Source organism: Pseudonaja textilis, chromosome 2, assembly GCF_049901715.1.
Source record: "Pseudonaja textilis isolate UNSWEBS1 chromosome 2, rPseTex1.2, whole genome shotgun sequence".
Taxonomy (NCBI): Eukaryota; Metazoa; Chordata; class Lepidosauria; order Squamata; family Elapidae; genus Pseudonaja; species Pseudonaja textilis.
In genome coordinates, this window is record NC_141991.1 from 103,792,886 (window position 1) to 103,914,781 (window position 121,896).

The 121,896-nt window shown below is 36.4% G+C and overlaps 2 protein-coding genes and 1 long non-coding RNA gene across 12 annotated transcripts; 1 reads left to right on the forward strand and 2 right to left on the reverse strand.

The window, feature by feature from the left end:
- Window positions 1-6,453: 6,453 nt before the first annotated feature.
- On the forward strand, window positions 6,454-55,529 carry MYOCD (myocardin). 2 transcript variants are annotated; one of them, XM_087922958.1, is made up of 13 exons: window positions 6,454-6,841; window positions 16,549-16,614; window positions 21,804-21,859; window positions 24,142-24,217; window positions 26,328-26,489; window positions 30,111-30,286; window positions 33,680-33,805; window positions 34,276-34,532; window positions 35,029-35,176; window positions 36,685-37,635; window positions 38,299-38,412; window positions 39,948-40,005; window positions 41,281-55,529. In XM_087922958.1, the coding sequence occupies exons 1-13, from the start codon at window positions 6,787-6,789 to the stop codon at window positions 41,331-41,333; spliced, it is 2,298 nt and encodes a 765-aa protein (XP_087779084.1). In that variant the 5' UTR covers window positions 6,454-6,786; the 3' UTR covers window positions 41,334-55,529. The 2 variants fall into 2 exon arrangements, with proteins under 2 accessions (XP_087779084.1, XP_026557905.1); XM_026702120.2 differs by having other exon boundaries at window positions 41,511-55,529.
- Window positions 15,272-29,770, reverse strand: LOC148126983 (uncharacterized). The gene is made up of 5 exons (XR_015741352.1): window positions 29,608-29,770; window positions 27,398-27,605; window positions 26,321-26,468; window positions 19,468-23,454; window positions 15,272-18,653 (listed from the first exon to the last, which is right to left on the reverse strand). It is a non-coding gene; the product is annotated as an uncharacterized LOC148126983 (long non-coding RNA).
- On the reverse strand, window positions 53,185-120,902 carry MAP2K4 (mitogen-activated protein kinase kinase 4). 9 transcript variants are annotated; one of them, XM_087922964.1, is made up of 15 exons: window positions 120,529-120,859; window positions 110,966-110,998; window positions 104,076-104,175; window positions 99,619-99,714; window positions 78,931-79,105; window positions 71,826-71,945; window positions 70,527-70,646; window positions 69,499-69,550; window positions 67,365-67,492; window positions 64,534-64,611; window positions 63,167-63,315; window positions 56,166-56,211; window positions 55,428-55,528; window positions 54,964-54,966; window positions 53,185-53,776 (listed from the first exon to the last, which is right to left on the reverse strand). In XM_087922964.1, the coding sequence occupies exons 1-15, from the start codon at window positions 120,608-120,610 to the stop codon at window positions 53,698-53,700; spliced, it is 1,362 nt and encodes a 453-aa protein (XP_087779090.1). In that variant the 5' UTR covers window positions 120,611-120,859; the 3' UTR covers window positions 53,185-53,697. The 9 variants fall into 9 exon arrangements, with proteins under 9 accessions (XP_087779090.1, XP_026557898.1, XP_026557899.1 ...); XM_026702113.2 differs by having other exon boundaries at window positions 53,185-55,528; window positions 120,529-120,889; XM_026702114.2 differs by lacking the exon at window positions 110,966-110,998 and having other exon boundaries at window positions 53,185-55,528; window positions 120,529-120,889.
- Between the last annotated feature and the right edge of the window lie 994 nt (window positions 120,903-121,896).

Here is a 121,896-nt window from a genome sequence, read left to right on the forward strand (position 1 = left end):
GGGTCCTCATTTTATCCACCTTTGAAGGATGGAAGGCTGAGTCAACCTTGAGCCTGGTGGGGTTTAAACTGCCAAATTGCAGTCAGCTGGCAGTCAGCAGAAGTGGCCTGCAATACAGCACTTTAACCACTGCGCCACGGAGGCTCACCGTGTAAGTTATTTCTTTAGCTGAGAGTGGATTAGAATTTAGGTCTCCCCAATCCCAAACCAGGGTTTTGTCAATAGGCCATAATTGCTCTTAATTTTCTTGGCATCATTACAATCCTTCATCCTTCATCCAACCCATCATTACATCATTATAACTGAATGCCCTTCATAAATACTACATTTCTGTAGATCAGCTTTTCAATAAGGGCCATTCCTGCCACCTTTGCATTCCCCATCAGAGATGTGATTGGCAAGGTTGAAACCTGAAAAGTTGCCCGCATCTCTACTGTTATGCATCCTAATGCACCATTCACGTTATCTGACAATTGGCATTTGCTTTTTCCTTGATATGCTTACAGGAAAATACAAGTGTGCTGGTAACATAAATGGTTACAGGGTGTTCATTTAGTAGAACTCATCAGATAAACTGCACCATTATGGAAATATAATAGGACACATTGTACAAAATTAGCAACCACACTCACAGTGGTAGAGTCTTTTCCAGTTGATTTCAGAAGAGCAATGTGTCAGATGTAACATAAGATTCTGGGTGGAAAATTAATGGAAATGTATTTAACAGATGATCAGAGTTGGAAGGGACCATGTAGGTCATCTAGTCCAACCCCCCACCCAAGCAGGAGACCCTACACCATTTCTGACAAATGGCAGTCCAATCTCTTCTTGAAAGTCTCAAGTGATGGCGCCCCCACAACTTCGGAGGGCAAGCTGTTCCACTGATTGATTGATTGTTCTCACTGTCAGAAAGTTTCTCCTTGTTTCCAGGTTAAATCTCTCCTTGTTCAGTTTCCATCCATTATTCCTTGTCTGGCCTACAGGAGCTTTAGAAAATAGCTTGACCTCTTCCTCTCTGTGTCAGCCCCTCAAATATTGGAAGACCTCTATCATATCTTCCCTGGTCCTTCTCTTTACTAGACTAGCCAGGCCCAGTTCCTGCAACCATTCGTTGTATGTTTTAGCCTCCAGTCCCCTAATCATCCTGGTTGCTCTTCTCTGTACTTTTTCTAGAGCCTCAACATCTTTTTTATAATGTGGTGAACAAAACTGGTAGTATTTTATACTACTATCAGATCTCTAGATGATTTTGGTCAAGTGTCCACCACATTACGTATGTTGAGATATAGATTTGTTTTCACCTTCAGGAAAACTCATTGGATGCCTTTGGGCCAGTCACGCTCTGTCAGATCAGCTTACACCAACACTATTGAACTGGGAAAAACATTGGAGGAGATACAGGATGCCTTGAGCTGTTGGACAAAAGTCAAGCTATAAATCCAATCAGTATATTCTTTCTTTGATGGTTCATCTTATATGCTGTTTTATGTTTCTTATATGCTTTTTGATCAAGCAGCTTTGCCTGCATCCAAATTGCTTATTTATTCCCTATACCTGTTTTAAAGTTGCACATGGAACTCCGTACATGACTTTTTGTTGTTAAGACACCAGGCTAGAAACCAAGAGATTCTAGTCTATCTTGGGCATAAAGCCAGCTGGGTGACCTTGGGCCAGTCACCAGCTGTCTCACTTGCAGCCTTAAGAAGGACATGGTGGCAAGCTACTTCTGAAATCTTGCCAAGAAAACTGCAGGGACTTGTCAGGCAGTCACAAAGAGTCACAGGCCACATAAGCACATACACAAAAAGTATATTGATGTACATACAGGTCCACCCAAATATAAGAGTTTGACTGCTGGATCAACCCATCCTGGTGCATTTAATTAAATATCCAGTAATTAACACTTGAGAATCCTTGGTGCTCTCTGAGCCTGGTTATTTTCTTACACACATTTCATTACCCAACTAGGTAACATTATCAGTGCTAGTGAGAGAGTAACGACCCCACAGTTCAACCACCAGTTTCAGATATTCTTCTCTATTAGTTAACACCATCTTATTTTTAGTCAAGCAGGCTAACTTTTTCAGCAAAAAGAACATTAAGACAAATGCTTCACTCCTATGCAGAAAGATGGAAGGTGTACATCAGCACCATCAGATACCATTAAATTCTGATCTTATGCACATTTAGCATCTCTCCCTTTCCTAGCTTGATTCTTCCTTTCATATTTTCTTCCATTTTGCTATTTTAATGAGGGAGGTTACCTTTCCTTCACAAAGAGCCTATGTTAATGACAAAGTAATATGGCAGACAATATTATCATTTATTAAATGCCCGACTAACACATAGGTGACTTTGGGTGACTTACATCATTAAATTATTTCCCATCCATCCTATAAGACCTAGAGAGACAAACTTGATGGCCATCATTTTATCATTACAATAGATGGGTAGGTTCAGAGACAGCTTTTCCAAATATCAGTTCATGCTCTTACCTGAGGCTGTACTGAAGTTAAGATTGCATTGCCTTTGGAGAAGTGGCTTATTTTCTCAATGCCCATTTAATTTCTTTTTGTTGCTTTGGCATTTCAAGAACCATATCTGGTTAATGAAATAACTTTTTTAAAGATGTATTTCAGTACTTTATGAGGTTTCATATCTTCACAGTGGTTATGCTACAGATGGATTTCAGCATTTGCTTTGCCTGGTTCACAGATTACATCACTGTTTCCTTGCACAATGCAAGACAGCAGCAATAACGGACCATTTGCACTGTGTATTAGACTTGTTTTTCCAGTGAAATAAATGCTTGTTTTTCCCTTAATTGCACCTGAGCTTTGGATCTGCTGGCTGTCTAGGCATATCTGCTTCTCTAACTATATTTCTGTATCTCAGCTGCCTTTTGCAACAGCCAATTGTTTTTCAGATAATCAAGATTTCAAGGGTGATGTTACTATGTTTTTAAAACAATGAAACTGAATTTTATGGATGCTCATTCTAGAAAAGATCTGGAAATTAACTTTGAAAGAAAAGAAGACCGGCAATGCCCATTTATAAGGTTTGAGCTTCGAGGTAGATAGGTCATTTGTTTGACTTGAGTATTTCCCTAGAAATGCTTTATAAAATATGGACTATGGAAGGGGAAAGGGAACCTCCTGATTGGTATTTTAACTGTTGCCCTTTCCTCCTATTAGCTTTGGGGTCTTCAATGTGTATTCTAGAGAGTTCCCATGAGGACATTTCAAAAGAGCCCACCAAGCTACATTGGCCTGGAGATTAAGGAACGCACACAATGATCTTCCAGAAGGACAGAATTTGTAGTAGCAAAGCCAGCCTACCCCACCCTGCACTTAGTTCGCATGTTGCATCCCTCCCTTAATAAACACAACAGATTGCCATTTTTTTAAACGATTAAATATTTATGCTAAGCAGAAAACATTTTGCATGGTTTTTAAACAGCTATGTCATCTTGCTCTTTTCATTCTCTAATCTCACAGTTCTGAATCAGAAGTGAAGATTTTTAGCCTATTTACCAAGAAATAAATATTATGATGGAAACATCAGACAGCTGAGTAGTGACTTTAAAAAAAAAAAAAAAAGCAGAGAAAGCATTTTCTGGTAGTCAGTTGCATACATCCCCTTAGATTGCTAATGTGCCTAGAATGATTTTGTTCTGGTATCTAATCTTAGTGTGTTTCCAAAGAATTGACTTATAATTCTATCAGTCCAAAAGCAATGTGTAACTCCTTCCATCTTTCCCTCTTAAAGGATTCTTGGGTGACAAAAGACAATAAAGACAACAAAACATGAGATGGTTTGAAATATGTTGTTCTGGAATTCTCCAGAATTCTCCTTCCTCTGGTAAAATTCCATGCACGAGACAGGGAAGAGCCTCATCACTTGAACATCTTGAGGATAATGATGTCATTTCCATCCCCCTGTTCCTCAAACCCACTTTGAAGATGATCTGTGATCACCGTCTCTTTCTACAATGTTGCAGTGCTGAATAAGAGCAAAAATAACAATCCTAACCACATAACACAGTACTGCAGTGCTATGAATCCATAGGTGGTGTAGAGCAGGTTCTGACTAGTTCTGGAGAACCGGTAGGGGAAATTTTGAGTAGTTCGGAGAATTGGCAAATACCACCTCTGACTGTTCCCACCCCCATCTATTCTCTGCTCCTGAGTCCCAGTTGATTGGCTGGCTCTTCTTTTGTTGCCCTGTACAGGAGAACGGAGCTGGAAAGCAGGTTAGTGGGGTGAGGGATTTTGCAGTAACCTTCCCACAGGAGTGGGGAGGGAATGGAGATTTTGCAGTAATCTTTCCCCATAAGTGGGGAGGGAATGGAGATTTTGCAGTATCCTTTCCCTGCCACCAAGCCATGCCTATTGGACCATACCATGCCCACAGAACCAAACAGATATATGAATTGGTCACACACCCCTTTATTCATCCTGTTTAATGTTGTATGCATCTGACTGCATACAAAAAAATTCTAAGCAGTTCCTATAAAGAGGAGCTGCAAAGTCAACAGAATGTCTATCCCTTTACAAGATCTGTTAGGGGACCTGAAGCATAGGAGATGAGCAACTGGGAAAATAGTGTTGCCTATAGATCAGATAAAGTCTCTGCTTTTCAAAGAAAAGGGTAACTTCAGCAGTTTTATATCTAATCAAGTGAACCAGAATTCAGTCAGTTTAGCTTTGTCATTACGATTGTTATAGGGTTGTAGAATTTCAGAGCAGGCTTTGTCCTATCTTAGAAAGCTTGTGTAGAACTTCATCTCAGTCTGCTTGCCCATAATCCAAATCTTACAGTAACTGAGCAGCGGGAGAGCTACTACAGTATTGATCCTTTATCTGCAACTCCAGAAGCTTCGGACTTGCAGAGATCAACATAAAATGAGAGTTTGCACATTTAGCAAACATCTGAAATCAAAATGAAGGTAATTATTTATAATGATAACACCTCTAGATAAGCTATGTTTCAGATCTGATGCTGCAAAGGTTCTTTGCAGTGGATATAGGTATACACATTCTATCTGTCAGCACTTCTTTAAAGAAGTGGTATCTTTTCTTTTGCTTGCCCAGCATCCATACAATTCCAGGAAAATATGACTTTGACTTTTTTTAAAAAAGTGCCAATAGGTGCAACAAGATGCTGCCATGTCCACTTCAAAGCATGTTCTCAGCTTCAGGGCATGTCCATAAGAATACTATGAAAATGGTATGAAATACAGGGTCATTTTCTTTCTGCATCTCCATGCAGCACAAAGGTCTATATTTGAAGGGTACCTTTAAAAGCCCATTTGCAGGGGCTGAGAATAACCACTGGGAAAGTATCAGAAGAGAACTGAGAAAGATTTTGGCAGAGGAGTCAGATCAAAATTACTGTTTAATTGTGAATTCCCCATTCATAAACATCAACATTGGGTGGGTACATAATGAATTACCCTTGGTGTTGGCTCTCATTTTTTCTGCAGCTATTACTATAAAGAGACATTGGTCAGGTGGGTAGGGCAATTAATGTGGTATTCTCCAACCATTCCTCTGAGATGTCATTGCCATAAGGGTTGAAGAAGATTATGGTAGAGTTCTTTGCGCCCTGACCCCTTGCAGTACATGTTCCTAGTACATGAAGTATCTGTGATTGAATCATTATACAGATAAAAGTATGTAAATTGTATCGCAGGAATTCAGCTGAAAGACTGTGTACATGGAAATACCAAGCAAACTTGAAAAAAAAAATACTGCAGACATTTAAAAATAGACATGGGTTAAAAACAAACAAGGAGTAAAACTGCATGAAAATCCTAATAAAAAGACTAATTGAACTTCAAGATATGGATACATTGGATGGATGAAGAGAGAGAGAGAGAGAGAGAGAGAGAGAGAGAGAGAGAGAGAGAGAGAGAGAGAGAGAGAGAGAGAGAGAGAGAGACCTTTACATTTAAGTCTTTTTCAGCTGGCTAGACAATTTAAACATATTTTTGAACTGGGTAGACTGGTGAATACTTTGCAACTACTGGACTCACCCAGAACCTGTGTTTTCAATATTGATGGTATAAAGCCGTATCTGCACATAAAATCTGGCTTTGGTGAGTTTTGACCATTATTTCTGTGATATCAGTGAATTTATTAATACCATTACTGTGTAGTACTAAAATAACAGAGCCTCACTGCCAGTTACAAATCTCTATATCTATCTCTAGCTATTAAACTCCCTAGTAAAAGCCTTGTCCCTATGCCGGTCTTCTTTTCTGAATTCTTGGTTGCAACAGCTCAGCAAGAGTTAAGCAGGAGTCTTGTTGATATTTCAGAGTTGCTTTGAACCCCTGCAGTCAGAGGGAGGGAGCGCCTTGATTGGCCAAGTTCCTGTTGGTAGTAATAGCGGATCAGATATCAAACTTCTGTCTTTCCTAAGGACCCTTTAGGGATAGTCTGCTCCCTGCTAGACTATGACATCAGTCAGGACACCCGGTGATGTTGCTGATAGTAAACTTTGAGAAAGGAGGGGAGGGGGTGGATAGAAAGGAGGGGTCTGCTTGCTGAAGTTAACTAGCCCAACACAGTGCAAAGGCATGCAGTAGGTTTCCGTGGCGGGTTAGTGCTGGATGAGACCAAACTTCCCAAACTCTTCTGCTGCTTTCTGCAGTCACCTATACTCCAAGGAGGGCTAGATGAATTGTGATCCTTTGGTTGTGGTCAGCTTCTCTTCTTGGTGCCGGTTTATGATTTGAACCGAGGGGCTTTCTGACCCTGGGAATTTTCACAAGGCTTCACCATGACACTTCTGGGGTCTGAGCATTCTATGCTGATTCGGAGCAAATTCAGATCAGGTAGGGCTAACCCAGCAAGAATTTTTCTCCTAAAACTTTCCTTTTCAGTGAACCTCAGCTAGAGGCTGTTTCTCATTAAGCAGCATGCAAATAAAATAACCAAGGAGTTGTAAATCTGTCATGGGCTTGCTATCACAGAGGCTGTTCAGTAGATGAAGAATGCATTTTCTGTCTGTCCTTTTTATCTGATCCTTCTCTTTCTGTTCTCTCACTGCTTACAATTTGTGCCGATAATGTAGCTTCCTAAAAAAAAATCAGCTATCATTCTGAACTCTCCTAATCTAGGAGAAATTGTGTGTGTGTGTGTGTGTGTGTGTGTGTGAGAGAGAGAGAGAGAGAGAGAGAGAGAGAGAGAGAGAGAGAGAGAGAGAACTGGATCAGAAATCTATAAGGCTGGTTGCTACAATAAGAGTATCTCCTCCCATCTGTTCAAGTCAGGTGTTGTCCTGTGTATGTCGGCCTTAATGCTTTATTCCAACATCTAGGCAGCCAGCTTTCTTCCTTTAGAGTTGTGACTAATTGGACAAACATGAATTGCAGAAAGGCATTATTTTTTTAGAAGTACAAATAACAAATGGAACATGCAAAATATTTAAAATGACATCACCAGAGAAATAAAGCTAGAGCCAAGCGACTGATTGCCATTTTCTGAAGCTTTGCTACAAAAAACATGTACCAGATCTCCACAAAGGGTTGAATTCAGGGCTTCCCATTCAGGGCTTCTTCTTTGTGGACCTGCAACAGGAACAAAGGTGAGTGATGCTGAACAAGGACCAGAGACTGTCCTTTGATTGAGTAGTAGCATCTGTAAACAGCACCATGGTAATTTGGAGTGGGTGATGTACCATAGCGTACAGGAGAAAGGAAGATTCTTCTGCAGACACTTGTCTTGATATTTTGTTTTTATTGGCTGTGATGAAAACTATTACCACTTTTGAAAGCATTCTGCTCTTGCCACCCAAGGTTATCTCTTCTGTGTGACCAGTGAATGCACAGAACACTCACATTCTGCATTTGTAGGGTGCAGCTCATTCCAGAATGTCACCCACTCGATTTGGGAAAGGGAGATGGTGGCAGATGAGTTTGATCTCTTCTACATCAGAGATAACAAGGAGATCAGAAGATTCCCGATGCTAATGCACTCGGGTACTATCAGGACGTGCGAGACAGCTGGGTGGTCAGTTGCAATGTTTGCTTAGAAAATAGAAAATTGGCAGCTGCTTAAAAACTCCAGAGAACTGTGTACAAATATAAGAGGCTTTGCCTGGCTCAGTTCTCCATGATTTGGGATCAGTGCTTTGCTGTGGTTTCTCTATCAATGTGATCTTACATTTCATGAGAATAACTCATTCCTCACAATCCATTAGTAGACTGTCTTATGCTAATGGTACAGAGCCATTCACTGAAAAGGAGAAGGCTTGATCTGTAACCCAGGAATCCCAGAGCAACACTGCCATCTTCCTGAAGCAGGCAGGAGAGATGGGGATAATTCTCTGAGCCACCGCATTCCTCTAGAATGAGCCACTATTGTTTTTAAGAGTCATTTATGTGTTATTTTTAAAGGCGGGGGTGTTGGGGGTATAGAGATTACAGAACTGATGGTAGGATCACAGGACATAGTTTTCAAATGATTCCAAGCTAAAAGTAAACTTTATGACTCTTTGAGACCCATACATTTTGTCCCTTTTAGTTTTTCTAATGGAGTCAGTTTATGGGACATGGTTCCAATCCAGATTCTCTTTCCAAAAATGTAATTACCCTGTACTTGTTTTAGGATAATGGCATATGCAATGCTGGGGTGACTATGCCCATCTTATTTCCCGGAGAACTCTTTCTATGAACAGTACAGACAAGACCTATGAGTGTTTCTCCCTAAAGCTAATATTTTAGAAAACTAATATCGCTTAAACATGATGTTTCTGGGTCAGAAATACTGTAAATGCATTTAGTGTTTTGTCATTTAGTACATTGAGGGGAACAAAACGAGTCTCTGACATATCTTTTCTTTTGTATAAAGCTGAGATTCAACTGTTAGTTGAATCACAGTTCTTAAGATCTTAGCTATAGTATGAACAGTCCTTCTGGTTAATTTGGTGCTTGGAGTCAATCTCCCCAAAGTGAAGGAAAAGTGCTACCTACAGATTGTGACTTGTGACATCCAGTTCTTGCCACAGGAAATGTAGTGAAGACACAAAGTTGAATGATGGGTTATTTTACTTTTTTTTTCAGTATGTGAGCTATAGAACTAGACAATCAGAGAAATTGTTTTCCCTCATCTCGGCTTTTAAAATTTAGCAACAATTTGCATTCTTTGTGCCTGGTACTGTTTTATAGAATGATTGCATATCAGAATAAACAAAAGAAGTGACCAATAAGGCAGTTACTTGCTAAGAAAATGTTTCATTTTTTGAAACCCCAAGTTGCTTACAATCACAAACAGCCTTGTCATTATAACAGTGTAAAGCAGATCAACAAGATGGCGTCTGTCTGAATGGCCCAGTTCTAAGGTAGAAGAGGTGTGTCAAGGCTACTCTTTTTTCCCTGATATCTAATTTCTAGGCAGAGAATATATTACTCTAGGAGAATGCAGACCAAACATTGTGCTACCATCTCACTGGTACTAGACTAATGTGAAGCACATAAGGTGCACAAAATTAATTCGGAGTTCAGTGCTTCTTGGCAATCCTGTGATCTTCAGTGAAACTTACAAATCCTTAACTTATTGTAGTAGACATGTAGATGTCTATTATTATTATATTTTTTTGGGGGGGGGGAACCCACCCTAACCTATATCTGATTGATTCCAATGAACATTAAATAGTTTTCCATCCGGATAGAAGAATTGTTGAAACATATGTTCCAACTTTACAATTTATATTTGTAATTTGTATATCTCCCTTGAAAACTTAGTTTATTGGCTAGATTTAAAATGGTAATAATAAAAACATTCATAACTTATATTCATTACTTACCACATTGTGCTTATAACTAAGCATTTACAAATTCCTGTTTTCTTACCATTGACAATTCTCTATTACAGCTAATTAAGACTCCTGAGTTTCATTCATAGTGCCAACAGCTTGCTGGACTGTGCAGCGTTTTCTTAGGAGGGAAAAGTAGCAAAAAAATATTGTAACATAGTACATTTTACAAAACACACATGATGACTAATTGAAATAATTACAGAATACAGACTTAAGTGTCTCCTTTCAATTCAGGTGGCAACCTCTGATTTTTATAATTCCCTGTGAATCTATTAAATTATTTATGCATTCCTTATTTATTTAATAAATAATGGCCGATAATTGCATTCTCCTTGTATATGTGTGGATAAGTCAGAAGAAGGGACAAATGATTATTATTTGATATGTGAGAAGGTTATGTTGCCTGTGTTTGACTAATTGCACACTTGGTTTTTAGAAAAGCATTCACACAGCAAAAGAAAAAATGGCCTTTCTATTAGTCTAGTTGTTACCATTGTTTTAAAAGTAGTTATATCAAAATAAAAGTCTTGGACTTTTTCTGTCAATAATGTTTTGGCGATTGTCATTTCATCTACTTATGCGACCCCCATCTAGTGCCCTATTTGTTCATGCACTGAAGAATGCTTTGGGATAATTCTTTATGGGATAGTCTAAAGATCAGGTTCCTTGCCACTGTCTTGTATGTTTTGGTAATCTTTCAGGTGAATCTCTGTAATTATATATGTTATATGCCGGATACCTCTAGCAGAAACTTCCCCAGGACAGAATGCAGCAGTTTGAATTTGGTTGTCCATTCTAAGTGACCTTCTCTGGTTACCAGGCTGTTTCCAGACCAAATACAAGGGGCTGCTCTTTCTTTTTAAAATCCTAAATAATAGGCGGGCATGACTAAATAATAATTTTGTTCATTGATTTCAGGGGGGGCCCTCCCTGGTTTTAGAGTCAAACGCTGATTGAAATGCCATCCCATTCTCAGCTGAAATAGCTAACTCCTAATTGTAGGACTTCCTCTGGGGTAGCTCTGGGGTCTCCCGTGACAAGTTCACCTGTCTTGAAAATTGACAAGAATAAATCATATTTTGACAGCCCTGTTGAGCTTACCTTTGTTTAGCTCTTTGTTTTTTCTAGGAATGCATTCATAATAAATTTAATTTTAATTGCATTCCTACTTTGATAATATTAACATGAACATTATAAAGCCAAAAATCTCATTACAAATACATAAAGAAAGTGATAATGGTAGGTGGAGTTCTGCCAAGCTCATGCCAAGGAAAAAGCAAGCAAATTTCACTTACAGTGAGAACTATTTCAAATGCTATTGGGACAGACTATCCATTGCTCTGAGTGGGATATCAATCTGAAATGGACTCAGCATTTTTGCAGGCATGAAGATTTTTCTCTCTCCTTCCATTTCCATAAAGTGGAGAGACAACGGTGTATGCTGTTTTGTCTATTTTGCCAAAGATAAATAATAATAATAAAAACCCTGAGGTCATCCTGACAAATTTCACAGAAATTTCTTTTGGCCTGGCTGCCAGGTTCCAAGTATCAATGGAATTGTATTAAATCAAATGGGACAAACATTAAGTGGTTGGCCCAAGAACCCTCCCCCTAACTGTTTAACTTTTCCTGGAGGTGGAGGGAATCATTCTAGAGAATTGTTGCTCCCAAAAATACATGTTCAAATAGTATCGGACTGCTGCAACTGGACGATGCAACTTGGGAGACTACTTAAGAGTTCATCTCTGATCTGCTAGCTATCACTGAGGGTTCAGGTTGGTGACTGGTGTTTGACTACATGGGAAGTTATGATATTTAGGTTTGCTGGCTAAAGAATCTTAAGCACTTGTACTGAAAATGGATTGATTTGTCAATGTAGGAAAGGAATATATGCGTTCCTTTGAATATTGTATTGAATATTATACTGTATTGAATTGAGCAAGTTTTGAGTACAGAGATAACTTAGTGTGGTACACAATGCAACACTGAAACCTAGATTCATTCAGACTATTTATCCTGTCTCTGCTTTATTTGGATTGGATGCTCTCTGAATATATTTTATGCTCTCCTGTAAATGGAGACAAACTTCTAGCTATTTTCCTGTCAATAGGTATGAAGCTGGAATCTGCTTTGTATGGAAGTTCAGGTGCTACTCAGAATGAGGGACAAATGAAACAACTGTACATACTGGATTTATATTTTAACAATGAAGGTTTTGGCAACATGTTAGAAAAAAGATCTGTTTTTTTTAAAAAATCCACCTAATGTAGTAATAAAAAATTGATAAGCTCCTGATGGGAAAAATGTTCAAATTCCAAAGCAAATGTTCTTTTGATTATCCCTCAAAAGTTCCCAGAATTATGATTGTTGATTGAAATCAACCTTTTCTGCTTTATTTACACATTTAATTTCATTAATTATATTTTTCACTGGGACTATTGTCGTGCCTTCATCAGAAAACTGAGGTTTTTCCTGATTTAAACCTCAGATTTATCTTGCCTGAATTTTGTTATAGTCTGTAGTGTGATCATAATTGATCTAAAGAAAAAGGCAAACTTACAAATATCTGAAACTGTTTATTAATGAAGAAAATGAGCAGGTCTCATTGCTTGAATAGTGGTGAGAAAGATGCTTCTGCATTATGAGGAAACATTTAAACAGACATAATGGAAATATTCATAAGCCGCCCAGAGTTACCCTGGGTGACCAATAAATTGGATAAAGATATATTGAGTTTTGTCATTATTTTTAATAAATTTGAGATATTACGTATTTTATCCAACTTTACCACCAAGTCTACATATGAATGACCACTTGATCAGTTTAGAAAACACCTGAAGAATTATAATAATGACATTTTAATGATATAGTCATTCAGTAAATCTCTAATCTGGTAAAAGGTTCATTAGTTTTTTCACTAATGAATATATATTGGGGCAAGGGGGGTATAATAATACCATATCAAAATTGTTCTTGACAGGCAGGGTTTTTTCTCTCTGCAAAGGTAGTTTCAGTTTTTCTATCACTAGTGTAACCCCAACCCTCTTATCTCACAAAGAAGGGAAATTCAAGAATTCTGGAACTCTCTCAACAAACAGAATGGGGAAAAAAAGAGGAATATGCAGAATAAATTTGCAGCATTGAATTAGTTCATAATATAGAAAAAGTACCTTGGAAGGCACCAGAAAGTTCTTCAGCTTGGTACAATTTCAGGTATTACCCTCAGAATATCACACTCTGAAAATGCACAAAGGAGCGTTGCTTTCTAAGTTTAAGTCTTATTGCTAATTTCTGAAACTGAGTTCCATTTCCTTGACATATAGTATTGGAAGATCTCAGATGGGTGAAATTCATCGAGTAAACAAGATTAATCTGTGCCTTTTTAATGAACTGTGAATAATTAAATACCTGTTCTGCAGTTTTGTTTGCACTGGAATAAATGTCACCTATGAATGAATTTCCAAACAGTGCTACTGTTAGTCATAATGGGAATCCTATGTTAATTAATGTGCTGTTGGGAATATGGAATAATTTTCTGAGACTTGGAATTGAAAATGTGTGTGTATGTGTGTGTGTGTTGTATGAGTTAGACTATGCCTTCCTGGCTGCTCTGCTGCCCTTAAAGGCAGGGAGGAGACTCCAAGGTACAACTGCCAGTCTAGCCAATTTTTGAATGCGCTCAAAAGAGGGAGTGCCATCTTCTATCTTACTGGGACAGAAGGATGTCTTGGGCTATGTAGGCTTTTTGGCAAATTGCCTGTATCTGTGTATTTGTAGAGTTATGTTAACTTCCATGGAGAGCTTATGTGTTATAAATATAGGATAGATTGATGGCATATCTTTTTCATTGTTCTAGCTAAATAGTTTTTCATATTTCATGTTTCATCTACTGGTTCTGTAACTAACCAATGATGATGGCAAATTAGCTCAGTCTTTGTTCAAACCATCATTATAGAGATAAAGTATCTCTAAAATTAAATGAAATGATCGTACAGTTTCTCAGCAAATTCATTCATTAGTGGAATCGTAAAGAATAGAAATAAGTCAAATTTTTTTGCAGTGATTCACCGTGAATTTTATCTCACATTCACAGATTTTTTTTAAAAAAATATTCATAATACCAACTGTATTATTCTGATATACACAAGACAAAGTGGCTTCAATTTGGACTTGTGTATGAACATTTTGGTGTTGATTTTCATAACCTATGAGTATTTAGACATTCAATTAGCTCATAATTAGTTGAAACATCATTGTCCTTGTTTATGCTGTAATAATTGAAAGGTAAAGAATAAAGAAATCTTTCAAACAAGATCCAATTTTTATCACAAGGACATCATAATGAATAAATAAATAAATACTAGCATATTAATTAGGAAATAATTAATATTCTGCCTTGAAAATTAGTAATTGTATATGGCTATATAGCAACTCTTTTTATGAAAAAAGAGAACAAAATGTTTGAGACATTCTGAATCTCTGTGGTTGTAATTTTCTGGACTCCTATGGGGAAGAAAATTCCTCTGAAACTTCTCGGAATGACTCCCTTTCTCTCCCATACATATGTGCTGAAGATGCAGATCAAGCATTCACACCATTTAAATTAAAGAATGCAGATAAATTATAGGGCTGCAGAAACTCGTCTAATTTTTTTTTCCAGGATTGGAGCTTTTGAGCTTTGCTGTAAATGGGGAGTATTTTTGGCGTATGTGCGGTTAAGTTTTCGTGGTGTCAAAGCTTTGCATCTGATTCCTAAGACCATATGAAACAGGCCACGCTTTCTGAATGCCCAGGTCTTTGGCGGCTGCCTCCCCCAACTCTCTATCTCTTTCCTCCCATGTTCTTCTGCTGAAATGACATCTCTGAAGTGGGCAAGTTCCTTGTCTAGTCCTGATTAAAGCAGCATGCAAACAGATGTTTTAATCCCTCTGCAGTGGTAAGCCTGAGCAGGCATAAACAAATCATGAGAGCTTTTCAAGAGGGTGCTGGTGCCCCAAGGAAGCTATTTGTCTCCAGGATTCATTTCTTGGAGATTATTTGTGGAAATGGCAAGATATTTTTCCCCTCAGTTCCATCCAAATAAGAACTAGTCCCTGTCAAGGAGACAAATCTCCATTCCCTTAACAGTTCTGCCATGATTTGGAAAACTTATATCCTCCGATGCTACCTGAACAGTTCCTAGGTCCTTGGTTAGGACTCAAGCTGTTGAGCTACCAACCAGCCCTAAAGGCTGTGAATCTCACTAAAGATATAACAACAACAACAACAACAACAACAATAATAATAATAATAATAACAACAACAACAATAATAATAATAATAATAGTCATCTTCATCATCATCATCACAATAATAATAATAATCACAATCATAATAATAAACATAATCTTCCTGTAGCAGACATAATATGAATTTTTTACTTAACATTCTCTTTGGTCTGCAGCTTTCATTTCCCCTAATTTTTAAAATGTCAGAAGTCCAAAATGCCATTGAACTTGATTTTCAATTTGGAAACAAATCTAGTGATTTGGAATTTGAACCTTGATAATTATTAAAGACCCAAATGGATTTTAGAAAGACAATGTAAGCTAAGGTGACGGTGTTCAGCTTTTGTCCTTCAAGATAAGGTTATGTTATGTTAGATAAGGTTATGTTAGGTGTACCTGGTTATGTTAGGTGAGTGGAAATGAAAGAAAGAATAGTGTTTGCAGGCCCTATAAATATACTTTACTCACAAATGAAAGGAAGAACAAATTGGATTTAATAAATTTAAGAAGTTTCAAGATTATTCAATTATTTATAGTTAACAGGCAGGCCTTCTCTGTAAGATTGCCCATACCTTTCTAGATTGCCTCTAAGTTTTAGCTACAACCATTATTTCTTTTCTAAAGCCTAAAAACAAAAAATGCAAAGAAGATTACTCCTTTTCATAGCATCCTTCAGTAGTAGCTTAAGGCTGCAATCTCACTCACACAGGAATAAAACTTACTGATTTCTAAATAAGATACATGCGCAACACCTTATGTTATCTCTCAATTTAATTTGATCTAGTTAGAATTTCAGTCTAGTAAGTCCCATTCATGCTTTGTCAGAGAAAGAATAGTTATTGCTTGCATTCTCTTGTCATTCTTCATTCTTACAGATCAAAGTTATCCCGTTCCTTTTCGGTATTTTCTGCTGCTTCTTATAGGTCAACAGAACATCAAGAATCTGTTTGGCCATATATTCCATAAGGGAAGAAATTTAATTTTGCAGCTGTCATACTTTTCTCTTGTAAATTTGTGAAAATATTTTGTTTTTTCATCCCTAACTAACATGAAAGGGAGCTCTATGAATCAAAATGGAAGCATTATAAAATTATTAAAATGGCGTAATAACGAAAGCTTAAAATTTTCATCAGCCTAGCCACATTTGTTATAGCCGCAGTCTTGCCGCTGTGTTATAAAATTGCCAGCCTTTGCATATGGGAGTGAAAGGGGAAGGAGGTGGAGAAAGGATCCTTTGACCAAACCTCAGGTTAATTGGCTTAGTTTCAGAGAATTAAAAAAAAAGCATTTCAATAATAGGCCAAGCTGTTGGAATGAGGGCAATTCTTTCTTGCGTGTGATCAAGCCCAGAACCCTTACTTTGTAGTTATAGAATGGAAACCCCAAACAAATGAAAGGTTTGCAGTTATTTGGGCAGAACTTAGAGTTCACGTCTGAAAGGTGCGCTCTCTCCTAGTTTTACAGTTGCGGTTACAGCAGCGAAGAAGCCGAGAGCAGCTTGCCAGCCAAGGCATCATGCCACGTAAGTACGTTGTTTTGTTTTCCCTACCTATACTGTATCCAGGCAGACTTGGTTGATGTCTGCCCTGTCCCTTCCACCATTCCCCTGCCCTCCCAGCCCAATCCCTGGGCCATTTCATTAAGATAATTGCTGATTCAGAGCAGCCTCTACAGGTGCACTGTTTCAGCATCTCCAGCCTTAAGTACTATGCAGTCCCTTTGCAGGAATCAATTTTTTTTCTCAGGGGAGGGTTAAAAAAAAAGCACTATATAGAAAGATCTTTCATAAACAAAGGCTCGTGCCAGAATAATGTTGCAGAATCCAGTCTGAGTTGGTCACCAGGACCAGAGGTTTTGCCTACCAAATGCTGGATACCATCCTCAGGGAACTTCTCTGTTTTGCTTTGGGCTATTCTCTGTGTGGTATTTGTATGGTGGCTGTTGTGTAACTTCTTGGGTATAGATTGGGGTGTTGGTGGCTGTCTATCAACAGCCCAATAGCCAGCCATCAATGCACAGAACAACCCAGAACACAGAAACTCTCTGACGATGGGCTCCTGCATGAATCCAAAAGCTCAGAAGATAAAACTTCTGGTCCCAGTGATCGATCTAGATTGGATCCTGCCGAAAGATCTTTTTTCTCGTACTTCTATTTTCTGCTGAGATGATGAGCAAGTAGAAAGCACTTCCCTGTAAATAGTGCTTGGAATTTTTTTTAATTGCCAAGAGCTATTGCTGCCCTGATAATTAAAATAAGGTATAAAACTTTAACTTGTACTTTTCTAAGAATTCTAAAGAGTCCTGGGATCAGTGGGGGGTGGTTACATTTGCGGTAGACTAGATTGTATTAATTTGTTGCCAGGTTTGGGATGCCTTGCAAAACAACCCCTCTAAGGTAGGTCATTAGGTCATGATTATTCCAATTTTTTGCAGATGGGGAAACTGAGACTGAGAGAGATAACACCTTGCCCAAGGCCACCCAGTGAGTCCATGGTCAAATTAGGATCTGAATCCAGGTCTCCCAGCCCAAACACTCTATCTGCTGGATCACCCTAACTCTTAGCTACACACACCATTTCTGCAAAATCCTTTGGGTTTAGCATGTGGTTGTTAGCTCTGCTATTGCTTTCCTCTTGAGTCACAACTTGCCAACGGTTCTATGTATTTGGCATGGATCATCTGTCACCTCCCTGCAAACGGCGCATGCAGCAGCTTTGCAGTTTCATAGGGCATTTCAGCATCTGTAGGACAGGTACAGCATGTAATCACTTCTGAGTGGATCCTCACAAACTGTTTATGTAATGCGTGGCCCAAAGTTCTTGACAGTTTTATTCCTATCCTACTATCAGGGCAAGCTGGCGTGTTCTACAAAAATGAGGTGTCATTGGTGTTTGCCAACTGTCAAAGGATGCTCTGACACACCATAAAAGTTCTAGTTTACCTCCTGAAAGGCATTTTTGGTCACAAAGAGAAGGAGGAAGAAAGTGATGGGGAACTAGAAGCAAGAATAATAGTTGTAGTTTATGCTCTCAGGGAAACAGATCAGTACCACCTCCCAGATGTTCACTATACTGAGGGATCAACCTTGATCTCCCTGTCTTTCATAATCCAAAATGTATCTTCTTCTAGAAGACAGAGCTTGACAGTATTCTTCACATCCACTGAAGAGCAATATATTTATTCACCTAGGTTTTATAAAAGCAGATAGGCACGCAGCTATGAAAAAAGGCATGGGTTTTGTTAGATTCAGCTAGCCATATATGAGATAAATGGATTTATGCCACATGTGTTTGGCCAGTTTGTTTGTTTTTTCTGCAAAAAAAAAAAGGTAGATAAGGAAAAATCTCAAACAACCTTTACAGTACTCCATTTTAAATAGTAATCATATATTATGGCAAGTGATGTCAATTGCCTTTTAATCTGATTATCCACTTCTTCATTCAGTGATGATTTCCATAGAATAGGCAGGGAAATGGTGACCAAAAATGGTTGGAAATAGCTGCTGAGGCAATAAGATGGGTGCTAAGTAGTATGAATTTGGACAGGAGATTCCTGGAAAATCTACATAGAGGAAAACCAAAAGTATCAGCCATAATATTCAGCCTTCTTCCTCGTTTTCTGTCAGTATTTACTTTATATAAAGGCTCTGTTTTCTCTGTGACTTTTCTCTCTATATTCCTTGCAACATGTTACACAGGCAAAACTCATAACTGTAGACAATTTAATTAGTGTTGTTATTTGATTCATTGGTTGAGTATATTTTTAAAAATATATTTTCCTAAATTCTATTCTTCAAATCATTTCCATCACCTCCTTAATTCACATCATACTTCTAGACAGGCATATTCCTTCTAAAGCATTTCAACAGAGGAAGGAGTTTTTAGATCAGTGAAGTTGGCACTGATCAATTTTACAACTGGTTCTGCCTTTTCTCACAAATCTTTTTTCAACTGCTAATTATGGTATTAGAAGATGTTCTATGATATTTTTTATTTCACTCTTTTTCTTATTTGTTTAGTTTTTGTTGGAGCTGCTGTTTATGTTTTGAGTGTATATTGGATGCATATATCCTGGGCCCTCTTAAATCTAGGGGATAATTAATAAATCAGCTTGTCCAATACATCAGTGCAAAATGATTCACTTCTCTGACAACAAATTTCATTTGAAGCAGAGAAGCCATAACTGGCACGTGAAGGTTGGATAAATCGTTAGTTAAAGGCAGTTTTTACTCTCTTTTTTTATATTGAACAAAAGTAAAAAAAAAAACACCATGCTTGTGAAATTAAAAAAGTATCATCTTTGATTTTTCTCATTGCACAGCTTGACTGAACTTATCAAATTGTACAAAGAAAACAAACAATAATTTGACACTTACTAAAACAGGGACCTGAATTTTGTCTGTAAACTTTCTTTTTGGATCCTGGGCCCCACTTCAATTACTGAAATAAACCTCTAGGAACTTTTGTATAGCTTTGGACAGTAGGAAGCTTTACTCTTTAACCCTTGTCTTTAACCTATAATAAACAGAAATGAATGGCAAGGCTTAGAAATGGCCCCAAGAATGAGATTGAAGTCAGTCAAGACGTATGTGCCAACGGATCTGCACTAAGCCTCTTAAAATACAGGGCAGCCTCCCACTTGATGAAAAACAGTTCCAAAAAACAAGTTTATGGGGTAGAAAGATTTCCTTATGAAAAATTAACCGATGCTTCAAAGAGCCAGATTGGACCACTTGATCAGCATTTATTTAACTTCTACTAAATAAATTACAGTTTGTCAAGTTTAAGATTCTGCAAAAGAAGATCCCTGTCTTCTAGTTTCTCATTTTGAAATGATTTTTTTTTAAAAAAATGAAAATGGGGAAATATTTCTATCTCAATCTCTCTCTCTCTCTCTCTTTTTCCTCATTTTCTCTGTCTCCATTGAGATGACTAGATTAAGGATAAGTGTCATATCTGACATAAAACGAGCTCCCTGCTGATTAAACCTTATATTCAGGCACTTGCAATTGCACAAGGCCTCTCTCCGTCTCACCGTTTGTGTAAACGTCCATTTTGGTGTTGTTCCTTTCCCAGCACAAACGAGGATCCGGGTGGTGGGGGAGGAATACAAGGAGTGAAACTCTGCATGCTGGCTTGTCTGCCTGGTTAAGTTAAATGGGATCTTAATCATCCCAGAGTTCTTTGCAAATTAAAAAAAACTATGAAGAAAACACACACAAACCCCAAAATATACTGGCTGGTTCCATGCAAAACAGAAGGGAACTTTTTGTTTTTACTGTAGCCTGTTTGGAAGCAAACAGACAATTAGAGTTGGCTTATTGCCTGTTAACAATGGTCAATTTCACCCCTGCTCATTTTTCCTAAACTACAGGACATGCAAGAAGAATTACAAGCAAGAGTTGGGAGGTGGGGGAATCAAGAAGCAAGCAAAACATTTTATGTTATGAAAAATCAAAAAAGATGGGAGATAGAAAAACAGATAATTTTGAAGTGCCCTTGCCAGCAATGAATTTATTTTCAAAATATATTGTTGAATTTATACTCCACTTTTCTGTTTATTCCAACATTCCAAGTGACTTACAGTAGCATTAGGGTTATTTCATACTATAGCATACTATAGTTTTTCAACCTTGGCAACTTCAAGATGTATGGACTTTAACACCTAGAATTCCCCAGCCAGCAGGGGGGAATTTTACATTTTAAAGTTGCCAAAGTTGAAAAAAACACCCTACATTATAGCATAATTGGCATTGGATTCCATGTGAAGGACCTGCAGAGAAGAGAAAATGATTGGATACTCAATACTGGGAAAATTGAGGAAGCAGTTTTTGCCTCACGCACTACAATTTCCCTGTCTCTTCTCCTGAATAAATATGTAGTTGCTGTTCACTGCTGGCACACAAAATGTTTTCAAAAGAACATTGCACAAATCTGTCTTTTTCCATTGACTTTGGGCAACTTGATGGTCCCAAGAGGCCATGCAAGATAAAAACCCAGCATAATAATTTGGCATTTTTTCCTATATATTTTGTTGTTGGCTTTTTAAAATGGTTTTTAAGCTGCCTGCTGTAATACATAATCTAAAATGGTTCATAAAAGAAACACAACTGGGAAAATTAGAATTTAGTGGATAACTGTAGTAACCTTCTAAAACTGAAACAAAGATGAAATAAAATGGGGAGAGGGAGAACATAGTTTCCTTTTATTGATTCTTTAAGTGCTGATACCAGGTGATAAAATATAGCTCAAATGTTGCTAAAGAGAGACATTCATTGGAAGTCCAGTTTACAGCTAGATCTTCTCTGACTGATCATGCTGAATTCTCCACCACAATCTGAGAAGCATGACCTCGCATAACGGTATTTAGAATTACTGTGCAAGATTATGAATGCATCTCTTAGACTTTTTCAGAGAAAATGCCCAGATCCTGGATAAGCTGTGCTTTTGTGTTAGCCTGCCTCACACCAAGATACAGTAACCACCACGAAAGGGTTTCCTGTTTAGATGACATCTGTCTCTTTGCTCAGCTCCACCCTCCACCATTTTTCATGCCACCACACGATCTATGATAAAGACAAGTGATTTCTATAAGATTGCAGATATTAGTGTTACTTTTGTGACTATTATTGTTATTTATGAAGAATGTGAAGCTGAATGTACCCCCTATACATGTTGGACTCACTGGGCTTCTGTTTGTTTCTGTTGGCAGCACTGAAAAGCCCTTCTTCCTTCCATGAGCAAAAGAAGAGCTTGGAGAGAACCAAGGTAACATTGGGTAGGCATTTGAGTGGGTAGATAGAGATGGCATCACTCTGGATAATGATCTTTTTATGACTCAGAAAATCCCTCTGCGAAGCTGTGGCTGAAGAAAAAAATGCTTAATGACATGTCTCAAAGAAGACAATTATGCTGAACACATTGATGAGATGTTCAGTTTAGGATTGGTACATAGACATATGAAAATAAATATTTGTAAGCTGGAAAGTGTATTCAAGTTAGCTGCACTTGATCATGCAAGCCACGGGGGATGTGGGGAAATCCCAGAAGGAAATCTTGATCCCTATGCTTGCCACGTATCACATTGCTCTTCAGTTCTTATGATAGTGTAAAGTTCCTTTGGGCTGGTGATCACTGATGCTCTCTGTGCCTTGTTGTAAATGGTCCTTGCAGTGAGATTAGGCATTTAAATCAAAGCTAGTGGACAAGCCAAAATGGGAGAGCCAATGTCAGAAAAATTGCAATATATTCTCACATTTATCTTACTACACAGATGCTCATTGGTTAAACCAGATTCCTATTATGAAAAGAGATTGATTTGTTCAGTAACTGATCATAGAAACATCAGTACTGCAGCAGAGTTGGGATTCTAATAATTTTGCTCACTGCCCACTTGCAAATAAATTATTTGGAACAAAAGTTTCTCTCATGTACATTGGGTGAAGGATTTCCTGTGCTTACTGATGATTCAGCTTGCCCTCTCATTCCCAACTAGTATAGGTTCTCCTATTTTCAAAGACCAAAGAATCACCTGTCCTCCAACAATAACAACAGGATGATATTCCCTCCATACTGTTTGTGATATACCTGATAGAAACAATTCTTTTGTTCAAACAAGATTCCATTTCTCTTTGCAGATATAATACAATAACATGGAGGTTTTTGTCAGCATGGAACAGATTCTTTTTAAGAGATCTAGACCAACTAGGCCTTTTTTAAAAAAAGAAGAATTATGATCCCACTGGAAAAAGTTTTGTTTGTTTGTGACTGTAGGTTTAATATGCTGTCATTGTAAACCATCTAGAGAGTGCTGTAAAACACTATGGAGAGACAATCATTTGGGTCCCCTGTCTGCATGAGACCCAGTCATCTATTAACCAGATCCTATTGTCCCATGAACAGAGAAATAACACATATGCTGTGTTATGGTGGCTATAAGTACAAAGAGCTCTGGTGATTAGAATGTAGTATGGTAGGTATACTATTGAGTTTGATCTGGATGACTCAACAATCTGGGTCTTCGTTTTACTGACCTCAGAAGATTGGAAGTTTGAGTTAACCTTCAGCCAGTCAGATCAAACTCCAGAGTCAGCCAAATGATTGGCTCCATTTTACCAGTTCTGGAGAAATATATCCACTACTTTCAAAATGATGCCAAAAGGATGATGGGGGATATTACATTATTTTAAATGGGTGTCTTGCAAAAATCCATGGCTAATGTAAAGAAGGATCTGTAGCCCATTGTGAAAAAATAATGTGCTTGGGATACTTCAAGCAGTTTGAAGTATCTTTGAAGTGTTGTGTATGTTCAGACATAGGTTAATATCTCACTGTCTCTTCAAAAGCTTCAACTGGCTGGTTGCCTAGAAGAAGAAGAAAAGGATTACATGAGTCAAAAGACCCAAACTGGATCCTTTCAGAAAGCCAAAATAGACTTACAGATGCATTCTTAACCTTTATTGAAAGTACTGAATGAGAAATTTACACTAGTATATTTCTTAGGTAGCTAGAGAATGGTTGTTTGAAGGGAGGTCTGTATGAACCTTTTTTTCACACATGACCTGAAACAACATTAGTTTCGATGACTGAGAATCTCCAGAGCCAACATTATATTAATTACATTAATTTAAACAAATGCAGCAGTGGTTGCATGGACAAAAAAAGCACCTCAAATTTATTTAAATGAAGTCAGGGAATTTGCTTTAGTCCAAGTATATGCTGTAGGCAGTTGCAGTCTATGTTACTAGAACAGCTGAACTGTTTTGAATTTAATACATGTTCTAAATTGCCGTTTCATGTCATCAGTCCATTGTGTCAGCTATCAGTAATTTGTGTTCTAAGAGATATTAATGGAGATTTTTAGCAGATCCAAATCTAACTAATAAAAGTTTGGTATCCAGATTAGAAATTGTTGTAAGCAGATCATGTTTTAAGTGTAGAACAAAATAAAGAGTGTCTGCTAAAATAGTATAGTTTCCTCATTATAGAAAAATACCTAATACCTTAAGTTAAGTTAGTGAGGTAACAATCTCTGCTCTTATGTTCTACAGACTGAAGATTATTTTAAGCACAAGATCCGAAACAGACCTCAGCATTCTGAACTGCTTGATATGCACATTGTTCAAGGTAAGACTGCCTGAGTTGCTCTCTATTGTAAAAAAAAAAAAAACCCATCATTTAATAAGTAAATTAAGTCTTAATACTTCTACAACTATGTGCCATATACCTATAGATGGTACCTTTTATTCACTAGGCCAAAAGATTTGCATTTCTCTTTTAGCTTAGGAGATATGTTTTTTTAAAAAAATTGGAACATATAAAGGATTTTATCCATATATGATATACATAATGGCCATTAACTCTAGTCTATTTACACTCAGAACTCACCCATAATGATTCCTAGTCTATTGAGATAGGGGCAGTATTGTGGGAAATGCTCACATGAATGGAGAAGAATATTAGGTGGAAACCATACAGGTAATATTTTTGGTACAATAAACCAACCCTGAAAGAAAGTCCTTTCCAATTGCTACATTCTGTGATTCTGTGACGTTAGCAACCTATTATCTAATGTAGACAATCTAATTATTTTTGCTTCATATGACTAGCTGGCTATGCTTTTTTGTCATCCTTGCTAGAGTTTATTTTAGTCATGCTTTGTTGAACAAGCCAAGAATAAAGCAAATAAACCATGCAGTTGAATAAATCTTTATGATAGTGTGAATATTTCTAATAGGTAGTAACAATCAATGAGCCAATCAGTAGCCATAGTTTGAAATCATGATTTCCTTTCCAAAAGTAAGTTATGATTTACTGACTGGTCTTGTTGACATATCACAATAAACTACAAACACACCACCTTATTATAATATAATGGAATGGAATATAATGTAGCATAGCATTGCATTGCATTGCATTATATATAATATGTATTCTACAAAGTTATAGTCATGAGGAGTTAAGGAGATAGGTAATAGGAAAGATGAGAAGAATAATAGAATGCATTATAGAAGAAGAAGAATCCAGAAGAATAGAATGCATATTATATATAATATACAATAGGCACTCTATAATTCTCAATCTTCTGATTACCTGTCTCCTTATCTTCTTATTATTATAACTTTGTTGCTTGTATCTTTACAATTTACAACTCTATCACATGTGGTGGTCCTGCCCAGAGGTTTAAAGATGTTGGGTTAAAATAAAACAATGGTTACAACAAATTGTTAAAGAACAAATAGAAATGGATCTGGAGTTATTTATGTTAGGAATATTCAAAAAGAAACATGTATGTATGTATTTATGTATGTATGTATGCATGTATGTATATATGTATGTATATTGTATTACATATATTAATGGTAGCTAGAATATCGTATGCACAATGTTGGAAACACAATATTCCCGCCGATGAATTGGTCATTCAAAAAATCATGGATTGTGCTGAAATAAACAAATTGACCCTAATGTTAAAAGATAAAGAAGAGTCTGATTACTATAAAATTTGGGATATGTGGTACAATTGGCTGGAATCTAGACAGATAGAAAATAAGGGAACTTAAGACAAACAATCTATAGATAAATGTATATAGTCGTATAACAATGTATATAAATGTAAATATGCACAAGAGATAAATATGTATAAGATAGATGCCACAGTATGGTAAATATTATAATTTTTTTAAAAAAAGAAGTAAAAGAATAATAAAGTTTATTTAAAAAAAAACAATTTATATTGCTTACTTACTGTCCTAGTATGATTTAGGTTAATTGCTTATTTAATATCCTATGACTATCACTAAGTATTGTATCTTATGATTTATGATGAATGTATTTTTACGATAATTATTTATCACTTATTGCTTGTATGATCACTGAGAGCATATGCACCAAGATAAATTTCTTGTGTGTCCAATCACACTTGGCCAATAAAGAATTCTATTCTGTTCTGTTCTGTTCTGTTCTGTTCCACTCCGCTCCGCTCCGCTCTGCTCTGCTCTGCTCTGCTCCACTTCATTCCATTCCATTCCATTCTATTACAATGTGAAACCAAAGGGGTTCTGGTTAAATGGTTTTTGTTACAATTGCACCCATGTTAAGGGACCAGCATTTTTTTCTTTAAAGAAACTGTTCTGACATGATGTATATTATGCTGTGCTTGTTGAGTTTTTTCTAAGCAGGAAAAGAAAAAGCCATTTAGTACAAGACTTGATAATTTTCACTACTTACTTGACAGATTCAACTGCAGAAGAATCCATTCAAGCTAGTCAGATGAAACTAAAACGAGCCCGTCTTGCGGACAATCTAAATGAAAAAATTGCTCTTAGACCAGGACCTCTGGAGCTGGTGGAGAAGAATATCATTCCTGTTGATTCAGCTGTGAAAGAGGCCATCAAAGGTAATTTTAATAGGTACCTGTTCAGGTTTAAATAGGTAATGGTTCAGGTACATTTTTGTACCCAGCACACCAGAGGAGGAAAGCACATTCCACTATAATGACGAAACTCCTATGGGGTTACCTTTTGAGTGATTCCTCTGAAGGAACATGGATGCATGTTGATGAGCAACCAGAATTTAAGTATTTATAAGGTTTATTCCTTATTGGCATGTCCCCTCCACATCCAACATATCTCTTTGCTAGCTAAGCAGGAAGGCACTTGATCAAAGCCAGACTCGGCCCTGCAAAGATTACAGGGCATAGAAGGAATCTTCTTTTCTTCCACTGTCTTCCAGCTTTTCGGGGGCTTTGTGATAGAGCCTGTCTTTCCCAGCACTTTACTTATCAGTAGAAGCCAAGGGTCAAGCGCTTTTGCCTGCTAGATGACGGGATATTGCACGGGAACACTTTCCAGAACTCCTCCAGTCTGCTGAATGGCAGAGAAGCAGCATCTGGCAGGAGTCATACTGAATCTTGAGGAAGCAAAATGCACAATGCAAAAAAGTCTCCTTATTGTGTTCCACTAAGGAAACTCTGCAACATTTAAACAAAAGGGGGGCATTTTAGAATTTTGATGTTTGTCGAGCAGAGATTGGGCAACACAGTCTTGGGGACTTCCTTTGAATATGTTTTCTCTCCCAGAATCAAACTATGTTTTGCCAGCACTTCTATCTATTTTTAGGAAACAAACTGACAGGAGAGGAATAATTTGAAAGAATAGATAGCAGTTGCACTCTTCAGAACTGTGAAATATTGGAATAAAAATAAGGATCTGAATCTAATGAGTATGGTTGGCAGAAACTTCCAAACGTTCATTATGTTGAACCCAATTTGTGTTGAACTCGTGGTGAAATCCTGTCTTGACTCACCTTCAGTGACTATCCACAGCTATTCCAGAGGTAGATGATACTGCAGATCCTGTCTGTACACTTTATCTGTTATCTTTCCTTTCCATATTGTAATTTTCAATACAGAATAACAGAGTTGGAAGAATTCTTGGAAATCTTCCAGTCCAACCCCTTGTTCGTGCAAGGGACCTTATACCATTCAAGATAAATGTTGGTCCAATCTCTTCTTCTACAAAAGAAGAAATTAATGACATGATCACAGAATAATTGTATTTTATTTCCGTTAAGTTGAAATATAAATTAAATGATATCAGATTTAGCTTTTGTCCTTGATACGCCATTTTTGCGGTGCTGATCCAGTATCAGATTTCAAGGTTCAGTGTAGCTTTTGGCCCAGAAAAATTGTACAGGAACTGTTACTGATGAGAGTGGTTTAGCAACTTACATTGAAACAAATTGTATACAAATTGTACATTATAATATCTCTATTACAATCAAAAATATATTTTAAAAACCCAGAATAGAAAATAATGGCCCTTATTACTTTAAGAAATATCTTGAACATATACATACAAGATCTGCTAAAAAATATCACTTGATATAAATTCCAGCAATCTTTTATAACTTGTGTATTCAGCACAATTTCATCTGTATATATGTGATGATGAAATATACACTGAGTTTTACAGCCAGATCAGAGCATTTTTCTGAAATAAATATTCTCTTGCAATTATGAAGCTCAATCTCTATTTTATCAAATTATAGTGATAGTTTTCACCAACTGAATACCATCATGGATTGACCATTGCTTTATTTTGAGGTTCTTGGAATTTTCTTGGGAGTGGGGGAATTGCTTATTTATATTTTGATTTGTTTTATTACTGGTCTATAGTTAGATAAGCCTTTGCTATTGCAGCTTTGCTTATCAATGATTGTTAAATAGAGATCAGGATATGGACGTGCATAATCATCCTATATGTAGTTTTGATCTTGTTTTTTGTTATGGTCGATCATTTTGCACACATTCTTGTAATACATGCTGTTTTTAAAATTTATATAGCAATAGCACTTAGATTTATATATCACTTCACAGTGCTTCACAGCCCTCTCTAAGCAATTTATAGCATATTGCCTCTAATAATTTGGGTCCTTATTTTACCAACCTCGGAAGGATGGAAGGCTGAATCAACCTTGAGCTGGTGCGAATCAAAGTGCCAAACTGCTGGCAGATGGCAGTCAACAGAAATAGCCTGCAGTATTGCATTCTAACCACTGTGCCACCATGGCCCTCTTTGATACATCAAATTTACATGTATGGTAAAAACATTTTATAGATTCAAGTAGATCATCTGGGCAGTGTACTTCCTAGTTACTGTAGATTTTGATGGATCAGCCTGGTTGTGAGCAGTGGTGGGATTCAAATTTTTTTACTACCGGTTCTGTGGGCGTGGCTTGGTGGGCATGGTAGGGGAAGGATATTGCAAAATCTCCAGTCAGAGATGGCATTTGCTGGTTCTCCAAACTACTCAAAATTTCCACTTCAGGTTCTCCAGAATTGGTCAGAACCTGCTGAATACCACCTCTAGTTGTGAGGCCTCATATGGATTTCCTGTGGCAACAGACCTCTTCTTCTTTGCAGTGATATACTCAGCTGATGGTGGCAATGCCTCAGTTGCATCATATGATGCACACTGTTTTCTCTGCATTCTCTTTCATTGAGTTGGTGCAAATTATCATAGTTTTGTACCACATGACCACTAGAGTTTGCTGTGAGCTGTGCAATGGCTCTTTTGTAATCTTGTTGGATGGGCCTTTCATCAGTGAAGTATTCAGTGAGTACTCATGTCTAGCAGTGTCATCAAGAAGCCCCTTCACTGAGATCACAAGGATTGTACATAGCAGAAAAGCCTGTGCAAGTCACAGGAGACAACTGTAGCTACTTCTTCCATTATCAGTCAAGTAAGTTATCTAAAGAAGAAGGCCAACTTACTTGAGAAGTCATGTGGAGCAGAGGTGGTATTCAGTAGGTTCTGACCAGTTCTGGAGAACCGGTAGTGGAAATTTTGAGTAGTTTGGAGAACCAGCAAATATCACCTCTGACTGGAGATTTTACAGTATTCTTCCCCTGCCAAGCCCACAGAACTGGTAGTAAAAAAAGATTGAATCCCACCACTGATGTGGAGCCTTGCAAAAAAAAATAGACTCAGTCTGTTAGATATTAGCATACTCACCTGATTGGTTGGTGAACGGGAGTGGGAATTTAAACAACTGTCACTGGTTGAAGCTGCGGACAGCTCTGCTGTAAAAGGAGCTGCTGCAGCTGCAGTTCTCAGTTCTGTAAGAACAAATAAAGAGAAGTTGAAGAGGTGAGCTTCCCACGTCTTTCTTACCCACAATCTAACGCAGTCAGATCTGCCAAGAGGTATATCACTGGAAAGACATGACAAGAAATGTTGTATAGCGGGAAAATGGCAACTAAAGGCTGTGGAACCTAATGCCTCAGTTCCTGTAGACTCAAGTTTTTGTTATTCATAGTTTTGTGGTCCTCATTTTAATGTTAAAATGAAACATCCTTCCCCCCCAAATAATGAGGGGTCTCTGATGATGCTATATATACTTAATGCCAAGTATGAACATTTCCCAGTTGCACTTTTTCTTGCAAATTCATTGGATAACTATTACCCTTCACAACAAAGTCATTATAACCTATTACTGAGCTCATCTATCTGCTTAGGTACCCAAGGAAACTTCCCTAAATCTTCAGATGCCTTTGCTTTTGAAGAAGATAGCAGCAATGATGGGATGTCCCCAGAGCAAGTTAAAAGTGAGGACTCTCAAGGGTCTACAGAATTGGCAGCAAGAATCAAAATACCTGAAGCAGCATTTCCTTCAGTGTCTGAGACAACTCAGGTAAAATACTATTTGGTGCAGCTGTTTCAAGTCTCATCTCCTATTAAATAACAACAGATTATTATTTTTAAAAAAATCAGGAATGTTGCTCTTAGATTGTGTGAAAGCAAAAAAAAGGGGGGTGTCTGTTTGAGAAATTGAGGCTTGAAGATTCAGTAATAGTTAACCTTTGACTTAGAGAGACTTCATAGCTTAGAATCTGTTTTGAAGTGTACCTCAAGAATATATCAGATCTCTTTAAATAAAGTCATTGCTTGTGAGAATCTTTGGCCCCAGCGGTTTTAGGATTGAACTCAAAGCCTCCTGATGAGGCAAGAGCTCCACCTCTAGGCCTCCACACTGGACTCTAGAATGGGGAGTCCAACCCAAAGTCCAACCAACAAAGGACTTTTGCTGTTGTCTAGAAGATGGGCAGATACATTTTAACAAATATTCTAGGGCCCAAATATAGCTTTGAAAATGATTGGCATTCTTTCCAAATTTGAGAAAAATAACTGGATCATATCTAGCTTAATAAAAAAATGAGCCTGGAATTGTTTGACCCAATCTGTAGACAGCTTTGTACACTGCAGTAGTGCTGTTGACATGGAATGTTCTAAGATTTGACAGCATAATGAGTCTAGATTGATCTCATTTTCCCTTTCTCTGTGATGACAGAGCCCTGGGATGACTGGTTTGTCATATGGTAAGAACCACAGCGTAGAAGAGGCATGGTCATTAGCTTCCCTCGGTTTCCTGTCTCTCATCTCTTTGAAATCCTGGTCATAATGGTTTATCTCTATATCACTATGGTCATCATGCTAATTTCACTGTTTGGTTATTTATTATATGTTTTAATATGCAAGGTGTGCAAGCAGAAGGCAATACTTCCCCCTCTCCAATTTAGCATGAGGAAAAACTGTACTTGTACTCCAGCTTTCTATTTTCTCTGGGTTAGAGAAAGCCTAAAAGCCTCATATTAAATAAAAACAATTTTGCTCATAAAAAAAATTCAGTGAAGTGACTATAACGTATATAACAGTTGCAAGGTAGACTGATAGGTTCATATATGACTTCTACAAATTTGCTTTGCTCTAATTTTGGTAGAATATACAGGTTCTAGTATACACTCGGCCAAATAATCATTTTTAATATTTGAATTTCAGCTGTTATGCCTGAGTTTGTGTTTAGCTAAGAAGAAGGGGTTCGTAGACTGTCATTTTACGCAACATTAGTTGTGATGGATTATTTGTCAGATTGACAGTTACATGTACTTGCTAGATTACAATTGATCTGATGTGAGAAGGCTATTCTTAGATACATTATTATATATTTTTATTACCTACTGCAGGTTAGATTGCAGAGAATATTATGTTCAATCACATCACAGTTTGGAATTTGTCTTGCTCAGTAGTAGGAGCAAGATTTGGTTAAATCCCATTCAATTTATCATCTCATTGAAAGTATTAATTAGATTGTATAATGTATTACTTCTTACATGAGAAGTTGTTTTGCCCATTTTGCTGAATTACTGGCCCATCATCTCAAATTATTCTATAGCTGATGGCCTTTGTTGGTAGTCTTGGATGGTCTCAAAAAGCTAAGGAAAGATCTGGTTAATATTCAGATGAGATTCTATCTGGGGATGTCAGGGAATTTGATGACTAGGAAATAGAAAAAGGCAATGGCAAGGTAGTTCCATATTGCTACTAGGAAAACCACACAGAAATGTCTGTGAAGTCACCAAGATCTTATCTTCATTTGGGACAGTGCATAGCTAATAACTGTATAAAAATGATAGCCATTCTTCCCATCAGTACTCTTAGGTCTGGTTTGGGAAGAAAAGATACCTTACAACCAATGTAGTAAGGATATTTCTCATGAGCTCCTTTGCTATATAGTTTCGTAATTTTCCTTCATTCTAAAATATCATTTAGAATTAGCTAATTGAGTCTAACTCTCAGAAGAGGAATAATTTGTTCTTTCCTGAGCAAATACAATCAATGTATGGGTTTAAAGGTGCAGTACATGTCAAAATTCTCTAAGGGCACTGTAGCCTGTGCAGGAAGTCATCCATAAGGTCAGCTTTTGGTGGTTACATAAAACATGGGGGTGTCCTGCAAAGGATCCCAAGCCACTGTTAACCTGAACACGACATATTCTTGGCTAGTGCTGCTCTTCTTCATTCCAACAGCTTTGTTACACAGTGTACTTGGCATGGGGCATCTCCATTTTCCAAGCACTTATGGCAGGGAGCCCAATGCTCATCCATTTGGTTTCCTAATAACACCAGCCTGATAAATGTGATTGGTCTTAGTATACATATTACTTATAGGAATAGTTTAACAGGCCATCCAAAGTCATCTGCAACAGGTATTGATTATGATGAAAATCCCAAAAATGTTGTTTGTACATACACTTGTATATGTGAATCATTTGGCAGCATGGATTTATTTAACCATATGCAAGCTAAAAGATGATCAGACTTCCACAGTATACCTCATCACTCTCACAGGTTGTCATTCATATCTGTCTAAGCTTCAGACAACTCTACTTATTGCTTAATTTTGATGCAAGACTGCTTTTGCTATGACTCACCATAAGGATTTTCCTAATTGTACAGAGTGTTTCTAAACTGATACATAATCCATGTGATATGCTGCATGGAGAATTAGCAAATAAAAGTATCCCTCAAGGAGGTAAGATAATGTATAGATTCAGCCTACACATATCAGATTTGAGGTACAATGGTTAAACATGGACTGTTTAATCAAGTCCCTTATAGCGAACATATTAGTATTTGCAGAACTCCGTCTATAGAAGATATAGCACATATATTATTTGAGTGTCAACCATATAAGAAAGAAAGAGAGTGGCATCTTGGACTGAACATCAGATAAATGAACCATTAGGACCCTCATATTAAAATTATACATATTTCATGTATGGTCAGAAGTGAAAAATCACATACAACACTGCCCTTGGTCTGAATAAAACAGTTTAGTTGGGATCTACATAGATGGGTCTGATTGGGGTAAATTGTAGAGATGACTCAATAACCTAATATTTTATTCCTTAGTTTATCCTTTTTATTTAATCTGTTTCTCATATTCCACTTTTATATATGGTTCTATTGTATCATGTGTTATGTTTCATTCTGTATTTTGATATGTCCCATGAGCTAATAAGCAACAACAATATATATATATATATATATATAGATTAAGCCCTTACTACAATTTTTGAAAAAATGGAATGAAGGCCAGGTAACCAGCTGTCAATCCAACTAGAGTAATTCAGTTATATATGCCTTCATAAATTGCCTGGCTGAACCAATCTTCATGAAACTATTTACATTGATGGCATAATTGTCACGTGTATTTTCAATGGTCTTTTTTTTTTGTTTAATTTCAGGGTCATTCTCATAATTCTGAAAATGATACGGCTGATTCATCATCTCTACAAAATAACCAGCCAGAAAGTCCAAAACAGCTCAATGGGCAGCAGACACCTCCTATTCCTATCACTACATCTGTAAAGGTATGATAGTATCTTTCATAATTTAGAGAAAAGGAGAGGGGTTAACAATAGTTGACCAACTAAACCATAATCATGGTTGCTCTGAAAGACAAATGCTGGTTTTTAAAAGTAACTGAAATATTTCTGAAATTACAGCACACAAATATGAATACTAAGGCAATTTTGAATAATTTATTAAGTGAAGTAATTAATCAGAAAGGCAGGGATGGCAGTTAGTGTTATACAGATATATGTGAGCATAATGCCAATTGTTTTATGCTCTGAATTGCATATAAAAAGAGGAAGAGTGAATAAAGTTTATCTTATATTTCTCACCCATCATTTTGAAGCTCAAAGGTTTTTAAGGGTACCAAATATCAGTGGTAGTCCTGAGAATTCAGACTTAGCAAGAAACGGGTTAACTGGCAGGCCATTTCAAAAGTTCTGGGTTCCAGCTGACCTTCCTGGTATTTTTTATGTGGAACACACAGTCAAAATCTTCAAGCGATGGCAAGAATCGCCACAAAAAACCCAAGGAGATGAAGCCCAAAGTGAAGAAGCTAAAGTATCACCAATACATTCCACCAGACCAGAAGGCAGAGAAGGCTCCTCCTCCCATGGACTCTGCCTATGCCAGGCTACTGCAACAACAACAGCTCTTCCTGCAGCTCCAGATCCTTAGCCAGCAACAGCAGCATCGACACCAGCAGCAGTTCAATTACCCTGGATCACATTCCTCTCAGCTAAAGTGAGTTGCTGGTAAAAGTGTTTTTCTGTCTTCCTAGGGGCCATTTGTAACAGAACTATGCCACCATTTGATGGTGGGACTGATTAGCATCCTTTAAATATTAGACTTGCATGTTTCAAATATTCCTACTACTTCCGCTGGGTGTGCAGTTTGCTCACTGGGAATGAAGGGTCAATTCAGTAGGTTTCGGTGCCTTTGCTACAAGAAATTAGAAGAGTTTGGGGCTTAGGACTTGAACTGCTAAACTAGGAATTCTTCTCTAACTTGAAGACCTTGTAATAAGCCTTTAAAGAGAGCACTACAAGCCTGTATTGGGCCAAAGCATCTCTCAGTTTGAAATTCTACTAAAGTATTACTATTTTGTACTGAAATCTCAGGAAAAAATGAGAGTGAATGCATAATAAAACTAGGATCAAAACTGGTGCACTGACAATTGACATTGATTTAGAAACAAAAGAAGAAATCACAGTAACAAATGTTGCTCCTGTTTTTTTAGACAACCAAACGAGCCTAAAATCTCAGGCTCTTCTCCTACGACAATCACCAATAATGCTCTTTCTCCAGTGAAGGGAACCTTTTCTGGACCATCTTGCATTTCATCCCTCAAACCAGGTCCTCTTCCATCCAATCTGGATGACCTTAAAGTGAGTATTATGCACAGAGTAAAGTGTAACACTGTTAGAAGACATGGCAAGTTATAGAAGGTTTAATTATGGTTTGTTGAATCAATTGCAATAGCCTGCATTTGCCAAAAGCTAAACCAGAAACTGCAACTTACTGTATATACCAGAGTGCTAAACCACAGCCAATAAATATCATCTGCACCAAACCCCCACCCCAATATATTCCCAAGTATATGTTGCTGATAGGGCAGTGAGTCTCTTAAAAAAAAGGGCGGGGGGTATTAGAAAAGTTAAAAGACCATTGGTCCTGGTGACCGACCCAGATTGGATCCTGCAACGTATTCTGGGACATGTATATTTGCCTTCATTTGTATTAGAAAGGCTCTTCCCACTCCAAAGGCAACCTCCAAAATTATCATATTGGAATTCCCCCCACCCCAGTTTTTAATGTGTAGAAGTGGAGATAGGAAGCTTCTGAAAACCAGCCCATTTCCTTCTTACTCTTCAAACCTTCAGATGCAGGTTTTGAATTATTGTGGTGTGCATTATATGTTTAAAGTGGAATTAGGATTGTTTTGATTGTTCTCAGTGGCTTTTTCCTATCCTAAACATCCCCAAAAGAGGCACAAACATATTTATCATCACTCATTGAAATTACCTTCTGAGGTTCTTGGAAAAGGGACAAAGCTGAATTGAGGCTCCTTAACTGTCACACACTGCACATTACTTTACACTGAAGATCACATTACAACTCGATGTAAGCTCAGTCTTGCAAATATGTTGTTTGCTAACTCAAGCAATTTAACCAGTGTGAAAAAGTCTTCCTAAGTAGTGCAATTCTTAATTAAAACTTCTGTTGTATTCAAAATTAAAATTTGCAGTACTTTAACATGCAGTATATGGCAAATTGTGATTTTGTATGTAATCTAAGATGGGTGACAAATCCAATGATGGGGATACATATGCCAAATCACCTTTTGGTCACATGTAAGTAACTACTTAAAAGTACCATATCTTTTCCTGGGCTTTTATGTGACTCCTGGAAAAGGTGCACCCGATTTTGATTTTGGATCTTTGCACAGCGTTAGAGTCAATTTACTTGTCTGAATTCTGGTTACCTCAGCTAAACCACCTTGACATGACTTCTTTGATTCTGTTTTTCTTTTACATAAATTGGTTGATCTATATCTAGAAATTCTGCATTAGAATCATCCTGACATATGAATTTAGACAAATATCTGTAAGATAAAGGCTCATTACAGCATCCTATGATTTGGTTATTCCAAATAATCCCAGGGTTATAGAAATCCATTAGAAATGACAATGTTGTGCAAGGTACCCCAATTTAGAGTTAACAGTTAATAGCAGTTTCTCTGAAGGCTAGGTAATAATAAGATCTCTCTGTCGGAACAAACGATTCTAGATTTGTTTGGCTAAATCAATCTCATTAAAAGAAGTTTCTTTTTCAACAATAAACATGCAATAAATTAAAAAATGAGGTTGGCACTAATGAAGCCATTTTATTACAGGTGTCAGAATTAAGACAGCAACTCCGAATAAGGGGACTGCCTGTGTCAGGTACAAAAACAGCCTTGATGGAACGTCTTAGACCCTTTCAAGAGTGCAGTGGGAATTCAGTGGCTTCTTTCAATGAAATAACCACTGTCACTTTCCCAGTAACCCCAACAAGCTCTCTCTCCAGTTATCCGTCACAATCTTCTACCAGTCTGTTATCCAATGGCTTTTACCATTTTGGCAGCACTAGTTCCACTCCACCCATCTCTCCAGCTTCCTCTGACCTTTCAGTGAGTGGCTCCTTGCCAGACAGTTTCAATGAAGGACCACTGTCTTCCCCACAGTTTGTCTTGCACCCTTCACCTGTGCAAGGTAGTTGTGAGGAGAACCTGGTGGGAAGTATCAATGGAGCTGGCATCCAGCATGATGTTGAAAGGGTTGACACAGAGAAAGACAAAATGCTGGTGGAAAAGCAAAAAGTAATCAATGAGCTGACTTGGAAATTACAGCAGGAGCAGAGGCAGGTGGAAGAGTTGAGAATGCAACTCCAGAAGCGCAAAAGAAGCCATGGACTGGAAGATAAACAGCCCCCAGCACGTGTGTTTGGTTTTCCGGTCAAGCAGGAGAATGCAGTGTCCAGCTGCCCATTTGCCTCTAAGCAAGCTGCCTTGAAAGCTAAGGCTAGCAATTCTGAGGCATTAAGTAACTGTGGAACACCTCAGATGCCTCATCTTGTAAATAGCCATTGCATGGAACCTTCTGGACAAAATGGCATACTGTCCTCCACATTCCTAAGCCCACAGTGCTCTCCTCAGCATTCTCCACTAGAGGCAGCGAAGAGTCCTCAACATATCAGCCTTCCACCCTCACCAAACAGCCATTACCTTCTCTCCATGTCTCCTAGCCATCAGGGAGAAGGACGCAGCAATTCTCCACAACCCAGCCGCCATTTGTGCACAACTCTGGTAAGAAAATACAAATCTTTTGCTTTTGTAATGTACTCATCGGCCTTTAAATAGTCAGTACAAGCAATCTAGTAATAAGAGTCATATCTTAAAAGGACTGAGCAGGAAGTATTTCTGGGGGAAGAGTCAGGGAACCATAACCACCATCACTATTTCCAGTGACGTTAGATGTAAAGAAACAGCTGCTTGGATATACTTATAATACTTGGACAACTGTATACAAAACCTCTCAAAATAGGCAGATCCCAGGTTGTTTGGGGTTTTAAAATATAAACATGACACTTTGAGTTCAGTCTGAAAATAAATTGGGAGTTAGTGCAGATATTTTTAAACTGGTGAGATGGGTTCCAGACATTGTTTCAGCACTGAGTAGAACCTCCATTACTGAATGTCTTCCTTGGATCATTTGGAAATAAAGTTGGTTTTATGGGTTACACGAGGGTGAAAACTAAGCAAAGTTTTCTTTGCATCACTTCAGTAAGATTGTATCAGCTTGGAAAAAGTATTTTTGGCAAGATCTGGGTTTATTTTTTCCCCTTTGCTTGGGGTTGCATTAAGCTATGATTGACATCAATATGAAGGAAGTTTTAGGGGACTTCAGATGCAGCTGCCAAGGAACTGAGATTCAATTGAATTCCTACAGTTGATTTTGCTTCCATATAGGTGCCGACACAAGGGGGCCCAAAGTATTCCATTCTGCCTGCCAGCTTTTGTAAATCCAGTGCTGCTCTCCCAGAGGGAAAACAGCCTCCACCTTATGCTGATGCTGTAAAACAGGTAATGGCCCAGGATGGTATTTTAGAGTTGTGCTTGGCTACAGGTTGTTTTTACTATTGTACCATTTCATCACAAAACACAATGCTTTGCAAGGATTCATAACCTTTTTAAGAGTCTGGTCCTTAAATAAAGGAGTTATTTTATTTTGAATGCATAAAATAAAAAACTTGGATTTACTGTGTAATATAAAGGAAACCAATTATGGTCAAATACAGATATCAAATTATTAAATATATAATACAGGAATATATGTTTTATTAATCCATCAAATTAATAACAAAATACACTTTTTTAGTTTTAATTCTTTCAGTTAGTGAGTTTTTTTGAAGTTAATAAATTTAATTGGAGTCTAGAGTCATAGATTACTTTGTTGTTAACACAGAAGCTAGTAAAAATAGAAGTGTAATATTTTCCAATTCAGAGTAATAGACTCCCTGAAATCTAACCATGGATTGAGCAGGAAGGAATCCACAAAACCCAGGTTAAAAACACCTGATCTGTGTGGCCCAGGCAGGTGAGGTGGGGGATCAAATAATGACAAATCTGAAAATCTGAGACTCATGCTCAAGTTGTGCATTGAGTCTGGGATAGCAGCAAATTTACTAAAGGAAAAATGATTCTTCCTCTGAAGTTACAGGATTATTAACTTTATTTGGTCAATGAAGTACAGACAATTGAAGCCATTCCTTTGCAGTCCTTCAAGCCTTCTTATTTCATCTAGCTTCCAACCCTCTAGCTTTATGATATCTAGTTATCTAGCTGATCTGGATCCAGTTTGTCATAGTGTGACCTTGCAATTTACAGAATTAATATAAAATACGAACAAAGGAATTAAGCCAACTTTTTTATTAGAGGTGAAATACCCTGGATTGCATTCACTTGAGTCATGTAGACACCTCCCTCCCTCCCTCCCTCCCTCCCTTCCAGAGAGGTTACAACCCAAACAAGTAAGAACTGTAAATCTGATGGAATTATTATTTAGTAAATATGAAAAAGATGAGGTTGAATATCTCAGTGAATCCAGGGAAGGCTTTTCATTCTTGTTTTAATATTTGAAAAATGGGATATTAAATAATGCACCATAGGGCATATTAACCCCTGGGTTACATGGACAATACTATTGTTAGAGGGCTATAGAAAAAGTGAGGCAAGTTATACAAAAATGATTCCCCTGGTATTTCTTATTTTTTAACCCTTTCAGTGTTGACATTACATTGTTCATGTGGTCCCCAAGTCAAAATGATACTGCTAGTTTTTAGCAGTTATGGTCGGTTCTGGTTCCAAGTCCAGCAAAAAGGGACACAGGGAACCACCTGCAACCTTGGGAGTCACAGATTGCTCATCTGTGCGTTCTATGCGCTAAAAACTGTTGATATCTGTGGGGAATTAGCTTTTACATCAGATTTTTAATTCCAGTGAAAACACTACAGAACTATGACATCTCAATCCTTTAAGAGTGATTTCTTTTACAATAAAAATATGTAATCCATTTCCTCACTTACAAATTTCTTCTGCTTTTTTTTTTCTTGCTGCAGCAAATGACTCAAAGTCAGCAGATGGATGAATTATTAGATGTGCTTATTGAAACTGGAGGTAGGTGATGCCAGTAGAATGAGGCTCTTGGTTCTAACCTAGCAAAATAGGATATAAACCTCAGGCAACCCATAGCAGATATTCTGTGCTTGTCAGGTGAGTGGGGGATGAAATCCATCATGGATTCCATCCACCTCCCGAAGAAATATGTAAATAGCTGTTGCCCATTGAATTATCATAAGCAGCATTCAATCTAACCACTCCCAAGATCTGCTTACTAGAACCATTGACCATTATAGAAACTGTTAGGTTTTGCCACATTTATATGAAGTGATTAAGAAGAAAGAAGCCATTCTGGAAGCTTAGCTGTTTTTAGCAAGTCCCAGGAATTGGTCATAGAAATTGTTGTGGTTTATCTTGTCAATTTGTATCTCAACTTTGCAAGATTGAATAAAGATTTGAAATCAGTGACAACCAAAACATTATTAAAAATGCAAACATATTCAACAACAATACAAATATTAAGAACTTGTTTGCAAGAAGAAAAATAATGCTGAATAAAATCAGGGAAAAACCAGAGTTGTAGGTAAGAGCTGGCACTTTGTAGACCAAGAGAGAAGATGCAATAAGGGGCAAAGCGACCAAGCTCTCTGAAAATCACATTGGCATGGTCATACGCATGGGCATCCATGTGTCTTCTGGTTCTTCCTTTGGTGCGCAAAGGCTCCCTATTATAGAATACAAAGGAATTGTTTGGAAAACCCAAAAGAAGTTGGCATACTATGCGGTATTTTTTTAATATATATATATATTTATATAGACCTATATAATTAAAAAAAAAGGTGGGTAACTGCTGCTCACTGCTTTGCTTGAAAGTATGCCCCCAAAGGAAAACACAGCACCAAAAGAGGCAAAGCAATGTGGATGGGGACATTCTGTGAGGAACACTGGAAGCATTTCCTTCTGTTTGCCTTCTGTTGTGAGCACTTTGTGTTGTAAATATGTAAGCCTCTCTATCAGCCTCAGGCATTTTGGGAGAGAAACACAAAATACTAGACTCCACAATCAAACCTTTGTAAATGTTTTTCCTCACTAGCTTCTGTCTGCTCCAGTGAATCACGCACACAACTTTAATGCCTTCATACCTAATTTAAATGTTTTAACAATTTCTTACCCTTTGCATGCTCAAGCATGTGTCCACATATCTGTATGATCAGTTCTTATTCTAATAATTCTTTACATCAGCTTTTTCGTTGACTCTAGGCAGGCATTACAAACCACTTATAACAACTTTGTCTTATATTAACACAGCTTCATCACTACTTTCAATTGCAGGCATTTTATATGATCTCCGTGTTCCTCTCACCATCCCTTCTGTACCTCTTTGAGCTAGTATAGCATCAAGTAAGGTTTTATTCAGCCAGAACAAAAGGTTGGAATGTGTCATTGCAATGGCAGATGCTGTTGGGAAGTCCTGTTGCACAAGCAGAAGTGTATTCACTTAACATTGGAAGTAGACCCAAAGAAGTTTTGCTCTTGACTTATCATATTTGGTTTGCAAACAGAAATGCCTGCCAATGCTAAAGAGGACCGCCCTTGTCTTCAGAAGGTACCTCAGATAACAGTGTCTTCAGGAACTTCTGGAACACCCTTGCTACTAAAGGCATCCACTGCATTTGAGCAAAACACCTCAAATCAACTCTCCTTTGAACGCTGCTCTAGCAATGACAGTCATTTGGAAATCTTGTTAAATTCCCACAGTCCTCTTGGGCGGTCAAGTGAAGTAACCCTTCTAAAATTGGGTACTGAGGAACCTCACTTTGATGGAGCAATGGAAGGATTTTCTAGCAAGGCTGCTGATGAATTAGTCTCACCCCATGAGATCTTGCCAACTCCCCTCTCGCCCATGGAGACTCAGTTGTCTCCCTCATCTGGTGAAGGAACTGGTTTGCACATGAGCTTCACAGAGTCTCCCTGGGAAACAATGGAATGGCTGGACCTCACACCACCAAGCTCAGCCAATGGTTTTGGTTCCCTGACCACTACAGGGCCCAGCATCTTCAACATCGATTTCTTAGATGTTACTGATCTCAACTTGAACGGCACTATGGATCTGCACTTACAACAGTGGTGATCAAAGCAAATGTTAAGGATAGGGAGGAAACCTACCACAAGTAATTTCCATGGAAAGAATTAAAAGACTATTTTAGAATGTTCTGGAATAATGCAGAGAGCAAAAAGAACTGGAGACATTTTCCCCAGGACATAATTTATCTTTTGATCATCAATGGATTCACCAAATGATTATTTCCTTTCTCTGCTGTGCTCAAAATAAGCAATCCTTAATTTCTAAAACAAATTCCTCCCTACCCTTTGTAAACAAATCCAGTTGCTCATCATCAGTTCCAACCTCTTTCAGGAGATTCTCTATGCAAGACAACTGTACATTGCCCAAACTTGTCAGTATTAATCATAACAGGCTTATCAAACTATATGACTCTGATACGGGCATATTTGTAGATCCCATACACTGCTCCTTGAGAACCTTTGCCCTTCATGCTTATCATATATATTAACAGTTTTATTGGGAATCCCCCCCTCCACTTTTCAAGTCATCTTGCTCCGATGCATCAAAGAGATCATCGACATTTTACTATCTATTTTCAAAACTGAAATAATCGTCCAGTGTTTCCCTGAATATTTTTCTCTTTTTAAGTTTATTTATTCCTCTTGTTTTCTCAGTTTTAAAGATACATGCAGCAGACCTGAAATAATATGATTTATTTTGTAGTGGGCACTCTGCTTGGAAAAGATTTCAAGATGGAACAACAAGAAAATATAGAAATAAGAGGTCTTTAATTGAGTGTAATTGGAGGAGAGCCTCTATGGCCTCACCATTGTTCTGCTTTAAAGGTACATTCCTCCTTTAATAAGTACTTATCTCATTTTTTATTTTTTTATTAAATTAAAATGTTAACATATATATGTATGTATATAATTTGAGATACATAAAAGTTATGACAGATCAGCACGTAACCAGTATTAATCCACCATTCAAAATCTTTTAAACATTTGACATTCTGAACATAAATTTTGTTTGTGATCATTAGTTAGAAATTCCCAATATCCATATCATCAAGAATAAATTCACCATACGCAAGAGTCTTTACCCCTTATAAGAAGTAGAAGATAGGGAAGATAAAATATTTGAATTCAGAAATCTCTGTTCTTCTTCAGCTCTACTTTTATTGGGTTGCCATAACTTTTTGAATGTATCAAATAGTTTTATTCAGTAAGTCCCAATGTTTGTTGAATTGCCCTCTTGCTTCAGTCGCTTTTCTTTTAAATTATTTCCATGTATTATTTTTTGCTGCCACTATGGGGCAAAATAGCAACGATATCCTAGCCTTTTGGTACCACAGCTCCTTGAAACAATACTAAAAGCACAGGAATAAAAAGTAAAATTTAAAAAAAAGCTATCCTAATTTAAGATCAAAAATTGCTTGGTGTGGAACAGTATAATTTCTGTCTCAGCTATTACATTTTGTTGTTGCTCTTGTTTTTTCCTTTTAATTCATTTTTCCCTGAGAGGTGCTTAAGCTGAGTTGTGTTCTGTGTAAGTGGAAAAGCAGCCTTGCTGAATTTCTTTTATTTCCTCAATCTACTGTAATTTCCCATGTTTCATATCTGTTGTCATTCTAGAGGATCCATCAATCCTCAAAAATGCAGGTTTATGTCAAGTAAGGGAATAAAATCAGAAAAGCAGCAGTGTGCAAATAAAGTTCCTTATGGTTTTATCTGGATCCAAAGCTGTTATATTAATATTACAATTTCTAAGTTTTGTAAGAGAACTATCTTGCTGCTGTCAGGATTATAAAAGAGTGGATGTCCACATCTTCATAAATCTTGATTCTTAGGTTTGGAAAGAGATGACTGAAGCTGTTTTTTTTTAATTTGCTTTTTACTAAGTAACAAAAACGATAAACAAATTGTTCTCCCATGATTAGTGAGAGGCATCATTTCTAAGTTCTTCTTCAAACCAACCTTAATATGAATTATAAATCTTACCATACCTAGCCATGACAGGCAAAAGTTATTCATATTTAGTAAATTCTGAATGAAGGGTAACGTCCAAATCTTTAGATAACATAGCCTGACTTTGTCTATATGTGTAGATTCTGATGCTTTGAGTCCAGGGGATTCCAACCATTCCTGTTTCCCATCCCATTTTCCTGTCTTAGCTGACAACTTCAAAGTAGCCATTCTTACAGTACATGCCTTATTCCATGGTATTTCTCTACCCTGAATTGCCAGAAATCAATCAAACCATTCCTTGCTGTCTTCTTATGGTTCAGAAATCTTACATTTGTCACTTTCACATAAAAGACAGTAATAAGTAAAATCTCTCATTACTGCTATTTTTCAATATGGCTATGCTGTAAAAGTGTAACTGATTTGAACAACGGCAAACCCTGATAAGCTATAACTTTAGTTTTGACATGTACTCATTTCTTTTTAATCCCCGTTTTGTTTGAATTAACTTTTATACAGTACGAAAGTGGGAGGAGGGGAACCGACTGGAAAAAAAAAACCTGTTTTAATTATTGTTGCTTCTGTCTTGCTTAGACTTCAGTGAAAATGATTTAGTTTAGGCAATGTTCCATTAATATCTATGATATGACAGCCTCATGCCTGCATTTTAGTATTTTTTCCAAAGAAAGACTAGTGTATGTGATATAATTTGTGAAACCACAATAACAAAAAATGTTATTAATGTAATCTCTATCTCTAGATTACATTTAATAATTTTCAGCAATAGCTCAAAATATAAATTTAGTTTGAAGGATAGAGATAGCTTTCTGTTATATGCCAATCCAAATTGGACAGTTTCTCATGAATGAAAAGTTTATCTTCCATTATTTCCTTAAATTCTTATTTTTGTGAATGCAAAAATATTGAATGCAAATTTCCTTGCATTCAAGATTTTGTAGGTTTGTTTTCAGAACTTTTTCATAATTGTCCATGTAAGTTGAGAACTGGAAAAAAATGTTAAAACATCTCTAGGTTTGAATAATTGGGCACATGGGTGTCCTGTATTTTCGTAAACAAATCATTCAGAACATACTAGTGCTATACCTCCCTTTCAGAATTAACCTTAAAATAAGTTGCAATTTGTCTGATCATTTCTCCCTATAAATGTCATCTATCACTATCTATTTCAGTTATGTTTTTTCTCTTGTAAATGGATATTATATTGCTTTTTCAAACCAATTACATTACAAGACTACAGATCAGCTGTGGAAATTCATTCTTGAAAGTAATCAGGTTACTTTGATTTTTTTTTTTATTCCAAAAATAGGAGTCTTGTTAATTCACTCTGATTCATCCTACATCCCTTGAAATTTAAAGCATGCATCATAGAATATGTTGTACAGTCTTAATAGTTTATATTCATTATTTAAAGAATTTTTACTCACCATCTTAGCTGTCTGCCAAACATACCTTTTCTTTTTTTTTTCCTTTTCTATTTAATTAAAAAAGTGGCCAAACTATTACTGTTTTCCTGCAAAAGACTCAAATGTCTTTCGTAATGGCATTTCCTTTAACAATTTGGTACTAAATATATCTTGTTAACTGTTTTAATTTAAATATTAATTCATAAATAAAAAAGAAATTTATACATAGGTGATGATGGATAATATATGGAATAAATATTTAAGGAATTGTCAATTTAAGAAATTCCTATGAGTTATGGATGACCAATTATTATAATGTAATTGTAATAGCTACATTATTATGTTGTGTTTGTAATAATGTAACAGAACACAATTAGTTCAATAAGGTAATTTATTATCAATACAAATAAGATAGCCAGTGTGGCCCAGGGGCTTAAGATATTGGCTTAGCTCTTAGCGAGGAGCAAAGAGACTGAGGTTCTACTCCACCTTCAGTTACTGATGCTTCCTGGGTGACATTGGACCATCACTGGCCCTTAGCCCAATTGGTTTCATGGGGTTGTTGCTGTAATGGGGGGAAAATGAATGCTAGTGCTATATCTCCCTCAAAATGTATCCATCTTGAACTGCTGTATAAATGGCAGGCTACACATCTAATAAATAACAAGAATAAACAACAACAAAAAAGCTATAAAACCAATTCAACTAAATAAGCAAGTAAAAAGAACTTTTTTAAAAAAATAAAAGAGCAACAACCTTCTGGGATACACTTTAGATCATTTCCTTAGCAACTCTTTTTGGGTGTCTGCTAATAGTTTCCCTATCTACATAATTAAGGTAACTTCTTATCTTAGACAGGAAGGAAAAATGGATTGTAGAGACTCCCCATGATAGAGCTTATCCTATTTGGTCTGCAACCAGTGTGACCACCACAATTTAGCTCGTGGGCACAGGGAAAAATATGCCTTAATCCTTGGAATTGTGCAGCCTTGCTCCTCACTGATTGTTTGAGTGAGCAAACTTAGTTCACTAGAAAGAATTCTAACATCAGCACCAAACAGTCATTAAAGCAGCAGTCCCACTTTTTCTATTATTTAAAGTGCAACATTCAGCTCAGGTCCTTCCAAGTACCTACCAAGTGTCACCTCAATGCTTGAGACATACCCAAAGTAGCTGCTCTGTCAATCCAATAGTCTTTGAATGATGGCCCTAAGCGTATCTACTGGGTGTGGTAAAAAAAAAAAAGATAAAATAGGAGGAAACCATGTTAACATTTTTGACCACATCCTGTAGACACCTCTGGATGAATCCATCTTTGTTTTGCCTCTTCCCCATCTAGAATACAAGTGGAGCAAGTGTGCTGATATCGACCTTCTATTTTGAGATAGTGGTGCAAAAATAAGTGTAAGTTCCAATACCAATTCCTTCTTTTCCCTATGACAAAGCAACATTTTTAATTCCTAGAGTTACAAACGATAGGAGTATATGTAGAGAGTGAAAGAGAAAGATAAGTATCTTTCAGTAAAATTGTGGTGAAGATTTCTGATATTTAGTAAGAATATCCAAGACATTTGGGAAGTATTCTAGCAGCAGAAACAATTGTCAGTAAACCAAGTGAACTTTCCTAACCACCAAGATATAGGTTTGTATATCTCATACATTCTTTCTTTAGCAGAGGTAGCAAAATAGGCAAATACCATGTGAAACGACTGCAGAATTTAAACTCACGGAAAGCTATCAATTTGCACTAGCATGTAGACATTATGAGAAGACAGACGAACCAGGACTTTTCCCATACAAACTCAATTATAAGCACCATGGCTTATGAGGAATGCTATTTAAACCCAGAAAATAAAATGTGCATGTTGGATAATGACACATTAATTTGTGAATGCAACTTGATACAATAAATCTGTATGCAGCATCATTGAGCTATCCCGAGAATGTTGCATGAATCAGTAGGGCAAAACCTAGAAAGTAGGACAGATTTTTAAAAAAGCTAGGACAAGCCTCAAGAGGCCTAGGCTAGAAGTTTCCAGGACCAAAATTTAACAAAACTACCAGCAAATATAAACAATGTTCTTTGCACTGATGCAAAATTTCAAGAAATTTCAAGGAATAATAAAGTGGATGAATCTTAAGCATTAGCATAAGCAACATTTTTAAACTAATCAATACGTGGTATTGATAGAAAAGCAAAATTCAAAACAAAACTTTCCACACTTACTTTAATAAAAACAAACTTTTTCCTACTTCCAAGGAAAATAACTCTTTTCATCCATCACTCTGAGTATATTTGGAGCTACATGAAAACAAGAATTTTGCAGAGTAAAACCACTTTAGCATCAACACTTGGCTGTCTTCTATCCCAATCTACTTTGAACTATTTAATTCGGTTTTCTTTCAAGTTGTTGCATGCTTTATACTCTGTAAAAATACACCTTCTGACTAATATCTTTCTTCTGTTTTCTTACATGCGTCATTCATTTTAGCAAGTTGAAGGTATCCTTTTCCTATTTAGTTTTTGCTAATGTTAGACCATGTGCAGAATGATTATGCATAAGAAACAAAACATAAGACAAAGATAAGGACATTCAATCTTGTCCCTCCTTCATGATTTCATCCACTGCGAAGGTAAATTTTATTTTATCAGCCACTAGCTGTCTTGATGTAAAAGTCATAGCTTTTCTTAAAAATAATTTTGTTTCAAATAATCAGTTGACCAGTTATGCCATGAGACAGGCTTAAAAGTCTCAAGAATACCTCACAAATCTTGATTGTCTTAAACCCAGACAAAAGCTAGATAAGTTCCCACTTAAGCAGCACAGTCCTAAGCATTTCTCTTTAGATGTACAAAATTGTAGGATATTTCTATCATCCTTTATTTGGTCACAGAGCAGAAGGAGTTTTATCCTGCTTTTTCAAAAGCAGTTAGATATCAGTCAAGTGAACCAATAATCACTGCTGGAGCCCGTGAAAAAATAGGTGCAATAGGCAGCTATATGTGCTTCAACAATTCAAAAGACTTGCTCATTTCTTTTTCTTGAGTGAACATGTTTGTCACAGCACTCTTCTTGTTATGTGGATTGTCTGGTGGGAAAAACTTCACAGAATGAGGCACTGTACATACCCTGCATATAATTATTAATACTGACTGAATAGCATAGATGATTTCCAAATGCAGTCAGAGCTGGCCATCTCTTCTTCCTGGCTCATTTGTTTAAAGTCTTCAAATAGTGAACAGGGACTTCTGTTTAAGTCACAAGACACTGGCCACTGGTGTAGTGCTTCATACCTCAAAGAATAAACTTTGAAAAGAAGATAGATAAACCCTAACCTGTAAACCTTCTGAAGTGTTCCTGAACTATAGGTTTACTACATTTAAAGCAATATGTGATATTTGTAGAGAAATACATTTATCAAGAAACCCAGTTCAATCCTTACTAGGTCTTTAATTGACCCTTCGGACTAGAATCCACTAAGTGCTCTTTTGCTGTAATATCTGTGCAGATTTTTTTGTACTGATTTTCTATAATTGAGCAGAATTGGATAGGATATAGCATTTGTTTCAGATGGAGTGGTGGTGTCCTCTTGAGTGTGCTTCCACTACTCATAGTTATGTAGGCAGAGATGGGATATGGTACATATGTGTAAAATGCACTTAAAACAGTGTTTTAATCTTGGTGCTATAAAGTATGTGATAGCTTTCTTTAAAAATATATATAAACCTCTTAAAGAATCAGTAGCACTAATTGATAGTACAAAATTGTATAGTGATAGATTTGTCAAGGGAAATGGAAAGCATATTTAAAGATATTTAAAATAAATACATCTGTCTATTTATTAAATAATTGTAAAACAATTTAATCAAACAAAGCCACTCCATGCTTAAAATCTAATGGAATGCTAAAACTATGTTACAAATTCATTCAAGACGTCCATGAAAAATGCTGTGCTCACAAACTGTGTATGTCTATGACAGTAATAAAGCTTTAATTTGTATGGGTTCACAAAGGCTTCCTCCAATGTGATCATTAAATAAAATGAAGAATTTATTTCCACTTCATGTAAGTATCATTACATTTAACCTTAAAAGAGGAGCTCAGAATGAAGACTGGATAACTGCTAAAGAAAAGAGATATCCGAGATCTAGATTCTTATTTAGCTTTGTTTTGACAAATTACTTAAGCCACCATTCCTGATATGCAAATTATAAGAAGCCAGAATTGACACCACAATTACTGGTTTCTATTTCTTAGATTATTTTTAGATTTATTCTATTTTTAGATTTATTTCTATTAGATTTACAAGAGGAAGAGAAGCAAATATTTTCTATATTTTATTGTGATGAGGCAGAAAATCCAGTTTAGGATATTCTAGAGGAAATGTGTTTGAATCCACACATGAAAAGGAACGGTTCACTAGATATCTTGCAATACTAGTCATCAATTACTACTTTGGTTTTTCTCATAAATCTAGACACAGAATTCAGACAGTTCTGTGGAGGGGAGGTGATAAACAAAAAAAATCAATTTATATTTGTCATTACTACTTCCTGAAGCTTTGTAAAAATTAGGTTTGAAACCTAAAATTCATTATGTTTACCAAATGAGTGTACCTACTATTGGATTTGTTTGGAAATCACACACACACGTGTGTGTGTATGTGTGTGTGTATCATCAACAGATAAAAGGACAGTGTGCCGTCAATATCTTCATGAGGAAGATTAGCAGAAGAATTCTGTTTGCAGACCTCAGTATCCATAAAACTATGGCCCTGTTAAGATGACCAACTTCAGTGGCTGAAATAGGAAAAAAATTAACAGTTGCTGCATGTTAAAAATGTTAACTGTCTGTAAAAATCACTATTTAACGCATGGGTTTTTGATTGTACAAATGTTCACAATGCACTAGTAGTCAGAATATTCTTTCACATGCTTATTTTTCTTTAGTTTTTAATGTTAATATGCAAAGAAGTTTGAAGCCATTCCAATGAGACTTTTTAAATAGCACTTGAATCCAGAAGTTTTAGGTGCTACACTGTTGTGCGGTACAGAACTTTAATGCCAGCTTTATCCTTATTTAAAAGGATGCTGTTAAACTACAGAAAAAAAAAATCACACTGTAAATAAATACACTGCTTACCTCTGTGACCAGCACTGCTGTACTTATTAAAAGAATCATGTGATGTCACACTGAGCTTGTGTTTTAGTATTATTTTGTCATGTCAAGTCTTATAGTACATGCTGTTCCTTTTCCATACAATATTACTTTAATTTCTTCTGTATCCTATCCAAATGACTCAGAATGGATTTTTATATTCACCTTGAAGGAAGACAGCCATGTTTACTGCTGTTAAAAAGATTGGACTGGAAAAACCAACATCTGACTCCACTTCTATTTTGTTAGTGAATCTTAAGAAAAACTACACATTTAAAGAGAAGTCGTTCAGGAAAAAACAACACTTCTGTGATCTTAGTATAGTCCTAACTGGCAGGCCAGTCACATCAGTTTTTACTCTCTGAATGCTAAAGGAAAACTAGAAATGTAATTAGCAATTATGTTTAATTTTTCCTTCTTTCCCTTCCCTCCTCTCCGTCCCTCATATAATAAACCCTGGCTTGGATAAGTAAAATTATTTCAGTGCCTTTTGTTGAAACCAATTAACAAAAAGAAAGTCCCATCAGATATTGACAGATGGAATAGTGATAAATGGGCTATATAGCACTATTAGACAAATAGGGTTTTGATATTAAAGGGTAAACCACACAAATAATAAAACAAGTAAATGGACTTTTCTCAGAATGGTGAGATGTACATTGTGCTGAGTTAGGACCAGTAATTGTTTTAATATGTTTATAAATTATATGGATTTGGGTATGACTAGTAAAATAGTCAGATTTGATGATAACATTAGTCAAAATGGTAAAAACTTTGGATGGCAAAAAAATAAGCAACTGCAAAGTATTCCATATTAGGGAATGGGCATCTAAACAGCAGATGTCATTCAGTGTGGGCAAATTATGTATGCTGATGCTAAAAGCCCCAGCTATGCATACAAATTAATAGGATCAGAGGACACAGTGACAATGAATATGTCGACATAGTTAATGCTCTACTTCATCCAGTTGCCCTGACTCTCCCCTGAATTAGCAATAGCGTTTAAACTTATATACTGCTTCAAAGTGCTTTACAGCCCTCTCTAAGCAGTTTACAGAGTCAGCATACTGCCCCTAACAATCTGGATCCTCATTTTACTGACCTCAGAAGGATGGAAGGCTGAGTCAACCTTGAGCCAGTAAGAATCGAATTGCTGGCAGTTGAAAGAATTAGCCTGCAATATTAACATTCTAACCACTGCGCCACCAGGACTCTGAGAATTGAGAGATTAAAAGGTCATAAAAAGGGAATTTTAGTCTGCATCTGCTGTTTAAAAAAAGAACCTAACATGTTAGGGATAATAAAAACTGGTATTAAAAATGGAGATGCCAGTATTATAATGCCCTTATGTAGATCAATGGTGTGACCACATCTGATGTGTGCAGCTCTACAAGTAGTCTTTGCTTAGCCACTGTTTGTTCAAAAACCATTTGAAGATACAATGAACAACAAAATACATACTTACACATCACCCTCAAAATTACAACTTCTGCGTACATCTCTGATCACAAAATCACATTTTCGGTGCTTGGCAACCAGCTCACATTTACAACTGGTTGCAGTCTCCTGGGTTCACACACTGTAACTTGTGACCTTTTTTGTTAGTTTCTGGCAAAAAAAACCATGTATTTGAGAGAATGGATGCACTTAACAACTACATGGTTCACTTAATTACCATGGTGACTTGCTTTATGGCCATTGTAAAAGTGGCTGTAAAATTGAGCCAGGTCACAACCCCAAACACAGAATAACAGAAATTCCAGGTTTCAACTATGATCATTCTGCGAGGACTACCTATAGTTGCCATAACTCAGAGACATTATGGAATTAAAGAAGTTTCAGGGATGGGCAACTCAAGGGAGTGGAGCAACTTTGCTATGAAGAACGATTGTGATATGAGGCTTTTTAGATTAGAAAGGAGGGAAATGAAACCCGACTGAGGTATACTAAAAAGTATGCATGGTGTGACAAGATGCAAGAGGACTAGAAGCTATTTCCTCTTCTCAAAAGTATTAGAACCAGAAATTGAAACCTGGAAGAGTCAGGAAATACAGGGAAGGAAATATTCGTTTTTACACAATGCATGATTCAACCTTGGAATTCACTCCAAAAAAATCATGGGGGTCAATGGTGATTAGCCTCGGTTGCCTCTGAAGATCACCAACTGGAAGACCAATGAGCTTTCTTAGGCAGTTGTTGACTACCAGGAGAACAGATTGCTGATGGGCCAGGACTCCAAACCAGGAGTACACAGCTCATGGTCTTATGATGCCACTGCCAAAACAGTGAAGTTTTGAGATACATTAAAATATATTTAAGAAATGAATAGACCATTCGAGCAATACTCCAGGTCTCAAGTTGCAATAGTAACTAAGTAATCATGATGATTTAGGTGATGCATCAGCAGAAGTGGTTCATAAGGCAAGGACAAATACCTGTTTAAATCGTACTGATTATCAAATAGAGCTTATGGTTTTTGTTTAAGATGGGAAAAGAATCACCTTAGTTCCACCATCTTTAATTCTTTTTTTTTTTCAATAAATAGGGGAAACTGGCCAGAGAAAGGTGGCATTTATTGATTTCCCCATTGCATACCTGACCTTATAACAAAAATTAACAAGGTCTACGTTGCATCCTTGATTTATTACAACTGACCTGCAGGCGAAAAAAATAGAACTATTACATTAAACACTTTGATTCCATGTAGAATATCTTAAATAGAACAGGAAGTCAATTCAGGAAAAGATAAAATAGTTGGAAGCTCTTAAAAGCCATCATGTTGTGAAACTCCATTTTACTTACAGACGATTAGGCAATATCCCTGCACATCAGCTTATCAATAAACTTTTATACATTTTTTGCTATAGTACAAGAAGAAAAAAAATTAACCAGAGCTCACAATGTACAGTTCTTACACTATTTTCACAGCTTCTGAACACTATACATCTTTATAAACATACACTGTAATATAAATGCTGCACCCTTGATAGTATATTATAACAATCTATGAGTAATATGCTAGAACTTCCATCGCACTGAGACTGCGTTGGAAGCTACCTCCATTTTCTGATCAACTGCATGGAAATATTCTGCTTATATAAACAAATTATAGAATTGGGAAATGGGGTCTATAACAATTATTCATTTTTTTTGGCAAAGACAAGGAAGAGCCAACAGGAAACTGATATGTAAGGCTGGGAGGCTCTGAACTTTCGTCTGAAAGGACTAAAAAGAAGAATTATTGCATTATTAAAGGCCAAATTCCATTCAAACAATATCTCATTTATTATTCCCTATGTTCTTTCAGGGGCAAAGGTTCTTGTTTAGACTGATGTTTCACCTCTTGAAAGTTTATTAATCAGTTGGTCAACTAGAAATATAAGAGTTAACTGGCTACAGCAACAAGATCTTGTTTCCACTGTGTCTTACAAGGGTCACTTCTTTTCCGCTGTCAGTTAGAAATGAGTATTTCCTCAAATATTCCTCAAATATTAATACTAGTTTAATTTTATATGGCTTTTTTTCTTGGCTTGACACAGTATTAAAAATTCCTTGTTCTGTTCTCTGTCCTTTGAAGAATTTAACACATTAATTCCCTTATATTATCAATATTATGTGCCATCAGATAAGTGTTGGCTCAGCAATTTTATCCATAATATATATCAATAAGCCATCATAAAAACTGAATTCCATTTTCAGAATAGTTCAGCAGAAATTGAATTCATCATCCAAAGTACATCAAATTAATTAGCACCATTTTGCTGTGATTTTGGAAGTACAAATATCTAACTGAAAGGGAAGAAGGAAGCTTATCTGCTTTGATACTGGATATCAGACAGGAAGTAGAGATCCAAGTCACACCTGGAGTTCTTTAATAAGGTAAATACAGCTATTCACAACTGCAGGCCATCCAGCATCCTTTCCAAATGTGAGAGTTAGCCAGCTAATCACCAGGTCACAGTTAGAAATCAGGGATCACAAGCCAGTTAAATTCCACTGAATAGTTTAATAATTCCTCAGTTGAAAATTTTATGTCATTGGTTAACAGTTTGTAGGATACCTAGTTCTGTTGAAGACTGGTTTCCATGGAAAGTGAAAGAATACATTATTCTTCCTCTCTTAGTAAGTTGAATTGTTAGCTCTTTCAAAGCTTTGAATGTTTTTGGTAAAGAAATAATCCATTTTACATGATCACTCTTTCCTCCCCCAAACATTATGAAGTTCTGCTGAGCCACACTGTTTTAAAAATATACATTGTGGCTGAAAAGCAACAGAATTTCAACTCGATCTATTGCACTTTGTGAAGAAAAATATATTTATATATATATATTTATATATTATCCCCCGTTTGCCTTTGCTAGCTCCAGAAGGTAAAAGTAGCTCCATTTGGCTGCACAAGTTACTGTCTATCAGGCAATATTTTTTTAATGTTTCGAATCAGACAGACCAACAACTAACTTTCTTTCATTTAAATTATTTATAGCAGTTGGAAGAGCTTGAGAATAAAGTCCCTCCAGTAGCTGCTGAGAAGTTTCTGAGTTTAGAACTTAACTTTTAGGTGCTATCCAATCATGGCCAACAAATAAAATGTTACTTATTTCCACATTTTATGTATATGTCCACAAAAAGAGCAAAACAAAGTCTCTCTTTGACTTGACACTAACACTGTGAGTTTGGGTATTACATGGATGCACTTGGTAAGTGACAATGATATACAGACAGAATGGAGGAGAAACACCAACATTATTGCACATGGTGTCTGGGCGAGCATTAAAACACTGCAATATGGGGTGAAGATTCTGTACATCTTGCTTTCTCTCAGCACTTGCACTAGAGTTTGATATAGCAGCAGTATCAATCAACATACATTGGAGAGCTGGGAGTTGTTGGCATTTGATCCAGGATTTTACAAACATAGCATGCAACATCCACTGTTCGTTCCTCATACATTAGAATGAAAGGATGTTTCTGGAGAGAAAAAAGGAACAAAACCGTCTCACTGTCAGTGTGATCACAAAACTTATCTATAGGACATAAAAGTATTCAATGTTTCTGTGTACCTTAAATTCTATGAGCTATTGCCACGATTGCTACAATTTCTTATTAGGAAAAACAATCCTCACATGGTTTAAAATAGCCATAAAACATGCAGAATAAGGATCTGTAAATCAGACATGATTTGATTGAAGCCCTTCAAATTGAAGTCTTCAAGTTATTTACAATAATGGTCATGCAAGTCTATCATCCAGGCACGGAATTTCAATTTTATAATCCAAACCTGGAAAAAAATTTTTTAAAGTGGTTTGCGCTCAGTATACCACAGAAAGAAGCAAGCATCGCTTAATTCTATATAAGTGCAATATAGGAAATATTCTACAGCAGAGGTTCCAAACTTAGCAACTTTAAGACTTGTGGACTTCAACTCCCAGAATTCTCCAGCTGGGAGTTGAAGTCCACAAGTCTTAAAGTTGCCAAGTTTGGGGCCCCCTGTTCTACAGCATGAAAGTACCAATGTTTCTCTTAAAGAGCATCAATCATTCTTCATGACAGGAATCACCTAAATCTTCAGTTAAATTTTTCGGGTAGTTTCATATTCCATACTCACCAGAAGCTCCTTATACTTTGGCCTTTTGGATTCATCCTTTGTAAGGCTAAATAATTAATAAAAAGATTACAGATCAAAATGATTGCAGAAAGCCATTTGATTTAATTCTTGGACAGCACAAGTTAAAGGAATTATCAGAAACAAGTAATTCTAATGTATTTGGGCACATATTCATTTTCCTGTGATGTTGCTATAACCTACAATTACTTGTTTTCAAATTTTGTACCCACACTGTACAAGCATTAAATCTGTAGCACTCATTTATCTATGCTTCCTTTTTCCTGCCTTCCAAGCCTGTTCTAACCCCTTAGAAACAGTTTCTAAAAAGACATCTAATATATTAGCTTATCCTGTCAAAATAGCAATAATCAATAATTAACAGTGGATCAGTAACAAGACAGAAGATAGCTAGAAGATAGGGGAAAACCACAGCAGCTTTTTAAGAGAAAACCTTAGGCTTTCCCAATGCTACAGAACAAGTAATATCACTTTGTTAAAGCTTCCTATGCATCAACACCTGCAGTCCATTAAGAGTAGATTTATTCCAAAAACAAAATTTACATGAAAACCGGCAGGGAGAGTCATTCTATCTGGATTGAAACATCTAAGTTTAATAAGCTAAGCTACTGAAAAACTGTCTTTCTGTGAGCTACTCCTTCATGACAGCAAAGAAACTAGGGAATTATAGCTAACTTTACCTTTCTGTAACACCCAAAGAAATAAAGGATTGCCAATGTAGTTCAACCAGTATGAATCTGTGATTGACAAGTGATTGTGATTAAATTATTCATTCAAATTACAAGATTTATAGGCCACTCCAATCCACCAACTGTGAGCAGTGCATAGGCCCTCAGTATTGGACATTAAAATCATACAACTATATCCTACATTCCTATGGAACTGCAAATCCTGAATAAGTAACAGCTTGGTAGAACAACCAGATTTTCATCAATTTTCTAAAAGCCCGGAGGGTCAATTGTATATTTGGAGAGTTACAGTTCCAAGGAAGGGTTTGCAATGCAAAAAACATGTTATGTGGCCCCTGATAGTGACAATCTCCTATCATAGTGAACCTACCCTACTGAATCCTATCAGCTGGACAAGTATTACTGATTTCTGGGAAATGATGGTCCTACAAACCATTAAGGGTTTGAGAACAATCAGCATCTTGAATTGCACCTGGAAGCGAAGTAAGCAATCCAGTACAGTTTTTGGAGTAGAGGTGAGAATGGTAACAGAATGAGAAAATATTAAGGGAAGAGTTTTAGAAAATAATATTTAATTCTAAGAAAGCATAAGAAATTCAAAACAGCCCTGCCTTGATTTTGTTTAGTGTAAAGGCAGACTATAGAGAAACTGCTACAAAAGCAAAAAATAGCATCCATATTCTGGTTTATTTGAAAGCCACTAAACAAAGCTCCAGTTTGAACATAAGGGGAACCTATAATTTAACTGCAGGTTCCTAGTTTTGGCCTTGTGTGTGCAAAGGGATAGTGAAATAGTGTTTAAAAACCAGTTTAAATATTGCTTACTAAGCCATAAACTGATGGTCAAAATGTGTTCTATAGAGTGTTTGAAACATTAACAAGAAAACAGACTGACTAAATTTCCAAACAAACCATAAAACCTATTTCTGTACTGTTGTCAAGAGACTGACATGGATATTTCCATGAAATCATCAAGAGTTGAGCATGTCTCAAAGGAAATTTACTACTAAAGTTACACTACCCAGAAAGTTCATTAAGCTTAAAAATATCTTTCTTCTGTTTTTCTTTTTACATACCGTATTTTTCAGAGTACAACACACACTTTTTCTACCCCCAAAAGTGGGGAGAAATGTCTGTGCTTCTTAGACAATGAATGTTGTCAAAGCCACACCTACCTGCCTTTGGCCTTTGCCTCCCAGCAATTTGCCTCCTTGCATCAAACAGTACAAGTAGCTGATTGTAGCTGATCAGTCTCCCAATGATCAGCTGTTTCAGGCTGCAGAAATTGCCATTTCCCATTGCCGCCTCCGTGTGCCCCATTTTCAGCCTCTGCATCCCATTTTCAGTCCGTTCTGATCCCTGCCACCCAGAACAGGCTGAAAATGGGGCACACGGAGCCTGAAAATGGGGTGTGCCAAGGCTGAAAACAGAATGCAGAGGCTGAAAATGAGGCGTACGGAGGCGGCAATAGGCTATAGCAATCCTTGCAGCCTGAAACAGCTGATCATCGATCCAACTGACAATCAACTGCTTGTGCTAATCAGGCTGTACTGAAGCTGACCAGGCTGTTTGCTATTTGCTTCAAGGAGACAAACTACTGGGAGGTAAAGGCAGATATTTTTTTTTCTTGTTTTCCTCCCCAAAAGCTAGGTGCGTCTTATACTTCGGAGCATCTTATACTCCAAAAAATATGGTAATAGAAAGTTCAAAAGCATTTTTTTTATCCTTGTTACTTTTTACATGTCTGAATTCCTGTTTGGTTTGTAATTATTTTATTGGTAAATTGGATAATGTTTCCCATCTGTCATACTAATTGCAATGAGACTCAGAAACAATTCATTTTCTCCAATATTCTCCAACAATTCATTTTCATTTTCTCCAATATAATGTAACAAATGCATTGCAAAGCTGCAAATACAACCAGAAGAAGAAGTCTATCAATTCTTGTCACTAAACTTTATAGCTAGGGTAGGCAGTCCAATGTCATCCAAATATTTTGATTAACCTCTACTTCAGTGATCAGAGTTACCGACTTAGGACTATGAAAAAAAATCTGGAAGGTACCTAGTTGCCTACTCCCATCAGCAGTACACTACACCAAGGGCTAGATACTTGTTAGTCCATGCCCAAATCTTACTTTTTAGAAAATTTTAGGGCCAGATGTAGGATCATAGCATAATATGGGTAGAAAACAACTATCTCTACTCACTTCTACTTAGTATATTGTCTCAATCATAATCTTGGGTATGACACACCAATTCATACTTAAACCAAAAAAAGTACCAGGATCCTCTATGATAAGAGAAGGAAACATCTACTCAGTCATAGCATCTCAGATACAGAATTCAATTCTGTAGTTCAATTAGCCTAGATCGGTGGTTCCCAAACTTTTTCAGTCCACCACCCCCTTTGTGCTATAAACTCATCCTTGTTGCCCCCCACCCAGGGGTGGGATTCAAATTTATGTGGGTGTGGCCTAATTTGAGGGCATGGCTTGCTGGTCATGTGACTGGCTGGCGTGGCTTGCTGGCTGGGCGTGGCTTGCTGGTCACATGACCGGATAGGTGTGGTTTGGTGGTCATGTGACTGGGTGGGCGTGGCCAGGTGACTGGCAAACCAAATACAAGTGGTCCTCACTTAATGGCCGGTTGTTTAGCAAGTGTTCTAATTTATGACCAGCCTCCCCAGAGATACTTGACCTGTTTTTAGAGTTTTGACAGCCATGCACACACATACACACACACTCCCTTCTAACCCTGCTGGAGCAGGTCATTGGACTAGAATCGGCAAAGCAACTCTGATTAGATTCTAGTAGTGAATAAAATCTAATCAGAGATGCCTTGCTGATTCTTGCTGATTTGTTTTATTTTTACTTCTTTATTTTATGTTGCTGAATTGCATTGACATGTGTGTCCTTCTTGTGCACAACCCAGAAGCTTTTGTGATTCTTTGTAGCAAAAATTACTGACCTCTGGCTTTGCTCTACTTTTCAAACGTGCCACCACTGCCATGTTTTAGGTGCCAGCCCCGCAGGTCTACCCCATTGAGCCTGCTGCACCGGAGGGACCTGCCCAAGCAAGTCTGAGTGAAGCAGTGCACCAAGTCAATGGGGTGAGCCTGAGAGAGGGAAAGAGAGAGAGAGAGAGAAAAGAAAGAGAGAGAGAAAGAGAGAAGGAAGAAAAGAAAGAGAAAAGGGAAAGAAAGAAAAAGGGACAGATGAAGAAAGAGGGGGGTTGGAAGGGAGCGAAAGAAAAAGAAATAAAGAAGGAGGGAGGGAGGAGAAAGATAATGAGATGTCTATTCTAGTCCAAACACCTGCTCCAGCAGAGTTAGAAGGGAGTGTGTGTGTGTGTGTGTTCTCCTCGTAATTTACCAGTACATTTTGGTTTTGCCTTCTTCAGAATTGGCACTGTAATATATTGGGGAAAAGTAATTTTTTTGGGTGGAGATCTGGTCCAATGGATCCTGTTTAAAGCCTCAACAAAATGTGAGAGGTTCCTGATAGTCTTGATCATGTTTCATCCACAAAATCTTTAATGTGGAAAAGGGCCTCAGTCTAAACTAGACCTCATCTCTCTCTCTCTCTCCCTCCCTCCCTCCCAGACTGGTTTTGCTCTACTTTCCTAATGTGCCTGCAAGGCCAGCGCTTCGAACATGGATGGATGGATGGAGAGAGAGAGAGAGAGAGAGAGAGAGAGAGAGAGAGAGAGACAGGTAGGTAGGTAGATAGATAGATAGATAGGTAGATAGATATATTGGTAGATAGGTAGGTAGGCAGGCAGGCAAGCAAGCAGGCAGACAGACCTTTTGGTTGGATGTATGGATAGGTAGGTAGGTAGATAGATATTGGTAGGTAGGTAGGTAGGTAGGTAGGTGGATAGGTAGTTAGGTAGACAGAAAGACAGGCAGGCAAGCAGGCAAGTATGTAGGTAGGCAGACAGACAGACAGACAGACAGAATGCGACAGCGGCGGCACTTTGGGAAAGTAAAGCAAAGCCACCATCATTGCATTCGAGGCACTGGCTCCGGAGCAGTGCAACAGTCAGTGGGGTGAGCCTGCAGTGCCGGTGCCTCAAACGGCCCCCTGCTGCTTTTTAGCGCCCCTCTGCCAGCTCCCTTGGGGGCACTAAGAGGTGGCAGGGGCGTTCGAGGTGCTGGCACCGCAGACTCACCCCATTGACTGTTGCAACAGAGAGGTGCAAGAGACTCAATGGGGTGAGCCTGCACAGCTGGTGCGTCGAACGCAGTGGTGGCACATTGTGAAAGTAGATCAAAAATGACTGCCCTGGGCTTCCTCAACCCTGCCCTGTTCCAGGAAGGAGGGAACAGCACTGCCCTCTACGAAGTGAGTGCCCCAAGAGGGGGGGCAGCTTGGGAGGCTGATCCCTGGCAAGAGGGGCATCCTGTGAACTTGCTGTCAGGCACAGCAACTACAAAGAGAGGTGGGCTTGGCTGAGCAGGATCCTGGATATTGGGCATGTGGTCAAAGCTCCCTTCCTCTGCCTCCCCAGGTCTGGGGTCTGCAACCTTAAACACTCAAAGAGCCATTTGGACCTGTTTCGCACAGAAAACAAAACACTGGGAGCCCCAAGACATGGGTGGGTGTGGCAACTGAATGTCAGTTGAGTCACATGACCCCCCAGGTTTTGTGGTTTTGTGTGTTTTCTATGAGGAACAGGTTGCTCGCTCTCTCTCTCCTCCCTCCTTCTCCCATCTCTATCTTTCTCCCTCTTTCTCCTTCTCCCCCACTCCCCACCCCTCTTCCAAACTCCCACACCCAGGGAATAACTGTAAGGAAATTTGGCCACGTTCTTTCTGTCTCTGGAAAGATACAAAATAAACCTTGCATTCCAAAAGGAGTGACAGTCAGGCTTGTATCTCACAGTGCTACAAGGTTGCTGCCTTAGATCGCTGCTTAATCCTTGCAAAACCGGCCAGAGAGAGGGGAACAGACAGAGCTGAATTGAGCCAAATCTCTCTCCCTCCCTTTGTATCTCTCCCTCTGTGTGTGTGTGTGTGTGTGTGTGTGTGTGTGTGTGTGTGTGTGTGTGTGTGTATCTCACTCTCTCTCGCTCCCTGTCTGTGTCTCTTCTCACTCTCTCGGAAAGCCCTGTGTGCTCTCCTTGAGGCTCTTTGCTGTCCCCTTTTCTTTCTTCCTTTTGGAAATCTGGGCTGGCTGAAGAACGAGAGGAGGAGGAGGGAAGCCTCCATCGTGGCTTCTGCTCGTTCCTCAGCTAGCCTGGATTTTCAAAAGGAAGGAAGAAAAAAGGATAGCGAAGAGCCCCAAGGAGAGCACACAGGACTTTCCAAGAGAGTGAGAAGCTTCTTTTCTTTCTTCTTGGTGAGTTTTTGGAAATCCAGGTTGGCTGAGGAATGAGCACAAGCCGTGGCGGAGGCTTCCTTCCTCCTTCTCCCCTCCTTCCCCTCTCGTGCGCACCCTCCAGGCCCCACCACAGCCGGCTCCATGGCTGTTCGCTGCTCTTGCAGCACCTGTGCAGCACACTCAAATTTAGTGCACTTTACTCCATCCCCTCCTCCTCCTCCTGGAGCCCATTACAATGCGGTGCATCGGAGCTGCCGCATTCGAGGCGCCCGCTCCAGAGCAGTGCAATAGTCAGGGCCTCGAACGTCCGCCCCCCTTGCCTCTCAGCGCCCCCACAAGGCATCCCCCCCCCAAGGGGCGGTACTGCCCACTTTGGGAACCACTGGCCTAGATCATTCTGTTTATTGAGGACTTATCAATAAGTTATAATAATTTGAGTCTTTTAATCTTAAAACTATATTTTTGATCATACTGTGAATTTCCTTCTTGTATTTTGATTTTTTTAAAAAACATTATTTCGAGATCATCTGTTGCATTTTAAAAATTCCATGTTTTTTTAAATCTGCAAATTTTAACATTTGCAGAAAAAATATTTTACAAAGTTACATAGAAATGTCACAATAAATAAAGATTAGTATTAATTTAAAATCTGAAACTTAACAGTCTGAAGGGATTGATACACGTTCCTAAGAAAGACTTATTAAATAAGCTATAGTTGACTAGTTCTCATTATCATGCTTTAAGTGTAAGGCATAAACCATGTTATGCAAAAAAACAGAACCCTAAACTGGTGGTTCTCACTGTTTTCTTCACCACAGACCTCCTTTAAATAACTTTGTAGCCATGGACCTTGGCCACAGATCTCCAAGACTTAATGCAAAATTTATATTTCTTCAAACCTACATGGACCCTGTGAGAACCACTGCCCTAAACCATTCATCCAGAATAAGATCAAAATGAGACATACTCACCACAAGTTGACAAAGTTGATAAAACTTTGGGAGAATTCCCGTTCCTCTGAGTTGCTCAGTTGTGGTGGGTCTCCTTTGACCACTTGTGTCAGCTGATCAAATACACTATTCCATTTAGGATAGGGAAACCGTCCTGTGGCTAACTCATACTGCAGCAAAGATATCATCACAAAACACACAGGCTTATTCAACACGAAGTTCACAAAAGTAGAAACAGTTGCTGCGGTTATTATTGTTGTTGTTGTTGTTATTATTATTATTATATTCCTTTTGAAGGAGCCGGGTGCAGGTTATAGTGTAATACAATAATTCTATAGCAATGATAAAACATAAATCAGTGCAGATGTAACTCTCCTAAATGGTTAAGAGGAATGATCCAGGCAATTATATCTACTAGGCATAGGGAAACAACTATTTTCAGCATTGTATTAGACTAAGCCATTTGAGAGCTATCTTCCTGGGAAAGAAATTCAATAATTCACTATAAATAAAGCTCTACCTTACCTCAGCTGAAAGCCACAGTAGTTGCATTATTGGTGTAACTACAGATTATCACAAAATATGTCTATGGAGATTCTGAGTCATCCAGGTCATGGTTGTCCCAAAGGTGCTTTTTCAAGAGGAAAGTCCAGAAAGTCCAGTTGCTTCTTGAAAAAGCATCTTTGGGATCACAAAATATGTAAGTCAGTACAAGAGAGATTAACTTTTAATAGTTTACATCCTAAATTATTGAGGATATGATATACAAGTAGTAATCCCTTAATTTGTGCCTGGGAGATTATACTCGGCCATTCCCATTAAAATATGTGCATTCTGTATAAACTGTAGCTTTGCAACAATATTCTAGTGCAGCTTCACACAAAGCACATAGCCTAGATCCAAGAAAAGCCAGGGTTTATCACTTGAAACTAAACAGAAGCATACATTTATTTCTCATGGTCAAGAATACATATAGAAAAAATAATACTAGCATTGAAAAGGTTAGTGCTGCATGCTCCTTTAAATCTGTAACAAGTAACAGTATTTCACTTCACTAGTGCTGACCAATGATTTAAAACTTTCTCATTAGACAGGCCCTCCCACTCCATTTATGCTAAAAAAACAACAACCCATGACTTTCTATTTGAAGCAAAGTATTCTTTACACAAGCAATGGTTTTATACGTCCACTAGGGGGAAGCACCACATGGTACAGTAAAACTGAAAGAAGTGGACAAAGAAGTGTAAACTCTGTACTTCTAAAAAATTCAGATAGGCAGATATTTTATGTTTATAAAAGCAACACTAACTTTTACATTTCCCAAATTCTTCTATCACTTCATAAGCAGATTTAAGAATTTCTCTTCAGCAACATTCACTATTTCTTACCAATGTAATCCCTAAGCTCCAGACATCAGAACGGACATCATATCCTTGCCTGGATGCACTAGGGTCTATCCTCTCTGGCTGAAATAAGATAGAAAAAATATAGGTATAAAAGAGAAAGATCAAATATATCAAAAGAAATGATATAAAGATTACACAGTGAGATGGAGGTAAGACTTAATATAACACCAACATTTCCCTCATCAAGTATCACTTTAATGAAGAGCAAAAACCAAACAGAATCCTACAATCTGGTTAGCAATTTCTGGACTCTGTATGAATTGTGCCAGTTAAGCATAATTCGATCAACTGTTTGTACATCAAAAATCTAATGCATCTAAGCATACTTCAGGCCTCAGTACATGTCAAGCATTTCTTAAAACTGGTGCTTAAATTGAGTCTCTAGTTGCTTGTATAAAGGGGAGATCATGAAAAGCAACCAATGTGCTTTTAATTCAGATCAGGAGCATGCTCTCAAAACAGGGTGTGAAGCTGCTTTTTGTTCAAAGCAAATTTAGGCACATTTTAAAAAGAGCCTACTATCATACTACAGTTTAGCATTCAAGGCTTCCACTCTCTTTCCACAGTAAACCTGAATCCTAATTTTCAAACCTATTTCAATTACTCTTTTTCTCTTAAGGAAAAGCAAAGATTCCAATGATGATGAAATATGTCTCCAGCACTGCACTTCATGGAAATCATCATTTCCTGCCTTCTGCTTTTTACTGTAGAAAGCTTTTTCTAGGAACCCTCTAACTCTAAGGTGAGACATTTATTCCTCCTGCAAACGTCCTTGATCCTTCTATTATTAGAGAATCCAGATTATTAAAGATTGTTAAAATATGTGCATGATTTGCTGTGCATCTGAATGAGCCCCCAGGAATGTAATGTTCTACAATAATACTGAAAAAGCCTCTGGACTGCACAAGCAGTAGTATATTTTCAGCCCCAGCCACTCACATTTGTAAGACATTAATGATGTGCTCTGGCCAGATGCAGCATAATTAGAAACTTAGAAATAAATATAGAATTATTTTTGCTGCCTAGATCAAACCTCTAGAATCTTAATTCACTCAGGGGGTCTTTTCAAAATCAAACAGTGCTTCTCCCCTAGCAAACAAATTGCTACCCAATTTACAATTCATATGTGTGTTAATATTCCCACTGCCTCTGCAAAAATACCGACAACTGAAAGAAACTTCCTGTAATGATTCCTATTCTTCCTTATTCCCTCCAAAGGAATCCGTTTCAAACCTTTCTCTAGGATCACTACGATCTCATATAAAGAAAGCTATGAATAACAAATATTCTTGTGTGTATTAAAGTGCCAGAATTAAAATTTCTATAATCATTTGGAGATATTGCTATTAAAATAGATTGTTCTTCTTTTCCCTTAATGATATTCTGACTGTGGGCTCCAAGGTAAAGCAAAGGTGAAATAAAATGTGCTGGACTGCCATTCAAGCTACCAACTCTTTAGTTTACTTTCTTTTTCTCTCTCTCTCTGGCAACAATAGAACTGGAATATTGGCAAGATCTATAGGCCACTACATTAATTTGACATACAGCAACCTTTGACTGGAGATTATCTATAAACTACAATATCACCTTTTCAACACCTAATTTGGCAATCCCTGCCATGTATAGTTTAATACTTAATATTATCAAACAATTTAAATTTATTAATCTATCAACATTTTGGGTGTTTCATATTACTTTCCCCTCCCCAGACCTAAGACCATTTCCACCTTACTATAAACTACAGGGCAGAAATAGCTTGTTGAGGACAAGTGTTGTATTTTATTATTGTTATAATTTTAAGAATTTTTCTACTGGCTCTGTTCTGGTTCTCCTTCTGTTTTTATGATAATAATTCTAGGTCTGGGTTCTGTTTTTAAACAGAACCCAGAACCCATTTTAGAACTAAAGACCATTTTGAAAATCCTCCAAGAAAAACCAGGGAGAAATAAATTAAATAGCCACATATGTACACAGTTATCCACTAGATAGTTTATCCACTAGATCCCTTTTGAATACATTTAGAAAGAGGTCTCAATACTTCTGAGTCTCTTAGTCCATTAGATATGCAGACCATGTCTAGGTAGCAGGTCATACAAGAATGTGGCAAACAATGGACTTAACAACAATAAAACTAGGTAATAGTTTTGCCTACTGGCAAGAATAAGATAACCAAACTTGAAGATAAGGGGTTGAATAAGGCTTCAAGAATCCAGAAATCGAGGACACAATGAAATGAATGTCTTCAGTCAGCCGTTCTCAGCTGGTAGTCCATATAATCCAGCTATATTAGAAATGGTGTGAATGAGATTCAAGAGGAGTATCAAAAAACTTTATTTCAGTTTTTAAATGTATAATAGCTATAATAATATCTTCTTAGAAATACTGAGCCTTTTTTATTATCATTTGAAAAACCAGGTTCTTTGCCATAACAAGTAATGGAACTGAAAATATGAGACAGTACTTCAAACAAAGCTAAGGACACCTATTTTGCTCCTTATCTCCCCAAACTGTACCAACCCCCCGTAATATTTGATTTCCTCTACTTTCATGGTTAAAAAATAGAAGATGCTGGGCTACATGTGGTGTCTAGGCTGTATTTCTTACATTTCTAGCTCCGTAACTTGCCTTGCATATTCCTTTCCCTGTCAAATGTACTAACAGTTCCAAGTTAACTATCCAGCAATTTAGACAATAAAAACTGACCAAGGGATCCTGGATATTTAGTATTACTACATATCAGAGTTGTGAAAAAAACAAAAAAAATATTCATTTTTATTCTCATTTCAGCAATTAATTTTTCTAATCCCACTTACTGCCATATATGGCCTGCATCCAGCATCTCTGGTTTTGGCAATGGAGTCTACAAGTTGTCCACTAATGCCAAAATCACAGAGTTTAATATTTCCATTTCTATCCAGAAGAATATTGGAAGGTTTTATATCTGAAAGAAAAAAGAGTAAAGACATTATTTATGAGGGCAAATCCCAGTTAAGTTACTTTTATTTCAATCTATTAAAAGCTCCTAAACAACAAGAAACAAGATCAAGATTTTGTCTGCATCTTTACTGGAGAAACCTGATGTTCTCTATCCTCTCCCCCACCATTCTTAATCAATAGTGATGTGCCAAACATTTGGAATTTGCAACAGGTATTTCAAAGTTGATATAGGTCCTTCTAATCTCAACGTAAGTTTTTCAACTCTGTTTTGACCTCACCAAAAGTCTTCTGAGCTCCAAACGTGGAATGTTTACAATCAAACTATTTATCAAATCAGATAAAACATGGACAAAAGCACATTATTCATTGTTCATGGCTAGTGACAATCTGAAAAAACTAAAAGTGATAAGGATAATTTGCTAATACTTAATTTCTTAAATCCTTTTTATATTTAACAAATACAATATAAGGAATGTAACTAGGAGGAAGATTAGTAAGAAAATGTTCATCCAAGCATCCATGTTTCTTTGGTCTATACATACAGATCTCACTGGGTCATTCCATAAGTAACTGATCAGCTATGGGCATAATGTGATAGTTTCTTCTCATTTGGGCTTTTACAACATATACACACAAACTGAGATTATTGCTTTTAATTAAAATTATACAGCACAAAAGCAAAATATAACCTAATGTACTGTACGTAAGGAATTACTACGCATTATTTTAACCCATGTATGAAGGTCCATTGTGAATCTGAAAGTCAACATGGATTCCACTAAATGATGGGTAAAGTATTTGCATTTTTTTCATCAACTAAAACTTGTTCTGAACACATGGGTCAGATGATAAAGTGTAAAAGAAAAAAAAAGGAGATTAAATTAAGTTAAATTCACAATGTCTGCCATAGTGTGCAGTGATTAGAAGGCAGTAGTGCAGGCTAACTCACTGCTCACTCCAAGAGTTTGATTTTGAGCGGCTCAAGGTTGACTCAAACTTCCATCCTTCCAAGGTCGGTAAAGGAGGACCCAGATTGTTGGGGGCATTATGCTGACTATGTAAACAGCTTAGAGAGACCTGTAAAGCACTATGAAGCAGTATATAAGTCTAAGTGCTATTGCTATTATTTCTTTAACCACAGGAGTTGGATTGGAACTTTTTGCAGATCAAGCTAGCACAGTAAGCAATAGAGAATGCTGGGAGTTTTAATCTGGACTGGAAAGTTGAAAGGTCCATGTCTTTACATTAAGCAGTATTTTAACCTGTCCGGGGGCAGTGTGTCATCCAGATTTCCCAAGGGTGAAAGAAGGAACTTTTATTATTATAGTTGGTCATTTTGGGCTTTCAATATAAATACTTTCAATTATACTGTACATGGATTTTAATTACTGATAATTATTAGTGTAACCTGACAGGTGATGTGGAAAATTACAATGTTAGAAATTCAAATAATTCATAGCAACAAAGCAAAAAAATCAATTATAAGCCAGTGTTTGGGACCTGGAATTTCCTTTCCTGCATGTGTGGAAAAGAAAACAGTGGGCATTTTTCCCCATTTCCTGAACGTCCCCTCCAAAAGTGAGTCCTCACTGTTCCAAATGCCTTACTCTTTAGTTCTTCTGAAAAAAATTTTTAAATTGCTAATCATGGAGGCAGGAATGAGCAAATACGGCCATTTTTACTAGTGGAAGCACCATTTGGAGGATATAAAACTGAAGGTATATTCCTGCAAATGATGTGTTAAGTAATGAATGATCCACACCAATGCAATAGAGAGAGTAGCAAATTAAAGAGTAAAACAAATTAGAAATGATAGTAGGTTAAAGAATCGAAATCAAAGGGTTTTTAAAATGATAAAGATAAATTGTGACATCATTAAATGTCTTAAATTACATATAGACAGATGCAAAGTCTCTGAATGGTTCCATGTTTTAGATATGTTTCCAAAGATCCAGTTTGAAAAGTTAGATAATTTATTTGTATAATAAAGACATACCCAGGTAGCCCTACCTCTGTGAATGATTTTCAAGTTTTCTTTTAAGTGGTTTAATGCTTTCACAGTCTAGGAGAGAAGAAGAAAGTTTTATGGAGTTCTACTGAAGTCCTATTAATATCGCAATTCAAAATCAACAAATGCTTTCTAGAATGTATTTCAGGAAAATTATAAAGCAGAAATCCAAAAGTATCCTTTCAAAGTCTTAACAAAACATTTTTACAACATATTTAATTTTTTTTAAAAAAAGATAATTGGAAAGCATTCAATAGTACCAGGAAGAAAGAAGAAAGATGAGCACAGGTAGTCCTTGGGTTACAATCCTGATTAGGATTGGAATTTCCATTGTTAAGCAAAACCCTATATATATTCGCTTTTCCAGGTAGACATAGTTAAAATCTCAATATAATGTAGCTACCAACTCTCTGATGCTTTTCTCCAGTTCATTTAGCCAGACAAGGGAGATTTAAACAGTTGTGATGGGAAAGTATAATGCATGTGACTCCCCTTCCCACTTAAATAACATGGTTTAAGAAGCAGTAGCAGCATGGCTGTGATGGTTTGTAAAATTTCATTCTATGCCTCTTTTTCACCACCCCAATGAACATCATTCAACCTTTCTGTGTCAATCAAGAGAATGTTAAGTAGTGGGCTAAGAATTGCTTTGGTTGAAACTGGGTTTTATCCTTTCTATAAGATTCTCTGTATTACAATTCTGTCCTCTGCAATCAACCAAACAGCTGACTGGGTTGAAGCAGGATAGAAAGTACACACACACACACACCATACCCTAAACACATACATACCATACTCACTTTTGGTAGTACACACACATACCATATTCACACTTCATCCAGTGAATTGCCAACATTTTTTTCTTAGCAAACAAAATAAGCCATTTTAAAAGAAGTCAGCAAAATATCAGAGTTTCTTCAGTAATAAGTCTTCAATCAATCAATCTCATTGCTATCTAGAAGCTGGTATGGGAAAGCAAAGCAAAACTGAAGCACATAAACAAAAAGAGGAGCTTTCAAAGAAAACTTACAGCTAAAGTGATTTTGCCTAGAATTTCTTCCGGAATAACGTCATCTAATACACTATATACATATTTGTAAAATTTATCAAACGAGGTAGACATGAGCTCCATACAGATCCAACAGTCACCCTAAACAAAGAAAGAAAAATGGTTATGATTTTTATTGTTAATGTAAAACATGTTATAGATGTTCTGTGTTAACTAAAATAAGCAATGAAAACCTTCTCACATACATTAATGGATGTTCTATTATCCTTAATGTTAAGCAAGCAAAAATAACATTCTTCAAATGTACATCTTGAACAAATTCAAAATTAACCTATTTCTTATATTAAAGGAAAAAGTACTATTTTTTAAAAAAAATTATATATTGACTACCTAATGGGGTGCACTGTATAATTAAGTGACATTGTCCTTTTGTTAGAAAAAAAACCAATCAATTTCATTATATGAAGACAATTATATTTGATTCACAAGTGGGTTAAATTTTAATTTATTTCATGAAAAAGAGATGTTTTCTACTTAATGTAGCTTGTTGAGTGAATGAAAAGAAAATTATATTGTATGACTTTTGTCCTAAAATTATACATGATATAATACCAGCAATAACATTATGTTCCTTGGGCTTTGGATCTGCTCTATAGAAAGTCATTACAAATAAGCAAGTAAAAAGGCTAGGTTGCACAGCTTATCAAACTACTTCTCGAAGTAAGGTGCTATAAGAAGGTGAACATTGGACATATATCCTTTTAGGTACATGGAGTGATCAACAAGGTTCAATAAATGTGAATTTAATGCCTTGCCCAAAACATGTCCTTCACAAAATGAAGAGGAAGAACTCAAGCATTCTTTGGTGGACTAGCTAGAATAATGTAGCTAATCAGGAGCAGGATGGTTGAATTTCAAGTCACCACTGATCCAGGAACCTTATAAATAACCCTGAACCAGTTAAAATCTCTTGAGTCTAACATATCCTGGAGGATGATTATGAGTGTGAAAGTATGTCACATTTGGAAGGATGATTTGATTAAAATGTAATTAAGAAAATAAAAGTTTGAAAATATAGAGCATAAACTCATAATGACCTTTTTTCTCAAATATCAAAACAAAACCATATTCTGAAGCTTTCTTACGTTCAACTGTTAGAACTAGTCCTGATAATATTTCTATTGCAGGTACCCTACTTCATGCAATGTTATCCAGAAAACTTTCTATCTTGCCCTTCAATTAAGGCATGCCATTACCCATTAAACTTTATAAACATATCTAAACATTTGGGTACAAATTTAGCAAATTCTGAGTGCCAACCTCTCTGAAGAGTGCTCCATAAAACTGAACAATATACGGGCAGTCACTACTTCGCATTACTACATCCAGATCCATTAAAAGCTGTTTCTGTTCCTTTTCATCCACTGTTGACCGAATTCTCTGAAAGAGTAAATAAGAACAAATCATTAAACTCAAGTCATAGTTGATAGATTTTTAAAATTTAAATGGATGTTATCAATCTGAACTTTTTTAGAATGGGAGAAAGTCCTAGTTTGGCGAAGACTTAAATTGAACACAAAAAAATTAAACCAGTTCTTTAATTTAATCATACAGAATACAAGAGAGAAAGGGAAAAAACCCACCATAGATAAAAGCTAACACCAGTCAGAACTTATGTTGATGCTAATATGGCTTGTTATCTGCAGCAGTGTTTCCCTGCAACACACACACTTCTATGTCCAGTGCCCATCTTCTGGTAGGCTCCTCCAATATATCCTTCCCAATAAACTTTTTGTTATTTTGTATTTCTTTATTTACAGACCCCTCACATCCCAGACATAAACTGTTTCAACTACTTCCCTCAAAATGACGCTATAGAGCACTGCACACCACAACTAGACACAAGGACAGTTTTTTTCAGAATGCCATCACTCTGCTAAACAAATAATTCCCTCAACACTGTCCAACTATTTACAAAGTCTGCACTACTATTACTATTAATCTTCTCATCACTCCTTATCACCTATCCCTTCCCACTTGTGATTGTATGATTGTAACTTTGTCGCTTGTATTCTTATGATCTATTTTGACTGTTTTCTAGTATGATTTGATTGCTTATTGTACCCTATGACTATCATTAAGTGTTGTACCTGATGATTCTTGACTCTTGACAAATGTAACTTTTCTTTTATGTACACTGAAAGCATTTGCACCAAGACAAATTCCTTGTGTGTCCAATCACACTTGGTCAATAAAGAATTCTAATTCTAATTGAAACAAGGAAAATGGAAGCTAGGAAGTGCTATTTCTCAGCAGCAGCCTTGTGAAAATTCTTTCCTTACAATTAAAGCAGGCACTATTCTTCTCAAACTGCAAAAACTATTGAAGTTGGAACTTTGTAGAATAGCGTTCAATTTACTTTGAATTACTTACAAAGATTTAACTGATATATTAAATATATATTTGATTCTGTTATCATCTGTTTCATTATCACTCTTATTAAAATATATTTTGACTAACTGAGTAGTTATTTTTGATTTTAATTTAATTTAATATTGATCCTTGATGTTTTAATGTATGTTTTTGGTGATTTTTCCCCCCAAGATGAGGAAAGTCAATAAAGATTCACTAGTATATAAATAGAACACATAAATGAAGTTTAAGCTTAAAGTTTTGAATTTGAAACAATTTGACTACTATTTACTGCAATTTATGCATTTATTCTGAATGTTGTTCCCTGTTCATAATAGCTGTGCAGACAATTGTTAATTCCATTCAGGCAAAGATAAAATTCCTAGGACCAATAAGTGAAAGAGAAATCATACAATAAATGTTGCAAATTTTTGAACGTAAGAGAAAATAACTTTCATAGATACGTTGGATAAATTTTGTCTATTAAACATCTCCTGATTACTCTATAGCATAAAAGGACATTTAAAAGTATTGTGTGTAAATATATTAAACATTTGGTATTTTATATGCAATTTAAAAGACATGCCGCATTTCTACATTTCCTTTTTAAGGAAAATGTTTGTAAATAAATACATTTAAATTTAAATTCACCACCACCAACAAAAAAAATAGCTGATGCAAATAATTCAGAAATGCATTTTTTTTTCATTAGTTGTATCTTGGAAACTGCTGGACAAACTGTAAGATATGATAAAAGCAAAGGCACCATTAGCATTCTCAAGGGAGAGAATTCTTGACTTGTAATTCCATACTACTAAAAGTCCTTAGATTATATTTGACCAAAAAGAAAAAGAGAAAGCAGACTATCAACTGTTGGTTAGAAAGATTTCTGCATATTTAAAAGCTAAGTGTGATATTCTTGTTCTAATCGATGCCAATGTTTTTTTTTAAATTTTTTATTATGCTTTGAAAATCATTATTTACAATATTTCCAAGAATGAAGGCACGACAGTTTTCATCTGGTGAACAGCAGTTCTTATAAGAAATTGTGGAAGACAAATATTTTAATCATGCAGGGTTGTCTGAACCTATGCAGACAAAAGGACTAATTATCCTCTGAGGCAACAAACCTATCTTGACAAGCTAAGAAAGGTTTCCAATTATGTATCACATGGATTTTCTATTTTGACAGGAAGAATTTCTAAAACAACATTACATCTCAGCACATTTTTTGTAATAACTAGAATAATTGGAAAAATTATATCATTACCTGAACAATGAAAGTAAGAGTACAAACAAAAGTATTATTGTATTAAAGTAATATTGCATTAACCTATATTAAAAGTAAAAGCACCAAGTCCAAAATAGTTCTTCACAATTTCTTCCTATTAATGAAAGCTTTGTAAAGCTAAATATAATTGAATTGCAAGGTATCTGACAACTGATATTACAAAAACAAAGCAATCAATTTCAGTGTTTTTCTGAGGTACACAGAGTACAGTAGTCTAAAAATGAACTTTCATGGTAAGACATGGGATTAATAAGGTGAATAAGGACTGTTCAAGCATTAATGATGGCATTATTACACTATTAATCTCATCTAAATCATGATTTTAAAAAAATATTTAAAAGCAATAACTTTATCCTAAATTGGTAGCAAGAATACCAAACTACACTGGAATCTTCTTACATTGATACTGAGTTTTGCAATAAACAAAACAGCACCACAACTTTGATGAAATGAGTACATGCCTTATTTTGTTTGTTTTGTTTTCCTTGGCTAAAGAATTATCCACCTTCAGGTTGGTGGTCGGAAGCCATCTGACAACCAAATACTAAAATATATCCAATAAAAAAAAATGCCAAACTGCTTCCTGGATTAACATTAGCTAATATGCTTAGAACTGTCTCACTAGACTACAAAAGGCAGATACAGCAGCCTCAAATCATCTCAGATCTGCATAGCTGTCTTTCTTGTCTTTTTATCCCTGAACCTCCTCAACCTTGTTTATTTCAATTGCTATTTGCAGCAAATGATGCAAAGTAGTTTTTCAGAAGGGGGATTTAATCCCTCTTTCACAAAGACATCCACAATTCTAATGCAAACTTTAGCATTTGTAAACAAACTAATTTAAAACTATGCATGTCATTGAGTTATAGCCTAAAGCAATCACATCTCACACTAAAAATCCTTATAGCAAGGATAGTCTGTTCATACTATAGATCTCTAGATTTGACCTCACTGAAATATACAGTATCCTATTCCTATCTTTCCTCCAAGGAACAGTTTCCCAATCTACACAAGCCACAAAATAGCAGACTCATAAAAATTATGTTTTATTCCAGAGGTATGCTACATGTTTTCTGGGTAATTCTTCCAGAGATATCTATCATTCTGCATCCAAGAAAACAATAAGCAAGAATCCATCTTTTTATTCAGAATTATGGATATTGAAGATATTGTCTATTATCAAAAACAAACAAAGGAATAATAAATAATATGGATAAAAGTGCCAAATCCAGTCTAAACATCTGGCTGATTATGGGATCAGATTTTTTTTAATCCTAGCTTTTTTTTGCAGTTCAGGGTCTGCATTTTTAGATCAACCAAATGTTGACCTATTCATTGTGTTTTGAATTGACTGATTGGCTTGTTGCCCTGGTAAGATTTCATGGGATAAGAATGACTGACCATCCTGAAGTCATCCAAAAAGCTTTCATGCCTAAGGCAGGACTAGAACTCACAATCACCTGGTTTTAGTCTCTTGTCTTAAACTACTAGACAAAACTGGCTCTTTCTTCTAAAGTTGATTTAACATTTATTTTCTTCTAGTAGTCTCTTTAACTCAAGCAATATCTCAGTTATTTATGGCACTAAATAAGCCATCAGTTCCACTAATCTTTATCGTTTTCCTTTAGGTCTAATCATTCCTAGAATGTTAAGATCTCCTAAGTACAGACCTGAGACCATACGTAAAGTAGTTCTTTTGTGTTTTTCTTGAATCATTAACAAACTAAGTGGCAATCTACTCATCCCAACTCTTCAGTTGTTCCTGCTTATAAGTTTCTCTCATTTTCTGAACAATCTTTTCCTTGAATAGCTGAATTATTTTTGGCATTTTATTGCCATTTCCCATAGAAATTCAGAATCTCCTCCCCCCTTTTCACTTTTAGCTGCCATTGAACAGATGTGACAGAAAGAGCTGACATAAATATTTCAAGCAGGCAAACCAATATTTAAAAGCATAAAGCATATAGGTATTCTAGATAAGATTAAAATTATGCAGCATGTAATGCTAAGCCTAGGTATGATATAAATAATGTAGAATGCATAGCTTAAGCTGACAAGTTAAAACCTAAAATGTTATATAAGTTCTGCTAATATTCGAAATCCCCACAGGAAGTCATTTTTGAATGGCTGCCCTTTCATCTCAGAATTAGTTTATGCTTAACCTCTCTGGCAGAGCTCTAAGAACTCCATAAGCTTTTTCCAGAAAATATACCAGATGGTTGTTATAAGAACTCATATACTATTCACTTTCATAATGTCTCCAAAAAGCATAATGGAAGGGAAAAAAATATAACTATAGCGTACCAAAGATGGACACTTTTAAACCACAAACTTTATTTTTATATATTTATTTATTAAATTTATATGCCTTCTATCTTCACTGTTGAAATGACTCTGCACAACTTACAAAACGATAAAAGATAAATATAAAAAGTTAAAATTTGTAAGAATTAAATAGAGACTAAAAATTAAGGAAATGAATAGAACAGGGTGATGTCTTCTCCCCCCCCCCAAAAAAACCCTATCTCCAACATAGAGCATCTCCACTTGGGCCCCAGGTCAGCTAACAGAGCCAGGTTTTAAGGTTCTTCTGAAAAACTAACAGGGTGGGGGCGGATCTCATCTGGAGCGCAGAATGTTCCAAAGGGCGGGGGCCATCCCACCAAGCAAAATTCATTTTCTGCTGGAACAAGTGAGGTGGGTCAATCCCACTGGGATGAGACAGAGCTTCAAATACCCTTCATACAGGTAGTCCTTGACTTGGGGCTGCAATTGAGTCCAATATTTCTGTTGTTAAGTGAGACATTCGTCAAGTGAGTTTTTCCCCATTTTTACAACCTTTCTTGCCATAGCTATTAAATGAATCACTGCAGTTGATAAGTTAACAACAGGTTGTTAAGTGAACCTGGCTTTCCCATTAACTTTACTTCTCAGAAGGTTGTACAAGGTGATCACATGACCTTGGGACAGAGCAATGGTCATAAGTATGAACCAGTTGCCAAGCATCTGATTTTTGATCACAAAACTATAGGAATGTTGCAATGGTCGTAAGTGTGATAAACTTTCATAAATCACTTTTTTTCCATGCTGTTGTAACTTTGAACAGTTGCTAAATGAATTGTTGTAAGTCGAAGGACTACCTATATTATGTGAGTGGTGAACTATCAAAGTCTTTACACTGAACCAAAGAGTGAGAGTAAAAACGGCTTAATGCTTTCAGACAAATTTATACTCTTTAGCAATTCAGCTCTTATTTTCAAAAGTGAATAAGCCACAGCCTCAGCTAAGATTCTTCTAATTATTTTTCTAGCATAAAACATGATTTAATAAAACTGCATCTCCCTATTTTAAGAATAAATTACACAAATTTAGGGCAAAAGAGGATAATGTCATTTCATGCTCTTTCAATCTCTTGAAATCTGATCAGTGGGACATAACAAAATGACTGCCTATTGATAAGTGTATAGCTGTTTTTAAATTCTCTGCTATAAAAAAAAAATCTAAGGGTTTATGACTAATAGTCTCTGCATTTATAGTCTACTTTTTCAATGCAAAAGTATAGTTTGCACTTTGAAAATGTATAATAAACAGATATAGATGATGTATCTATATGATTAAACTTTCAAATGATCAAATGTAAAACATGACTAACTTGTTTAGCTTTTCATCACTTGAAATGTAAAACATGCATTGTGCATGCATTAGGAAGAAGTCTCAAACTAATAACCAAACTGTATTTTTGCTGCTATTATACAATAAATATACTTCTACTGCTTGTTGCAGATCTCAGTGCTGTAGCTATCCAAACCAGCTGCAAAATGCATGTTTAACCGTTGCTTCTACAGTTAGCTGTTAGAATTTTAAAACATTTTTAAAGTTTCCAGTACATTTTCCAGTCACACCTAGTCCTTTATTGCTACAGAATGAAAAATTAGGCAACCGGGGAGAAAACAATTCTCAACATTCCCTCAGACCATATCAAGTTCTTCTGGATATGTATACTTAAAATGTAGTGATTATACTGTGTTCAGAGTTCAGATCAAAGTATTTTGATTTCATTGATATTCCTAAGAAAGTGGAATAAGAATGAGGAGAGCAGATTCCTTCATTATATTTATCATTACATTTATTTATGTACTTTAAAAGACATCTACAGTGCTCTTGGAGAAAAGCTGTGGAGAATATGTAAAATTTCATAAGCACGTTGGTTTAAATCAGTGGTTCTCAACCTGTGGTTCATGGGCGGGGGGGTAGGACGACACTGACGCAATGTCTTCATAAGGAAGTCTGTGAAGATTTGAAGAAATGTTATGATTTAAATCTTGAGTTAAGTCTTGGTGGTCCATGGCCATGGTTTGTGGCCACAAAAGATATTTAAAGGGGGGTCCATGGTGAATTAAAGGCTGAGAACCACTAGTTTAAACTAAAGATCTGTCATGAAAAAATATTGTACCTGTATCACTACAACTTTTCAACATTTTTTTAATTGCATGTTATGCATATGCAGATGTATTTTTAAAGAAAGAATGGACCTATTTTCTTCAAACTTTACATATCACATCAGATAAACCATTAATAGTACATTTCTCACTGCTAATACAGCACTTATAAAGTGCTATATAAATAACAGACACTTGTTGAGTGCTAGAGGGATGAACGTTGAATTCTCCATCATGTTTGGCCCTACTGTTGGAAGTACAAATAATTATGGGCATCACCTACTTTAACAGCCATAATTTGCCCACTTGGTTTGTGGACCATTTTGTTGACAGAACCATAAGCGCCTCGTCCAATTTCTCCAAGGTCTTTCAAGTCCTCTGCAGTAAAATCCCAATGCTGTTCAGGGGAAATCTTCAATTTTCCTGATGATTCAATGCTGTGTGTTCTCAGTCTCTCTCTGTTAAAAAATTTGGGAAGGAATTTTTCCACATTTTAAATAGTTTAAAACTTTTTTCAGCAGCACCAATCAAAAGCATTTATATAGAGGAATGTACACATAGCTAATGCAAGAAGATAAACTCCAAGAAGGAGTTGGATGGGGCAAAGTGCAAGATACTACCTTAATTGTAACTACTGCAAAGCAAACAAAAATATGTCAATTTTCTTTGAGGATATTTATAAATTCCTGGCTAAAACATGTTACTAGCTATGCTAGGAAATGTTTTATAATTTGTCCCTTTAGAATAATTATATGGCAATAACTATCTTTTTATTATCTCTACTAACAGTATCATTAAAAATTTACATCTGTAGTCATTGCATTTTTATAAGAATTGATTGATCTTAACATAAAGCCCCAAATTAGAAGGGCTTTATCTGTTCATTTAACTTACATAATTCATTATAAAGGAACTATTTTAGTTATATTTGTGAAATAAATTAAAAGCCACAAAATGATTGCTACTCATTTTTATCCCTAAAGGAAGGAAGTGTATAAAAACATTTTTGAGGCAAGAATGCCAAATAAAAATATTAAAAAAAATATCTGATAGATATAAAAGAGATATGAACTAGTTCTAACACTAACTTCTTTAACTCCCACTGAGGAAATATTTCAGAGTTACATTTCAAAGCTCTCCCAACACCGTTAAATCTGATTGTCTTGGCAAAGAAACCTTACTTTTTAGTTCTTAGACATGGCTCTTTTCATGAACGATGCTAAGCTAAGATTTGGAATTGTATGAATAAGTCTTACATACTGTTGCATATCGTCTTTTATGGTAAACTAGTATGTGATTGTATATGAACAGCACAAATCATAGTATGACTGCAAATCAAATAGAAATTATAGTTTTATTGATATTTCCAATCATAAATTGACTGAAAGATGTGCAGACAGACAGAAGGGAAAAACAAACACGTAATAGCATCACTACATATGAATGCCAATCTCCTGAGGCTTCTGATTCTCCACCCCCTACCATTTCGATATTTTCGGGGACATTAACTAACAGAATGTAGCACTAATGGAGGACTGAGAAGCACAGAATGAAGAAGGCCATATGCGGTTGGATTTTTTTTTGAACGTTTTTTTTTTTTTTGCTGTAATTGTGATACAACATTTTAGGGTTAATTATATTTTCCAGGTTTCCACCACAAAATGACAGGAAACTGTATGGCTCGCCTTCAAAAATCATCCAGTTTCAAATGGTACAGAAAAGAACCCAGGAATAGAGGAGTTTACTAACCTTTGGGACACAAAAAACATTCAGTTCTCTATAATTAATATGTACCTAGATGTTCAATGCAGTTAGGCTTTCTAACATAATTAAGTGAATAAATAATTTAAGAAGTGAAATAAAAAGTTTAGTGGAATTGAAGTTTAAGGAACACAGATCTCAAGCTTTGCCATGACACTCCTAAAAATATCAGCCCAATTAAAAGACTATCACAATGATGCTATGAATTAAGCATTCCCATGCTTCTGCTGACGTACTGCAAATTATCAGTAAAATGAAAGTGCTTGCATTTCAGGATGAACTTGAGGTGGGGAAAGTGTCAAGACACTACTGAGAAAAATAGAACTAGACATCTCAATTCCTAGAGGAAAACACTTGGATTCCCTAGTAATTGTCTTCTGCAGCCCACATTGCTGAACTTATAGTACAGGGGTGGGGAACTATAGCTCTTTTACGATTTGTGAACTGGTTGACTCAGGAATTCTGAAAGTTGACGTTCACAAATCGTAAAAGGGTCATAGTTCCCCATCCCTGGTGTAGAACATACAGCCATCAGATGAAGAATGTAACTAACAATAAATATATATATATATAACATCACACCCATACTTCCTTCCCCCACATTGGCCCTTTATATAATGTCTTGTACATCATAAGAATATAGCTCATGATCACCTGAGGTATCACAATTTTTCTAGGATTCAGAATTATCATTTTCCCACCTTCACCTTGCAAATACTCACTGCCCTCACTACTTAACTAGTCCCTTCTTAGTTTAATACAGACTTTAAATGAATAAACATGATTTAAAAATGTTAGTGGAAATTAAGTTTTTAACTTAAAAGCTTTGTTGCTTCTTTGTTGTTCAAAATTTTTTTTGGCTCTGCTCAAAATAAGCAAATTACTTCTTTTTTATCCAACCTAACATTAACACCATCATAATCTAATTTATTCAGACTATAGTTCATAACAATTTCTAATTAAAAATAAAAAAATCTATATTGAACTCAAAGGCATGACCATTAAGAAGAAACAAAAGATATAGGTTAAAGCAGGATTCAAGGTATATAACCCAATACATTTTTAAATGTCAATATAGATTTTTGAAACTATATTAAAAAGTGTTAATACCAATACATTTTTATTTTTGATAAGCACTTAGAAAAAATTTATTATTTAGATAAATTATTTACAAAACTACATTTTATCAGCCCAAGAAACCAAAAGACAAACACAAGGGGCAATTCCAATCTGCATCATCCTGAAGTGTCCAAAACTAAGGACCCAATCTCAGGAAGCAAGAGGCTCTTGTGTGCTCGGAGTTCAACCATTTGAAATTAAACACATTTTGCCTTTATCAAATACCTACTTATGATTGAGGATAAACTAACACCCTCATAAAAAACTATTTTGCAGCAATAATGGAAACAAATGTTCTTCCTGTATAACTCATATATTTTCAGTTATTTCATAAATGACTCTGTTACAGTTATTGTTCCAGTCTTTTTTCCATTGGATGGATAAACAGTTTTGCGTATCTAGGTAGAAATGCTTAACTATGGAAAATGTTTGTGTTTTCACCAAGAACTATTTTTTATCCATAGTTTGTATTTGCCTGCAAGTTCACTGTCTACAAGAGAACATCCACAAATGGGGGCAGAGCTGGAGTCACGACAATACGGTATGCGATCTTGAAGATCCGAGATCGCCACCGATATCTTTGCTCCTGGATGGTCAAAACAGATCTAAACTGTCCCGAAGAGATGATGAATGTAAAGAGCGCATCCTGTCAATCCCAGAGATACCGCAAAGTCTGTGGTAGATCCAGGAGAAGCTCTTTTTGCCAGCGGCAAAGAGGTAGCCATTAAAGCTGCTGAAGCTGGGACAGCTCCAAAACAGAAGAGAATGGAAAGAGAAAGTGTGCCGCTTTGGTGAGAGTTTTCCCTTATTTTAAGACTTGAAAATACACCCTAAAGAAAAAGAATTTGTAAAATCTAAGACAGAAGTGATTAAGCAGCGATTTTAAACAGGAAGTCAAAATTAATATTTCTTTTTTTTATTGCTGGACTTTTAACGTATTTTTTACTTTGAAACTGGACTGGTTTTCTTTTTTACCTTTCTTTTTTTTTGTTTTTCCTTTTTTGTTTTTATAATATTCTAGGTCAGAGATTCCCTTCCAGCTTTTGTTTTCTCCAGTCTTTTCTTTATTTTTAATTAATTTTTTTATTACATTTTGCTTGGAAAAGGAGGGGGAAAGTGAAAGTAGAGGAAAGTTTGTAACACTGCCAACTAGAGGCTTAGAAATATTGCTTCCGTTTTCCTCCTTTTCAACCAGACAAAGCTGAGAAAGAACTGAGGCTTCTTTTCAAGGACTTTGAGCCTGTTTGATAAGATAGAGGGGAAGAGCATGGGAGAGTGTTATTGCAGGTGCTCCTCTGGATTTCTATCAGTGGCTGGAGTCTGGTGTTGAAACTTATAGAAAGAAGATGATAAAATTCTAGAGAATACAGTTATAAAATTGTTTGGAACTTAACAAAAAGCCTTGGATAATTAAATAGGTGCAGTGTGTTACTTCTCTTTTTTTTTACGTTGGGCTATTCTCTACTTTAACAAACCCCCTCCTTATTAGTCTATTATTTCTGATAGTTATTTGGACTTTTGGAATTTGTTTTTGTTTTTCTTTGTGGCTCCCTTTTTTTTCCTTTTTATACTCGAGACTTTTTAATTGGATTAATTTGTTGAAGAACCTGAAGAACTTTACTTTTTTTTTTTTTTGCCACCCACAATACTTAACAATTTCTCCCTTTTCTGTTTATACTTTCTTCTTCTTTTGGGGGGTTTTTCCCGCTATTTAACCAATTGATTGGATTAAGGTGTACAAGAATCTGAAGAAACTTTTCTTTTATTCTGCTTCCTTTTTACTTCACTATTTTTACTTGGAATTATAACTGATCATTACAGGAGCGGATTAAGGTCTAGAAGAACCTGAAGATTTTGAATTCTTTGAAATGAGCAGGAAACTAACAGCAGCTGGTTCTTCAATTCCTGCTTCTTCCTCTTCACCATATGGAGGACAACGCTCAATACAGATGATGTTACAACAAGAAAAAGAACAGGAAAAGATGACGCTGCAGATGATAATTCAAGGAATTCAAAACATACAATCAAGAACACAGAATATTGAAAAGAGAACAGAGAAAACTGATGAAAAGGTGGAGAATATTCAACAAATGATGAAGTATGATGAGAGATTCCAAAAAAATTGAAGAAGATAAACAAAGATATAAGAAGACTGGAGATACTGATGGCAGATTAACTGTGGTTGAACAATATAAAAGTGGGATGCTGGAAGGGGAGATGGACAGATCAGAATTTTATCTTAGATTCCAAAACATAGAGGAAGAAAAGGGACAACACTTGGCAGAGATAATGATAAAATCTTGGCTGAAGCTCTGGAAATAACTAAAGAGAAGATGATGGATGAAATAGATGAGGTCTTTTGGGTTTTTACAAGGTACGCAATGAGAAATAGTTTACCAAGAGAAGTTCACATTAGATTTACAAAGAAAGCTATTAAAATGCAAATAATGCAGGTGGCAAGAGAGAAAACATTGAAATATAAAGATAAGGAGTTTGTGGTTCTGAAACAAGTACCCAGAAGAGTCAGAGAGATGAGAAGAGGATCAATTCTTGACTAAAATACTACTCAAAAAAGAGGTGAACTATAGATGGTTGATACCAGAAAGTTTAATGTTTACATGGCAGGAACAGGGACACAGAACTGACTCAATTGAGAAAGCAGAATTATTTTATACAGAATGCTTCAGATGGAAAGAGGAGACAGCAAAAGAAATGTCATTAATTGAATTCCAAGAGGACTGTCAAGCAGCAATTGAAAAAGAACAAGGTGCAATAGTGGAAAAGTGGAAGCTAGAGAACAATGAGAACCAGGATCAACTAGAGCTGCAAAACCTACTTATAAAGTATAATCATGGAAGAGAAAAAAATTGATTACAATTAATACAAAAGGACTTAATTCAGCTGTTAAACCACGGAAAACTTTCATAAATTAGAGAAATTAAAATTTGATATAATCTGCCTACAAGAAGTTCATATTAAAAAGCAATATGAACAACTGTTGATACAGCCAAAACTACGGAAAATATTTACTTCTTTGACACAATGCAAGAAAACAGGAGTGATCTTATATATCAAAGAAACTATTCCAGCGAAATTAATCCATACGGATGATGATGGAAGACTCTTAATGGTGGAAATAATGGACAACAATATGAAAACACTCCTGATAGCAATCTATGCCCTGAATGAAAATCAAGAAGAATTTTATAGAAAATTACACATGAAAATAATTGAACTGGACTATGTTAATATTTGTATGATGGGAGACTTAAATGGAATAGTAAACAATAAATTGGACTATACAACACAGGAACAACAAAGGAAAGCAGAAAGACTCTCCCTAGATCCTTTTTTAAAATTATAGATTTAAAAGATGCATGGAGAGAAAGAAGCGGTAAGACCAAACAATATACCTTCTATTCAAACAGACATTTATCATGGTCCAGAATAAATATGATATGGATGTCAACAGAATTGATCGCTAATCTCCAAAAAATAGATATTGAAACTAGTACTTGGGCAGATCACAATCCAATGACAATTAAATGGAAAGGACAAAAAAGAAGATCTAGATGGACGTTAAATAATACTATTTTAAAGGAAAAAGACTTCACACAGTGGATGGAGAAAGAATTGGCTTTTTGCTTTAGAGAAAACAAAAAAGAAGACACATCAATGCAGAATATATGGGATACAATGAAGGCATATGCCAGAGGCCTGATAATAGACTACACAAGGAAAAGAAATTTTACGAAAAGACTAGCCTCTAAGACATTAGAGGATGAGTATAAAGGACTTGAAAAAGAGTTACCAAAAATGCCACAGAAAAAGGACATTAAGTTAAAAATGGATACAATTAAATATAAAATGGGATTAATGGAAAAAGAATTAGCACAGAAAATCAGAGGTGCGAAGCAGAACTATTTTGAAGACGCAAATAAACCAGGTACCGTGTTTCTCCAACAATACGGCCTCTCCTAATAGGAAGTCCCAGCATGTTTTATAGGCATAAAATCAAATTAAGCCCTTCCCCCCAAATTAAGGGCCTATATTAAACATGCGTAATGGGGGGAATGGTGGGGGGCTTGCCGTTAGGAAGTACTTTTGTTGCATTCCCTGATATGGTGCTGCTTGAGTTGACTTCGGCGTTGGTGGGGCACTTCATATTGGGAGACCTTCCGCCACCGTTGCTTTCCCTTCTTCCCGTGCTGCCACAGCATTTAGAGCAATGCCATGGCATTTGGCACAACCACACGCAGCCAGCCAGGGCTCCTCCCTGCAACCGGAGCCCGGTGGAGACACTCGGCTTGAGGCACTCCTGTCGCTGCCTTCCCTTCGTCTTCGAAGGCAAAGCCAAGTCTTTTAAAAACGACGCCCTACTACCAGTATGAAAAAGCCTCCCCTGCCCGATAGGGCAGCCCAACCCCATGTGGGGAGGAGAATCTCCTGGGGCCACAGCACAGGATCGGCCCACCCCGGGAGAAGCACCCAGCCGCCATCCCTCTCTGGCACCAGGCAGAGTGCGAAGAGCTTCACCTGGGGCACCCAGCGCAGCTGACAAGCGGGCCCTCCTGCCCGGTGGCAGAGCTCTCGCCAAGGCAGCGAGCGCCTCCCCACCGGACCCTCTGCTCATCCCACCAGGGCGCACCGGAGCCATGCAGGGTGGGCAGAGCCAGGAAAGCGAGCCGCGGGTGCACACCCGCTTGCCAAGTGAAAGAGCCGGGCCAACCCGAGCTTGGCTTCCTTCCCAAGTCCCTCCAGATCAAACCCAAAGGGGCCATCAGGAGAGGCCACCCAAGGCAGTGATAGCGCCCACCCATCCGTGGACAGGGAGGCAAGGTGACAGCGTGCGCCGTGACCTCCTCTGAGCTGAGCCCCTCTGAGTGAGCACTTCTGCCCGATGTCCTTGCCGCTGCAGCATTTGGAGCTGCTGGCGCATTTGGAGATGCATGGGGACAGGGACGGGCTGGGTGAGGGATGGAAAGGATAGGCGGCTTCAGGCTCTCTCTGCCGGACCCGCCGGCCAGGGAAGCAGCACTGCCATTGCCTTGCCTCCCTGTCCGCGGATGGGTGGGCACTATCACTGGCTCGGGCAGCCTCTCCCAGTGGCCCCTTCGGGTTTGGGCTGGAGGGACATGGGAAGGAAGCCAAGTAGCGGTAGTAGGGCATTGTTTTTAAAAGAATTGGCTTTGTCTTCGAAGGTGAAGGGAAAGCGGCGACAGGAGCACCTGAAGCTGAGTGTCTCCGCCGGGCTCCGGTTGCAGGGAGGGGCCCTGGCTGGCCACATGTGGCTGCGCCAAACGCCGCGGTATTGCTGTAAATGCCCTGGCAGCACGGGGAGAAGGGAAAGCAACAGTGGCAGAAGGTCTCCCGATATGATGTGCCCCACCAACGCCAAGGTCAACATCCAAGTCATCACCGCCCACCCACCCGCGGATGCAAGGGGATGGGAATTAAGTCACCCCTGAAAAGACAGCCTAGCCATTTTTTCGGGGGTCAAAAAAAAATAAGGCCTGGCCTTATTTTGTGAGAAACACAGTAGATGGTTAGCATATAAACCGAGAAAGGAGAGAGAATCAAGAAAAGTATTGCAATTAATAGATGATCAAGGTCAAGCTTGCTATGGAAGTAAAGAGAAGAAAATCATATGAGATTATTATGGGAAACTATACACAAAAGAGAATATAGATGATGAAAGAGTTAAACAGTATTTACAAAATGCTAACCTACCCCAGATACCTAAATAGATAGAAATAATGTTAGAAAGCAATATAACGATGATGGAGTTAACTGAAGCACTTAAGAAGCAAAATAATGGAAAGGCACCAGGTCCAGATGGACTACCAGCGGAATTTTATAAGACATTACAACAATCATTGTATCTCCCATTGTTAGAAGTTATGAATGAAGTTATTTCAAAGAAGAGGATACCCAAATCATGGTCAGAAGCTTTTATTACACTTGTCCCAAAAGAGGATGCCGACCCACTACAAATCAAGAACTATAGACCTATTTTCCTACTAAACTCAGATTATAAAAATTTTGCTTCAATATTGGCAGAAAGACTCAAAAAATACTTAAATAACTTTATTCATCCCGATCAAAATGGATTCCTGCCAGAGACAAATCAAAGACAATATGAGAATAATTTTAGACACTTTGGAATATTATGAGGCACATCCTGAAAACAATTGGCTCTGATATTTCTAGATGCACAGAAGGCCTTTGACAATGTGAATTGGTGATTTATGTTATTACAGCTGGAGCAGATGGGCTTTGGTAAAAAATTCATCCATGCAATAGAAGTGATATATATTATAGGCAAATGGCAAAGGTAATGATAGAGGGAGAACTGACAGATTCTATTGACATAAGAAAAGGAACAAGGTTGCCCACTGTCACCTATGTTGTTTGTGTTAACTTTAGAAGTGCTAAATAGAAACATTAGAGAAGAAAAGGATATAAAAGGGATGAAAATTAAAAAGAAAGAATTTAAATTGCAAGCATTTGCGGATGATCTGGTTTTCATTTTAGAAGATCCATTAGAAACAGCATTAAAACTGGTAGAAAAGATAGAGGTATATGGAAAGGTAGCTGGTTTGAAAATAAATAAAGATAAAACAAAAATTCTGACAAAGAATATGTTATTAAGACAAAAGGAAGAATTGGCGGATGTTTTGAAAATTCAGGTCACAAATAAGATCAAGTATTTGGGAGTACATTTGACAGCAAGATGTAGCACGTTTAAAGAGAATAACTATATTAAACTCAAGCAACAGATAGCGATAGATTTGGCGAAATGGGAAAACCTACAATTATCATTAATAGGGAGAATATCGACAATCAAGATGATTATACTACCTAGAATTTTATATTTGTTTCAAACAATTCCAATTAGGCTAGGAAAAGATTATTTTGGAGATTTAAATAAAATTGTGTTGAAATATATATGGCAGGGTAAGAAAGCAAGAATAAAACTAAAAACCGCTGCAAGAAGCTAGAATAAGAGGAGGATTTGGTTTGCCTAATTGGGAATTGTACTACCAACCTACAAATCTGATGTGGGTTAAGGAATGGATAACATTAAGAAATACTAGATTGTTGACATTAGAAGGACATGATCTGTTGTTGGGGTGGCATGCCTTCCTATGGTACAAAGGAACTAAAACACAGGGGTAGTTTAGAAGACATTATATACAGGAGGCTCTGTGGTTAAATTGGGAGAAGACTAAAAGGCAAAGTTATTTGAAAATTCCAGTCTGGCTATCACATTTTCTTATCCTATAATATATAAAAAGGAACAAACAGTTAGCTATGGTGAAATATTGAATGAAAAGGGTGAACTTAAATCTATACAAAAACTAGAGGAACAAAGTATAAAGATGAATTGGTTTTCATATGCGCAAATATGTTCTAGACATGATAAAAATTTCAAAACAGAAGGTTTCTATGATAAATTTACTGATTTAGATAAGATCTTGACAGGTAAGCTAGAAGAGCAAGTCAAAGAAACAATAATTGTTTGGGGGGGAAATTTTGGATATGGGATTGAATTAGAGAAATGGCAAAAATTGTGGTCTCAAAATTATAAAATGACAATGTTAAAAGGAATTAAAAGGAATCTACAGTAAAACTTCAACAAGACTTCTAAAAGATACATTTTAACTGAAACTTGACAACTAAACAGTAGAACCCCAGGAAAAGAAAGTGAAAAAAAAGCAAAAAGAACCAGTTTGCATGTATTTGGATTACTTGGTGATCTTTGGATTCTTGGTTATTGCATTTGAATGACTAAAATCAATCGGGTGGTTGTTTAAAAATTTATACAATGGCACTACTTCTGGATGAATTGAAAATGGAACTTAAAAAGTAGAAAGAAGATGCACAAGAAAAGAAGGGCTCTTTTGGCTTCGTTTTTCAATTCTTAGAAATGGAGATTTGGAACTATGAGAAACAACAAGAAACGTATGCAAAACAAGAAGACTGGGACAAAGAAGAAGCCATCTTTAATGAACAAGTAATTCTATGTGGGGAAGAAAAGGGAAAGGAGGGAAAGAGAATGGAGAATTTAAGACTTAAAGAAACAACCAAAGAAAAGAAAAATAATTCAAAAAATAAGTATAATACTAAAAAGCAACAGAAGAGGGGAATACAGAAGAGAGAAATAGAGGTAGAGAGACAAGGGGGTAAAAGGGGGAGAGAGAAGAAGAGAGGGAAGAAGGAAAGGAAAAGAAGTTACAAAGGACAGAAACAAGATATAGAGAAACAGGGCCTATTTAGAGATAATGGGTGAAAATCTAACTGAAAAAGGGATTCTGTAAAGGTACATAAGATTGTATTGTTATATTAGTAATAGAAATAACTTTAGAAAATTGGAAACAATGTATGATTAAAATGAGGGATAAAATAGTGTAATTTAGTGAAATGTTTGTCAATAAAATAAATGAAATAAAATAAATGAGAAAATTGAATTTGGAAGGGACGGGAACATTTTAATTAGTTAATGTTTTATAAAATATAAGTGAAGGGGGGGAATTAATTATGGAAAGCTTATAACTGTTCCCATAGAAGTATGATATTTAATTGAAAAGTAATGTTAAAGAAGTTAAGATTTTAATGAATATTAACATTAATGATAGAATTGAATTGGAATGGAATGTGTTGTTTTAATTATATATATTTGTAATCTTTTTTTTTTTTAAGAATCTAGTGTGTATTTTAAGAATGTACCAAGCAGAATCCGAATGGAAGTTATGTATTATATTGAATGTTATAACTTTAAGGTATATATTGAAGCTTAAATGAATTAAATGGATACACTTAAAAGATTTAAAGGTGTCATACTCCAATCAGCAACTACAGGAGAAACTTTGTTTAATGAGAAAAGATAATATGAAATTGAACAGGACAGACAAAAAGTATAAATATAATGATTTGAATTGAGACGAGATAATTAAAATAAAATTGAGAAAATTAAAAGAGGGGAGAAGCTATGTAGAAAATGTAAAACAGTAATAAGATATGGAATAGAACATAAAAATGAGCATGAAATTGAATTTGTGTCAGTACGAAGAAATGTAACCCGGGATTATGCTACTTTCAAAAAAGATGTTTTATTTGTATTTTTTTGTGTGAAAACTCAAAATAAAATTTACAAAAAAAAAATAGCAAGAATGTTCAAGAACAAATCTGAAAAATGCTGGAAATGTCATCAGATACCTGGCTCATATTACCATATGTGGTAGACGTGCGTAGATGCTAAAAGATATTGGACTAAAATCCACACATGGTTGGAAAAAATGACAAAAAAAACATATAGACTTGAAACCAGAGATATTTTTATTGGGAATTTTACCTGAAATATACAGTAAGGAATTGAAATATTTGATTGTAAATATATTAACAGCGGCTAGGATTGTATTTGCTAAAAAGTGGAAAAATGAGAAAATACCAATGCAGGAGGAAGTTATCAAGAAAATAATGGAATGTGCTGAAATGAGTAGATTGACATTTGAAATTAGAGAACAAGAAGATAAACAATTTTGTAAGATTTGGGATTTATTTTATCAATGGTTAGACAATAAAACATGGTAATGAAATATGTAGATTTTTAGAATATATAAAGATGTATTATTTTTATTATAATCATAATATAATTATAGGATAGATTTGGGATGATAATATGAATTGTCATAAAATAAATCAATTAAAATATGGATTATTTTGCAAAACATGAATGAATAATAGTATAGTCAAATGAATGATTAATAATGATATCAATGTATTTAGGAATATTTGACAGATAATCTGAGAACATATCCAAGTAATTGTAAGTGATGACTATGAAGTGGATGCACAAAACAATTTGTAAACCAACCGACACGCCGTATGTACATATGTGGAAGATGGCTTGATGTTTTTATGTTGTGTTTGTCTATGTTTGTTAAAAAAAATAAAACTTAAAAAAAAAGAGAGAGAGAGAGAGAGAACATCCACAAATGGATGAGGAACTGGAATGTGGCATTAGCATTTCATGTATCACATCACTTCGCATGTATGAGGGGTCTTTGGTACTCTCTGAGCTTGGTTGTTTTTTTTGTTTTGTTTTGCAGACTTTTTATTACCCAAAGTGACCTCATCAGTGCTAGTAAGGAACAGGGTTTGCTCTCAATTTATATTCTAGTGCTGATGGGGTTGATCTTAGAGGTTTTTTGGCTGGGCTTGTTTGGCAGTTTCTTGATTGGATATTGCTTACTTCTTGATTGTTGATCTGATGTTAATCTTGGAGTAAATCTATGCTCATCTGGCTGCTGATTATTGATGGAGAGGAGCTGAGGTAAAAAAAGACCTAACTACCTCTCATCAGCAATGAGAACCCAGATGAGCATAATTAAAAATTTATGATCTTGTGGGGCCACACTGATAGCTGTCCAGAGCTGCATGCAGCCTGTGCATCAGACACGCCTGATTTAGAACAATAGTTTGTTTTAATCAGAATTGGTGAACAAACTAGGGGTAGAGATAATATTCATTCCTTCTACAAAATAGAAGTTTTACTAATCAATAGGGATTCAGTTTACCTTGCAGTTGCTGCATGTGAGAATTAAGGAACTTGGCAAGCAGCCTTGAGTACCTGAAGAAATTTTGTACTTTCAGACTGGCAAGATTGATTTTGGCCCTCCTGGCTAACCAGACAGGAAACACTACTAGATAAGCTAAATCTAATTTACTGTATGGCTATATTAACAGAATGTTACAAATCTGAAAGTGCACAATTCCTGCTCACTTTTAACTTCTAGACCTTTAGGGTGGGTCCTTCCTAAGTTTCTTTGACTGCAGGTTTGAATTGTACAGGTGAAACTCGAAAAATTAGAATATCGTGCAAAAGTTCATTTATTTCAGTAATGCAACTTAAAAAGTGAAGCTAATATATGAGATATAATATATGAGCTAATATATATTACATTCAAAGCAAGATAGTTCAAGCTGTGATTTCTCATAATTGAGATGATTATGGCTTACAGCTCATGAAAACACCAAATCCACAATCTCAGAAAATTAGAATATTACATGCAATCAGTAAAACAAGGATTGTACATAGAACAATATCAGACCTCTGAAAAGTATAAGCATGCATATGTACTCAGGACTTGGTTTGGGCCCCTTTTGCAGCAATTACTGTCTCAATGCGGCATGGCATGGAAGCTATCAGCCTGTGGCACCACTGAGGTGTTATGGAAGACCAGGATGCTGCAATAGCTCTTCTGCATTGTTCGGTCTCATGTCTCTCATCTTTCTCTTGGCAATACCACATAGATTCTCTATGGGGTTCAGGTCAGGCGAGTTTGCTGGCCAATCAAGCACAGTAATCCTATGGTCACTGAACCAGGTTTTGGTGCTTTGGGCAGTGTGGGCAGGTGCCAAGTCCTGCTGGAAAATGAAGTCAGCATCCCCATAAAGCTCGTCTGTGGAAGGAAGCATGAAGTGCTCCAAAATCTCCTGGTAGACAGCTACGTTGACCCTGGACTTAATGAAGCACAGTGGATCAACACCAGCAGATGACATGGCTCCCCAAATCAACAGACTGTGGAAACTTCACACTGGACTTCAAGCATCTTGCAGTGTGTGCCTCTCCATTCTTCCTCCAGACTCTGGGTCCTTGGTTTCCAAATGAGATGCAAAAGTTGCTCTCATCAGAAAAGAGGATTTTGGACCACTGAGCAACAGACCAGTTCTGTTTTTCTTTAGCCCAGGTAAGAGGCTTCTGACGTTGTTTGTTGTTCAGGAGCAGCTTGACAAGAGGAATACGACATTTGAAGCCCATGTCCAGGATCTGTCTATGTGTGGTAGCTCTTGATGCACTGACTCCAGCCTCAGTCCACTCCTTGTGAAAGTCCCCAACCCTTTTGAATGGCCTTTTCCTGACAATCCTCTCCAGGCTGCGGTCATCCCTGCTGCTTGTACACCTTTTTCTTCCACACTTTCCCCTTCCACATAACTTTCTATTAATGTGCTTTGATACAGCACTTTGGGAACACCCAACTTCTTTTCCAATTACCTTTTGAGGCTTTCCTTCCTTATGGAGGGTGTCAATGATGGTTTTCTGCACAACTGTCAGGTCAGCAGTCTTTCCCACGATTGTGATTCCTACTGAACCAGACTGAGAGACCATTTAAAGGCTCAGGAACCCTTTGCAGGTGTTATGGCTTAATTAGATGATTAGAGTGGGACACTTTGAGCCTAAAATATTGAACCTTTTCACAATATTCCAATTTTCTGAGATTGTGGATTTGGGGTTTTCATGAGCTGTAAGCCATAATCATCTCAATTATGACAAATCACGGCTTGAACTATCTTGCTTTGCATGTAATGAGTCTATCTCATATATTAGTTTCACCTTTTAAGTTGCATTATTGAAATAAATGAACTTTTGCACGATATTCTAATTTTTTGAGTTTCACCTGTAGGTTCTTGCTTCTCTTGTCTAATGGTTTTCTAGACAGGGTCTGCTCTTCCCTTTCTTCAGTTATCTATGAATTTTATTATACAAAGAAATAGCTTGTTCAGACAATCTTTCCAAGATGGGAGAAAATGGGGGTGATGCAGGGGGAGTGGGAGAGCTTAGCGACAGTACAACATATAACCGATTGTAATGGCAAAAATAGAAGAGAGAAGTGCTGCAAAGGTCATAAATGTAGGCATTGGTCACAAAATTCCTTTTTCATCACTGCTGTAACTGGAAATGATAACTTTCCAGGCCAGTCACTAATCAAGGTCTACCCTTATATTTCTTGGCTGGTTTTAACGGCAAAACATCACCCAAAGCAACTTATAAACAGGAAATCATACTGTTATTATTGCCACTATTACTATCAGTTTGTAAAATACTACAAAATGCTCTAGTCTGAAATAAGGTCCTCCCACCCTTGTGAGATCCAGGTATTCCCTGGTGTTTCCAAGTGTCCTGAAGATCTGGCAAGGGTAGTAGGTCTGCTTTTGGTACAGCCTTGTTTTTTGTTATCTTTTGTTCCTTGTTTTTTACTTATGTTGTTTTATTGTAGGTTTTTGTTTTAACCTGTAAATCTTCTAGAGTTATAGGGAATCAAGCAGTGTATAAGCTTAATTAATAAATAAATACTGCAGCAGCAGCTAGTTACTTATATCTGCTAGTGCAAGCTCTGGCACTAGAATAGAAGGAAAACCCTATTCAGGAAAAGTAAAGAAATGAATCTTTTGGGCTTTCTTTAAAAATGACAGTAATGAGACTTTAATGGGTAGATGTTAATTGACCAAAATAATCACTTTCAAAGATTTTAATTTTAATACAGTCAGAAAGTTCCATATCTGATCTTAAATCACAAACAGGTTGACATGGGTAAAGGAAATCCCAAATTGCTTCTATGTTTTAAATATTGGAACCAATATTTTGAAACAGTTTGGAAATACACACCAATAAAAATGATGAACTTGATGTCACAGTTATCACATGTTTTCTCTTTCTCATTCCTACCAACTTATATATACAGACAATTTCCAAAGGCTACTCCATCACATAGAATTCTTGCCTGCAGGTGTTATTACTTTAAATTATTAGTTTTCAAGAAATAAGCTTTTGGAATTGAAATCTTTAATCATACCATATGCTAGAGCAAACACTACACCAAATTAAGCTTTGCCTCTTCAACTAATTTTTCATTTCACCTTTCTCACTAATTTATAAACAGGATCAATCTTACTACTTTCACAACTTCTCTTCCTGCAGTATTTCTACTTTAATTAATCAAATCAATCAAGCTTATAGGTTCATAATGATTCCTTTCCCAAAAGTATGCTCAAATAGACTAATGCTTCAACTATGCATCTGAAGCAGAACTTTTTAAAAAGCAGATATTCATCAATCATTTATTTTTGGATAACCAAGTAGCTCAATCATTTTTCTGTACTCTCTCATTTCATCTATCCGTTCATGTTACTTAATAGAATAGTCTTTTTCCATATGACATTCATTTGAGTCACTGTGATCAAGTAAGTGCATATACAAATTTTTTAAACAAGCAAACATGGCTTCTAGTGCAATTTCCTAGCACTCATCCTTAATCCTTACATTACTGATGTGTAACATGGGACATCTCCCACCTATGTAGTCTTACTTTCATTTGAAAGTACAATGAATATGATTCTAACCCATATTTTCCAACATACTTAATGTACTCTTCATCTCTCTTTGAGATCAAATTACCTTTATTTAAGTCTATTACATATTTTCCTTTCTTTCTCTTAATTTCACAAGCAAACTACATATCTATTTTTCTCATTAATTCATTTTCTTAACATTAACTCTTCTTCCATTATATGTGTTGGAGTGGTCACCAGCTGAGTCCAGAGGTATTTATCTCTGACCAATCAAAGACTTCATACAAAGTCTTTTTAATAAACGAACACTAGATAATCAGCCTTAGTCATATCTGTACTACAAGTAGCATTCTCTCCTAAAAATAATGATTCTGGCCAGTTTTGCCCCAATTGAATACCAGAAATGCAACTGAAGTTTAGCTTTATCTCAAGTATGCTAGTGCTATTTTAGTCAAGTCAAGGTTCTGCTGCCTGAGCATAGAGATACAGATTATGTAATGACACATTCAGCAAATAGAGTATTCCTTAATTATATACCCTAACCTATTATATGGAAAAGTAAATATATTCAAATATTTCCCCAATTGCTAGAAAAGCTACACACACACACACACACACACACACACACACATACATAATTTAGAATAAACAATACAGGTAGTCTCTAGGTTACAACAGCAACTGGAATCACATTTGCTACCCCTAAATACCACACTCATAAAACAAATGACATCACTTACTAACAGCAATTCTGGAAGTCCTGCTTCTGTCGTTAAATAAGGATAACAGGGATCATTAAGCAAGGACCTCGTGTGACCGCACTTCGACTTTGTTTTGGGGAAACCAACAGGAAACATTGAAAATTGTGATCACACGAATGTGGGGGACACAACAGCTAGAACTCTAATCCTTCATAAGTCTCCCTTGTTCAGCACCATCACAAGTTTGAATGGCTGAATAACTGATTATAACCTGACCATATGCATAATTAAATCCATAAGAATAACAGCAACAACTCATTAATGATCTTCATATTAAGAAATCCAATTTCTATCAAAAGAAAGACTGGTGTAGACTTTAAAACTTATTCTTAAAATGTGTGTAATGTTTAGGAATGAACTTACTAGAATATTAGTCATAATTTAGAGTTTTCCGAAAATGTCAGAGTAAAAGTAACAGAAATCACATCATAGTTATGAGACCCTCAACGTTTAACAGTGAAAGACAATCTTCCTCAGAGACAAAATAAGAAGTAAAAAAAACCTTGCTTATACATGAAGAGAAAGCTCCTGCATTCTTGAATTTTGCTTCTTTTTTCTAGGCCTACTTTAAATTCCTCCTTTCAATAATGTCAAAAAAGATATATGAGACTGGTAAAAAGACAGCTTCAGCCTTGTAGAAATTTAGGAAAGGGAAAACATAGAGAATTGCCTACCATTCTTCCTCATTCTAATATAACAATATATCATATAATATACTGAGTATATGAATACATATAGCATATTAATATTTAAAAATAATCCCCCCTCCAAAAAAATCCCTAAGCAATAACTAAGGCCATTTCACTGTCTTGGCATATGCTTTAAACACTACTAGTTCTCGGTAACTGGGCATGAACATCCGCAAAAGTTTACACATGAGCAGTTTCTTTTCTGCAGAATCTACCAAAGCATGGTAGCCAGTTGTGATTATGGATTCGTATCTATGAAACTGCTCCCTGTTTATTGTATGGAGCTTCATAACATCTGATTAATGCATAAAGTAAATGTATACCAGAACTATAACACAACATCAGAATAATATATCTAGGCACAATATCATTATATATAATCTAGGCATAAAAAGAGAGGTTCATCTATCTTCTGGATTTTGGGAAACAATTCATGAAATGAAATAAATGTTATCAGGCTTATTTATGTACTAAGATTTATTATCCTTTGACAAGTATTATAAGAGAAGAGAGTTTATAATTGGAATATTTTATGGAACCAAGGCACCTATAAAATAGGAAATTATTTTATTTATCTAATAATGTATAAAATCAACTGCTTTCTTAGTAGAATGAGGCATTAGAAATTTTTATTTTTCTGATTGTATAAAGAAGAACTAGCACAATTATATCCATTCTTTAGTTCCACATTATCTAAGATATGTAGAATTAGGAAATTGTAGTTTTTCCTGGCAATGCTCAAATCTCAGCAGCCTCAATGAGTATTGTAATTGTGAAGTACATTGGGAGATAGTTTAACAGTATCTCTGGGGCCACAGGTACTTCATCTCTGTAATATAATATAACTGACTCAGAAACATGGTTTCCTAAGGACACTTCTGAATATGTCTGAAAAACTTCTCAAAATGTTATTACTGCTGGTCTTAGGAGATACATTTTGAGGTTTTTCAGGCATATTCATGTGTGTGTGTGTGTGTGCGCACGTGTGTGTGCACACGTGCACATGCGTTAGAAGGCTCACATACTTACTGGATTGCTTACGAATAATATATATTATTGGAAAACAGATTCAGGAAAAATTTCACACAATGCAGTCCTTTCTTTGCATAATTTATAAATGCAGTCCTTTCTTTGCATAATTTATAAATGTGTTTAGCAGATACAACTTGCACTTTCACTCATCATTTTCTAAACTTGATAATTTTACAAAATTGTGAATAATCTCTCTGTAACTCCTATTGAAAGATAGATATTTGTTTGTAAGTTTTAGAGGAATCTTTTTGAATAAATAAATATAACTTTTAGATTTAATTTGGTATTACGCTTAACATTAGTGTTATTATCTAAACACATTATGGTTCCCTCTGATAATCTGAATCTTAGAAATTGACATATCATTTAAATAAAATTAAAATATCTATTTGAAAAATATTTTTTAATACTTAAAGTATATTCCAGGAGAATAAAATATGTTCGTTTGAAGTACACTGAACTCACTCATTACCATTTATAGAGTGCAAAATTTTTATCAAATAAATACAAAGTGTATTCAATATTTCTGTATATTTATTTATCAAATTACATGCATATCCAGACCTCTGTATGTGAATGAACTAAGCATGAATTGAAAACTGCAAAACTCCTTTTATTCTCTTGTCATATTTGGTAATTTTAAAACAATCACATCTTTTTCTCAGCTATGTCCTTTGCAACTATCCACTTTTAATAATGAACATGATATCTTCAGGATGTATTATTATGAAATATACAATGATTTTGAAAAGGACAGACAAGATCTGCAAGTGAAGGTCTGCAATCTGCAAGATCTTTACATTGATGTTAGGCTCAGCTGTCAAAGAAAACTATTTTTTGAGAACCACCTGTTGGCATTAAAGAAGAAATGAACTGAATTCCATCGAAATTTAATCTTATAAATAAAACAAATTACTGAGTTACATATATAAACCTCATACAACTGTTTTAAAGTAACTAATATTATGCAGAGTTCAGAAATGGAATAATATGGCAAATAAATTAAAGGAATGTGATGAAAAGAAAATGTAAGTAAATCTAGTTTACCAACATCATTCACCGTACCTCTCAATCTTTTCATTTTTGCAAATCATCCTTGCTTTTATCACATCTATGCACTGCGTCATATATTGTTTTCTGTTCTTTAAACGTTTTGCCTTTAATTATGTTTAATTTTAAAAGAAGACTGCTGTAACTCAATACAAAGTAATTTTGAAAAATACTATTATTTTCACAATAATAATAATTTTAATGCCAGTGAGAGTTAAAAGGAACAGACAGTACTGTAGATATGAACACAACAATAAGTTCATTCATATACAGGTAAAAATAAGTATATAAATTGAGTCATTTGCATAACTTTACAGCTGTATTAATTCATGATATGAAAAATTCCTGCAAGGTACTATAATTGTGCTGATGATCTCTTTTTGGCTATTATTAACATATTATGGGCTAACACACAGTTATGCTTACTGTAGCCTGCTGGAAAGTTTCACGATCATCTCCGCCTCTCTCCTTTTGAAGGTGAAGGGGGCAATGTGATTACTACCCATTGTTGCTTGAGTATCACTTCAGCCAGGAAAAGGATTATAAAAATGACAGGAAAACACAGTGCTGTTACCATATAATGCAAGAACATGCGTAGAAAGTCACTGAGAAGAAAGCCTGCTTCAGACAAAATATACACATTATTTATCTTCTTTATGTTTCTACTTGAAAAATAAAAAGACACTATAGTATGTAAGTTAATTTGAAAGCCTTGTTAAAATCAATGTACATTAAACTGCACTATGTTAAATAAAAGCAGAATGTTACAATCTGAAGCTTACTTGAAAGTAAGTCATATGGAAATCTATCTGAACTTCTAAGTAAATTCATTACATTTTAATTTGCAGTGAAGTACCTTTGGTTAACATATGAATAAACTACAGTTGAATTGTTTGTGAACTGATAATCTTAATGACATGTATTTTTTTCACACTGTTTCACCATACTTTTGAAAGGGGGGTGGGGGTATTAAGAATCTTTCCACAAAAATAGACAGGAAGTAATGCACATAGAAATGACTATATCAAAATCTCCTGAGCATTCTGCTTAGCAAGTATAAAAAGACAGCTCATGCTTTTTATATTTTTTGAGAATTTTTTAAAAATAAAATCCAACTAGAGACTTAAAAAGAGAGAGAATAAGCACTTAATCATATGTGGAATTTTAACAGAAGGGGAGTGTGTGGGAGAATCCAACTACCCTTTTTGGATTTTTTTTTTACAATATATATGGAAAACTCAATTTTGAGGCAACTTGTCCAAAGATAAGCTAAAGATTACTACAGCAAGATTGATACATCATATAGAGTCATCACAATTCCTAAAATGACACATTTGAATCTGTCCTTTCAAATATTGAAATGCAGTTACTTATATGTGGCACTAGACATGAATTAAAGAATTATAGTAATTAATCTGTCTAATCCTGCATTCTAACTGTTTCAGACAAAGTAATATACTTTAATTGTTTCAGCAGTAATTATTATTTTAATATGATAATTTCATATAATTCTTAAAAGGAATTTACTGCAAATATATTTTTCAGACACGATAGAAGATTTCACTTTATTCCTTACTTATTATGATCAGTTTTAAAAAGTGGGAATATAGTTGCTTGAATCCTTGAAATACGCATGTTATTAATTTTTCTCCTTTCATGGGAAATTGCCAGTTCTCTAGAGTTCCAGAATATTTTGGCATATTTCTACAGCACATCTCAACTCAGATACTGAGCCAACAAGTGGGACTCCAAAGGAACGCTGAAAAATTACAAGGTTAAAATATCAATAACCTATTTTTATTTTAGATACAAAAATATTTATGGCCCAGATTAATTGCACATCTCGCCTGATATTGCTTAATGAAAGCAGAGTCACTTTTAACTTGAACTGCCACAAGATGATCTAAAGGGATTGTTAACACCTGAGAATTCCTACAGCATCTTGCGGCTAATAATCAAGAACCTTTGTACGTTTTCATTAGTTATTTATTGTTTTAATATATTAGCCTGACCAAATTAATTTTATTTTAGCAAGCCAACACTAATTAGGGGTAACATTTCTTTCTACAAAGCTATTGCCCTTGGATAATCTGACCAACTCTGTATCTGAAGACAAACTAATAGCTTTTAGAAAAAAGCTCATAAATTGGCACTTACAAACCAAAGATTAAATTACTACATCATCTCTTGCCCTCTCTTACTGTAATTAGTTCAATAGTGTTAAGCAAAAATAGAAAACATAAATGACTTAATAGCAATTATGAAATGATAATCGAAAATAAATTTTGAAGGAATGCAGCCAAACTAAAATCTAATGAATTCTAAAGATCAGAGATTCAATTTATATCCTGCAGCTAGACTACAATGAAGCCCCCTTGGAAGAAAGATGCATAAATATTTCCCTGGGTTTATGACACAGTTCTGCAAATAGCTGCATAGTATGTTTCTAGATCCCACCTCTGAATGTATGCTGAAATTAAAGGCTTTATGCCCAATACTTTAAAATTTGATAGCAATGCAATAGAAAGCAAGAAGCATAATTAGTATTTCCATATTCTGTTTTCTATCTAATTCATCATAGCTTCTTAAATTACCAATAGTAAATATATAAATGAGTTTTCTGCCCCAAGCTCAAATCACTATTACAGCAGTATGTGTTAGTGTCGTTTCCTTTTTTCTGTATATGTATATATTCTATACATTGTTTTCTGTATATAATATTCTATATTGATCTGTCCAGCCTTCAAAATAATTTTAGTATATTTTATTAAAGATTGATTATAAATATATCTGTATCTAAAGTACTGCAGCCAAGCAACAGATGCAAAATATATGTAAATATGAGAAATGATACTAATGAGATACAGACCTTATATGAATCCTCACATAGTGAAGGATTGCCCATATTAAGAGTACATGGTGAAACAAGCAATGGAAAAGTAAATTATGTTTAAAAACCATGAACTATCAAAGCACACTGCCGGGGGGCGGGGGATCTACTCTAGATACTATATAAACTAATTCAGAAAAACTAACTCAGAATGATTCTGACCAAATGCTAATAACCACAACTGAAAAATATTCAAATACAATAAATGATAATAAAACAGTTTTCTGTCAAACTCATATTCTAGAATCAATTCAGATATATTGTATATATGTTATACAGCATTATAATCACAAAGACAACAAATAAAGTAACATTTGCAATACAAAACGAAATATAACTTCTCAAGATGGAACAAAAAATAACATACTTTGGCTGTGTTATATTTACTGACACAGCCAAATTTAATAGATTTTTAAATAATGACCTTTAAAGAAGATATATTTCTATATATATATAAAGAAATGAATTTTAAATTTATCCGTGCCTCCTAAGCAAATCCAGATTTTGCAACTAAGAAAATATATCTACAGATAATTTTTTGAAGAATATACGCATCATTAAATATTTCCTTTTCCATTATCCTGAAAGAAACAAAGATTAACAATTTAAACTTCCAAAATGGTGCAACTAGACACAAAACCCCTGCTTCATAAAAGGAACCATTCTATCTTAGCTTTCTTATAAATGGAATGACACATTATTTCACAAGACTTATCAACACAGTTGTTTGGAACTGAAGTTCAATTTAGAATCAATAGGAGCAATTAACTTTTAAAGAAAATCTAGAAGACTGGAAAGTAAATTTCAACTAATCAAAGTCTTGGTCTCTCTGTCCATAGTCTTTTAATACTATATACTAATCTGATTCTGAATAATCAACTTAAAACAGTTCAAGAATACTAACCATAAAGGTTTTCAAAAGATAAGTGAAAAATTTCTAGATGAAAAGGTCTTATTTGTTAACTTATGGTATCCTAAAAATAAAGGTAAATGATGAACATATGACAAAAGTATTTAACCTTGAAAACTTCAGTGCAATGACACATATACACAGAAGCAGGTGCACTGAATTCAATGGAACTTCTTATCAGACAATTGTAATTTGTAACCTAAATTTCTCAAAGAAGGGGAATCTATCTGTAAGGCAAGAAAAATGATACAATGGATCTGATTATTAATTACCCAATGCAATTTATATCATACAAACTGTCATAGATGATGGAATAGATTTATTCACTGAAAAGGAATAACAATGATGTATTTATGTCAAGCACCAGTTATACAGGAATTGGATTGGAACAATCTGAAATTCACTATAGTCTTTGAAAGTTAATTACTACAGAAAAAGCTTTTTTCCATTTTCTATTTTGATAATGCCATTTAGCTTTAAAGAACATAGCAATATTTCCAGAAGCATAAGGGAAATTAAGGAGGCCAGGATTTGAACCTAGAAGCTGTTATGACAAAAGCTACTATCACAAAGAGAAATTCTAATTTGGAAGTCACTGGTAACGAAAATCTTTTGAACTGATGGATGCCTACTATAAATAATTTCTTGTGAAGAAAAAAATTATCAAAAAGAGAAGAAAGAAGGCACAGAAAATATGAGGCCAGTGTGAAAAGACTGAAGTCTGGAGATTTCACATATTTTATTGCAGGAAGTAAATCCTACAATAAAAAAAAAAACCTGACAGACAAATCTAAAAGACAAATTTGAAATTCTTTAGGAATTTTTTTTTAGTATCATTTTTTTCTAACTTTTCGATCTCCTCATTTAAATATATCCTTATGCTGACTTCCTTATGAGGAATACCTTCTTTCTACATCTGTTATCATTTTAGCAATAATAGTAAACATATTCTTAATTTCTCAAAATACATGGTAGGTAGACAGAAGAAATAAAACCTCAGTCCAAATAAATGTTTTTGTGATTTGAATTAAATATATGTGAGACAATAGTTCTAGCTTGTGGAACTTCTGACTTTATACTCACATGTGTGGATTCTGAAAAGGAACTCCAGGATTCAAAGTAAATCGTGCTGTGGATTTGAAAGGTGGATTTGCAAAGTTCAGCTTCAGTGCTCTGCGCTTACCTGAGGAATAAACACAAACTCTTGTCGGGAAGAGAACATAGATTACTATATTAAAAACATTAGAATAAAACAGGAAGCACAATAACCTCTTCCTTGCAACAGTTTGGATTACCACTGAACAATTTTTATGACATCACTTACAAAAACAGTAAGGTTTTCATATTTAGCACCAGGTTATGTTGCTCAAAATAAATTTGCATCTGATAAATAACTTGATTGCTCTAGATTTATCTTTCATTGGGGTATTAAACAAATTTCATTATTTTCAGAAGTGAATAGTAAAGATATTCAATTTCGATTTTCAATAAGATGATTATAATGTAACAACTATATATAAAAACCAAACACGAATTGGTTGAAATTATGAGATGTAGGATGTAGAACATGAGAGCAAATTAAAAGAAAAAGGTCACAAATGAATAGGAAATATTTTGAGCAATCAATCACAAAACCTGACTGAGATTTCTGGCAGATGAGAAGAACATTCTGTTGCCATTTCCTGATGGGTAGCATGGGATTCAAGGAACAAGTGCATATGTCACTATAGTTATAAAGAGTGTGTTATTGATTATATTCAATAAACCATAATTTAATCACAGTTTATTGAATAAAGCACAATTTGTTTCTTTTACCTAAAATGCCTAGACCATAAATTATGGTTTATAAACCACAAAATTCCAAACCCAAACCAAATAAATTTAGTATTTGTGGGAATTACTAATACCTATAATTACTGAGAAAACAAATGTGAATGTGCCAGGTTGTTGTTCCCATGGCCAGTTAATACAGGAAATGTGAAATCCCAGAGTAAAAAATACTGTACTTCTGAGTTAAAAGCTAGGTACTAATCTTGTGTGAAGAACTCCCCAAATTTGGCTGTGCATGCACGTGGATATGCAAAAGACGCTTCCACTGGGATTGCTGCAAAGATGGATTTTTTTACCACGGCTGCGAAGACTTTGTGCTGTAACATTTTAATCAGTGGCCTTGAGCATGAACAAAACGTTTGTACAAAACATGGCATAGTATAATATATGGATGTAATACCTGGCATAATAATATCTCTTATGAGCAGTCAAGTGCCTGGTGCATTTTCTAAAATTTAATGTACATGTTCCTCGAGAGATATTTAAATCCACAATAACATTAAACATACTTATAAAACACTTTACTGCATATACTTTTTAATGAAATATACTAGGTAATTTTTGACTTATGACCACAATTGAGTCCCAAATTTCCATTGCTAAGCAAGACAAGCAAGTTGTGAATTTTGCCCCATTTTGTCATAGTAGTTAAGTGAATCACTGCAATTGTTAAGTTACTAACATGGTTGTTAAGTGAATCTGGCTTCCCCATTGACTTTTCAGAATTGATGAAAAGTGGACAAAAGTTGATTTATAGTAAAGTAAAGTAGAGAAAGAATTTCATGACAGTAAGAGCTGTGGACTGCTTTGTGAAGACATACATTCTCCTTCACTGGAGATCATTAGATTGAGAAGCTAAATGGGCAAAATGCTTTAGTAGATCCCTCACTGTAGAGCACAGATGTCAAACTCGATCGCGTCACGTGACATCACGGGACGTATCATGAAATTTTTTGCCTTTGCAGAGTTGAGCTGGCCATGGCGTGTGTGTGATGCACCTGGCCTGGGGGCCGCCAGTTTGACATCCCTGCTATAGAGGATCAGAAATATTAAAATATGAGGAATATATAAAAATACAAAAGGATTCACAAACTTTTAAGTACTACTGTACATTTTATTGCATCGGTCCTTAGAAAATTCTCTTAAGAACAACTGGGAACACTTAGCAGATGCAAATAATACTATCTTTTCTTTACAGAATCAATAAATAACACATGAAACAGTAGGAAGAACAGTGACAAATGAAGCCATGAGGCAGAATAAAAGGAAGATAACATGAATCTTGCAGAATTATTTTATATTGAATTACTGGAGAAAGCCAGGTATATTACATTTCCGAAGAAATCTCTACCAAGGTTTTTTCACAGTGACAGATTAAACAAAGGAAGAAGTGAGCAAACTAGCATTCATTAATATGGTTAAATGTTTGATTTACTGTTCTTCATTTATGTCTCTTTCTTGCCTTATGTTCATATGACGTAACAGAACTATGGAACATTATTATGTAAATATAACATTATTTGTTATATATTTCTAAATAAAACTTCCCTGCAATCCTCCACTTTTTGTAATAAGGGCAAAATTGGGCCTGATAGCATACAGAAATTATAGCAAAATATAAAACGATTGGGTTTTATAATATGCGTGTGTGTGTGTGTGTGTGTGTGTGTGTGTACCAAAATAATCTCCATCAAAAATAATCTGGAAAAAGAAGATACATAGTTTCTATGCTTAAAACTGATTTTTTACAAAACTTTTACAGAAGATGAAAAATTGTGTTTTAATAAGTAGGCTGATCAGAATTAGGATGTTACTTCTAAGTTTTTTTCTAATGCACCACGCAATGTTCTCCAACTATATACATGTTTTAAATAAATATACCTTTATCTTTTATCTTTTTCTGTTTTACTTAGTATTTTATGATGTACTATATATTATTTTTATATATTGTATGCCACCCAGAGTCATGTTTCGTGACACAGCTATATAAATTTGTTAAATAAATAAATTGAGGACATTGTTGTACAGTATATGCTGTCCCCTTCTCAAATGAAATATTGATAAATTTTCATAGGCTTTTTATCTTTTCGTTTTTTGTGGTTAACCTTGAATGTGAAAGGATTACACAATTTTGATCTCTTTTCAGCTTCCAGAAAAAATGGAAAATACTGTATTTAAATGGAATGAAGTTCTATTTAATTGGTTTAACCAAATTTCTAAAGCTGTTTGGAAATGGTACATTTATTTCATACTCTATAGAATATATTGTTGTAAATTGTAAACAGAATACATTGTACAAAAAAAACTGCAAAAAGCTGTAAAATGCCCGCAAAACTATTTCATGGCCAGATACATCATACAAAATTGATGAGCTTTCTTAACTATGCAAGCTCTTGCTATGAAAATTATATTCCAAAATATAATTTAATAATTTAAATTATTTAGTCTTCCTTCCTTCCTTCTGGTGAACAATAAAGCCTATACTAATGTCATTTTCAATGTCTTATTCCTAAGAACAGGACACCCATATGACTCAGCCTGACAACTGTGGAAAAAAAGCCTATCTATGGTGGTATACAATTAAACATTATGTCAATATAGAACATAATAACCAGAAAATAAAGAGAGAGATTGCAACTGAAAGTCTTATTTTATATTAACATCTTATTATCGGAAGAAGCCACACTTAATGCTAAAATTCAATGTTTCTAGCATAGATAATAATCTGAAATAGGGAAGGGCAGGGAAACTCACATCAAGTGCAGCAGAGGAAATGTGTCTTTAAACATTTGTTTCTGTTTTTAACTCAACCAGGAGCCTACAGCTGCTACTTGTGCCAAGGGGAAAGCCCTCTCAAAACAAATTGAAGCCAAGTCCTTTGGTTAGTTTCTCTTGCTCTAAACAAAAATAGGTCAAATAGGCAAGCAATAGGTCAAAAATTGTCCATACCATGGGACCAAATCTTGATCTTGGACCATGTGATTCCCATTTACTTTAAAGAACTATTCAGACAATTACCAGCTACATCAATTATATTTTCCATATAACTTGTCTAAGAACTCAAGTTTGTTATCCATGTAGACATCACAGTCTGCAAGAACAAGAGGAAAACAGCATTCCATAGAACAATGGTTGTCTTGTTGGAACAGAAAACATAAGGACCCCCCCTCCCAAACACTATGCAAATTCTCTTAACACTTTACTTCAGTGTTTCTACTTTCTTCTGCAGCAGCATCTTTTTCATATCCTGCATCTCAAACTAATTAACCAAAGGAAACCCAATATGACCATAATCTAACTTATTTGTTTAAAGATGCTTTATTAGTCTTTGTATTTCTTGCCTATAATGAAAGAGTCTCGTCAGAAATCTCAGAGATAAAATTTTGTCACAAATTACTGAACATCCACAATTATTGCAGAAATATTTATCACTTCTAATTTAAATAGGCATATTTATTAACTTTGAAAAAACATATAAATTATATGCAGGGTGAATATGTTTAAGTAAGTTTATCCAACAGAGAAAAAAAAATGTGTTCTTTAACAGAACTCCCACTACATCATGGCAGGCAATTATAAAAATATAATGTACATAGCAATTAAAAATGAAAGCCATAAGAGGATGAAAAAATGAAAAAAAATGGTGCAGAGCTTCCATTAATCATCCAAATACAATCTGACAAGGATTGATTAAAATGTTTAAGCTTTCTAGACATTTCAGACTCATGGCATACACTAAGTCATGTTTCCACATCATTCTGAGGTAGATAAAAAGTGATATAAATGATTTTTTTTTTCTCATCTTCACACATTTTTTGAATATTGGGAGATTATATTCATATTGAAGGATAGGGTTAGGATGAGCATGATAGTTCCTTTTATTGTTGTCTTATACACATACATAGCAAATGTTCACCCTGGAAATCCTATTCTCTAAATCTTGCTCTCTCAAATATGGGCTCTTGGAATGCAACAATATCTATCAAATGGAAAGCTGTTATAAACAGAGGACAAATGATGGGTGATACGAAAAGGGAAGCTTGAATGCGCTTAAGAGGTTTCAAGTAAAACCTACGAAAAGAGAGTTTTGACTTAAAAGGATAGCACATATTCTTTAGATGCTTAATATCCAAGGTCCATGTCCAACACTTCCAATAAAAGAACCTCATGATAATCTAACCAAATACACTGCTCAAAAAAATAAAGGGAACACAAAAATAAGACATCCTAGATCTGAATGAATGAAATATTCTTATTAAATACTTTGTTCATTACATAGTTGAATGTGCTGACAACAAAATCACACAAAAATTATCAATGGAAATCAAATTTAGCAACCCATGGCGGTCTGGATTTGGAGTTACACTCAAAATTAGAAGTGGAAAAAAACACTACAGGCTGATCCAACTTTGATGTAATGTCCTTAAAACAAGTCAAAATGAGGCTCAGTAGTGTGTGTGGCCTCCCCGTGCCTGTATGACCTCCCTACAATGCCTGGGCATGCTCCTGATGAGGTGGAGGATGGTCTCCTGAGGGATCTCCTAGACTAAAGCATTCCCCAACTCCCGGACAGTCTGTGGTGCAACGTGGAGTTGGTAGATGGAACGAGACATGATGTCCCAGATGTGCTCAATTGGATTCAGGTCTGGGGAACGGGCAGGCCAGTCCATAGCATCAATGCCTTCGTCTTGCAGAAACTGCTGACACACTCCAGCCACATGAGGTCTAGCATTGTCATGCATTAGGAGGAACCCAGGGCCAACCGCTCCAGCATATGGTCTCACAAGGGGTCTGAGGATCTCATCTCAGTACCTAATGGCAGTCAGGCTACCTCTGGTGAGCACATGGAGGGCTGTGCGGCCCCCTAAAGAAATGCCACCCCACACCATTACTGACTCACTGCCAAACCGGTCATGCTGGAGGATGTTGCAGGCAGCAGAACGTTCTCCATGGTGTCTCCAGACCCTCTCACATCTGTCACGTGCTCAGTGTGAACCTGCTTTCATCTGTGAAGAGCACAGGGCACCAGTGGCGAATTTGCCAATCATGGTGTTCTCTGGCAAATGCCAAATGTCCTGTACGGTGTTGGGCTGTAAGCACAACCCCCACCTGTGGATGTTGGGCCCTCATACCACCCTCATGGAGTCTCTTTCTGACCATTTGAGCAGCCACATGCACATTTGTGGCCCGCTGGAGGTCATTTTGCAGTGCTCTGGCAGTGCTCCTCCTGTCCCTCATTGCACAAAGGCGGAAGTAGAGGTCCTGAAGCTGGGTTGTTGCCCTCCTAGGGCCTCCTTCACATCTCCTGATGTATTGGCCTGTCTCCTGGTAGTGCCTTCATGTTCTGGACACTACGCTGACAGACACAGCAAAACTTCTTGCCACAGCTCACACTGATGTGCCATCCTGGATGAGCTGCACTACCTGAGCCACTTGTGTCTCATGCTACCACTAGAGTGAAAGCACCGTCAGCATTCAAAAGTGACCAAACCATCAGCCAGAAAGCATAGGAACTGAGAAGTAGTCTGTGGTCACCACCTGCAGAACCACTCCTTTATTGGGGATGTCTTGCTAACTGCCTATGCTTTCCACCTGTTGTCTATTCCATTTGCACAACAGCATGTGAAATTGATTGTCAATCAGTGTTGCTAACTAAGTGGACAGTCTGATTTCAAAGAAGTGTGACTGAGTTGGAGTTACATTGTGTTGTTTAAGTGTTCCTTTTATTTTTTTGAGCAGTGTATATTAGTCCATGGGTAGCTTGATATCTGAAGGGGGAGCCCTGAAATAATCATTTTAGTGTTTAAGTAGTTTCCTTGAATACTTATATCTACCAATCACATGAAAATAAGTATTTTTATATTACATAGAATTCAAATACATTTTTAGTTTCCAAAAGACAAAAATATTACATATATTTTAAGCTAATTACTGTGGGAACAATTATCATTATTATTCAAGATAAATAACATAAACTAAAGATTTACAAAATAGAATCTCATTTTGGAAAATGAAAAATGGAAGCACTGCCATTGTATTAATGCATGGCCTGTTAGTTAGATCAACAGTGGACACATTCCCAATACCAAGAATGATTTAAAAATAAATTAAAATAGCAGAATACTATAAAACATGTATCTTACTTTGTGCTTTTTCACAGAAGTTTATCTGAAAGCCTAAAGCAAAAAAGATAAGTTCTAGTTCATTTACTGGAAATTACAGATGTTCGTAACCTTTAAAATCACATTTAATGTTCATTTTAAAAAAAAACTTAAGATACCAAATAAAAGGATTAACATAGGTAAAATAATCTGAATTGCAAAGAACAAATTCTAATAATTGATTTTCTTGTTGGTATCAATTGCAATCTCCTTAGGATACTCCTGCAACCTATACTGAGAATATAATTTTCAGAATGGCAAGGGAATTTGAAGTTCCAGAGAATCTGGAGTGCCTTAGCTTAGGAAAAGCTTATCTATAAAAAAAACTGTTCAACTATTTTGTCCAAAATATTTGTAAAGGATTACATGAACATCCAGATCAGATCAACTGATTGATAGAGGTTGCATATTAGCTGTTAATTTAAAAGCAGAAAATTAAAAATAGCTAGTGAGTTTTCCACATGAAGACTTCTGTGGCAACATTCTGAAATTTACAAATACAATTTTGAACATAGTTTTTTCCAGGTTAGGTTAGGTTTCATTGTAATGCATGGATGAGAACGTTTTTTTTAATTAATGACTGCACTCAGACTGAAAGGCACAATAATCACAGAGTGGTCCGAGTGTGGAAGCCAGATTATGTGCTGGTAGATGCGAAGGTTTCCAATTTAAAAGGCAAGAAAACAAAATAACCTGCATATTAGCAGATGCCACATCCTTCTATATACAAAGGAAGTGGCAAATAAATGCAGCAGCTCATTGCCAGACAGCACAGAAAGCAAAATGTGGGTGACAATCGAAGTCATCAAGGACAGCAGCAAGAAACAAGCTATGGATACGAGCAGCAAAAAGTCTTGACTGGGGACTTTCTGGCCTGATAGGAAGAGGCGTGGCAAATATTGATGACTCAGCTCTGGGCAGAAAGGCAGATTCAACACATATGTATGGATTCTCCCATAGGCATACTGGAGAAAGACTTCTCAAATTTGTGGACAGAAACAGACGTGAAGTTAGAAGATAGATTGAATAGAGAACACGTATCAATAAATGTTAGCAGCAACTGAAAACTGTTACCAATATGCAACTATTTAAAACGGGTGGGAATGATGACTCTTTTATGAATTCAACTACCAGAATTGGCTGGCATGATTGGCTCAGGAATTCAGGGAGCTGATATCCCCACATCATAAAAGGGCCACCGTTCTCCAACCCTGCTTTAAAGGATATACAGTTCCCTAGTTGTGTAATTCATATAACCAGAATTATATTTTGCATAAATTCCAATTTTGTTTCTTCAACCTTTATGAAATTAGGCATATACTGATTTTTGCCTTGTTTGGTTAATTTACCAAATTGCTTTATGTTATTTTTGCTGGTTTGAAGAATGATTACCTTTCCTTTGGCTACAGAAATTTATCTTAAGCGTCCTCTGCATGTTTTTAAGGCTACCTTCCCCTTCCCTACCTACCTGTCTCAGGTTTATGAATGTTCTATCCAGTACAAATCCCTTGCTTGCAAATTAACTGAGACTAGTACATTCAGAAAACATATCATTACCTCTTCAGGCAACGTCTCTTAAAATAATACTTTATTTCTTAGATTTCTATCTCATCTTTTCTTTGGTAGTTGACAGCATAAAACATGGCACAAGTAATAGCCACTATTTTTCCATTTTAGGATTGAGAATTAAAATTGTAATAACTTGGCAACCTATAGAATTCCAAGATATTTTAATGACAAATTCAACTCTAATTTTTAGTGTACTACAATATCCAGAGGCAAGCACTAAAGGGCATTTTTACAGTACTGCAGATACAAATACGAGAATTTATAGTACCCTTCTTTGATGATTCTTGACCTCAGCTACCATCATTTAATAAAATGTTTGAAAATGTGTTAGCTTTGAAACAGCACCAAATGACCCTACAAAATTCAAAAGCAAGAAATATAACAATCAAAAGTACTGTAAAAAGCCTTTAGTCATGACACGAAACTCTATTTAGCTATGCACTATTCTATCTTTATTATTAAATATAATTTCAGGTCACACTTAATGAACTACTGGTATAAGGGATAAATATAATCAAACATTATAGAGAGCTTCTGATTCAGTAACAACTCAAGACTTGTAGCATCACAAATGGACTTGGTTGCTCCAAATCGTATCAGGTTTATTTTATTTACTGTTACTACCACAGCATCTGACAAATTGAAGATTTGAACTAGTCTTTCTATCGTATAATCACATTGAAGGTTTCAATCTAAAGGGAAATTTGTAAATTCTTTACAAATAAAATGAATATACACATATATTTTAATTCATCTTAGCCAATAGCAAGAAAGTACATCACTTGATATTTGAGAATGTGCACTCCTGTGTGTGCACAATCTGAAAATTCTATATAAACTCAAGGTGCAGTTAAGTGTTCTATTCACGTTATTACAGAAAACCTTTCAAAAGACCTTTGCTTTATTGTGAATTAGAAACTGAAACTGGTTCACAATAAATCCCCATAGTCTTCTATAATCCTGTATGCAAATACCTGATTGCAAATAGAAAACAAGGGATCTAGGAATATGAGCAAATCGAAAGGAAATAATCATTTCTCAGCTATGACCACCAGTTAGAAACATATCAAGCCACTCATAGCTTATATACATATATATAATTTGAAACATGAAAATTTATACTCCCTGAAGTTCAACCAAGCTAAAGGAGACATAAAGACTACCAACGATGAAACTCAAATAATATGATAAGAGAAGAGAGCACCAGGGCTGAGACGCAGGGAGAGGGAGAAGCAGAAATACAGCTGTAAGTAAAGAACACAAAGACAATTACAATAGTGTCATGATATAGTACTTTAAACTCTATAATTACTATCAGCTTACTAGATCCAGGGGCATGCCATGAACATCTTTGATCTTAGCAAAGCATTTGATAAAGTCTCTCATGATAACTTTATTCATAAAATGGTAAAAAACATGAACCAGAAGATACAACTGTTAAATGGATGCATAATTGGCTGAATATCCATCGCTAGAAAAGACCAACAAATGGTTCCCTAGCTTATGGCATCAAATGGAAAGGCAAAGCTATATCCTGAACCCAATATTGTTCACCATGTTTATTAATTACCTAGATTAATGGCTGTGAGAATTATAATAAAATACAGGCTTGGACAGTAAGTTAAAACAAGAACTTTAACAGGGAGAAATATAAAGTATTGGCTCTAGGGAGAAAATATTGGATGGGGGAGACCTGGTTTTCCAGTAGTTCACATAAAAAGAATTTCTGTTTTAGTAGGTCACAAGCTGAGTAAGAGCAAACCATGTGCTACAGTTACTGTCCCACTCTACTTACGTAATACCAAAGGTGCTTTCAGGATTGATCCAACCATCCCATTCAGGCACTTTGGTTCTGAGAGGCCAACAGCTGCTAAAAAATTAGGTCCCTTTACTGCTGCCAACATACCCCTTTATTATAGCCAGTGTTGCCCTTCGCACCAGGGAAGGACTATAAGGGAAATTCTTACCCCATCCTGAGTCTGGCTGAACTATGGTATCAGGAAACCAAACAAAATTTTGGGAGTCTGTAGCTTAGCCAAGCTCAACCAGGTGCTAGAAGGCCACCACCAGTCAACTCCAGGACTGAAAACAATTATCAACTTTATTAGGGGTGCTGAAAGATAAGCTTCCACACAAAGTTAAAATAGATGAAAATGTTTAAACTATTCCCAGAAACATAAATCTGGTTTGTTATTTAAAAGGACAGTAGCTAACCACCACAGATAAAATGGATGCAGGCTACAAACAAGGTGAGAGGACTGAAAACGGAGTTCAATGAGAAATTGTTAAAGGAAGTCAGTATGGTTAGCCTGGAAAAGAAAAGAGAGATAATTTTGTAGCAGTCTTTAGATATCTAAAAAGGACCATTATGCAGATGTTAGAGTACACTTGTTCAGTTGCTCCAGAGGACAAGACCAGAACCAATACATTGAAAATACAAAGAAGTAGATGCAGGTTAGATATATATTTTAAAAATCTCCACTTCTTGCATATGAAGCTTCCCAGGTCTACAAGGAGGTATGTTAAATAATGCTGACCAGGGCAGAATATTTAACTATGTTCAAATTTTACAACAGATTATAATAAAGTACATTTTGCATTACTGTAACTTATATTTTAACGATATTAAGGGATCAACCCTAGAAGAAATTAATTTGCTCTTTTTTATATTAAATTACTTCTATTCTAGCCCTGTTCAAAGATCCAGAGACAAAGGACAAAATGTGATAGAGAACATAATAGGAATAGCAGGGATGAGCAAACATAACCTAACCAGACATTGTACATCAAATGGGTATGTCCTGACCTATCCCAGGACTTGCAGCAGGGAGTTGAGGGGTAGAACCATGTTTTTCAAAGATTTTGTAATGGCCTGCAAGATCAGGTTAGCCCAAACCTTAGGTAGAGGGAGATGTTATTCCAAGGAGCAAATGCTATGACAAAGAAGGTCCACCTCATAAATCCTATACAAAGATATTGCTTAATGGAGGAATATGAAACATGCCAACTCTGTTAGATCTAGTGATGAGAGAAGTGGCCCCACAAATAGCCAGGCCCTATGCCAGGGTTGTCAAACTTGCAGTGTCACATGGTGTATCATGACTTTTCCCCCGTCCACTAAACTGGGCATGGATGTGGCCAGCATGTGACGCATCCAGCCTGTGGCCTGCAAGTTTGACACCCTGCCCTATGCCACCAAGCGCCAATAGGTGATAACCAGGATCTGGAATTACACTTAAATCTTAATGGAAACAATGCAACTCATATACTAGGGGTAAAACTGCTTGAACTGCTACATTCTGGAACAGCTGTAGCTTCTGAATGGCTTTCAAGAGGAGCTACAGTAATAATGTACAGCATGTTGCAGTACTCCACACATAAGGTGAACAAGGCATGCATACTGTAACTATGAGAAAGTAGAAATCACATGGTTGGTACACTAGCTAAACCTATAAGAAGCCTGCCCTGGCCACAGCTGCCACCTGATCTTTGAGTAGGATCTATGAATTCAGAAAGATTCTCACATTGTGCATTAGTTCTGCATGGGAAAGTAACATTTATCCACAGCCAAAGACAGAGAATCACTATCCTCAGAAGATCCATGCACCTATTAGGCACTCATTTTTGTCAATGCTAAGCATATTCTTCCTCAGCCAGATCCAAACAGCTTCCAGGAAATGGAACAAGATTCAACAGAATAACTTGGACAACTAAGTACAGGCTGATATACAAACTCAGTAAGCTGAACAAACGTAGAAGTTAAAACAAGGGAAACTAGAAAAGCAAAACCTGAGGGAGTCTGGTTTGTTTTGGGCTGAATTTCTCCCTACTTCCCTCCCATATCTACTGGAACCAGTCACAGAAAACAAGTCACACTACAGTACTAACATGGCCCTAAAAATCTTCTTTTACCTCCAACTACTAAACTCCATAGCCAATCTAGAGCGATTCCATGATCAGTGGTATCAACAGTCATTAAGAACCAGGATGCTCGTATCACTCCAACTAGTTCTGTCAAAATTCATTGGCAAGCATAATCCATTTTGTCCCTGTATCATTCAATACAAATAAGTCCAAATAATCAACTTCTTCCAGAGCCCTCAGCAATCTTAGCCAACGGAGACTGTGGACAAAAAATCAACAATAAATGTAGGATCCAGTAATGGTTTCTTGAGGAGGGAGAACATTACCACCTTTTGTATGGGATACATTCATTACACATCTCTATACTTTTCCTTTGTGAGTAATTAATCATTCTTGGTTCATTTTGAAAACTATCTAAACTTATCTAGGGTGTGCGTGTGTTGTTCACCACTTGAATACAGGAGGGAAAAGAAACATAATATTAAATCCTCTCCAAAAGAGGCAGCAACCAAAGCAAGTTTATACTTGTTACAGTAGAATCATACATTTAGCAAGTGGGAGATCAGCAGAATGGCTTTTGACCTTGAACCACAATTTATGACTTGCATCCAAGGATCTGTAAGAGGTATCAAGCATTCAGGCTTCCTTACTCATTTGAGTTATTAATATACACCTTGTATTCAACTGTATATCACCTACCATTGAAATAAATGGGAGAAGCACATTTGTACATTTGTGAGCTGGTACAGTTATTGAAGCACCAAAAATCCCACAAACATTCGGAGACTAAAAAGATAACTTAATATATGATCAAATCTAGAATGATAGTATGAAACTTACATAGACGATGAAACTATTTGATTCTTATATTAAGAACTATATAAATTTGCCTTTTCTACTCACGCTTACCACCTATTATAATGCATATAAATTATGTATATTTAACATAATTTTAAAAATGGGGAATCACTATCAATAAATTTTAGAAGGTATATAATTTTCAGTGAGAATATAGCAGATTTCCGGAAGAAGTAACACATGGGAAGTCTTGTTGCATAAAGTTGGATTTTTCCCAATTATTTTTAAATAGTGATTTAATTCAGCTTAATTTTCATTAATCACAGTTGGCTATACTGTACTGTGTGATGAGCACCATCTGCCTTGGGAGATTCAGTTATAGTCCCACCTTAGGCCCAAAGCCATCTGGGTGACCTTGTGCTACGTAGTAGTCTCTCTTATTCCTAGGAAGGAAACAATTGCAAACCATTCTTGAAAAACCTTGCCAAGAAAACTGCAGGGACCTGTCCAGGCAGTCTCCAGGAAACAAACATGACTGAATGGAAGAAGAAAAAAGGACAGCAATCCACAAGTATTTAGAACTTAGTTCCCCCATCGCTCAACCTCAGGAGCAGCCACTAGGACAATCTGTCTTTGGATAATTTATTTGAAGTAATACACTAAGAGCTTCCAATTTGATTACAATGTCTTTCAGACAAATATAAAAATTGCTAAAGTACAGAATGCCTCATAATAAACTATTAGTTACAATAAGCAGATTTTGAAAACAACTTTAAACAAGATGTTTTCTCAGCTTAATATATTATAAATCAAAAAGTCCTATCAATTCAACACATTGTTTCTAATATCCAGGGGAAGTAATATTCTTTACTATGAGACAAAACATGGAAGTAACTAAAACATAAACGCTACAAAGTAATGGTTTTCTGAAACATCCAAATGCTGAGAAATTGCTTCAAATCAAATCCTGGATTCTCAAAGTCCTTTTTTGCTATAAAAGAAACAGAATATTCCTACAGTTTCTCTTCATGTCACAGTGTATGAGACTACTGGAAATAATATTTTATAAGCAAGTGAATATTATTATGGTGTTTAAACTTATACTAAGATTCTAAATAAAAAATACTGGACAGGTAATAAAAAGCTATTGTATGGCAAGAGACTCCCTCAATTTGCTTGTTGATATAACTATTTCAAGAAATTAGAAGTAGGTCTAAATTTAAGTCAAAATTTGGCTACAAATGGTAATCAGATACCATACTATACTTAATAGTTAATCAAAGTTGGCAACCTGTGGCACTCCAGATGTTACTAGATTACCACTCAGCATTTCTAGGAAGCACAGACAATGTACTTATCCTATGTGTTTGTGAGACAAAACTGTCATATAATTTAATCCCGAGTAAGACAAACCAGAACAAAATTTAATTAATGTACTGTATTAGTGACTTACTCTATCTAGTTGCTGAAATACTGTATTACATATTTCTCCTTCAAATAGGTTTTGAATACCATCTTGACTCTAAATATATTACTTTGATTATTCTTATATTTCAGTATACAGTAGTATACACTGCTTCAAACACAAAATTTGTAAATTAAGCAGAATATACTATATTATCTGAGAGTTGCAAAAACATTTAGTGCACTTTTAATGCAACCGTCAATCAAGAGTTTTCTAGCATCTGATGAGTACTTTATGTAATTAATTTAGTCAACCACTGGCTTGAGCAATTTAGCATGATCAATATTCCAATAGTAGCTACTCTTCTAGGCTCATAGCCCTGACATTAGATATCCCTTGAAACAGAAATACCCGGAATTAAATTCAAAATCTTTAATACGCTTTACAGAACATAGCACTCCTTCCATAGAAGTGATTCCAAAGCAGCAGTTGCATGATTAAAAACTTCCTGCCCAAAATCTATTAGTGGTCAATTGACTTGGAGGAAAATGCGTATTTTGCAATCTCAGTACAGTAGTACTAAACAACTCATATTTATTATCATATTAATTGTATTGACATGCTAACGTATTTCCAAATACCGAATTGGTAAGAAATAGAGCATTAAGGAAGTCAAGATAGAATTTTAAGTTGTGCCATAGTGAAAATATGCTATATTTCAGAATGGTTTTCCTAACACAGATGTCATGGTGAATCTAAAATCTTAGTGTCAATGGAAGGATTATGTTTCTGGATTTAACCACAAATACACAATGGCAACCTCATGCCCCATATACACAGATCCTGAAAGAGATCTCTCACTGTTTTGCACTGCGTTTTACACATTATTACCATCTGCTTTCTTTTCCTATGAAGAGGAATGCTCAGAATCGACTTCTTTTGCCTTTTACATTCCACTTACCATACTATCTTCGAATTTCTTAAGGGAACGCCTCAAGCTTTAATTCATTTCACCCTCTTAAAGCTACATCACCGCTTCCTCCATGACTCCACACAAACACGCCTTACTATCTAGAGAGCTTTACACGGAACACCTCACCGAAGACCTGCTGTAACCCTTTCCTTCATACACTTCACCATACATAAATACTGTAACAAGCCCCCACCCACGACCGCTCGGTTTGTCCAACGCCGCTACATTCACACAGCCCTGTTTTCTGCACCAGATTCTAATTCTCTCCGGGGATTTAAGCTCCCTGAACTTACCTCGCGCGGTGCATTAAAACAAAAAAAGCTCCACTTCCCGAAAATTTACACATCAATTTCTTTCGGAGCTCCGATTTTCTGGTGATCGTCTGTTTTCGACTGAGTGTTTTCGGGTTTTTCTGCACGCATATTTTTTTTATATATATATAAAAAATATATTATTTATATATACGCTCCCCCTCCCCTCCTCCAATAATGTACATACTACTATAGTTCGTTCATCCCTTCGTTCTCGTGGCCCATAAACTCCTCTTGCCTTGCATCTCTTTTAGCACTCTCACCACCACCACCACCGTTTCGCCTTCCTGCATGCACACCACACCTCCTCCTCCCCCTCGAAATTCACACTTCGTAAAGCTTGGGGGGGTCTTCCCGGATTCGCCAGAGAAGAACTCAAGCCTCCACCTCCTCCAGCCCGGGACGCGCTTCTAGGCCTATCATCCTCCAGAGAGGCCTGGTCCTCCTTTACCCAGCTCTGGCGCTCCCTCCTGTCCCTACAAGCAGGCAGGCAGGCAGGCAGGCAAGCAAGCGAGGAAGCGAGTCCAAGGCGAGGGCCGGTGAGGGGTGGTTAAAGCGCGGCCTATAGAGCCTCTGGATTGTCGCTCGGGGGCCCCCAGGCCGCTCCCGAGGCGCGCTCCCTTACCCTGCATGCTGCTGACTGTCGTCTGCGCCGCCTGCGACCCGGGGCCGGAACCAGAGCCGGGACCAGGGCTGGGAGCCGCCATTGTACAGCGCGCCAGACGCGGAGGGAGGGAGAGATGGACGGACGGCGGGGAGGGAAGGAGGCTGCAATGCAGCAGAAGCAGCGCAGCGGACCGACCCCCTCCCCGTCCCGCGCGCCCGCCCGCCCCCGGCTCCTCGCGCGTGCCCGCCTCGGCCCCAGGCAGCTGGCGGGACACCCAGAGGCCCCGACTCGGGACGACAGGCGCCAGCCTCCCGGGCCCCGACCGACCCAAACCGTCGCTGCTCCTCTCTTCTCCGCGCTGCTGGGGCTCCCGTGTTTTTTTTTTTTTCCCCTCTGTCGCTCCCTCCCACCTCCGCGGTACAAGTATAACCCCTCCCAGGCAGCGGGCGGAACGGATGATGCCTCTGAGTCCTTCGCCCAAACAGAGGAGCCGGAGGAAGGACTGAGGAAAGGGAAGGAGCGCGCAACTTCTCAGCCTTAGCCGGGCATGTCGTGCTCCCCTTCAAATGGGAGCGCCTTAGAGATTATCTTGCTGGGAGAGGTGGGGCAAAGCGAAAGGGCTTTGCCGACCTCAAAACGTGAAGTGCTCTGCTTCAAACCTGCCTCTTAAACCAGGAACGGGTTGCTATTGAAGGCACAAGCCTCTCCGCCTCGCCTCGCCTTTAGATTGCAACGCTTGGGTGTACAAAACAGTTTAAACCTGATGGCATGAGGAGGAAGGGAAGATCATTCCTCGACCAGAATCGGTAACTAGACCTCTTAAGAGATCCAGAGAACACAATCAAGTTCCGGTTCTGCAGGAATCGAGCCTGTGAATTAAAGTGCTCTGCCTTGTTTTTAATTAAAGGTGCTTCCAATAGGTTATTACACTGGGAAATGTATATTGGTGAGCAAAGTGTTTTAAGGAACCTTATTCTGTATTTTGTTATCAGCTTCTTCAGTGCTGATATTTACAGCATTTTAAATTAATTAACAGGACGCTCTTTTTTTAAAAAAAGATATACTGTACATTACTTGTCCACCTAGGGGTTCAAGATTACAAATATTAGTTACAGTACAAGCATTCTTGTAACTTAAAATGGAACTTAAAACATTAGAACACAAAACAATTGTAATAAATATCTTAAAATATTCATAAAAATATGTATTTATTTAAAACTATTATTCAAACCCCATCAAAAGACAGATTAAAATGGGATTAAAAGGCAAGGTTTAAAAACTTCCTGAAAGAAAGGCTAATGAGAAAGGGAAAAGGGCTACTTTGAAGGAGGTTTTTCTAGGAGGTTTGCCTTGTATTAAACAGTACTTATTGCTCACTCATTGTAT

Excerpts from the sequence above, each read along its gene's own strand:
- MYOCD (XM_026702120.2), top strand. The coding sequence starts at position 6,787 with ATGACACTTCTGGGGTCTGAGCATTCTATGCTGATTCGGAGCAAATTC. Across the intron at positions 34,533-35,028 it reads TCACATTCCTCTCAGCTAAA|ACAACCAAACGAGCCTAAAA; the intron begins GTGAGTTGCTGG and ends CTGTTTTTTTAG. Across the intron at positions 35,177-36,684 it reads CCAATCTGGATGACCTTAAA|GTGTCAGAATTAAGACAGCA; the intron begins GTGAGTATTATG and ends ATTTTATTACAG.
- MAP2K4 (XM_087922964.1), bottom strand. The coding sequence starts at position 120,610 with ATGGCGGCTCCCAGCCCTGGTCCCGGCTCTGGTTCCGGCCCCGGGTCG. Across the intron at positions 71,946-78,930 it reads GGCAAATTATGGCTGTTAAA|AGAATTCGGTCAACAGTGGA; the intron begins GTAGGTGATGCC and ends TTACTCTTTCAG. Across the intron at positions 63,316-64,533 it reads GGAGCTTAGGGATTACATTG|TATGAGTTAGCCACAGGACG; the intron begins GTAAGAAATAGT and ends TCTTTGCTGCAG.